The 144,179-nt window shown below is 35.1% G+C and overlaps 3 protein-coding genes, 1 long non-coding RNA gene and 2 pseudogenes across 9 annotated transcripts in view; 3 read left to right on the top strand and 3 right to left on the bottom strand.

Moving 5' to 3' along the window:
• SLC71A1 (solute carrier family 71 member 1) overlaps positions 1–1,131 on the bottom strand; it is a 29,301-nt gene extending 28,170 nt beyond the window's left edge. Inside the window, exon 1 of the mRNA XM_039869562.1 lies at positions 896–1,131. Coding sequence (XP_039725496.1) covers positions 896–979 — 84 coding nt within the window. The 5' untranslated portion in view covers positions 980–1,131. The remainder of the gene's footprint in view (positions 1–895) is intronic.
• LOC120607840 (uncharacterized) overlaps positions 1–17,723 on the top strand; it is a 17,988-nt gene extending 265 nt beyond the window's left edge. The window contains exons 1-3 of the long non-coding RNA XR_005654247.1: positions 1–411; positions 13,483–13,576; positions 17,380–17,723. The exon at positions 1–411 is cut by the window's left edge and continues 265 nt beyond it. This is a non-coding gene — a long non-coding RNA (uncharacterized LOC120607840). The remainder of the gene's footprint in view (positions 412–13,482; positions 13,577–17,379) is intronic.
• Positions 9,105–38,711, bottom strand: SLC35A3 (solute carrier family 35 member A3). Of its 3 annotated transcripts, XM_039869568.1 has the most exons (9): positions 38,402–38,493; positions 38,158–38,284; positions 25,316–25,520; positions 21,061–21,215; positions 20,862–20,984; positions 19,081–19,252; positions 16,706–16,824; positions 15,052–15,185; positions 9,105–12,861 (listed from the first exon to the last, which is right to left on the bottom strand). In XM_039869568.1, exons 3-9 carry the CDS (start codon positions 25,500–25,502, stop codon positions 12,771–12,773), a joined length of 981 nt encoding a protein of 326 aa, XP_039725502.1. In that variant the 5' UTR covers positions 25,503–25,520; positions 38,158–38,284; positions 38,402–38,493; the 3' UTR covers positions 9,105–12,770. The 3 variants fall into 3 exon arrangements, with proteins under 3 accessions (XP_039725502.1, XP_039725501.1, XP_039725503.1); XM_039869567.1 differs by lacking the exons at positions 38,158–38,284; positions 38,402–38,493 and adding an exon at positions 37,964–38,084; XM_039869569.1 differs by lacking the exon at positions 38,158–38,284 and having other exon boundaries at positions 11,931–12,861; positions 38,402–38,711.
• A 22,143-nt stretch (positions 38,712–60,854) lies between these two features.
• Positions 60,855–119,134, bottom strand: AGL (amylo-alpha-1,6-glucosidase and 4-alpha-glucanotransferase). Of its 4 annotated transcripts, none has more exons than XM_039869555.1 (34): positions 118,792–119,133; positions 118,068–118,214; positions 109,042–109,252; positions 108,326–108,492; positions 107,262–107,465; positions 104,288–104,469; positions 104,006–104,117; positions 98,251–98,374; positions 97,804–97,906; positions 97,618–97,715; positions 96,554–96,693; positions 95,310–95,497; positions 93,313–93,436; positions 92,564–92,727; positions 92,170–92,271; positions 91,900–92,055; positions 91,650–91,800; positions 89,501–89,625; positions 89,298–89,410; positions 89,049–89,183; positions 86,326–86,456; positions 82,939–83,075; positions 82,558–82,691; positions 81,524–81,699; positions 78,528–78,630; positions 75,504–75,729; positions 74,177–74,288; positions 71,960–72,095; positions 70,858–70,970; positions 69,823–70,034; positions 68,525–68,622; positions 66,972–67,059; positions 66,728–66,861; positions 60,855–61,306 (listed from the first exon to the last, which is right to left on the bottom strand). In XM_039869555.1, exons 2-34 carry the CDS (start codon positions 118,147–118,149, stop codon positions 61,189–61,191), a joined length of 4,599 nt encoding a protein of 1,532 aa, XP_039725489.1. In that variant the 5' UTR covers positions 118,150–118,214; positions 118,792–119,133; the 3' UTR covers positions 60,855–61,188. The 4 variants fall into 4 exon arrangements, with proteins under 4 accessions (XP_039725489.1, XP_039725491.1, XP_039725490.1 ...); XM_039869557.1 differs by having other exon boundaries at positions 61,036–61,306; positions 97,804–97,903; XM_039869556.1 differs by lacking the exon at positions 118,792–119,133 and adding an exon at positions 118,292–118,419 and having other exon boundaries at positions 61,189–61,306.
• Positions 84,850–85,174, top strand: LOC120607799 (40S ribosomal protein S26-like; annotated as a pseudogene).
• Positions 119,135–139,441: 20,307 nt separating the features above from the next.
• LOC120607985 (uncharacterized) lies at positions 139,442–139,560 on the top strand (annotated as a pseudogene).
• Positions 139,561–144,179: the final 4,619 nt, after the last annotated feature.

Here is a 144,179-nt window from a genome sequence, read left to right as displayed (position 1 = left end):
GCAATGGAGAAATTACAGCATAAAAAAGTATATGCGAGTTATTTTCAATTAAAAATCCTATGTCCCCTGCTGGTTAACTACAGCACACTGCCTAAAGTTTATTGTGATGACAACTATTTCTAAAAAGCAAAATTTTTTCTTGCCCTCAATCTGTCTTCCTTTCAAAGTGTCTTCCTCTGATCCTCAGGCCATGATCGATTCCATTTGGTATTTTTTATTTTAAAATACACAAGGTAATTTTAAAACAACAGGGTGATTACTGTTTTTGAAAAAGTGTAGATTTCAGTCTAGGCCCAGGTGTCCTCCGTCAAGCTGCTGACTCGGAAAAGTGAACAGGACAGCCCACCTTCCAACAGTGTGAACCATTCTGAGAGCAGCTAAGAAGAGCAGGACACTAACCCAGAACCACGGGTAAGAAGAAAGCTAATCGCACTACGTGTCCCAGCGGGGTCGCCGCGCCAGATGCCACCCAGTTAGTAGCATATGGATGGGCAGAGACTGCTCCCAGCCCCTTCGAAAGCGCGGCGACGGTTTCGCGGGGCCTGGTGGCGGAGGCGAGGGGCTCGGTGGGTGGGCGGGAGGACCTGGCGTCAATTGCTCCCAGCAGCGGAGGCGCACGTGGGGCTCAAAGCCTCAGGCCTCCAGGGGCTGCCGGAGGGCGGGCGGCAGGTGCGGGAGAGGCCAGCGGCGCCTCCCGGCGCACGGGCCCCGGAGGCCGCAGGCCGGGCCGGAGAGGACAGATCCCGAAGCCGAGGCCCGGGGCCCGAGACACCATCGCCGCGGATGGGGTGGGGAGGCGGGGGCATTCAGGAGCGGCCAGAGGAGGCAGAACTGGGGCAGAAAGAGGCTGGATGGGGGGCCCGAGAGACGCTCCCCGGTGCGGTACCCAGCTCACCGTGCCTCCATCCTTAATGATGATCTTCTTGGCCAGCATGATACTGCGGTTCGCGGCCCGTTTCTTTTTCTTCCCCTGGGTCATTTTACCATCCTCGAGTCCTGGCGCTGCTGCAGCCACTCCCGGGACGGCCGGCCCCAGCGGCGAGTGCCGTCCCGCCACTACTGCCGGGCCGAGCCGCTCGGGGCGCCCGCCGCCATCTTGAGGGCCCGGCCTGCCTCGGGCGGCGCGTCACATCGTGCGATCCGCCGACGAGCCCGCCCCGCCCACGTGACACCGCCCCGCCCGCTCGGCGGCTCCGCGGTCGCGGCGCCGCGGGGAAGCCGGGAGGGAAGCGGGTGGGCGTCCCCAGGTTGCTGGCCGCCCGGAGACTGTATTTACGTTCACCGGCTCGCTTAATCCTCAAACAGCCCTGGGCGGTAGGGACCGTTAGAGTCCCCTTCACAAGCGAATAAATGTAAGTTTCTGTAAATTATCCGCTCAGGGAAATAGCACTGACAAACGGTTGTTGCATTGGAATTCTAGCCAGGCATCCTCAACTATCAGTGCTCCCTTCAACTGTGTTCTAAACAAAACGGGAACCGAAGGGGACAGTTGAAATCGTTTGCTAGAAATAAGGGATAAGTGAAGGAGTAAGGATAAACTGATATTTCAGAAATAGTCTTGTCCTTCTGGTCCTCCTAAGAGCTTTACTGGAACATGCCTGTTTCCAGCTCCCTCGTCCAGAAACCTTTTCCTTGTTCCCTGCCAATAAAAATTTACATAACCTGTCACACTTTGCAGTCCACTACCTGTTTTGCCATATTGTTTAAAAACCAATTTTAGTGGGGTGGGTGGGGTGGAGGGTGAAATGCTAGAAAGAACAATTGACACAAGTGGAATATGGGCTGCAGATTAAAGTATGACGATGTTAAGTTTTGATGTTCCTAAGTGTACTGTGTTACATAAAAGGATATCCTTTTCCTTAAGAAATATACACTGAAGTCTTAAGGAGTGAAGGGATGCGTGCTGCCTACCCTCAAATGTTTAAGAATAACACGTATATGTATGTGAAGAGGGGGAAACAGAGTGAAAGCAAAATGGCAAGATGTTAAAAATTAGTGAATTAGGGTATGATGGTTTTAAGATATGTTCACACATTCAATGATATTTTTCTCTAGAAGAGGTGGAGTCTAATTCCCCTCTTGAGTTGTGGGCTGGGCTCAGTGACTCTTTTCTAGCCAACAGAATAAAGAAGTGACAGCGCAGACTTCAGAGGGTAGGTCATAAAAGGCACAGCATCTTCCTGCTAGCTTCTATCATTCACTCTGGGCTCAAGTCTGGGGGAAGCCAGCTGCCATATGGATACTCAAGCCAGGAGTCCAGGAATTGAGGCCTCCTACCAACAGTGAGAGTTATCTTGGGTGCACATCCTCCAGTTCTTGTCCGGCCTTTAGCTGACTGCAACCCCTGCCAACATGACTAACTCCAAGAAACCCTGAGTGAGGACCACCCAGTGTAGCCACTCCTGGTTTCCTGACTCTCAGAAACTATAAGCGAAAAAGTACTTGTTTTACACCACTGAGCTTTGGAGTAGTTGTTACATGGCTATAGATAATTAACTAATACACAAGGTAAAGAGAATGTTCTTTGTACTATTCCTGCAACTTTTCTGTTAGTTTGAAAGTATTTCAGAATAAAATGTTAAAAAATTTGGTTTTCTGTTCCTTCTATGTACATAACTGACTAGAAACAGAAAACAAACCAATTTGCATGGAAAGAAAGGCATTTTAGTCTGATACTTCAAGTTACACTTTCCCATCAATAGATAAACTTATCATTTGTTTTAAACTATTATCTTGCTGAAACATTTTAGTTGAATTTTAACTTGAAATTCTTTAGAGAAAGTAATATGAGATGGATTTCATAAGTGAAGATATTGAGGGCTGATAAGATCATTTACTGTGTGGTTATTGTTTTTTTTATAGCCCCTCAAAATCTTACTTCATCCAGCTGCACCAGTTTTACCTTAAGAACTGATTATTGACCATTCATTCAAAAAAAAACATTGAATACTCACGTTTGTCAATTTTACTAGACACTGGTGATACATCAATAATAAGATATTATCTACATGGAGCTTGCATTATACTGGAGAATACAATTATAAAACAAACATAAAAGAAAGATAATTGCAGATTGTGATAAATGCTGTTAGAAATGATGTAATAAGAAATTTAACACAGTGAATGTCCAGAATGTCCCAGGTTTGTGCTAGAATAGTTGCAATAGTAAATGATAGAGATGAGTCTTGTTCTAACAGACTTATTATATATATACTGTGGCTTTGTGATTTGGGGTTGTAAAGATTCACAGACTTTACATTAAGAGGTTGATATGTCAGGTTTCTTTGGTTACAGTCAACAGAAACTAGCGCTAGCTTACATAAGCAAAAGGGAATGATTTGGAAGGATTTTGGGAGTTCCCAAAATTAGTGAGGTGGCCAAAAATCAGGCTTGGAAACACACAAGAATAAGGGTTTGGAAAGATGAGAACACTTCATGAGGCACCTTGGAAGGGAGAAGGATCCCTTAAAAAGGCAAGTGGCTAAAGAAACAAGATTGTATCACAGAATCCAAAAACCCCAAATGAACCATTTATTAAAGAAACTGCAGTTCATTACACTAACAGAAGAGGGCATTCTTTAACTATGAAATTCAGTCACCACATCCCTTAGCCCCTGTTCTTGCTAATCCAAGAAAATTCAACACATTTTATCAAGAACAGAAAAAGCCACTAAAAAACTTACAAGGCTTCAATAGAGAACAAAATGCAGGTTTCAAATATAGACAATAAATAGAGGAAAGATATATCCAACATTCCAATATGAATATCATTAAATAAGCATTTGCAGACATAAAAGGATTCAACAAATAAAAATTTCAAAACAGGAAGATCTGAAATGAGAGTCGATCAAACTCAGGTGATATACGGAAACAAAATAATCTAAAAAATGAAAACTACAGGGTTCCTAAGAGAATAGATATAAACGAAAGTAAGAAACAGGAGAGGAATAAATCAGCTATGAGAACAAAAGAGGGGAAAAAAGGATCAGAATGAAAATGATGTGAAAAAAATGATCTGGGCTTCCAGGCAAAAACCAACAACAACAAAAAACAATTAACATTTTCGGGGTGGGAGGATCAAGTGGTGCCAGACTTGACAATAACACCAGTCAACACAACAATAAGGCAACACTTCAAAAAACTCAAGGGAAAAAAACTCAAGGAAAGTGTGAGCTAAGGATTTTATATCTAGTCAAGCTATAAAGTAGGCTCTAGAAGAAATTTTAAACATGCCAGAATTGGGGGAATACTTTACCTACAATCCTTCCTTGAATACTTTACTAGAAGAGCTTCATCCAGTGAAAAGTTGATTGGGAAGACTTAAGCTAAAGTAGTGGTGGAAAGGATTAAATATATTCAAAATATTTTTAATTTTATAACAAAGGCAGGGACTAGAGTGAGAATATAGTGTGTAAACAATGTACTAATCAATAGAAAAAAGGCAACAAAAATTAGAAGATGTGTGAAAGGAGTAGCGTACGTAGCATTGGTTCATTGGTTATCACAAAGGCAGTTAGATGGGAGTCACAGAACATCATTTAAAGATGGCAAAATAAATAGTAGAAGCCTAGACAAGCAAAAAGGAGGCTCTAAGACATTACATAAAATGTTACCAGTATACATGTTCTAGTTTACACTAGAAAACAAAAAATTTTAAAAGCAAAGAATACACGCTATTACATAGTGAAAGAAACACAGTAAGAATAGCAATATACATAATTTATTTTTCAAAAAGAAACAAACTAGAAACTAAGATAATTAACTATAGGAGGTGGGTAGGAATAGGTTCTCTATGACAGCTAGACTTCTCTGAGTATATTTTTTATATAGTTTTAACTTTGAACCATGTAAAGGCTTCATATATTCAAAAAGTAAAAACTTTAAAGTAAATTCTAAAATTGAACACAAACAAATGAACCAATCCTATGACACTGATAACCAGCTGGAGAAAAAACAGATTTCCACTAACTTTTGAATGCAATACTCTGACTAAACATCCTTACTGGGCTATTATTCTAAGAAGAGAACTGCAATGAAACCTTAAATTTTATTCAGTATGTTTACCATTAGTAATATTGATATTATAATGCTGAAACATATACTACATAAAAAAATGTGAGCAAATACATGAATGTTATTTGGAACCAATATTTTAACTGTAAGAGAAAAGAGAGGCAAATATAAAATTAAAAAACCTTGTAATACTGAATTTTAATTGCAAATATCAATATGCTTTCATGATCTCTTAAAATTATTTCCTAGCTCTGGCCACTGAATTGGGCTAGAAGCAAATGGAGGCCAAATCTCATCCTCCATAAAAGGAACAGGGCTCCTTGGAGAAATAGCTGATATTCCAGATTTGGGATAGGAGGAGTACAAAGTGAGCCTGGGACATCTTGTCCTGGAAGCAAGGAGGAACTCACACTAATGCAGTCACATCTAAAAGACACATGAGGTAGTTTGCAGTGATTTCCACTGGCTACTGGCTCACAGTATGAACATAAAAAGCACTGTGTCTATAATTGACCGTATAATACATTGAGTAATTTGAAAACATAGTGATAGTTGAAAAAAGAGGGGCATTGAGGAGAAGGAGGGAAAAATAGTCTTTTAAAAATAGAATATAAACTAATGTAGAAAATTCGAGAACTAAAAATTTTTTGAATCTCAATGTAGTAAATTATTCAGTTAAGAATCATTAATAGATGCTAAAACCACTGAATAAAAGGAAACAATATTCTCATTGTACCAAAACATTACTCTAGAGATTATTAATTACTAAGGGGGAAAAATGACCTTTACAATGAAAGATCTGGTAGTCACCACCTTGACCAAATGACTGATTATCATCATTAATAATGAGACAATCTAGAATTACGTCTTCCCACGTAATATGTCATGGAGGAGGTGGGCCCACATCATGGAGAAAAACCCATGGGAGTACAAGAAAGGGTCTGCTAGACTAAAAGACAATCTAAAACAAAATATGAACCTTCACTGAATCCTGGTTCAAACCCAAAATAACTGTAAAAAGTCATTTTTTGAGACAATTGGAAATATCCGAATATGAACTCTGATGATACAATTGAATTGTTTTGAGTTTTCTTAAGTACGATAATGGTATTGTGTTTAATTAGAAAAATGTCCTAACTTTTAGATTAAATATGCTGAAGTATTTAAAAGTAAAATGTTCTGATAAAGCTAGTATAGCAAAATGTTAATATCTGTCGAATTTAGGTGGAGAGTCAGTGGGTATGCCATTCTTTCAACTTCTATGTATGTTCAAAATTTTTCAAAATGAAAAGCTGGAGAAAATTTTAAAAAATTTTTGGATGTCTTTAACAGGCCCACTTCGTAAGAACATGTGGATAACCCATGAATTTTTCAAAGCTAAAGTGGCACAATCTGACAGCATGATTGAAGATTTTAAAATAGTAATAATATTATAAAAACAAAATATTCAAAATAAAAACAAATCTATTCTATACAGCAAATGGATACAAATAGTATAAAGTACTGGAAAATTTGGGCATTATGCTTATAACGTCCAAAGTAAGCTTCAGGTTTTAAAATTCTAGAATTCATAGCAATACTTTTGAAATAGTCATAAAATGAAACATGGGCTCACCTCTGTCATGACTTTTTGTAATTAGTCAAACAAGAAATATTACTCTACCTTTGCAATACTATTTAGAAAACCAACTGAAGCAGCTTGAATATATTAGAGAAAGCATTTAGCATCATAATTTTTAACTGCTGTAATTACTATCCAAGCAGAATAAAATAGAATATAAGAAAACTTTATCCTAAAGGAGAAAACTTAAACCCTCAATAATTAGAAATCATGCCTGAATATGCAGTGTCTTTTAAAAGGGTAAACATATAAACAAAGATATTCACTTAAAAATACATCAGTGAATTTTGATTTAGCACATTTAACTAAACCTCTCACTCCACATTTAAATCACATTTTAACAAGAGTACATTTTCAGATGATTATTCCAAAACACTATAACAACTTTCATCATTCTTTTAAACTTTCAGTGAGATCTACTTCAAAAAGGATGGAAGTGTACATCTTGGGTAAACTCTTTATTTCCAAAGGAAAACCGTATTGTTTTAAAGAAGTTATTTTAGCATATTAGAAATCCTAAAGAAATAAATGTAAGTAAATGCATAAATGAAAAACTGATTAGATCCAATAGAAGGCCGATACTTAACCCTAGTAAAGGATGACCAGAAATGTAGACCTAATAAACAGAGAAGCCCTACTGTGAGCCAGAGTAACAACTGGATCAGTCTTAGTCTATTAATTCTTCTTTATAATAGTGATAGTTAATGGTAATTTAAAATTAGCTCAAAATTGTATATTAATATACAGCATAAAGTTTACAATTTTTTAAATTTGTTGATCTTTAAGATATTCCAGCATTAAAAGTTGTCATTAAACATCAGAACTGAAAATTAAATGAATACTATATGTGCTATTTAGCACTGTATCTGATTATAACCATGTTTTTCTACTATTGAGTCATGTTTTATTCAGAATCGCTTGACAAAATTTCTGAAATTAAACATGACAATGTATAAAGGCCTTTTTAAGCAATTGTCATTGCTTGTGTCATCCTCATTAGTTGAGGAGAATATGTATAGAGAGATGAATGGTCACTTTGTAGTAAGGAATTTGGCCTTACCCATGCAAAGAAAGTGCTGGCTTACATCTTTAGGAGGTCCCAGTGATGAGTGTCTTTGTTATTCCTGGTTGGCCCCTCAGACCACATCTGATTATTTATACTAACAAGGTGACTCAGGGTGAGCCCCTAGAGCCTGATGTTAGCCAGATCTCCAGGGAGGGGTAGGGAGTAGAGAGTGAGTTTATCCCCATGTGCAAAGAACCAATCAATCATGCCAAGTAATAAAGCTTCAATAAGAATCTGACAGCAAAGCTTGGGGGAGCTTTCCTGTTGGCAGTCTTCTTTGTGTACTATTATACACTGTGGCCAGGAGTAGATAACACTGTCCATGACTCGATGGGGAGCAGACAACTTGGAAAGGATGACTAGTGTTTGGCTCCTCCCTTAGATTCAGCCCTTGTTTCTTTTCCTTTGGCTGATTCTACTTTGTATCCTTTTTCTGTAATAAATGGATTGTGAGTATAACAGCTTTCAGTGACTTCTATCTTTCTAGTGAATTATCAGACCCGAAAGTGTATTTGGGAAACCCCTGCTTTTGCAGTCACCAAGATACTCTCCACTATAGTAGAATTTCAAATCTTTGTAATTTGAAGGTAATTATTTCCTCTTTGCTATTTTCCCTTCTGGAGTGTTTATGTCATCAGTCCTGCTTGAAGGAATTCCCTTTTTAGGAACAGTGAAAGACTGTTATGATTACTACTGCTGGTCATTATCTGACTCCGCTGAATTGTAGTAACTGCTATAAGATTTAGAATGAGGTGTATTTGCATAGCACTTGGATTCAAGGAACATGATATACAGTATTTTCAACAAAAGAAGAATTCCAATACAAAAAAAATTAAAGAAGCTCTTTTTATGAGAAGATACCAAAGAAAAGTATGCATTTTTAAAATGCTGATATTCTTATTTTAGTGATCTTTTAAAATAACTAAAGTATTCTCTACAAGGTTACTTCCTCTATATTGCTTATCATTTGATCCCTATGCATTGAATTGATACACAGAGAAGAAGCAATTATATTCAAATTATGAAGAAAATATATAGCAACTACTATAAATACTTAACCATGAGGCTAGCAAACAGATAATTAATTTAAAACAAGTTTTAGGCTATTATCATCATACAGGTAGAGAAATTCTAACTAGTTTAAATAAAACCCAGTCTTTTATGCTAGAGCATAGGCTAGAAAAAAAGACTCCATGTGATAAAAGTAACTAGAAAGGTAGGGAAAAGATCAGTGAGTCATTTTTTGATATATACAGAGGAGACTAATTCATTGGTCAAATCAGACACAGGTGAATAGGGAACAAAGGAAATATTCGAAAAAATTTATATAGTTAATTATGAAAAAACCTATTTCCGTAAATCTACTAAATAATAACTGGATACCAAAAAATGACAAAGAAAATGTCAATTTTAAAAAGCCATTTAACAAAAGACCAGTTTATATAGTCCTTTGAATTACACCATAAAAAATTTAAATATACAAATTATATTCCCAAACCCAAAAGAATCTTTCAAACAAATAAAATACAGACATATAGACAAATTCAGAACCCAAATCATTAAAAATATTTTTTAAATCACAGTAAATTATATCTTGTAATAAGAAATAAAAAATGACAGTTATATACAATTGTTAAAGTTTCAAAAGCTCAATGATGGAGCAATGATGCCATAATTTATTTAAATAAGCACTATTCTCTAACGCTTATATACTCATTTTAATATTCTGTTAGATAATAGATATAAAGAGCAAATGTTGAAAAACTAAAACATTGAATTATAGTTATTTTTAAAACATCCTAATTTTGCCCATGTGTCCGAAGTTGTGAATTACAGTAATATCTTATAGAAAAGTCAGGTATTTTGGTAAAGCAAGGCACACAGGACCAGAGTTTGATAACAGTTGTTTTTTCTTTGGTCCTATAATTTAAATATGCTACATATCTTAGAGAGCCTTAAGATGACTGTCAATATAGCATAAATAATTTTTATAAACCTTTTCTTATGTAAAGCATGCATCTATATGTAATTAAATATTATAACAATGAAAGTGTAAATACGAGTAATGCTAAACCCTGTTTTTTTTTAAAAAAAAAATCAGTTGAATGACTATACAATGACATTTTAAAAGTCCAATAATTTGATATGTAGGAGAAATATCAATTCTTAAGAATAGTCAGCATTGCATTATGTCTACTGAGCACAACATCAATTAGTTTCAGATTCTTTCTCCTTGAAATCTAGTTTACATATCAAACTACTTTTCCTTCTATGAAATTGTGACATTCAATATATATTGATGTAAACATTTAAATTTTGCATCTCTAAACTACATTTTCTACCATAAAAGTAGCCTATAACTTCTCTAAAATCATTTATTACAGAACTGATAACATTACTGTGTTGAAACATCTACATGTGGCATTTCAAACTTTTATTTCTAAATACCATATTCTTAACTTTTAATAGAATATCAATTGGCACTTTCCTCCCATGAATTAGCACATTTTTATAATGAATAAAGTAGTTGAGAGATAAGTAAACTTTAAAAAGTATAAGAATTTAAATGCTCAAGGTGTCATCATTATAAAAGGTTAATACAATAAGGCTTTTTTGGAGGTCATCAAAACATATCGCACACAAGAAAATGGCATTATCTGTATTATAACATGACAAGATATAGATTCATCTTTTGAAATATGACTATTTCTTTATGAATTAAAAATTATAAACTACACAACCCAATCTCTAATAACATTTTCAAACCTACTAACTGGAAAAGCAAAATACAATAAAAAATTGCTTTGAAAATATACTTTAGACTATTTTCTCCTTACAACTCTTGATTACAATTTTATAAATTTTCTTGGGAATCTTTAAAATTGTGTTATTTTGGACACCTGAAAATATTTTATTACTGTACTAACATGTCTGATATCCAATCATGCCCTTCTATCATTTTTTGAATTGTTAAAATAGGGACAGATTAAACCTGAATTAACAATTAATTGTGAATGCCTACTGATTAATACATAAGTACCTAACCAGTACTTCTTGTGGACTGAACATAAATCTTTACATTTAATCTCAAATTCTGTGCATTTGCAAGATTTAGATTTCACTTAGCAGTAGGTAATAAGACGTAAGTCTGAGTGTTGCCACAGTCTAAAAACACTATGCTCGAAATGTGGTAAAGTTATTAAGCAAATATGTGAACAGGTATTTTTACTTGGCCATTGAAAATCATTAAGTCAAGTTTCCAGAAAATTTACTTGGTGACATTTTGGAATCACCAGCAAAATGATTTAAAATATTTTGTAATTTTAACACATTTAAACTCTGAATGAAATAGATTAAGCCTGTGTCTTATAAAGACTAGGACTGCATCAGCAGAGTAACACAGCCCATCCTAATTAGCCAAGAGTACCCAAGTTTGTAAAATAGTATTTTTGAGCCAAATTCTGTTCGACAAAATCCATTAGAATGACATAAAAATATTTACTTTTTACAGTTTTTATACCATTAGAACAGAAAACTTTAAAAAATATGTAAAATATGAGTGAAAGAAATCAAATACTTCTTATACTCAATGGGTAATTTTGTCTAGCAGATAATGAAATTAAACCTACATTCTGATTTTTTTGCCCAATCCATCTTATCATTTCTGCTATATTTTCTCTCCCGTGAGCCAAGTTATTAAATAACTTGTATAATTGTAACCTCAACTCTAGTGCTAATCAAAGTGGAAAAGAAACCACTATTTAAAGCCCAGCGGTGGCTTCTCCCCAGCAGCTGTGGTAGGGCCACAGAAAGGGAACTTGGAACTCAGCTAGCTCTCCCAGACATGTGATCAGAGTGTTCCTGGGTTTATGAGAGGCCCATGAAGTTCTGCTGAGCAGCCCTGAATTTATAGATATAGTGCTATTTAAAATAACGTAATATCATGGCAACCTGGAATGTCTCCAAGAAAAGTCATTTTGGTCTCAATTCATTGATATCAGTCATACTAACTTTTTGGTGTTTTTTGTCAACAGTTGTAGATTAAAGGAAGTTTTTACAGATCAATGAGTAAAATACTCATTTAAAAACATTCTAATTGTATACAGTACATGCTTTGATAGTTCAAAATTCTCCAGATGGAGATATTAGATAATAATTTTAAATTATTAAATGAGTATTTAATCTCTTTAAATTACATATTAAAACTTTACTGGAAATTTACACACAGAATTTAATTTAAAGTAATACTAAAGATTTATTTGATTTACAGAAAAGAAATGCAATTAAGAGGATAAGGACAAAACTCCATTAGCGTAGAGGTCACTGGCTATTATCTAGCCAGAGAGCCTCCGGATTGCTTTCAGCAGTTTTGAAAGAGTAAAAGATCTTAACATGTAGATGGAGAAACAGATGTGTATATTTCTCTACATTAAATTTAAATATGAATTTTTATTCTCTGACAAATCAGACTCAGAATGTTACTTTACCAATTCTTTTGTAAGTGAACAAATAACATTTAGCAATCCTTTGCTTAGTAATCTTCTGTATAAATATAAAAATCTCAGCTACATGAAAATGATATTAAGATCAAACTTCTATTTCTTCACAGCTTTATAGGTAATTATAATTTTCAAACTTTGAATATTCCACATAATTTGATATATCTGTACAGAAATAGTAAGATTAAAAAACATTTAATAAGATTAAATAGATCTAATTTGCAGAAATTGATATCTGGCATTTGTTGTTTGTGTGCTCTTGCAAAGAGTGCATAGGACATTTATTTCTGCAGCAATCAAAAAGGTAAAATATTTTTTAAATTCAGATTTCAAGTTTCCTCCAATAATTCTAATCCCTGGAAATACTTTCAAGTTTTGATTTCTAGATGCAATAGGAATTTTGTTACATATACACATATTTTATCCTTAAACATTTATATTTTCAAACCATTTGAACAATATAATCAGATTCAGCATGATACCTTCTTAGAATCTGTAGAAGTCTTCTGTTAGGCTTAATGTTGAGATTCCTAGTGCACCATTGTGAAAACCCATTAAAGACAATATTCGACTATGCTTTAGTGGGATTTCCTGCAGGTTTGGGATCATAACCATATAGGAAAGTCGCTGCTATTACAAGGATGGCTCCAAGGAAAAAGACACTAAATAGATGAAGAAAAAATATAAAAGAAAAAATTGAATTAAAAGCAAAACAAGTTCCTTCTCTTCCTTTACTATACAAACAAGTATAATTTGGAAAAAAAAAATGTTCCTGTAATATGGCTAACAAATATAGTCTACTTAATACATTCCAAGTATTCAGCTAAGTGTTTTACATGCATTATTTCATTTAGTTCTCACAACAACCCCATGAGGAAGTAGTAGTACTGTCTTCATTTTTCAATATGTAAGGAAACAGGTTTACAAAGTAGCTTGCTTTAAGTCCCACAACTCTAAGCAGCAGATGGAATTCAAATCCAAGTATGTCTGACTCCAGAGCCTGCATGTCCATTCACTTCACTATACTGTCTCCCAAAGGTGTTTTAAATGTATTTCGTCTTAATATGTCTTTTGCCTACGATACATTGAATAATAAGATCTCAATTTTTTTTTAATATTTGAAAATATAAAAGGGAAAATTGCATTCTTTTCAAACCAAAGTGAAGTTCAGTTTAAAATCCAAGGTAGTAATAAGCAAAACTCAGCACCAATTTTTATAGGATGCTTTATAAAGGGAAATAAGATTAAATACAGGAGACTTACTTTATTTTACCTATCCATAGATATAATGCCTTTCTATAATTTGGAAATGAACTTAAACTGGTACTGGAACCTACACTGGACATAAGCTGGAATGCCAATCTTAACTTTTAACAGGTATGTTCTTCAAAATGCTCCTACAGGAACATGAATTGGTCTTGGTTTAAAAGTTTCTATTGACAGTTCAAAGTCACACCCCTACCTTAAAAACAACAAACAAAACATTTCCTCAGGAAAGGAAAAAGATCACTAATTCTTATTGAAAAAAAGGGCCCAACCTAAAGTGGTCCCTCCAACCTCATCTCCCACACTCCATCCCTCTCAGTCTATATAATTCAGCCACTCCATTCAGTGAACACAACGTGTCTTTCAGGACAGTGTCCTTATAAATGATATCTATTGCCTGCAATACTCCTTCTCCCAAGAAAATTGCTTATTCGTAAAACTCAGGTCTAACGTCTCTAAGATTCACTCCCCTTGGCAGAGTTACTCTATGACAACACTTACAATACTGTATTAAATAATACATTATTTCCAATTCTGCTCTCCTGCTCAACCATGTGCTCCTCATTTAATGTTGCCTAGTATAAGGAGCACAATAATTATCTGTTATGATAAACATCTAGTGTTGACTTGATGCAAATGGGCAACTTTTCAAAAGCCTCAGATGCAGGTATACATATAAGATTAAAATAACAAAACTTTCTACAATGTATCTTGAAGAAAATTACTACCATAAGAATATTTGGTAATTATTAACACTTTGGATAAGCTTCTGACTGGAAACTGCAGTCATTATGACCTTTTCTTAGCTTTCTGGAACTCTGGAATTGTGTAAAATCATATGCTTAACTGAAAAGTTTTCTGATCCAGCTTCCTATCCACTCCAGATATCCATTCTCTACTATCTCTAACAGGACCTACTAGTATACGTAATAATGCCAGGAAACCTCTGCTTCTCAAGGCAGCTATTTTTCCATGTTTCTGAGAGAAAAAAATTTTGTTAAAAAAATTAGGAAAAAAAACTATCAGAGTTTAATGATTATTTCAAAGATTTGAACCCCCTCTTTCTAACAGAATTGTATCTATACGTCCATGGCTGCATTGATCGTACTGTGATAATGACACTACAGTCCCGGGGCTCCTGCTTCACCCACCATTCCTTTTAAAATTCTTGTCCAAACAACTATTCTTCCTGCCACCGCCTAATAGTTTTTTCATGAGCCACCTTCTTTCTATAAACTGCCTACTTCAAGAATGTCTCCCAGGTTTAGCTCTATAAATTCTGCACTTTAAAATGTCATTATATGACTTATTTTATAACTTAGTAACAGTTTTATATGGCTTTTATATCACCTTTTGTATGACCTTTTACTTTGGGGAAAAACCCATTCAGATCTATTGGGAAAATTCTAGCCAGCCAAATTGATATAAAAAGCTTTCCAGTGGAAGATTCTTTTGTGCATTTAGTTTGAAACATTTTTTAAAAGATAGTTAAATGGATCTTTTACTATATTTCTGATCAGATCTTATGAAGAATTCTTACTTTTCTATATACTTTTGGAAATTTAAAGAAATAAAAAAGATATTACCTTGTGGGCACAAAATCTTGTAGCCAAAAATAGGATATCAGTGTTGATAATATTATGGATAAAGAGGTCGCAAATCCTTTTAAAATATTATCCGCATATTTTATAACAGCAGCTATTACAAGGCCTCCAAGTGCCTGCAGAAGTTTTAAAGGTTATTTTAAAACACAAACATATATAAAACTACTTTTCAAAACAATTACTCAATGAAGCTTTAATCCTATTGTAGTAGGTGATTTTTACTAAATATCTCTTATAACCAATAGTCTTCTAGGTTTTGTTCAATAGCCCTTTTATTTCTAAAGGTAGATAAAGTAACTAAGAGCGTAACCTGCAGTTCGTTATAGTGAACTTTGACCAAATTACAAATAAAACATCTATCCTCATCCAACTTAGTAATTAAACATCACTTGCTCAGATAAACATGAGAAGATTGGTCACACCGATTAGTGAAATACTTTTACTTCTGATTCAAAATGAAGTGTAACTTGAAAGTCATTTTACTAGTCTTTCAATAGTTTCATAACTTCACTTTCTTTCTCTAGTTTCTCTTTATTGTAAAGCCACCTTTCATTGCTGTCAGATTGCTTTTCCTAGAGCACAGTTTTAATAGTTCCCTTTAAGAGTACAGAAAGAACTCTCTACCAAATCTCTCTCAAATTCCAATTGTGGTTACTTAAATAATGAGATTTTACCATATCTCATAGTTTTGTTTTCTGCCAAACCCTACTTAGCAGCTCCCAAATCTGGGTTACCCACTTTAACAACTTCCACTGCACATCTCAAATGACAGAAGCTTTTTTAGAGAAAGTAACAATTGAGATTACTACAAATTGATATTTGAATTCAAATACTTCGCAATGTTCTCATTTGTCTATTTACTCCCTCTTGAATCTGTCAGTAATCTTTTTTACTGAAGTCTTCAGCCACTTCTTAAGAGGGCTTCCCTCTTGTTAGGATGAAAGCCATCGTACATAAACTCTCCTGACTTACCCTATCTCTACTTCAAATTTCCTCTGAATTTTCACTTATCATTGTCTCCTTTTATCTTAAAGACAGAAGTATCCTTCCTGCTTTCAAAACAGAACTATCCTTTGCCAATTTCACCCACCTTCCATAGGAACATTGCTCCCTACAGAAAGCCTCTGTGAGGGCAGTGACTTGTATCTTCATCTTTATATCCTCCAGTCTCAGTAAGTATTTTCTGGAGATGAAATTACTCAGCCCTTGAACAATTTCAAATTATAAACTGAAGTAATATGACAAGAATGTTCAAATATGTAACTACAATATGAGGCTATAAACTGTTACAGATTTAAATATATAGAACTGCTTCTTGAGCCTTAATGGAATGACCACAGACTTCCTATATAACAATTGTAGAAAAATCAAAAGTTGCCCTCAGCTTCAACTCTTTTATTCTTAAACTTGCATTTTAATTATGTTAAATTTAAACACCACGGAGTTCATTCATGTTCCCTTTCAAAGTAAGTTTTCATTGTGGCATTAAGATCAGTTCTATTTTAACTCCCCTGAATAAACTAGATATAGTGAGAGCACTAACAGGAGAGAATTTTCCTCACATCCGTCAGTAACTACTTTGATTATATTAAAATAAAGTTTATTAGCATTGAATATAAAACTTTAAATGCTTTACCTGAAGAACAACAACTATCCAGGTCATTCGGTTATATCCTTGAAAAAATCCATTTTTTGATACCAGTTCTCCATCATAAATGTATACACCCATTAATCCAAATATACTCCCAAAGAAACCTAAAAAAAAAAAAGAATGTTTATGTCATTTAGTTTCTCTGGGGAGATATTTGTCCACTGGCATTCCAAATAATTTTATACTTTTTTTGATAAAATTTGACTACCTTTAAATTTTTATATTTGGACATTCATATGAACTTAACAAAAGCATATTTAGTACTATATTATGACTGTAAGACATAGACATGAGAATATAAAAAAGAACAGAGATTACCAATCTCGGAGCATTAAAAAATATAGAATGCATAAATTACATGACTATATGCCTGTCTTATTCAAATATTTATAAAAGGCATATTTCAGTGTATCTTGTATCTTCCTATTGCTAGATCTAGATTTTCATATATTTACATTCATACCTGCATATATAAAGCTCAGTTATGTGGCACAGCTGTTTTCCTTATTAAAAAGTTCTGAAAATACAAAAAGTAATATCCAAAAAAATCAGAACTAAGAAAAAGTCATAGACAGCATCAGAATCTGTCATTACTGAAGTCTTATTATTAGTGAGAACATATTATCTTATTCATTGCTGAATCCCTTACCTCTCCACAGATCTCATCATATGACTACTGGATTTAAGAGATTCCGGGAACAATCCTCAATTATGAATGATGTTATAGATGTCTACAGGGGCCACATGTTAGGGGCAGTCTCTGGCAAGATATATATATATATATATACTAAGAGTGCAAGGTGAAGCAACTTTTTTGATAAAGCTATAACTAATCAAAGTATTCCACAATGGAAAGAAACTGAAAGAGATGTGAAATGTTCTTTCCGAAATTTTCTTTATGCCAACTCTACCATTTTAATATGTCTAATTTAGAACAATGCTGGCATAATACAAAATTACAAAAGTAAATACTTCCAAAGATATTATTTTTTTATTATAAAAATAAAACTCGATAATTACAAAATAAATGCATATAGTACAGAAGGGTACATACATGTTATTATGTACAAATTTACTGTATTACTTCTATCTATTGCATAATATTCCACTGTATAAGTAAAAATATGAAATATATATATAATACCATGTGCCAAGAATTGTTCTGAATGCTTTATGTATGTTAACGCACAACAACCCTATGAAGTAGATACTTCTTTGTGCATTTTGTAGATGAAAAAAAGAAACCACAGAGAGGTTAAATAAACTTGCCCAAGCTCGCACTGCTGCTAAGTGACAGACTCCAGATTGAATCCATGCAGTGTGGCGCTGGAGATAATGATCTTAACCTCTGCACCATTTAATCACATTGATAATTTATTTAACCAGTCTTCTAAATGTTTTCTGTTTTTTACAATTGTAACCAATGCTGAAATGAATAACCTGGACATCTATATTTGTGTTCTTGTGCAAGCATATCTGTAGGATAAATTCTTATCCAGATATGGAATTTTTACATTAGTCTTTATTTATTTAAAATTTTGTTAAATTCTCCCAAATTGAGCTCCAATGAGGTAATATCAATCTATACCCATAACGACTACAAGTAATAAGAATTCCAGTTTCTCTACTCTCTAACACTGGAGCTTTTCAATTTGCTAACCTTTGAAAATTTGATGTTTGAAAAATGTTATACATTGTTTTATGTTTTTGTAATTTTGAGTTATCTATAACTTATGTATCCATTTCAAAACTTTGAGTCATCTTACCATTAGATTGTGCTATGAGGTCAAACCAAAGAATAAGAAATCCATGAAGTACCAGAGAATCATCAGTTCTGACCAGTCTTTTAGTTTTTTATTGAATTATCTTATAATTCAATAAAATGTTGGGCAACTCACGCAAACCTTTGATATTTCTTTCTTTTCTGATATTTGCATATTTATGTAAACAGCTGACATCAGCATTTAGTAAACATTTTATGTGTATTATCGGATTTAATCCTTACAGCAACATATGAAGTATTATAATTAATTACACTTTATAGGTGAGGAAATATGTAAGTTATTTGGAACATCTTCTGAGAAAAACATAGCAACCAAGGATAAAGTTATTAAGGCTCCAAATGGTGAGGAGAGAAACTGGGTACAAAAACTTTTATGTCACAGACTTAAAATTCTATTTTCTTGAAAAAAAGGTATTCATTTAAAACACAAAATTTTTTAAAGGCCAAATCCTTGTCAGATACTCAGAACATCAGCACATTTTATGAAAGGCTTATTTATTTAAAGATATACAGAAATCGTTAAATATAAAAATATAATCACTTTAAAAAATAACATTAGAAAATATTTTATATTTACCAAGTTGAATATTTCTTATCCACACCGATTGTTTGGTTTCTTTTAAAATTTTCTCAAAGTAAACTCCAGCAAAGCCACTTGAAAAACATGCTGTGAGAACTGCCATGAGGCCTACAAATTGAGAGCCAGCCGAAAGTTCCTTAGAATCAAGCTCTTGGGAATCTGAGGGCCACTGAACAAAAAGAAAAACAAAATTGAAGTTTAACAACTATAATATTATGCGAACTGCATATTTAGAGCCCACTCTAAGACCTAAAGATAAAAATGCAACCAATACCATTCTTGGATATTGCAGAGGAGAGCTTTTGAAAGACAACCCTGGAATTGTTTTATTTTTTCCCCCACAGTGATATTACTTTTACAACTTATAATTTCAAAAAAAACCCCTAAAAATTATAGAGATTGAATAAATGCACAGGTACACAAAACAGCCTCTATAAGCACTTCAGCTGTAGAAATTCAGAGTGTGAAGTATGGAGCAGCAAAAATGGGTCTGGAGCTGTTGGTGCATCATAGAAGGGCCTTATGGGAGGGATCATGCTAACCATTTGGGGCTTTACTCTGCATATCAGTGTTCCTGGCACCAGTTATTTGCCTATTGTCATGTTTTTTGTTAAAAATCTGTGTTCCACCTGAATGATTACTTGATATTTTAATTTTAAATATCTCACTTTTTAAAATGCAATAGCTACTTTAGCTTATTTTAAGTAATATCGATGAAAATATGGGTTTGATATGCCAGTTATATTTTTTCACACCCATTTAAAATAAATATTAAAAATATTTATTCACGATATATATACTATACACTGGGGGAAGTGATGGAGGGCTGTTTGCTGAATGGCAGGAAATTGACATGATTGGATTTGTTTTTAGATAGACCACAATGGTGACTACATGGAGGCTGAATTGGGGGGGATGGGTAAGACTGTGGTAAAAGATCATGTGAGAAACAAGAAGGCATGAACTGGGGAAGGACAGAATAGAGACAGAGAAGACAGAATCAAGAAGTTTTAGACAGCAAAATCGGTAAGGTCTTAGTAACTGATTGAATGTACAGGCAGAAGAAAGAGACTAGGACAACTAATAGGCTGAGTAAAAATGACTGGAAAAAATAGAAACAAGTACAGGTTAGATGAGGAAAAGGTAAAGTTTAGTTTTGAATATGTTGAATTTATAATGTCTATTGAAAAACCAAACAAAGATGTGCAACAGGCTTTTAGATATACAAATCTGGAACTATAGGTGAGGACCAGAGCTGCTGACACAGTCTAAAGAGCCATTGGCATAAAGTGTTAATGCAAACCTCAAGAATGGGTGAAATCTCCAACAATAAGGATAATTTAAGAGAAATTACAAGCCTATCAGCAACCCAATATCTAAAAGGAGTATTGAGGAAGACAACTCCAAGAAGGAAACCGATAAGGAATCATTAAAAAGATGGAAGAAGAACCAGGAAACAATAGTATCAGGAAAGCTGACAGAAGAAGGGAGTGATTAATAATCTCAGATGTTCCAGATATCCAGTAAAAATCAGCTTTGTTTTATAAGCAGTGTCATATTTCCCCAACTTGATCGTTCATTTCTTTATGTCAGATACTTTAATTAATATGTATTTTTTATATCGGTTACAATACCTTGCTCGAAGAAAGCCCTCAAAAAATCTGTCATTTGTGAGAATAAGCATGTTTCAATAAATAATAGAGCCATATTTTCCATGCGCAATAAATAAGGTTTTGAAACTGTGATAAAAATAAGGTATACTTATTTTGAATAGTTACCTGTACAAAAGCAACTCCTGTCATCAAAATTACTAGGGAGAGCCACTGGTACACACCTAATTTTTTACTAAGCATAGACACAGAAAATAGTGCCGTCGTAAGAATTTTCAACTGATATGTGACCTGAAAAAGAAAACGGCTAATATTATTGCTTGTTGGTTCGTTTCTTAAAAGACTACTAGAAATGTATTTTAAGTACCTGATAAGTAGCTGCATCTAGATTTGACAATGCCACATAGAGTAAATTATTCTGAAGAGTGTATATCCCTGATGGAATAGCAAGTTTAAGTGTTTCCATAGGTTTATTAAGAATTTCATCATGTAGTGTTCGATTCAGTGCTCTTAGACTACATTCTAGAAAAAACAGGAAATGGGCAAAATCAGTAATTAAGTAACTTTGAATAAGTTACATACCCTCTCTCAAGGCCTCAGTTTTCTCAGCTGTCAAAAAAGGAAAATCGGCTACATGTTAAGATACTTTAGGTCTAAAATATAGTTTTAATAGTGCTAATTTTTCAAATGTTAAGTATTGGTATATTAAGAAGAGCATTATCCTTGTATTCTTTCATTGTTAAATACAATCAAATTGATTATATATATACGTATTTACATATGTACAATAAGTATTTAAAACCAAAAGCTCAAAGTGTTAATTTGTCAACCAAGTATCCTTATAGCAACATTATAGAAACTGGTATTTTGTGCATTCTATTTTGTTATCGGCCATTCATGCCAATTAATAATTGTGAAGACTTTCATTATAAAAAGAAAATAAATCAGTTAAAGAGTGAATTTGGCTGCAAACAACAGAAAACCCAACCAACGCTGGCCCAACCCCATAGGGATTTGTCTTGAATACGAATCCAAGTACAAAGCTGCTATAACAGCTCAGTGATCACATCAAGGACCTTCTCTCACTCACACACACACACACACACACACACACACACACACACACACACACTTTTTACCTTCATGCTTTTCATCTACCATCTACATGACTGTTGCAATAAGGTCACTAAATAATTGCTTCACCTCTGGTTCTTGTTTTAGGCAGCAAGAAGAGGGGAAAGCAGTGGCCTAGAAGGCATCTTCTTTCCTCTCATGTTGCATAGCTAACCCGTGCTGCAAGGGAGCTGGGAAATTGAGTTTTTCCTTTTATGTCCTCCACATTAGAAACAAGAAAGGGAGGAAGGTGTTGGAAATGGACTTTGAGCTAACCAACCTACAGTATCCATCATAAAAAATGTCCAAAAATCTTAGATATACATTAACCCCTAAAGAAAGGAGCATTCTACCACTTCACCAACAATGATATTTTAACAATGATTTTCTCTTCTATCATAAACCTTGAAAACTTGGATTCTGAAAACTTTTTAAAATGAAAATATTTTTAAAGAGTGCTATCTGATATTAATCCTTTCCTTACTCTAAGGTAATAGTAAAAGATTTTGTAACTAAAATAAACTTACCTAAAGATTTTTTTCTTAGTTTTAGCAGAAGAAAATCTAAAATATTATTAGTTCATTTAAAAATGTTGTAATTAAATTTTTAAATAACCAATGCTATCACATAATTTTCTTACCATCAGTTTAGGGAAGGTCTTGTTTCATGTTCCTGCCAATTCCTGGTATCATTAGATTTATCTTTGCCAAGCTGAGGGTAGTATAATTGAGTCTTGTTGGTTTTAATCTGATTTCTCTAATTGCTATGAGGGTGAGCATCTTTTTATATATTTATTGGCTATTCAGGTTTCCTATTCTGTGAATTGCCTATTTATATCTTTTGTCCCCTTTTCTGTTAAGCTGCTAGTCTTTTTCTTATTGAGTTGGAGGAGTTCTTTGTATAATCTGTATTAATTTTGTGTGGTTACATGTGATAAAAATATCTTTTTTCAATCTGTGGCTTGTTTTCGCACTTGATTCGATATACAAACATTTCTCATTTTAATGTACCCAAATTAATTATTTCTTTCCTTCATGGTTTATTTGTATTTTTGTATCTTTTTTGAAATCATTCATGGTACCAAAGTCATAATAAAGTTTTTACTCTTATATTTTAACATGCATACTTAACAACGTCTAGAGTTAATTGAAATCTCTATCCTCACCTCTGACATCTTGACCAGAAGTTCTCAAGTTTTGTTTTTCTAAATGTCAATTAATCCACCTAGAATTAACTTTTGTGCAGGGTGTTTCTATTTGGTTCGCTGAAAGTTGGTTTTATTGTCTCTCTCAAAGCTAACTACTCGTGTCAAGGATACCTTTAGCTCCACAATACTAAATGAGTGGCTACTTTTTTTATTCATCTAGACTTTAGCAGCAAATACACCATTTTCTCTGCTTTCCTATTACCTTTTCATGTTTTTGTTTTCTTTCCATCTCACTGATAACTCCTTCAGTCTTCTTTTGCTGATTCTTCCTTCTCAATCTGACCTCTAAACGTTGGGAATGTTAGTTTAGAGTAAAGTCAATCCTTGCCTTCAAAGCAATATATAAGCTCACAAATCCTTAGCTCCATATTCACATATTCTATTTTACATCTCGATTTGCTTGCCTTATAGGTATCTCAAATTTAACATGGCCCAAAGAAAAGCCTCAATTTCTCCCAAAATCTGTCTTCCATATATCATTCATTGCAGTACCCATTCATCCAGCAATTTAATCTAAAAACTTAGGAATTATCTTTGACCTGGATTTTCCATTTCCCTGAACTTTATACACCTAATCTACTAGCAAGTCACGTAGCTGTACCTCAAAAAGACACCTCATAATCATCCTCTCTTCTCTAACAACATAGTCTAAGCCACCATCATCTTCTTGCCTGGACTCGTGCAACAGCTTCAAACATGATTTCTTGCACCTCTTCTTGCCAACTCCTTTCCTGTCAATACAGTTATCATATTTTTGTGTGTGTGTGCAAAACAGACCAAATTTTAAACAATTTCTCTTTGCTTCTACAGTGAAATTTGTAGCCTACAAGGCTATCCTGCGTTGTCTTTTCTGAATACCAATTCAATCTCTCTTTGTTCCATTCTCCTTCCAGATTCATATGCTCCAGCCACACTGGCTAATACTTTTTTGATAGTTTCAAAAGTACACCAAATGTACAAACAACCCAATTTAAAAATAGAGAACAGACTTTTCCCTAAAGATATACAAATAGCCAATATGCACATGAAAAGATGCTCAACATCATTAGTCATAGGGAAATGCAAATCAAAACCACAATGAGATACTACTTCACACTTATTAGAATGGCTATAATTTTAAAAAAAATAAGTGTTGGTGAAGATGTGGAGAAACTGGAACATTGCTGGTGGGAATAAAATGGTGCAGTTGCTATGCAAAAAAAGTTTGGTGGTTCTGCGAAAAGTTAAACATAGAACTGCCTTATGACACAGCATTTCCACTCCAAATTATACACTCAGAAGAAATGAAAGTAAGGACTTGAATGGAGATTTGTACGTCTACTGCAGCATCATTCATTGTTCATTGCAGCCAAAAGATCGAAACAACACAAATGTCCATCAACACATGAACGGATAAAATGTTATATATATAGATATATACACACATACACACAATGAAATATTATTTAGCCATAAAAAGGAATAAAGTTCTGATACATGTTACAATGTGTAAAAATCTTGAAAACATTATACTAAATAAAATATGCCAGACAAAAAGAGAAATATTGTATGATCTAACTTACATGAAATATCTAAAATAGGCCAATTCATAGAGACAGAAAGCAGATCAGAGTTTTCCAAGGGCTGAAGGTAAAGTACCATGGGAGTCACTGACGAATTGTTACAGAGTTTCTGTCTGGGGTGATGAAAAATTTTAGAAATACATAGTGCTGATGGTTGTACAACTTTGTTTATACAATGCCACTGAACTATACTCTTAAAAATGGTTAAAGTGGCAAATTCACATTTGTATTCATGTGTATATGCAACTTCTAAAAATTAATAATGTAATATATCAAAAAAACCATTGAATTTTACACTAAAATCAATGAATTATATAGCGTATAAAGTTTTTTTTTAAAAAAAGAATATCAAATTAGTCACTGCTGGACTAACCAATGCAGAAATAAAAGGCCTTGACTTTAGTAAGTAACTATGACTTCTCTAAATTTCTAACAGTCACAGAATTACAGAGTTTGCACTTATTCTCAAATTATTATAAATGCAAGAAACTGTTTTAAATATACAGTTTAACCAGAAGACACAAATAATGATATAGATTAAATAAATGCTTTTATTACTAGACTAAAGCTGTCATAATATAAAATGAAAAATATTGAAATGTTCTTTAATACTAGGGCATTAGATAATACAGTCGTGTTCAAGAATGTATAGTTACCTATATTAAATGTGTCATATCTAACACAAAACAAACAAATTGCAATGACAAAATAAATTACAATAACAAAACCTAGATACCTACTGCTGTCTTTGTAGACTAATAAAATGCAGGCCATTATCTTCAAAAGTTCAGCAACAACCACTGCTGTAGAAGATAGATAACGAGGTCCCTCCTCTTTTAAAGTCCTAGAATAACGCATTGTCAGAACCAAACTGGTAGTCTGAAAGACCAAAATTCCCAAGGAAAGGTATTTTAGGTTGGCAGACATTGTTTTATCTTCATCTGCCTGAAAAACAAAATAAACAGGGCAAATAAACAAAATTAGAAAATACGGAAACTAATATAATATAAGCCAATAAGTGATGTCAGGTCCTAGATGAGACGGAGTAAGTACATCCTAATTACAACTATGAACTTTGAACCAAAGACAAAAGCAACTATGAGAAGACTCTGAAAGATGGGGAAAAAAAATAAGACAAACTGGCTAGAGACCTCAGATTCTGAGTTTACGACCCAGCAATAAATTCTCTGGAGACTTTTTTGCCATCTATGTATCTCACCTTGGGTGCTACAGCAGTTTACAACCTGGAACCAACAACAGGTGTAGATCAGCAACAAAAAATGCCCCAAGAGAAATCCATTGTCTCTAACCAAAGGAATAGGGAGACAGCAGCCCGGCTGATGGAACCCTCACAATTGAGTGCTGTGTAATCTGTGGGATGGAGCCTTGCTGACCCTGCACTGAGAGTAGAGGCGGCAGCCCCCCAGCCCTCCCACCAGGAGCTGCAGCCACAAAGACTACAGAGGCAGAGCCGGGTCTATCATTCCTGCCCTAAGAAAGGTGAATGAATGTCAGCAAAGAGGCAGTAGTACCTTCTTTCCTCCCCAGTAACTGTCTACTAATATAGAATATTTAAGTAAAAACCAAGGTCCTATAACACTCAAAATGTCCATGATACAATCCAAAAATGAATATACTTATCATACCAAAAAACAGTGAAAAAAATCTCAACTAGGATGAGTAAAGACAATCAACCGAAAATAACACAGAATTGACACAGATGTTGGAATTATCAGACAAGAATTTTAAAGAAGCTACCGCAGAAATGCACCAACATCAAGCAGTTATAAACACACTTGAAATACTTTTAGACTTACATATAAGTTGAAAAAATAGTACAAGAGTTCTTAGGTACCCTTCGCCTAGCTTCTCTCAATGATAAAAGCTGCAAAGTTCCTATATTTTCCATAAAGTAATTTAGTATTAACTCTAAGAAACTCATTTTATATATGAAGCTACAAATGAGTTAAAGTAAAAGGATGGAAAAAGACATGTCATGAAAAAAAATAACTATGGGAAAATGGCAGGGGCTATATTAATATCAGGCAAAATAGGTTACATAAGAATTATTTCTAGAACTAAAGAAGGGTATTTCAGAATAAGAGTCAATACCTCACGAAGATACAGCCATTATAAGCATATATATCTTAATAACATAGCTTCGAAATACATAAAGCAGAAACCTGACAGAAAAGAAAAAACAGATAAATCCAGAGCTGTAATATGAGACTTTAACCTAACTTTCTCAGTAATTAAGACAATACACACAAAAAAGTAAGAAAAGTGAAGATCTGAACAACACAACCACCGTTAACTGTTGTAGAATGGAGATGCTCCATTAAGATCCTCCTCCAAGGAAGGGCTTAACACGGAGTGTGTGGTCTCCACCCCAGGTCACATCCTTTGCCTCAAAGTGATCTAAAGATTCAATGCAATCCCAAACAAAATCCCTCAGGCTTTTTTGGTAAAAATTGGCAAGCTGATTTTAAAGTTTCTATGGAAATATAAAGGACCTAGACAACCAAAACAATTTTAAAAAGGAAAAACAAAGTCGAAGGGGTTAACCTACTGAAATTCCATACTTACTATATAAGCTCTAGTAATTAAGACTGGTATTGACGTAAAGACAAAACTATAGATCACTGGAACAGAATACAATCCAGTACTAGATCCATACATATTTGGTCAAATGATTTTGCCAAAGGTATCAAAAAGAAAGGATAGTCTTTTCAATAAATAATTCTAGAACAATGAGACATCTATTTTTTTTTAAAAAAGAATCTCTACCCTTATCTGCCTCATACCAAATATTAACTAGAAATGGATCACAGACCTGTCATAAAAGCTAAAACTATAAATATTCAAGAAGAAAACATAGGAAGAAAATGTAGCTATAAAGAGATAGGCAAAGATTTCTTAGAATATAAAAAGCACAACCCATAAAAGAAAAATACGGCTAAATTAGACATAATCAAAATTGAAAACTGCTCTTCCAAAGGTACTGTAATATTAACAGAAAGCAAACCACATCATAGGAGAAAATATTTTCCATACATCTTGTATGCAGAATATATACAGAATTCTTACAACACATTAAGCAGAAGACAAACAATCCAATATTAAAAGGGCAGATCTTAATAGACATTTCACCAAAAAAATAAATAAATGAGTGGCTAATAGGCACATGAAAAGGTGTTCAACAACAGAGTCATTAGAAAAATACAAATTAAAACCACAATGAGATATATTATACACCTATTAGAATGGCAAAATCTTAAAAATTGATGCTACCAAGTGTTAAAGAGGATTTAGAGGGAAAAAAAACCCCTCAAACATTGCTAATGGGAATGTACAACCACTTTGAAAAATTGTTTGACAGTTTATCAAAATAATAAATAAAAGTCAATCTTTTCATATGACCTAGAAACCTAATCTTAGGCATACCGAAGAGATTTAAAAACATACGTCCACACGATACCTGTATAGAAGCTTTATTTGTAACAGCCAGAAACTGGAAAGAACCCAAATTCCCATTAATGGTGAATAAACATACTGTGGTGCATCCATGCAATTGAATGCTATTCCACAATAAAAAATATTGATACACTAAAACATCGATGAATCTCAAAAAAGTACAGAGCAAAAAAGTTTAGACAAAAAGGTATATACTACATAATCCATTTACAGTAAATCCTAGAAACGGTAAAACTAATCTGTAGTGACAGATGTAAATTAATGGTTGCCTGTGGTTATGGGCTGGGGGTTGACTGCAAAGGGACAGCAAGGAATTTTTGGTAGCAATGAAATATTCTATATCTTGACTGTGTGGTGGTTATATGACTGTGTTCATGTATCATAACTCACTGAATTAACTATATATTTAAAATGAATACCTTTTATTGTATATAAATTACAGCTCAAAACTGATTTTAAAAAATTAAAGATTGAGGACATACTAAGTAGCAGCATTCCTTACCAGGCTTTCCTCATTCTGGCTCTGATTTCTTCTGACTGATACCAATGGCATTCTGTTACTCTGTTCTTCACTCCAACTCTATCCTTCCCATGATTCCATCTTCCACCCTAAATTTTATTAATATGAGCCCTGTTTATAATATATCACTTTACAGCTCTCAAAACCAAGCCACCATTTATGCTTCAGATACATGATCCTTTTTCTTTCCTTACCTCGTAATTATAATAGTACATAATATATTCAAACAGGTTCAACAATCATTATTTAGTGCCTACATTAGGCTAAGTACCATGGTTACAGAGAGAGGCTATCCACCAAGGCACAAAGTCTAGTTACTAAATTTAGCAATTCCTACCTCCAACTGAATATGCCACAAACACAAACAATACAGCCAGAAATATAAAGTCTTTAATGGTCAAAAATATATACAATAATTGAAAAAAATTATCTTAAGTATTTCATTTGAATTTGAGAGAAAATTTTAATATCTCTTTGTCATATATAGAGAGAGGATCAAGCTTAGAGGAAAGAATACATAGACTTCTTTAGCAACCATTTATGTCACTTTTGTAAATCTGCATTAGAGAGAATCCTAACGTAAAGCATTTTAGAGGTGGAAGAGTTTAGAAATAATCTAGTACAATCTCTTCATTTTAAAAAGGAAGAAAACAGTGAACAGAGAAGTTAGATGATTTGTTCAAGGTGATATAATACTAATTGGAAAGATGAGGTTATATAGTTAAATATCAAGTTCCCTAGCTCCCATTACATGCCACCTGCAGAATTCCATGGTAGCCTTTATCTCTGTATGGAAGGACAGCAAGTTGTCAGCAATCTACATTTGGCAGAGGCATGTGATTCTCCTGGAAAATGTCAATGATTTCAAATCTTTTCAAGGAATGGTTTGTTCATTCTGTGCAGCTAAGACCATAATGTACCTGTTATAAAAGCAATGCTCTAATTTATTTTCAAATTAAAATTTAAAGGTCAGATTCTAAGCCAGAATATAGTATTTTACTATTTTGCTTTTCCATTTCCAAGTATATATGGCATTAATATATTCACCTTGCTAATACAGTTCTTAATTATTAATAAAATTCTTAATAGTCTCTTACAATGTATTTTAAGTCTGTGAGATAATAAAAAATATATATTGTGGTCTCTGCCCTCCTGCTCTTGACACCTTTGTAATTTTCTGGGTGACAGGAGACTTATGTTCTAATGTGGCAACTCTGGATGGGCTACTGGATGGCTCCTAAATGGGGGCTGGTCACAGAAAGAACATGCCATAATTAGAAGCTTGGAATTTTCAGCCCCACCCCTAACTCCATTCTCTTGAGAAAGGAGAAGGGCTGAAAGTGGAGTTAATAATCCAGCATGCCTACTTGATGAAGCCTCCATTAAAATCCCAATAGTATGAGGTTCAGAGAGCTTCCAGGTAGGTAAATACATCCACACTTGGAGGGTGATGCACCCCAACTCCACAGGGACAGAAGCTCCTGCACTCAGGACCCTCACAGACCCCTTGCCCTATGTACCTCTTCTGGCTATTCATCCATACCCTTTGTTATATCCTTTAATGAACTGGTAAACCTAAGTAGGTGTTTCCCTGTGTGCTGAGGTGCTCCAGCAAATTAATCGAACCCAAGGAGGCAGTCGTGGGAATCCTCCATTTGCAACCAAGTTGAACAGAAGCTGTATGTAACCTGGAGACCTACTACTTGCGACTGGTATCTGAAGTAGGGTGGGAGCAGTCCTGTGGGACTCAACTCAGCTCTTAACCTGTGAGATCTGATGCTATCTTCAGGTTAAATTGAGTTGAATTGTAGGATACCAGCTGGTGTCGTAAGAAATCGCTTGGTGTGGGGAAAAAAACCCCACACATTTGGTGACCAGAAATGTCAGAAGTGAAGTGTTCTGTATGAGGGATAAAGGAGACATACAGCAGGGAAGAACTGGGTTGTTTTTCTAATACAAAATTAAAAAGTAAAATCTATGTAAAACAAATGATTATTCATACTAGATCCTGTAAAGAATTTAATTTACAATTCTGACTGAGGGCAGAATAAACTCAAAATGAAAAAGATCAAAATACTAGTGTTTCTAAGTTTGATTCTGGAGTACAATACAGGTAAAACTAAGTATTTTCACTTAATACAAACCATAAATGCACAGCAAATCCATATATATGAAATTGACCAAAATAATTATGTTCTCCTTCTACAATTTATAAAATTAACCTTGTTTCTTCATTTTAAAGTCTATATTATTTTCCTATTATTGAAAACCAACTTTAAACAATTTCATGTTTAAGATTTAATTTCAGTCCTTCCTACATTTTTTTCTCTTTATAACTCTCCTTCTTTTACCTTTTTACATATTGCCACTCTTCTGGTTTCCAGAATATTCTTTCACAAAAATTTCCTGTTTAAGAAACTTACATACCAATAATCAATAAGAAACTGTGCTAAGTTCTTTCACGAATGTAGCCGCATTCAATTTACTGCCAAAGTCTTACGAACCAAACAAATTACTGTCCACGTTCCTTTAAGGACTCTGATGACTAAGCTCCCTGAACCCACATGGGTTTAGAGAGGATTGCCAATTTATAGCAGGATCAGAAAAGTCAGAATGTTCCACTTTCACCTTAACAGCTAAGACCTGAAAAATGCACTTGAAGGGAACCAAAATTTTGCCACCTTGAAGCTGCTTTTTGGGATAATGATTTTAAACTGTTTATTAAGAAACAAGCCTCAGAAAGAACCTTTGCCCCTTCTGCACTTTCCTACCCAAGAGATTAAGACAGAGAAAACTGCTTCAGGAAGGAAATCTCAGAATGCTGCTTAGCCTAATTTGAATTAAGTATGGTAAATAAGAGGACATCAGGTGGGAGACTGTTAGCTAGATACCAGAAGAGACCCATTGTTTCTGAGTTGCCCAGCAAGAATTCGCCTGTCGGGTATGTCCCACTCTTCCTGAAGAACTTATAAATTGCCCACTCTCACTTCTGAAATCTAATACACCATGCCCCGTCTATTTTCTCCTTTGTCTAAAATGTCTTATATACCCAATGCTGCCTTGCTGTCTTTGGAATTTTCTTGCCTATGTGAATTTCCCATGCGCATGTATTAAAATTTTGATTTTCTTAATCTGTCAATTTGATTATTAACCCAGCTAGAAGAACTTAGAAGATCAGAGGAAAAGTATTATTTTTTTAGACCCCACACACTCTTCCAGATTGCTAGAGTAAATGACACTATTTCATTCTGATGGCTTTTCTTTGTTTCAGTTTGTTTTTTCAAAAATAGTATTTATTTATTATAAAAAATAGTATATTCTTAGAAAAATATAGAAATTTAAAACTTTAGTAAAATTTGAACCATAACCCCACCACCTAAAGACATCTAGTGATATTTTCTATCGATTCTGCCACTAATTTTTCTTGTTTCAGCTTTTTGGAAATCCCTAAAGCACAGGTCTTTAGTAGCAAGGAGAAAATAAAGTACCTAAACCATTTTGTATTCTCACAGAAAGTATTTCAACAACCTTTTGGGTTTCTTAGTCTTAAAACACCAAATGTTTAGTCAATGTTTTAAAATGGTAATAAAATTTATAGATTTTAAAAAATGACGAAGTACCTAAGAAATTCTGCAAATCAATTTTCCTCCTATTATGGAAATGAAAAGCTAAATTTCTAACTTACAGTTTTTAAAATGAGTTATATTTACATTTTCTAAATGCTAGTCCTGAAATAACTCTCCAAGTACAGTATAATAATCTACTAAAGGTAAATAAATGACATAATAGAATACATATGAAAACATAAAAGTTCTAAAGTGGTATGCAAATATAAGTTCACATTATACAACAGTCAGAAACTACTACTAGTTTAAAAACAAACCTTTCAAGGTTTTTCGAAGTAAATGAACAGAAAAAGACAACACATAAGGAAATGCTGACCTCAGCTGCAAGTTTCTTTCCATCATCTCCCATGATGCCAAAACTTTAAAACTGCCACCTATAACTGATATACAGAAGAGGCATGAGAAATAAATTAACTAAATATTAAACCATGTTCAGAGCCTACGAAGTGCTGCCATACCACGGTAAACCTACAGAACAAAGGAAGGTTACTTCAGAGATTACTAACAATTTACCTATACAATAAAGGAAGACCAGTCGTACCCTACACAAAATAAACCCAACCATTCATTCCCTATGGCCAAACCATGGGGAACCTATAGAACAAAGGCTAAGACTGATAGCACACCTTTAACGCTGCATACCCATACAATTGAAGGAAAATAGGTAAATAAAGTCTTTAAACGTGATTCACAGAAACTGAGAATGACATATAAACTGAATTCCTCAAACACTAAAGGTCTGTCTCTCTCATTCTGTGTCTCTGAGAGGAGACCACACTGTGGAGGTTATTCCTTCTCTAATAAACTTTCCTTTGTCTCTAACTCTGCCATGCACTTGAATTCTTTCCTGTGCGTGGTCAAGAACCCTCACTCGCTTCTCCCAGTGTAGGACTTGAGTCCCAACTGGGGGGATTCTCCCTGTCCTGCATCATAATTATATGCTTAATAATAACAAATGGCTTTACTTCTGACACCGGCATTTATATATCTTCTTTTCTGACTGTCTCAGAAGTAGATATAGTATTCTCAAAAAGTAGCAACCATACGTTGTAGTTGAAATCCATAATAATCCCGTAGAAATACAAAAATCTTATTTTTTTATAAAAGTGAAATAAATTTGAGTCAAAGTTAATGTATACTATCAGTATAATCATTTTTGTTTCTATGATAGAAATAATAATCTTAAACTAAATTAGTTCACTCCCAAGTGTTTAAAGAAAAGTACATTTCTGTTCCATAACACTTAAAAACTAATTCTATTCTTTACCATTTCTGGTTCCTATTACAGTCTAAGTTAAACAACTTTTCAGTGTTCCTCCTTCCTTTTCTTCCTCAAGGTATCAAGTAACTTTAGATAATTACTTTATGTAAGTTAATTTTTAACTCGTTCTTTCTAATCTACAGAATTTCCATTACTACTTTCAGGCAAAAAAAATAGTACTCAAATATTTCTTCAACTACACAAATATGAAACCTATTTACATTTTAATTTTAGATGAAAAATTATTCAGTATTATTGAACTCTTTACACAAAGTCAATGATTTGAAAGACATAATAACCTAAGAAGTATAGCTCTAAGATCCCCTTCAGTGTGTGGTGCCATGTAAAACTGTCTTCCTTCTCACCCTCCCATTTCCCCACCTCTGTGCTTTTCTGCTCCAGTACTTTCTGCTATGATCATTTCCCGCCACTTACAGCCAAAGGCAGAAGTTAAAGGTTTTCTATAAAGAACAGAGAGTAGTGTAAAAGCCAGGTAGGGTCCACAGACATTAATCGTTAGTAAAGGTTCAAGACTAAGGAGACTGGAGGCAGAAATAGTAAAGACACCACACAATTCTCCACAACTTGCCATCAATATTTAATACAAACTTACTATAGTCAGGCACTGTGATGAGCACTGGGTACACAATGAATGAGACAAATATCTGTTTCTCTGTGGAGCTTATCCTCTAGCATGGAAGACATGTATTCAAATCATTCAAAAAATAGTCTGGCTAAAAAAATCTGCACAAGATTTGGAAGGCAGAAGTGAAGCAAGAGCCATTGCTCTCAGAAGTCTGTCAGGGTTCAGAATGGTGAAACAGAAACAGAGGTACTGACAGGTTCCAGTTTATCTCCACTCTTCCCTGCTCTAGGTCAGCTCTTCTTCCCAACTGCTGACCCTACTGAGAAGCAATGGGCCCAGCCTCTCCACTGGACTCCTGACTGTGGACATAAAGAGACAGCTGTGCAGAGGTCAGAGGTTTCTACAAATTTTTCTACAAGCACCACTGTGTGGTCCTACTCTGGCTGCAGGATACGGCTGGCTCGTAGATTCCTTTGAAAGCTCTGACTTGTCTACCCATGTCAGTCTTTCAGAAGGGCTTAGTTACTTTCACTAAACTTCCAACACTCTCTTCTTTGACTTTTACTTCCCCTGCTTCTCCCACAATTGTGAAATGTCTTCTTACTATTTTACATCCCTTATTCTGCTTCTCTATTGAACCTAACTGATATAGTTGGTACCAAATGTGGTCCCAGAGTAAAAGTGCCATAACTTTAGAAATCTAGAATCAGTTTTCTGATCTGACTACATTTAGGTCATTAATGTTTTTCATTGGAGTTCATCAAGCCAAGGGAAATATTACTTAAATTATCACCTGTAATCAAGATTGATCAAGTAATGGCTGCCACAAACATTTTACTGGAAATAGGCATAAAATAGTTTTCATTGTTTCCTTTAAGTCAGTTAGGAAACTTGGATTAACAAAATAATGAACCTGAGGCCCAAATTCACAGTCCAAGGTCCAAGGACAGAAATCAAAAGCTTCTATGACTGTTGCCCTAAAACAACTTACCTTGTTTAGGTGCAAAGCCAACATTTCTTAACCCAAATCCACAGTCTGATACTGTGGTAGACTGAAATAAAAAGCCAATTGAGTTTACAATTTTACAGGGTCTCAGGATCCTATATTCTATATATTTTTACATCTCTATATCCTGGCACATGACCAGACATAAAAATATGCTTGAGGATTATAGCAGGCTGAATAATGGTCTTGAAAAATATCATGTCCTAATCCCTAAAACCTATACATGTTATCTTATTTGGAATAGGGGATTTTGCAGGTGAAATTCACTTAAGGATCTTGAGATGGAAATATTATCCTGGATTAGCTAAATGAGCCCCAAATGCCAACACAAGTGTCCTTATAAGAAATAGAAGGGGAAAATACAGATACACAAGAAGAGAGGGCAATGTGAAGATGGAGCAGAGAGAGAATTGAAGATGCTGGTCTTGAAGACCGGAGTAATGTACCCGCACAAACTAAGTGTGGTGGCCACCAGCACTGGAAGAGGAAAGAAACAGATTCTTCCCTAGAGGCTCCAGAAGAAGCATGGCCCCGCTGACACTCTGATATCAGCGTAGTGATACTGATTTGGATTTCTGGCTTCCAGAACTCTGGGAGAATATTTAGGATACAATAGCTTTTTAGAGGTTAAAATCTAATGTTAAGCTACCAATTCATATTGATCTGCAATGAAGGGAACCAAAATTTTGCTACGCTGAAGCTGCTTTAGGAGATATAGATTTTAAGGTGTTTATTAGGAAAAAAAGATTCAGAAAGCACCTTTGACCCTCACCTCTTTCTTGTCCAAGAGAATCAGACACAGAAACCTGCTTCAGGAAGGAATCTTAGAATGCTGCCTTGGCCTAATGTAAATTAAGAATAGTAAATAAGAGGACATAAGGCTGGTGCCTATTAGCTAGAAACACCCTGAGCCATTGTTTGAGTTGCCACGCAAGAATGTTCCTGCCACGTATGGCGCACTCTTCTTCAACTAGCTGTAAATTGCTCTCTCTAACTTCTGAAATCCAACACTCCTACCATGCTTTTCTCCTTTGTCCAAAAATGTCTTATATCACACTTACGTGAATTCTCTGAGAGCATAAATTAAAATTTTGATTTTCTTCTCTTAGCTGACTCTGTTGATTTTATTATTAGCTCAACTAGAAGAACTTAGAACGTGAGAGGAAAAGTATTTGTCCCCAGAGAAGTATACATGTTAATAAACTTCTGTTTATTTTTCTCATTCATCCATCTTTCATTATAGGAGTCCCAGCAAAGAACTCAAAAGAGTAGAGAGAAAATTATTTTTCCTCCCCTATAGGGGTGATAATAACTAGATTTATTACTAGGATTAAATGAATTACTAAAACATGGAACAGAAAAGCACTTTCAAATATAAGATTATTAATTATTGAAAATCTGAAATAAGGTTACTCTACAACATAAGATTTATCCTTGCCTCTAGGAGTGCTACAAGAGTTTGATTATTTCATTATAGGATTTAATGTAGCAATTATTTATTAAGAGTCTAATATATCTAATACTGTGTTCATGTACTAAAGTGCTAAACAAATTTAAAAGATACAGTTACAAGCTTTAAAAAGCTTACATTCTAGTAATGATAAATTTCTCAAATAACCATAGTACAATGGAAATGTACTATGTATGTAATGTAACAAGTATCATAAGATTTATAAAGCCCTAACCCACAAGAGAAAAAGAATGTTTTGGACTAATGGTAGGCTTCAGAAAGCTTCTTAAGAAGGAGGTGGCATTAAAGAGTAAGAATTCTTACAAAGATGGTAAGGAAGTCAATTATTCCTTGCAAGAAGAAAGGATGTAAGCAAAGACCAAGGCAGGCAGGTGTAGAGCATGGTCAGAAATTATATTTCAAAAGAACTACTCCAGTTTGGCTACAAATTAGGATATGTGAGATAAAATAATTTTTTTAAAAAAGAGGGGGATGTAGAAAAAGGCAAAGGAGGGGTCAAATATACATGACAGATGGAAATTTGACTTTGGGTGGTGAACACACAACACAATATACAGATGCTGTATTACAGATTTGTACACTTTAAACCTATATAATTTTAACTAACGTCACCCCAATAAATTTAATAAAGTTAAAATTTTTTTAAAGAGACATACTGGTCTGATTGGAACCATGGAGAGCTCCAAATTTCGAAGAGTTTTAAATGACACGCGAAGTAATTTTAAATTTATTCTGGAGCCAATAGTCACTGAATATTTCTAAGGAAAGAGTGGCCAAAAAATGCATAAGACCTCTGGCTTTAAAAAGCAGTATGGAGGTTGAGTGACTGGAAGCGGGGGACCGGCTGAGTCTAGTTTGGAAGCCATTGCTATTGTGCTAATAAGAAGAGGGAAGAGCCAGATGTAACACAGAGGTAGTGGGAATGAGAAATGGAAGAACTAACTTTGAGTTGCTGAAGCAGAATCAATATTTAGAAGGAAAGTTAGGACGAGAAATGTAAATTGAGAAGTAATTTCCTTAAAGGAAATAACCTGAGTTTACCAGTGAAAGTGAATAAGAGCACCGAGTGAGAAACTGTACCAAATTTCATCCTTACCAAAGGTGAATACTGATCCCCAAAACAAAAACCTTTCCTCTGGTTCCATTTTCAAATACTGCATGTAATCGAACATAATAAAAGTCAGAGTTCTACTACAAAGTAATGAAATGTAAGTGGTTTAGTAAGCAAGACCATTGCTACATTTAATGTTCTTTAATTCCTTTGAACCAGCATTCGGGAGAGGTGTTCAGTTGCTTTAAACAAATATGTTAATTAAAACCCTCCCTTTCTCAACACACAGAACCCTCCCGCAACACAGACACACCTACCCCTGGTTCTGACAGGGATCCCACCTGGCCTCGGACCGCCCTTTCTCCGTACTGGCCTCAACAAGGCCAGCCTTACCATTTCTTGAAGTCCCTGCGGCTTCTCGAGCGCGGGTGTCAGTCTGGTGGATCCGCGCCACCGAGAGTGAGAGAGAGAGCGCGCGCGCTCAAGGGAGGTTCCCTAAGGAATGACCGCCTGCCTAGGCCACCGCACTTCGCTCGGCACCTCCGAGGTGCCAGGCACACCCTGCCGTATTCATTCGCATGACACACCCCTTTTCTCGGGCCCTTTTTCCTCCTCCACCCAGCACATTCCACACGTCGTCCCTCGGAGTCCCAACGTGTCACTTCATTCGCTCCCACCCCTCCTCAGCGAGGCTTTCAGGTCTCCGGCACCGTCCTGGTCATGCAGACGGACTTGGCATCAGTCTCTCCAATCGGAGCGTCTCGGCCACCCGGGCAGCCTCGCGCGCCCCGGCCGCGTCGCCCGCCGCTCCCCGCAGCACGCCCCGCTCACCTTCCGTGCCGCTCGGCCTGCTGCGCGCTCGGGAGGCGGCGGCTCGGCTGCGCCGGGCGCTCCAGGCTGCCGCGCCCGCCGGGTCCCCGGCGACCCGTGACGCGCAGCGCTGCCCGCCGCCGCCGTCGCTGCCGCCAGCCCCGTACGGCCCAGGCGTTTCCGGGTTCCCGCGGTCCCGTCCCCCAAATGCTCCGACTTCCGCCTCGGCCCGGGCAAACGCCGTTCCCGGCTCTGTTCTGGCAGCCCCGACTCAGCGCTTGCCTTCTCTGTCCCCAAGGCGTGGCACCTGGGCTGCGGGTGGAGCAGCCCCCGGAGCCGGCTTCACCGTCGCGTCACCGCACGGGGCACTGCCTCCTGCTAGATGTGGCCTGAGGGTACGAGGCAAGACCGAGCGACTCCCGCCGCGGGCCTCTGCTGAGCTGGCCTGCTGCGGAGGGTGCCTGGGTGTCCGCGGTGCCCGCCAGGGTGTTCCTTTGCGAAAGGAAAGGCAAAGTCCTTTAGGGCAAAGACCATGAGAGGGAGTGGGGGAGGTGGATCCAGGAAAGAAACAGTCCGCTTCTAAAAATGCCAGCCACTGACACTAAAAACCAACGAGGTTTGCTCTGGCACAGGCTGCCACCCAGTAGCCTGGAAGAAGGCTTATTCATTTGGAAATGATTGCTTCTTCCCTTCCTGGAGGCCCTTGAGGCTGAGCAGAGCCCCAGGCGGCGACACCAATGGGCCTAGAGTCATTATCCAGAAGAGGGCAAGTGGGGGAAGAACATATGGGGTCAGAGGATCTCAGGGTTTTAAAGGACTAATGCCTTCCTGGCTTCACGGATACCTTTCAAACTTTTTAGAAGGCCTTCCAATATCTTTACTGGAAACCCTCCAACTACTGTAACCCATTCTGGTGATTGACAGGCTGCACTTAATATTCTAGGTTTAGTTTGATCATCCACTAGTAGAGCTTCCTCTTAACACAATGCTGCTATTGAAGAGGAATTTCTCACTTAAATGGCCAACATTTCCAATCAGTTCTTTGTTCTGCTTCTGTAAACATGCTTGCTGCATAGGCCAAAGATCTTGGGATAAACTGAGAACTCACTCTCCCCTTAAGATGTATTGCTTTAGTACTTGTTAGAAAATCCCATGCTCTCTAACTACCCGTAGCCCGCAGCAATTCCAGAGGTCTATAAATCAGCCCATGCCAACTGTAAAAACGTGAGTATAAAAGTGAAATTGCCCCTAAGTTCAGGGTCCAGATTTTCAGAGCACTAGCTCTTCTGGGACTTCCAGCATAATAAAACAGTTTCTCCAAATTCCCGGGTGCTGCTAGATTTCTCGCTGGTCTGAGTTTTTTGTTTTTTGTTTTGGGGGGCGGGGCGAGTTTTGCAACTTTTCTGCAACACTATGCATCAAGCCTATGTCTCTTTTTATCGCAAATGATATAAACTATGTCCAAGAGAGCTGTAAAAAGAGAGAACGTCCAGAAAAATACAATTAAATAGCTGTCTTAGAGTAGATTAACTGGCTTTAAAAATTTTTGTAGTAAGATCTTGAGAAAAATTCCTGGATGGTGGAATATATATTAGATCTCAATGTTCAAATATTTTGAAACTAAAATTTGCATGGTACATAATAATAGCTAGGCAATATTCTAAGAATATGCATTTCATTCATTCAAAAAATAGTAGGTTATTGATAAATAAATATGATTGTGAAAGGAAAGATTTAAAGTATTTTAAAAATACACCAGCAGGAAAAAATACACTTTATGACATAAATACATTTATTTATTTATTTTTTTTAGAGAGAGAAAAGAAAGACATTTTAGTCTGTCCAGTAAGCTTTAAAATGAGAAAAATGAAAGGGGGAATTACTTATGAAACGGTAACATGTTTTAGCATCTTGGATGGGCATGAAATAAAAAATGATTCTATGCAAATAAAAGCAACAATGAAAATAGAGGGCCATGTATGAGATCCACAATTGATTTAAAGATATGAGCCCCAAAACTGGTAACCAAAAGAAATTAATACCTTCATTAGCTTTTCCTAGCTTTACAATTTATACTCTAATAATATTGAACTGCTTTGTGTTTCCCTGTATGTACCATCTATAATACCTATTCCTATTCCTTATGCTCGTCGCTAAGTATAGAATACATTTGTACTGCTCCCTCATATTTTTTATAGCTTGCCCCACTCATCTTTTAATTCTCCTCTCAGATATTAATACAAACTTGAAGACTTTTCTTGTCCCCTTCCTCTCAGGGGTCTGAACTTCTTCTCTGTGGTCACATAGCATCTTGAAGGATTCTGTGAACATCTAGATAATTTACTTAATACATTGTACCTGTTTTATATCTACCCTTTCTGCCCAACACTTTCCCTGAGGTCAGTACTATCCTATTAATCTCTGAATCTTCAGCCCCTACCATAGTGCTTAGCACATAGTAGAAATTTAACACATTATTTCCTCAACTGAACTGAACTGGTTGGTGATAATGTAACAGACAAGCCAGACAGTACAAAAGCTTACCTAGAAAGAATGTCAGCAGAGCCTAAATTGTAACTCTAGGCATCTAACACATTCAAAAATGTCAAGTCAGTATCCAAGGCCTGAAGGTCTTTAAATAGTAACAATCTAATAAGAATTGTACTTTTGTGTAGTTTGCCCTTATCATCTCATTTAACCCTCACAACAGTCCCATAAAGTAGACATTAGTCTTTTACAGAAGACCTGTATTTTATAGAAGGAGAAACTGAGGCTTTCAGACATTAGGTAACTTACTAAAGTTCCCGTATCTACTGAAAGGTAAGTTGGGATACAAATCCTAATTTTTCTGCCTTTAAAGTCTGTGCTTTAAAACACGACCCTTAGGAAGAAAAAATAGTACAGAAGAGAAACGAGCACAGTTTAGGAAAAAGGTGGCAGACAGCAAAAGTAGCAATAGGGATAAAAAGTATCAGTAAAGAACAGCTGTAAAGGAAGAGAGAAAAACAGCAGCTTGGGGACACTGGGGCAAAGGACCAGCTTTGGCCTCTCTGTCATAACAGATCTGAAAGGCAAAGTTTTGGCTCCCTACAGACATAAATGAGAGCAGCATATCTAAAGACAGCCAAAGCCAAACAGGACTATGTATCTCGGTGGACCTGATTAGAGTTACCAGATTAAAATACAAGACACCTAGTTAAATTTAAATTTCAAATAAACAATGAATAATTGTTTAGGATATTCAATACTTGGGATATACTAATCCTAAAAATAGTTCACCGTTTATCAGAATTCAGATTTAACTGGGTAGTCTATATTTTTGTTTGCAAAATCCAGCAACCCTTTTGAAAGCATGAGAGCATTATAATATTGCACAATAACTAGTTTCCAGTGGTGCCCCGGAGAAATTAAGACGAAATCAAATTATATTGGGTGCAGTTGACACAGCAAGCATCGCGCATACAAAGTAATAATCCTCAATCAGTATCTTCAGGCAGAGCCAAGCCTGGTAGTTTAGGGACTTCAATGGCTTAAGACTCAATAAGAAAAAAAAGAAGAAAGAAAGAAGGGACGATGGTGATATATATTTTTAAGATTTCTGTTCAAAACAGTTAAAATACAAAAATTTTCAGTGTTTCGAGAATTAAACCTCAGGTTTCCAGGTGTCACTTACACTTTGTTCCTACTCGTCAGTGCCGAGCTGATCGAGAAGGGAAGGTTTTTGTGGTGAGCCGCCCAGTTGGAAGAATGCACGAGAGGCTGACATGAGAATGAAACAGCAGGCACCGACTTTACTGCAGGGAGCGCGCTTCTGCTGCGGGGAGTACAGCTCTATTCAGGGGAGCGTGCTTCTGCTTCTGCTCTTCTTCTGTTCCTCTTCTGCTCCCCAGGGGACCGCATGGACTCCACATATATCAGAGTACAATAGTGGCCTTCAGCCACACATGCATGTTACAATAAGCTGAATTATGTTTACAAAATTTAGGCGCAGGCGCCCGACTACACGAATGAAATATTCTAAATCCTGGGTCCTATTCCTAGCCGCGAGCCTGGATCACAGCCAGACCTGGGACCAGCCAGGCCTGAGATCCACACTACTCAATTAGTTCTTAAAACTATTGAATTGAAATCACAGCTCATGAAGGTGGCCAGTGGAGGGGGACAGTTTGCTTTTTCAAGCTGCCAGATTAGTTGAATCTGGCATGTTGTTGTTAGTTTTTTAGGGCAAAGAAAGATTACTTGTCAATCATTTACTTCTAAGAGTGGTTGAATGAGGTCGCTTCTGTTTCATCAATAGCAATCGTGATCGTTTTGCTTTGAGGTGGATCTGTAGAGTTTAACACTATAGAACATCCATCTGACCAGTTTGAAATGAACTTGCTTTTCATTTACTCCTTTAGCTAGGAGGGGATTCTGTGAGGCTTTTCCTGTTATTCAGACGAAGTAGTCTTTGAGTCAGGGGGTTAAAGGGTGGTTTCATGGAAGTGAGGCCATACGTTCAGAACCACTTGGGGCAAACTACCCTGGATGATTGCTGCCTCACGGAGCTTGTTGATTCTGTTCAAAGCTTCAGTCACATCCTGATGCTCTTAAGTCGCTGATTGGTGGAGTAACTTGGTGGTCTGGACATCAAGGAATTGGTTTTATCTCAGAGTCAGGTTCAATTGTAAATGGAAGTTTGGGGATTCCTCTTTGTAGTTACCTGATAAAATCACCACAGATTCTTTTGTAGGCAACTAGGAGAGAGGTTCATAGTGTGTTCTTGTGCTGTCAAAGCTGGTCAGGAGCCTCTTAAGTCTGGGGATGAGTGAGGAGCTGCAATTCTAGTGACACTGGGCCCTATTCACCAGTCCTAGAGGACATTTGATTATACTGTTCCTATGCAGTTGGATTATTCTGTTTACCATATATTTCCCACTCTCTCCACTTCCTGGCTCTCTAGTGGTTGAGTAGGATCATATGAATAGTAAGAAGATTATGTGTCATTCAGGGACACAGCACTGAATTGCCAATTTGTGACCCTCTGGAATAATCTTTCCTCTGCTTTTGAGTCTGGCAATATTTATGATCATGACTGCTCTATCAGATGTAAAATGAAAGCTCTGGCAACCTGCAATAGACATACAGCATAAACAAGAAATAAATCTTGGTTATTATGTGTTATTAAGATTTTGACAAAACCTAGCATATATTGATTAATACAGAAACTAATGCTCAGAGATGGGGTGTGTTTTAACAACAAAAACTGACTTTTGTGGCATTGGCTTAGGGGTAAGTGAGATGATTTTAGAAGCTGGAATAATGACAATCTTTGTAATACACTGGAATATTTGATAAAACTGTCACCTACAATAACTTGGAACATGAATAATGAACCTAGTGTGTTTGTAACTCCAGGAGAAGAGACTAGAAAACAAATATTAATAGATGTTGCTCTCCCATCAAGCTTGGTAAGTACAAGATACCAGGAATTAAGTAGATAAATAGAGATGTACCAAGATAAGAACCATGTTTATGGCTATTGGCAAACGAAGCTCACTGGAATCAAACAGATAAAAAGATAGTTATGTTTATGAGGTAATCGTTCTGGCAAAGAAACCAAGAGCGAGGACAAGACTTAAAATGCCTCTTTGGCCTCCAGCCTTCTATAGATAGGAAATGAGTTCAGACACTGCTCAGAATATTCCCCAATGCCCACTTCAGATATAGACAACGAAGATAATAAAAAAGAAAGGACTCTCTCCTAGAAGGTCAAGTCAGGGGAAATAGAGCACAATGAATTGGGCAGCTCTTCTTAGAGAGCAGAATTAGTATCTAAGTCAAGAAATATTTTCTACTCCAAAGATGGCAGGACTTCACAATATCTTGCCATGGACCAGTGTCAGCTCTACATTTCCACTGGTCCCAGTCCCCATGCTTGTGTTTTCAGTAACTCTCCACCCACTCTCAACTCCAATCTTTCTGTTCTCTCTGAATTTGTCCATTCTAGATACTTCAAAAACTGTGATCACATATTTGTCCTTTTTACTTGGTTTATTTCACTTAGCCTAATGTTTTCAAGGTTCATCCATGTCGTAGACCGCATCAGAACTTTACTCCTTTTATTTATCCATTTACTCATCAAAAGACATCTGGATTGTCTCTACGTTCCGGTTACTGTGAGCAACGCTGCTGTGAACCTTCATGTACAAGTATCTGTTTGATTCTGTTTTCAATTCTTCTGAGTGTATACCTAGGAGTGGAATTGGTAATACTACGTTTAATTTCTGAGGAACTGCCACATTGTTCACTAAGATGGCTGCACCATTTTACATTTCAACCGGCAATGTATGAGGCTTCCAGTTTCCGAACGTCCCACCATCACTTGTTACTTTCCAATATTTATTATAGCCATTCTACTTAGGTGTGAAGTGGCACCTCCCTGTGGTTTTGATTTACATTTCCTTAATGACTAATGATCTTGAGCATCTTTTTATGTAGTTATTGGATAGTCATATATCTTCTTTGGAGAAAAGTCTATTCAAGTCCTTCACCCATTCTTGAATTGAGTTGTTTGGGTTTTGTTCTTGTTTTTATATATTTTAGATATTAAACCTTTCTTGCCAAATCCAAGGTGTTTTTATATATTTTAGATATTAAACCTTTCTTGCCAAATCCAAGGTCATGATGATTACCCTTGCTTTTAAGTTAGACTGATTTTTATAGCATCATTCATTCCACTGGAGAGAGGTTTAGTAAAGTGCTTGGTATCAACAGCGGGGCATCATTAGTGCTGAGAATCAAAGATATTCAGCTACTAATCAATTACCCAGACTCTCCACCTGTGCAATGAGGACTCCTCAAGCCCTTCGTGCTCCACTAGCTGTTGGAATCCAGGAATCCAACAGTAAGCCCAACTTCTGGTTCTCCGTTCCAGACTCCTGTCCATCAGTGGCACAGAAAGGATTTGATTTTTATTATTTTTGAGTACTGGCTTGATTTCTAATGCCAGCTTCTAATGGTTTTATGGTCTGAACTGTTAATTATCTTTGTAAATGACTTCAATGGTTTATAGGAATCTTGCCTCTGTGGGTGAAAGGTAACACCAAATCTGATTTATTACTCTTTTCTGTTTCTCTATTGCTGCTTGGCTGAAATACAAAATGAGCTGAAATATTTTTGTTGAAGCTATAATCTCTCTACTGGGTCTGTATACATATTTGTGTGTCTATGACTGGATAATATTTTCTTTCCTTTAGATGGTATTACCAAATTAGATTATAACATCTCTTACAAGAGATCTATTTGGATTGATTTAGAGATAAGTGAGCCTATGTAATGCCTAAAATTCCCAGAAATTAAGGAAATTGATCTTCTAATAATTTAAATGTACTAAAATATATACTATTATAGAAACTAACTTAAATGGTTTGAGAATTTGAGTTCATATTACTTAGGTAAATCTTTGGTAAATGAGACTAGTTTAATATTATTGGTTTAATAAAAATAACTATCTTTTGAGTTATTAGAATTAAGTATAATACCAGCATACATTGTTATTCTAATTAGGGATATTTTTCCTAATTTTATATACATTTGCTGATCAAATAAGCTAGCATTACATTTACAGATGTTTAAAATTATGAAAAAATGAAAGTTTGTGTTTAACCAAATTGAATCATTTTTCTAGCAAACTTTGTTTCACCAGTAATCATGTTTTGTAGTATGTCAGCTTGGAAATAGTTACCAAGATCTTTAAGTAACTTAAAATCTTATGTAAATGCTGAATTGAGTTAATTAGTGGATCTTCATTAGCTACCCAGATCATTTCTAAATATAAAATACTGAAACATTAATCGCAAAGCATAATTTTAAGTTTACGTAATTTTTATGTACTTTTTGCCTCTCGTTTTTATATGAAACAGAGAGGCTATATATTTGGCTACGTTAATGAATGTGTTTGTTTTTGCAACTTCAGGATGTATATGGTTATAAACAGTTATGAGATGTATATTCACAAACTCTGCTAGTCTGTTAAAAATGCTAATGTATTACAAACAGTCACAACTATCTAAACTCCTAGTTTTCTCTGTAAAATTCAAATGACTGTGGTTAAAAACTATAGTTAATATATGTGAATGAGACTCAGAGCCATAGTGACAGAGAGGAACAAACTTGTATGCAAGATATGCAGGGTAGGTTTCATTAAGTAAAGAGAATAGTTTTTGTGCTACTGTAAAATGACACTTTGTTCCAGAATGAGAAGGAAAGTATAGGAAGAAGTGAATAAATATAGAAGTTCTAGAAGGTTCTCAGAGAGGGAGTTTTACTTGTGGCGGTCAAAGCTAGGTGAAGTTTGATGGATTTATTTATAAGATTGTCGAAAAGAATTTTAATAACACACTAATTAATGCAAAATCAGAATTCAGTTTCTCTCTATTAAAATGAGAAAATCTTCTTGGATTACTTGCTTGCTTTAGTAGGAGGCTGTGAGAGATTCTTCTCTACTTTCTGAGTAATTTTTCCATAATTCTGTCTCATCAGAATTATTTCCCATGCTTTATGTTGATTAGATCCTGTCTTTGATTACTTAGGAGGACAAAGTCTTCCTATTTTTGAAAGAACTAAGGTTCTTTATCATCATGTTAGCCTCCCGAGTGTACTTTCAAAATCTTTTATTGACAGTTTGGCAAAATATGTAGCCAGAAATTGTTTTCCATTTACTCATGATCTTGTTGAAGCAGCTGTTTAAACCTCCTGAGAACCTTTGATATTTTTGCCTTCCCCACATCAAATCCTAAATGATATATTTTGCACCTCTACTGTTTTTCCAGAAGCCCCTGAAAAATCTGATAAAAGAATTTGTTCTTTTATCTTATAAGAAAAGAAGTTCTAAAAAAATTAAAAAAAAAGAGAGAGGCTCTAGAAATAGTTTTATCTAATATGTCGCTATTAATGAGTTACGTGGGAAGACTTGTTAAATCAGAAGAGATGCTTAACCTTCCCTAGACTGAATTTGTATGGATAAAATGTTATTATTATAAATGTTTCAGAAGCTGTATGCTATGTGAGCAGTTTCTAAAGATTTGTCAGTATCCTCACTATCTTTGGTATTTCTATTTATCAGAATCCAGGTTGCTGCCTTCCCTGATATTAGACACAAAGTATGATGAATATATCATAATTTTGGTTATTTTTTAAAATGTTAAGTTGGTCACATCTTTCTTTAATTCTAATCTACCATCTTCCAGTAGCATATGGTTTTGAATCAGGGATTTATATTACTCACTTATGGAGTTTTTTGAATATACAAATGTTCTTACTGAATCTCTTTACTTGATAGACTTTATATTCTTGGTATATTTAAACTAAATGCTTGGCATATCCATGGAATATTATGTCTCAGGATTATATATTAAATCTGAAGAACGTTTTTCTTCATGTTATATTCATTCATTTTCATAAATGTAATATCGACTGTTCTTTGAAAATAGAATTATTATATTTATAGATATTTTGTCTAAAACTTTTTAAAACTGACTTTATTTTGTTTTGCATGCCCTGGAAACAACCTTCTTTGCTAGTTTCATTGTTCTTACAGTGAACTCTCATCAGATCGTTCACTGTTGAAAATGATCAGTAATGAGTTAACTGAAGCCATTTTAAGTCTTTTGTTATCTAGAGAGTTTTTGTTTTACCCTGAAGCTTCCTTGAAAGGACTTGCTGAATCAGCCACGGGCTAGGGTGCACCCACAAAGATGGACTGTCTCAGGCCTGTGAAAAAGAGCCCAGTGACCTGCTACCCTTGTGCACAGGTTTCCAATGATATTGCTTAACCAACTGAGTCCTTGAGTCCGTACCAGTGGATCGAGTTGGGATTTGCAGAACTCTGGTCCAGGCACAGATGGCTAACCCAGGATCGAGTAGAACAAGAATTACATCGGACCGATAAAACCAATGAAGGATGAGGAATATCGCTGATATTAATATTATGTTTTCTGGATATAAGGAATCCTTTTCGCTTTCTTCTTAAGCTTTCTTATATAATTCATAATAACTTAGTAAGCTGTTTTTGTAAACAGAAGTGGAACATTTATCTTTTTCTCCCAGCCTGACCCCTCCAGAATTTATAAATACTGGGCGTTCTTATTTTTATGGCAATATAGTTATTTGTACAGTTTCAGTAAGTCTGTCCTCCTTGGTAATGGGACTTCACTGAAAACACCAGTTATGCAACCAAGGCCTTGCCGGTGAGGAAAGGGTTAAGAAATAAAACACAGTCACTAGAGTCAAGCTGCAAAATTAACTAAAATCAAGTAGTCTGAGGCATGAGGAACTGATTTTATTCTCACTTTAATAAGCCTGGGAACTTAAATTTTTTAACTTTCTAGTCGTGCATAAACACCTGGGTATATACCAATCCTCCAGAAAGCCTATGATTACCCTCTGAAGGGCTAAGGAAAGAGTGTTTGTGTGTCCAGACCTGACATCCACTGTCCAGACCAATCGACATCTAGATGACCAACTCAGACCAATCCAGAGGCTGAGCATGCAGGGCCAACTCTCCTCAGGAATGTCCTTTTCTCTCTAAGTGATGCAGACAGGGCGAATTTCCCCACGTGGGGGAAGACCAAGCACTGCACCGGAAGAAGAAGAGGGTCCTTTGGTGGGAATCGAAGAAAGAATTCAACACACACATCACAGTTAGTGTCAAAGGGAAAGTTTACTAGAAAAGGGGTAACACTTCACAGACAGCGTGGTCTCCTCTCAGAAGCAGAAAGAGTGAGAGACAGAGTAAAGGAAACTGAGAGAAAGACAGTGAGAGGGACCTTGAGTGTTCAGGTGTTGCGAATTCAGCTTATATGTGATTCTTTAGTTCCCGTGAGTTACAGTTGAGACTTTGTGTACCCATTTCCTTTGATATGGACATACAGTGAGGAGGGGAAGGGGAAGTCTGTGGACTGAAAGGCCTGTTAGCAGTTCCCGGCCTTTATTCCGTAGATTTCCCATGGTTTTAGCCATAAGGAGTGAATGATTTTATTTGTGTAGGGCATCACATAAAGACTCTGCTGTTCCTGTTTCCCCTTCACAGGTATGGGGAATGGGTTGTTAGCAATCCCAGCAGAAATCTTCCTTTGTTCTGCAGGTGTCCTCCGGTCATATTGCAGTCTCTCAATGTAGCTTTATTAACATTTTAATTCTCTTGCTTTCTCCCTACATTATAAGAAGCCTCAGCTTTTCTTTCTTCTTTGTAACACTCTGGGTATTCTCTAGTTGTGTTACCTGTTTACAGACCCTAAGATTCTGAAATAAATATCATTTATTGCTAGTCAAGCCTTCCTACACTTTTTGAATTTGTTTGACACTTTTAGGGAACTATGGTTAATTTTATGGCACTAAAGCTTAAAATGTTGCAGGATTCTCAAATGAAGAGATAGGACACCGAGGCTATAAGCAGGAAGCAGCGGTTATTGATGCCGGCACCGGCTCAGTGGATTCTTTTCCAAAGGCTGAGCCCTGATTGTAACATAACAGGAAGTTTTATACAGTCTTGTCATTCCTACACAGCTACAGATATACGGAAGAACATTACTTGGTTGGCAAGCTATGAGAAAACTGATGTTAGCCGAAGAGTCCTTGAGGTGGGGGGATGGCAGTCAGGAACGAACTCGTTTGAGCAGGAAATGGCCAGGCAGGGTCAGGCTGCCACAACAAAGCATGCTTAGAAAACCTGGACTGGTGTTTGATTTGCTGGGTAATGAAGGTCATTTCCTGGCAGGCCTAGGAACAGTAGCATATTTTAGGGACTTGAAAAAGACAGGAGTTCACCAAAATGTATAGGTACTACAGGTGACTACAAGTTCTTGGCTTGGCTTCTTAGCTCAAGAGTCTTTTATATGATAAATTACCATTTTTGCTGCATCTGTGTAAATAATCAGACCAAATCTAAGGAGACCAACTTCATTTTGTAATCAAGAATAATCTTTCCTTGAGGTTATCTTTGATTAAAAGCAGAGTGACTGTTGAAGGCAACCAAAACTTTGCCACCCTGAAGCTGCTTTTTGGGATGCTGATTTTAAGCTGTTAAAGAAATGAGACTCAGAAAGAACCTTTGAGCCTACTCCCCACCCCGCCCCTTTCCGGCCCAAGATATTCAGACAGAAAAACATGCTTTCGGGAGGGATCCTAGGCTTAATCATCTTAGAATCTCCACCCTGGCTGCAGTCAGGGGGACTCCAGTTCCGTTAGCTGGGCACGCTGGGTGTCCCATTGTTTCTAAGACATGCAAGAATTTTCCCACCATGTACATTCAGCTCTTCCTCTACTACCTATAAATTGCCCATTCTCACTTCTGAAATCTAATACCCCAACCCCGCCTTTTTCTCCTTTGCTGTGTCCAAAAAATGTGTTATATCCCCAATGTGGCCTCGCTGTCTTTGTAATTTTCATGCTTATGTGGATTCCCCATTCACATTCTCCATGCGCATGTATTAAAATTCTGATTCTCTCTTGTTAATCTGTCTCTGTTAATTTGTTTATTAGCCCAGCTAGAAGAACTTAGAAAGTGAAAGGAAAAGTATTAATTTTTTCGTTGGGTCCCCATGCTATAGAGAGAAATTTTGTTTCAGTGGAAAACTATGGGACAGACACCCTACCAACTCTGGTCCCCAGTTAGCAGTAGTTGGAGTTAGACTAGTCCTGCTCATTGCCTTTGAGCTATTTACACACATTGTAAATTGCAGGTAATTGATGGATATGCAAACATTCTTCTCTGGTGGAGATTTAAGTGACTTCTTACCTCCTTGTGGAGAAACCAATTTGGGTACTTATAATTTGAACTAGATCCTGTTACCTTGCACAAATCATTAACACTTACCAAATGTTCAGTTCTTTCAGATTCCTTGAATATCTGGCTATAACCTCTAAACAAAGTTTTCCAAATTTTCTCCCTCCTGTCTGACTCAGCATATTCAAGAACAAAAACCCAACCACCCAGATCCCTTTCGTGTGCTACACTGGCCTTTCCCCCCAAGACCTGAAGAAGCCCTGTGAGCTAAAGCCCAATGACTTCATACAAACTTTCGAAGCACTCAAGGACTCGTCTGCATAGCAGAGAGTGCAGGAGAGGGTTTTTTTTTTTTCCTAGAGAAGCCATTTTCTTGGCCAGTAAAAAAGCTTGGCAAGATACTGGGTCATGCATGCCCTTACATGAGAGGCAATCAAGGCTGCTGACAGCATTACTGAGGGCAGCAACATTTTAGCTTCAGCCCAGTGAGTGGTACCCCGTCAAACTTCTTGGAATCCACTGGACTGGTTATCCTCAGGTTCAGCTCCTAAGGCTATTTACTTCAGTACCAATTGCCATGTTAAAATTTTCCTTTTTTACTTCAGGCATTGCTCTTTTAAGATATCTATCTGATGTCCAGGACTATAAAACAACTGACCTTTTCTATCACCTCATCATAAATGGTTCAACTGATTTTACAGAAACACTACTAAAGAGATCTTAAGAGATTATTTTTCAAACCCTACTTGGCTCTACTTAGGAGGTTTATTCTCACCTTTGCTTTGTTCAGCAAAAAAAGATATTTACTCATCTTAAAAAAAAAACCAAACCCTCCTACTTCTTATTTTTTGCCTCATGATTGATTAGCTGAGATTAGAATGCTTTGCCCCTGAAACTCGTAGTTGCCAACATAAGAAATATCTAAACCTGTAGAGAATTTTAATGAGTTTATTTGAGCCAAACTGATGACATTTGCTGAGAAGCAAAATCTCAGAGGATTGAAAAAATGCTCTGGAGAATGGCAGTTTTACAGCTTATTTCACACATTCGAATCAAAGAAGGAGACTTAAGGAGGGTTACATGAAATCTACTGGTGGTAGATTAAGGGGGTGAGAGAAAGCAAAGCAGGGAGATCTCTGGAATTGAATAAAACATAAAACAGACACATACTTCTTTTACATTGGTGGGTACAAGGTAATAATTAAGTTTTACAGCACATAGAGAAGGTATGTGGGGAACAAGATAACAATGAGGGATTCTATAGTGGAGTGGGTATGCCCTCATGAGTCCCAGAGAAGAGGATTACTCTGTATTTCAAGACTATGTTACCTTAGATGCAAAAAGGCCTACTTAAGATAAAGATTGACCTTTGTCAAGAAAGCTACAGCCCTAGGATGTGACTATCCGCCATGACCCACTTTTAGGAATTTTTACGTTCAGGGCATCCTAGGTATTTAATTTTGGTCTTGGTTTGTAGGGCCTGCCATGCTGGCCTTCCCTGGGCTTTATGTGGGCCCTTTTTCATCCATACAGTGATGCTTAATCATATGTGTCAACTTAGTTGGGCTAAGTGATGCTCAGAGAGCTGGTAAAACATTATTTCTATGTGTATCTGTGAGAGTGTTTCCAAGAAGAGATTAGCATTTGACTTGGTGAACTAAATAAAGCAGTCACCACCTTACAGCAGATAGAAACAGAGTCCAGGAGCCCCAGCCCCTTCACTTCCTGTTCAAATTGGCCAACAAACTGAGTTAACTGAGCAAACTGAGGGTCTGCAATGAGAAATTGTCCCTCGTTTTATCTGCACGTAAAGGAAGTCTCTAGCTAGCGCTGCCTATTTTCTGACTCTTCTAGGGAAGATCTATCTGTGTTTCTTGCAGCCTTTTCTCTCTGTAGGACTCAGACCTACATATCCACAGAGAAAAATGGAAATAGAATTGATCGAAAACCACTGAAACGTTCGCAAAAGGCTGTTCTCTTCTAATGGCAAACGGCGTTCTTACTGAGTCAGTTTCATTAGGCGGGTTCTCGACATTTCGGAAATTTGTTCCTACAAAGCTTACGAAGCCACGGAGGCAGGTGGTCATTGGGTCTCTCCGACCATTATGTCAGGTAAGTCCTGACACTCTAGAACCTCCTTTCAGTGGAGACTAGGGCAGAACTTCTCAAATAATCCTGGTGACAGACCCATCCTTTTTCCTCCCAAATCGTTTTGGGCTGATACCTTGTTGAAAAGGAAAAATGAAATAAAAAATCATTTTTATTTACTAGAAAAATGAAATAAAAAATCAACCCGATCAAGCCATGTCAGACTGCTATAAAATTTTCTAAATGCTTACTCTCAACGTCTGTATTTGTCTGTTTGCAGACCTGTAACGCAGTTCATTTCTCTACACTGACATGGAGTGAAGGGAGGCCAAGGCCTGCATGTCCCGTCTGCTATTTGAACTGTATCCTAGTTACTATTTTTCAGGATTTATTTTTTCTTCCAGCTTCTGGTGAACTGAAGGGATGATCACCATCTTACCTTCATTTTTTTTTTTTTTTTTGAACACTCAGTTCTTGATTGTTGGTACCCAATTTTCTAGCTTTTGAATAATTTTTTAATCATAAGCATCACATTCTAAGTTCCCATCTCCCTTCCTGCTCTCCGGTTAATGTTGGCGTCTCCACTGCAGATTCTGAGGAGTATTTCACAAGCAGTTAAATTGAAGTGTCAGGGTTTTGAACTTTTTGGTAGCATTTCTTGCTAAAGATTAAACGAGTTTTAATATTATCTGTGAATTTTATTTCAGAAAAATATTTCTGTATACTTGATCTGAAAGATCGTCTTTCAGAGCAAATCTCAGAGACTTGAGAGAAAACAGAAATATTCATCTAATGGGGTGACAGATAGAGGGAGTGGGGTGGGCACTGGATTCACTAGATCACCCTTTTTATTTAACTCTGCCACAATTCTCTTTCCAGTTTTCTCTGACTCTTTACTGTGTAGGTCAACTTAGCACCCTTTTCTTCCAGGCTCTGGGTTTTGAAACTTTATGATCTAAGAAGTCTCCAATGTTGGAGAAATAGTTGGGAAATATCTGCATGATAAGCCAAATTTACAACTGCTTTCTTTTAAAAATAATTCTCTATAGGAAATACTTTGAAGGCACTGGGAATCTCCTCTTCCTGACTCAAACTGGCTACAAAGAAATACCTCACCCCATTGTTATCCATAGAGGCCTTATGCCAAGGTGCTTTGCAACCCCCATCTCCCTACTATTCTAAATTGAAATCAAAATCTTTTAACTGGTTGGAAAAAAAAAACAACGCATAGAGAGTATTATTCTAAGAAAGACAAATACCATTTGATTTCATTTATATGTGGAATCTGAAAAACAAAATAAACGAACAAAACAGAAACAGACTCATTGAGAGAACAAACTGATTGTTGCCAGATGGGAGGAGGCTGGAGGGCACGGTGAAAAAGGTGAAAGAATTAAAAAGTACAAATTGGCACTTATAAAATAGTCACAAGGATGTAAAGTACGGCTTAGGAAATATAGTCAATAATATTGTAATAACTACATATGTGCTAAGTGGGTACTAGGCTTATCGGGGGGTATCATTTCGTAAAGTAGGTAAATGTCTAACTACTATGCTGTGCACCTGAAATTAATATAATACTGAATGCCAACTGTAATTGAAAAAAAAATTCATTTCCCAACTTAAAAAAAAGAGAAAAAAAACCCCAAACTCTTCAATTTTTTCATGAATTAAAACTTCAACCTTATCTACTGTTGAAATAATATACTTTATTTTGGGTTTGGGGCCTGGGTTTCTTCCCCGCCCCCCAGTTTTATTCAGATATAATTCACATATGACATTGTGTAATTTAAAGGTGAACAATGTGATGATTTGCTATACCTCTATATTGAGAAATGATTACCACAATAAGGATTTCATTTCTATAAAGATCCACGAATTAACTTACTAATAAAGAGAATAATGACAACTGGAAAAATTACCATGATGTCATTAATGAACACATGAAGAATTTGTGATTTCAGAGCTGACTGTCATAATTGGCACTGTCTCTTACCAAGTGATTTGTTAAAAAGTCATCTCCTTCCTTTTAGAATCAGTTAATTCCTCTCAAAGGGAAATATCAACTATCCCATAAGGCTATTGAGAAGTTTGGAAATTTGGAAAGGCTTTTGGGTAGAGAGTAACAAGGCAGAGCAGAAATAATTATGCTCAATATTGATCGAAAAGGAAAGTAAAATTTCATTTATGAGAAAAAAAAAGTCCATACTTTATAGTATGATTAAAGTTAATATAAAGTTAGATTTATCATGAAATTTAAAGCAAACATGCATGGTCTGACTGGTTGGCAAAGGCCCCACGTTAGTTTAAAAGTGTTAGTTCTTCCAACTGGAGAAAACTGTACAACTGCATCTGCCAGTGAATGTCCAGGTGAGTCAGAGAAGTGACCTAAACACACACTGCCCCCTGGTGGTCTTCGCCCCTGCTTGCTAAGCCTCCAAAATGGCACTTGGCACTAAGCACCAGTGACGGGATGTGTTCCTGATTGTGCACAACATTCCTGGGGCTTCAGTGAGCTTGCAGAGGACTTTTAAAATCAATCCTAAGTTTAAGAATCTATAAAAAAAAAAAAAAAAAGGCCTAATCATACCTAAGTTTTCAAAGATGGTTGTTTTTTTTTTTGTGACATTCCAGAAATAATGATTAGGTGATTTAGAATTTTCTTTAGAATACAAAAAGAATTACCATGTTCCACAGAAGTCACTTTAAATATATGTTATCATTTTGATATGAATTCTCGCTTCTTGAATTCCTTGATTTCTCCGCCATAGGAACCAAATATCTAGTTGCTTTGTCACTGGAATGATTGTTTTCAAAGTTTTGTCCAAGGAATTTTAGATTCTGTATGTATTGAACTCAAAGCTGTTCATTTTTTAAAAATCTGTGAATACTACCATGAGACCTTGCAATGTTTATAGTTCTTATGGTAAGAATAAGGTACTTTCAGGAATAAAACAAAATAGGAGGGGAAAAAATAAAGAAAAGGGAGAAAGAGAGTTAAGGGAAACAAAGAAGAAATGGAAGGTGAGCTAACAAGATAATAGAATTTTATAAAAACTGCTCAGCTATTCCTCAATAGGACTGCTACCCTATTTCTAAATTGTGTATAGAAATCTTTCGACAGGAGTACAAAGAAGACAAGAGTCTATTATACCCTCAATAAAGCTGGAAGGAAAAAAAAGAGGTCATTACCCAAGTTTTGAAACAGTAGATTATACAAAATATTTATGAATTACTTGATTGGATAGAGAATCATGCCTACCATCTGATAAATGCATTTTCAAGTTACACTTCAATAAAATGTAGCACCTATGGACAATTTTTGTCATTTGAAAGATAATGCTAAAGTGGGGAGTGTTCTCTAACATACAGCATGAAACCACCATTCTGCCTGCTTTTGAGTTTGATGCTGTCTCTCACTTGTCTGTCAGATGGTTTGATGGATTAGAAAGGTGTTTGGCCCTCAGTGTTCAGTGTGAAGATCGCTTCATTCCCAAAGACCTCTGAAGCAAATATTGATGAGCAAGGTGATTATCAGGAAAATATTGATAAGCAAACTGTTAGTTGGTTTACTGTCTTACCTTCCTAGAGCAAGAATTCCTGGCATATGCAGCTATTATCTTTGTTTGGTCTCAGTATTGTTTAGAATAGGGACAGGAAATTTGTTTTAGCTTTTCAACTCTGTGTTCACGGTTGTTAATTATTTTTTAAAGGTGCATATGTGTTATATACCTTTTATATGGGCAATGTATTTTAAAACAATTTTTTTTCTTTAGCAAGCAATTATACTTGAACATTCCTTAAGAAGTTTCTAGGCTAAAAACTGATAAGCCGTTCCCTTAAGTCCAATGCACCATTCTCTCCTTTAATTATAGTTTCTTCTTTCTTAGGTTGGGCAAAGGTAAAGTAGTTAGCCTCTGTGCTGGGGGCTGTGTCCTTACTAATGTGGGACCCCATGATGAAAAGGTTACAAGAGAGATGAGTTTTCCTCAGCCTTTCGGGCAACACATCTCTCTCACTAGCTGTCAGCAACCAGCAGCATACTTCCCATTTTACCACAGAATGCTGCGTAAATATCTTTTCTGTATTCTACAGTATGTAGTAGGTTGGGCAGCAGTGGTTTAGGGTGCCATGTTTTATGGAATATGGCATCTTTTAAACACTAAAGTCACACATGGCCCAGTGGAACAATCACATTATGAGAAAACACACAGAAATGAAGACCCTCTAAGGGAAGCAACATAATTGCTTATTTCTGAGTAATCAGAGCTGAATTCTAGTAAGTGAACCTTAGTTACATTTAATAGAAAGTCTCTCTAGGTCTTAGAGAGACTTTTTTGAATTACTTCAAAAAATGCTTATGCTTTTTAAAGACACTCAAACAAGGAAAGACTAAGTCTATTAAACAACTGCACTCTAGGAATTTATTCCAAAGTCTTTCATTTATTTGTCTGCTGAAATACATTTTTTCCTTTTGTCTGATGAGAAAGATCAAAGTAGAATTAAAACTAATCAAACCCCAAACAAATCTGCACAAAATTCCATCTTGCCTTATGTCAATAACAGCTATTTTGCTTCTTTAAAATTTAATGAGTATAAAATTATATATTTTAAAAATATAAATATAAAACTATGAATTATACAATTCTTATTTTAACCAAGCCATAAAATTTGCAACTAATTTGGATGATCTAAACTTTGAGGTCTTGTTTTCCCAAGATCAGGCTTTGGAAAGTCAAGAGGAAAAATAATTTGGAGAAACCACTGAATAAAATAAGCAAAGAGATTATTGTTCACCTCTGCTCAAAAAACCTAGGAGACGAACTAAAACTAAAAAACTACACCTGGAATATCATTGAATATTCTTTGTCATTAGATGCTGGCATTGGTTCCTGATGACCACAGAACCAGGTGTAAGGCCTGGACTGCATACCTCTGGGCCTCTATCTCATTGATACCACTGTTATTTGGGCTCTGTTATATGCAGTCAACTTAATCCTGATATACTACGGGTTACCTTCATGAGTCCTTATTATCCTGCAGGGTAGGCATTACCATCATCCTTGTTTGGCAAGTTTGACAAATTCATTCATAAAATCTTTGCTATTAGAGGTTTGGAGTTTTAGGTTAATACTTTTTATCTTGAATATAAAGATATATATATCTGTGGTGAAAATGAACCAACAGTGATTAAGGCAAAGACCAAATGGATCAACTTTGGCCATTCTCTATATATGTATACATTACTCAGTAGTATAATTCAAAGTGAAAAATTCTTTTTGGTCACTCCAGGAAAAACCCATCTACATTGCATCATTCTGGCCTGTAGTATTTGCCTTTAGTAAGCTGATGAAAGGTAAATAAAAACATCGTGGTAGTATAAAAGGTTTCAAGAAATACCAGGGGAGTGTAGAGTTGCTAACAGATTTACTTATATATCAAAAATTTATTTTGCTGTTAATTTCAACATGGCTATTACATTACTAAACAGCCTATAATTCTTCCTTCTCTCTCTGCCCTCATACATCTTACCAAAAAAGATAAGCATCCCCCACCCCCACCAAAATCAAATCTTAGTCAGCAACAACCAATTAGTTCAATGGTAAATAATGGAATAAGAACAAAATACAAACCTTTAGAAAAGATTTTTATTTTCTTGGCACACATACACAAAAATGACATTTGCCTACTAGATAGAGCAGTTGAAGACATGTCAGAAATGAGCTAAAATTCACATAGGTTATAAGGTCCATAGATATGACAGGTCTCATGCTTCTTCAGTTATCTTTAAAACTTAATAAATTATCGTAGCATACTGGTTAAACTGGTAATCTTACATCTCATATTAAAGAGTAGGGTTGATTTGCATTAGTGAAGAAACAAGGCACAGAGCCATTCTCGAAATGTAATCCAACGTCACTCATTCTACTTAAATGTTTTTTAGTCAAATGACATTTATCCCTCTATAGTCTAAAACTGCTATTTTAATTATCTTTAATGAAATAATGTGTAGCATACCTTCTTAAATTTTAAAATAGATCATATCGATTATTACAATGTTCTTTCATTAATAAGCCTAAAAATTTACTGAGGTGAGTATCTGCCCAATATGTCTGTTTTTAAAATTGTCAACTCATTTACTTATTATTAACTTTTTTATCACATTTAACTTCTTGCTTTCATTACTTCTTGCTTTCATTAAATATGTTGGTCGTTACTTTTCTTATCACCTTTAATATAGAAATTAGAGCAACAGAACTACATAAACCCTTGATAATAACTAAAGTTTCTCTCTCTCAAGGAAGGTATTTTAACTGCATAGGTTAGAGAAGGTTATACAATGAGAACTGAAAGAAGAGAAACTTGGAAACCAATGCGTTTGTAGATAGAAGTCAGATTATTATTACAACTGTCCTTAAATTTGTAGGGCTTAATCTGCTTTAGGTAGGAAAATCAGAAAACTAAGCTAATTAAAACTATTTCTAAAGTAGGGTCAGCTTTGAAAAAGGGTGTGCAGGTAATCTTACGGTAAATTGCATGAACTTCAGAATATTGGTATTTGACCTCTGAAGCATTTACATATTTTTATTATTTAAAAGTTATAGTTGTTTTTCTTCATTTTTACTTCTTAGTCATAGTTAAGGTGGTTGGGTATGTGATTTCTAACTGAGAAAAGTGTTACTGTACCATTATTGTAATTATAAACATACCATTGAATAATATTGCATCATAATAAAAGGATTTTTGCAACTAATGTCTTTCAACTGAAAGTATAACAATCTATTTTAAGTGTTTTCTTGAGACAAACACATTAAAAAAAAAATCTACCTACAAAACAAATACTATTCAAAATGTCAAATCACATAAATGTTAAAAAACCTTTTCCCTTTTATGACTTTTCAGATTTAAGTTATCTTAAAATAACATGAAAAACTTTTCAACTAATTTTATTGAATTCAAGATAACTACTTAATTCTTATCTGTTTTTATGATACTAAGATTATCCTTAATGCTCAATGAGTTAATGGCTGGTTTTGGTTAATAGGAAACCAGTACCTACTATAATCTATCAACACACCTTTACACACAAACTAAAAATAGTTATTAAGTTTTAGAAAATTAATATACCATTTTTTCTTTAAAGTTCTCATAAATAAGCCCAACAATTTGCAATCTGATAATGTAAACCATTTCATAGTAGGAAACTCAAACTCAAGATTAATTTTGTAAAACTGTTTTTAGGAAACAAATTCTCAATGCTTTGTGTTTTTTTATATATCTCATGTGTCATTAACACAAGCAAATTATGTTAAATACACTGTTGGCATTCATTATATTAAAAAAATATTAATATATAAGTGAAAAAAATAAAAGCACATATGAACATCTATGCTCCATTTATGAACATATATTGTAGGTGGCCACTTCCATAATTCAACGTTCATTTAATAGTTATTAAATGCAGTGTGGAAGGTACTAGAAATAACATAGTAAAAGGTGAGAACATTAACTACAGTGTATTCATTCAGTATATATTGTCACTAAAGAAAATGTATACCATGTCTAAAGATACTTTTCCATTTCTTTCATTATTACTTTCTCATATTTCATTTTCACTTATGTACAAACTGAAGATTACATGATCTTTCTTTTTCAAACTCTGGATTTCAAAATCTTTATTTCTCGGCATTTAAAAACGTTACTAAATTTGAAAGAAAAACATTCCATTAGTTATGGGGATTTTCTCTCTGACACAAATCAAAAGCACCTCTGTATATTAAAAAAAGAAAGAAAAATCAATGCTTTTACAGTCTTAACCTATTTGGGCATCAATATTATATAAATGAGATTTTTAAAATGACTCAAGCTTGTGCACATAAAACATTTACATTATATTATGTCCCTGCATTTCATAACATAAGTGACTGCAACTTAATAAGTATCCATGAATCAACTATAAGTCATAGAGTGTTTCAAGAACACTACTAATTGACCAGGCTTGTGTTTCACAGCTGAAAGGGCAGTATTGGCCATTCTCATTGGTCAGTTCTGGAAGTCCTTTCCAAGGAGATCTTAAAGAAAGAAAAGCCATTTTATGAGACATGATGTAACTAACACATATCTTGTTGGATTAACAAAATAGGCAAGTGATCTGGTGATTTTGTCTTTTCATGTAGAAAACAATCATACATAGTCATTTGCTACAAAATGTAACAAGATATCTTAAAGATGAATGCATGTATAAAGAATTTAGATTAAAATTTTTCTTTGATATTTAATCTTTGGGATTTAAGACTTTCAAATAGAAAAAAATCCCTTTATGTATTAAAAACATAGAAGAAACTACCATTCCTAGCAATATATAAAATAAAGACCAATATCCCCTCTGACTTAATTTTATTCCTTTCAGAGTATGTTTATGAGACTCAGATTGTAATTCTGTACATGTATTAAGTTTGATCTTGACAAAATTGTAAAATTAACATGAAACAATGAAGAAATATAATTATTAGGAAAAAGATGCCGATTAAAAACAACCTAAATTTCTATATTAATTTCCATTTTACTGAATAATAGTATTTATTGTGCATTTATTATATTCCAATAATAAGTGCTTTATATACATTCTTCTTTAATGCTCGCAGCAACCTATAAGGTAGGTATCGAAACCATTCCTATATAGAAGTTTATAGAGGTTAATAACTTGTTCCAGATCTCACTATTGGAAAACAACATTATTAGCATATCAAATTTATTCTTAATTTGATGTAATCCCTTAAATGTAAAACAAATTAAAAAATACAGTATTCTATAATGTTTCATTTTTTAAGTTGGGTTATGGGAACATATTTGTCTCATTATTATGCTTTGTAACTCGTGGCTATGTTTACATATACTTTTCTGTAGATATCAAATATTTCATAATAAAAATAGAAAAAATAATTCTATTAAGTAAATATGAAGATATTCTAAATAACTAATAATATCATCTTGTACCATATTTTAAAAAACTGTCACAGAGAGATGGAAAATATAAAAAACTTGTTTGTTTCTAAGTATTCAAGCTACTTCAGAGTAAATGCCAGATTACTAAAGCTGGGTACCTACATGGGTATCTGTAACGGTTGAACTGTGAATTCATATATTGAAGTCCTAATTCAAAGTTGCTCAGAATATAAACTTATTTGGATACAGGGTTGTTGCAGATGTAATTTGTTAAGGTGGCTTAGGGTGGGTCCCTAATCCAATATGACTGATGTCCTTATAAAATAGGGGAAATTTGGACACAGACATGTACCCAGGAAGAATGCCATGTGAACACTGGAGTTCTGCTGCCACAGGCCAAGGAACTACCAGAAGTGAGGACAGAGGGCTGGAAGGGATCCTGCCCTAGCTCCTTGCCCCTTTAGAGTGAGCATGGCCCTGCCAACACCTTGATTTCAGATTTCTAACCTATAAAACCATGAGACAATAAATTTCTATTGTTTAAGCCACTCAGTTTGTGGTGCTTTATTACAGCAGCCTTAGCAAACTAATACAGTACCGAAATTAAGAAACAAAACAAACTTATAGAACCATTAATATGCTGCTCATAATTAGATACAGACACAATAGATATAGATCATATACCAGTATGGGTATAAAGAAGTCCCCTTCCCCTTGTTTTTTGAAAAATTCATTCCTCAAGTCATTAGGTTGTGACAAAGAAGGTCAGTGACCACAACTGGGGAGGGGAAGAGGGAAGGGCAGCAGGAGTAGCACAGAGTGGGATGTGAAAGCCTGAGGGTTATGAGAAAGGAGTTCACACCAAGGGTGGTGGTGGCCCAGTGCCTAAGTGGTGCCAGGAGGGATCCATGCAGAAGAGTAGCCTAGTGGGGTTGCCCCAAGCAGGCCCAAGCAGGGTGAAGAGGGCATCCATGTCTTGGGGCACCGGAGTGAGCAGAGACCATGTGGTGGTGGTAGCACAGTTTGGGGGAATAGGTTACTCACTGTTGGAAAAAGGAATTCCAAATAGAAAAAGGGAGAAAAGTAGAATTAAGTACCAAGTGGAACTGGTGTGAAAGGTTTTCAAAATGTAGAGATGTGTGCATGTATGTCTACGTATATTTCCTGTGTACCTCTCAGCTCCATTGGGAGGCACATTGACAATGATTCCCCAGGAGCAATGAATATCACAAGTGCCCAGATCTGGGTTTCTAAATAACATTCTTCACTAAAAAGAACCAGGGTTCTTTAGAGAATGGCCCAGTTCTAGGGCTGGGGCAGAGAAAGTAGAAGATGAGCCTAGAACATCTTACTAGGCTGGAAAGCAAGAAAGGATTTCTGCTTCTGGGAAACATGAGCTATAATGGACAGAATGTCCCTCCTACCTGAAACAATCAAAGAACTGGACAAAGTATATGAAGCAATACTTTTCCAGACATTGGACATTAAGCAACAAAGAACAGTGATCTTGAGAAATGAGGAAAAAAATGAAGTAAGTACTATAAGTCTGTACTGTACTGTCTTGAGAGAGGTTCTGGAATTTGGCATAGGGAGGGGAATCCAGGTGGAGCCCAGTAGTCTCCTTGAGTTGAAGAGATGGAACTGAGAGTTCAGGAGGACCAAGGAGGCTAGAATTTCCTGGTCAGAGCACTAGAGAGGAGAGAACTGACAAAGAGAGAACTCTGGAATATGCAGAGTCCCACTCAAATATTCCCAGCATGCAATTGGCGAATGCACAAGAGGAAACTAACCAAAGATGAACAAAGGATTCCTTCACCGAAAGGATCAGGCGACATAGTATGTGACATTCATGCAGGGTCAGGAACAGTGTTACTCCTACCAGCCTGATTTGAAAACTTCATACTTTTAGGAGTATGGAATAGAGAATACAGATGGGTCTTGACTCACTAGTGTGGACTAATTAGCCCTAGACTAAATACTGTTCTGGCCAGGCCCAACAAAACTTAAAATCAACACTTGAAAGGATCAAACTGTTTCTAAATAATTTAACTGCATTTAAAAATAAAGCTCAAGAATATTTATTAAAATACAAAAAAAATCCAACATCCAACAAAGTTAAATGCACATCTGGCATCCAATAAAACACTAGCAGGCAAAGAGCAGAATACTAAGGGAAGAATCACAAGTGAAACTGACCCAGACATCAATTAGCAGATAAAGGCATTAAAAGTTACTATAACTGTAGTCCATCATATGTTCAAAATATTAAGCAGAGACATGGAAGATAAAAAAAAAAGAGCCAAATCATACTTTAAGAGATAACAACTATAATGTATGAAATGAAAAATACACTGAATGGAGTTAATAGCAAATCAGAAGAAAGGATGATAGATTTCTTGTCAAAATGCAATAACTTTAAAGTACTAAAAAAAGAACTTGTCAACTGTGAATCTATACACAACAAAAATATCAAAAATGTAGGAAAAATAAAGAATCTTTTGATATACAAAAGCTGAAAGAATTCGTCATGAGCAGGCCTACATTGTAAGACAGGATAGAGAAAGTCCTCAGGCAGAAGATGAAACCAGATGGAAATATGGATACTCATAGAGATGAAGAGCAATAGAAATGGCAACTATGTGAGTAAGTGTATGAGATTTTTTTTCTGTATTACTTAAATATCTTTAAAAGATAACCAATTGCTTAAACAAAACTAATAAAAACTTAGTGTGGAGATTATAACATATATAAAAGTAAAATTGATGACAAAAATTGCACAAAAGCCTGGAGGGGAGAAATGGAACTATATTATTTTAAAGTTCTCATACTATACTTGAAGGTAAACTATGATAAAGATATGTATACTACAATCTTAAAGCAACAATTAAAAAAATGAATGAGAATAATTAACAAAGACGATATAATGAAATAAAAATATTCAATCTAAAAGAAGTAGAAAAAGAAGAAAAAGCTAACGAAGGACAAGATAAACAGAAAGCAAGTAGATTTATACTTAACCATATAAATAATCACATTAAGTACAAATGGTCTAAACATCCCAATTAAGTCAGAGGTTATCAGGCTGCATAAAAAAGCAAGACCCAACAACTAATTGTTTATAAAAAAAAAACGAGATCCAAATTATATGCTTCTATAAAAAATCTCTTTTAAATATAAAGACACAAAAAGGTTAAATATAAAGGTTGAAAAAATATGTACCATAGTAATGATTAATGAAAAGAAATTTGTAGTGTTTATATTAATACCAAAGAAGATTTGGGAGAAAAGACGTATTGCCAGTGATAAAGAAGGTCATTCTTAATGAAAAAAGGGTCAATTCATCAAGAGAACATAACAATCCTAAACATTTATGCATCTAATAATAAAGTTTCAAAATACATGAAATGAAAACTTAAACAACTGAAAGGAAAAATAGACAAGTCTGTAATTATAACGGAAGATGTCAACACCCCTCTCTAGGTAATTCAAGAACAAGTAGACAGAAAATCTATAAGTACTTTTTACCATACTATCGACCAACTTGACCTAGCTGACATGTACAGAACACTCCACTTTTATGAGGTAAACAAGGGAAACTCAATGCTATGCATAGCACAAAGTTTTTCATGAAGAGGAAAAGCAACAATGTCAAACACTATAGCCAGGTCAAAGAAGAGAACTGAAAGGAAGTCATGGGATCTGGGAACCAGAAAGGATCTTGTTGAGCAGCTGCAGCAGAGTGGTGAGGGCAAAACAAGCCAGACTGCAAGTGGGGATGACTAAGTGGGGGGTCAAAAATACTCATTTTTTTTGCTTTGTTGTTAAAAAAAACCAGAATGAAACAAGGGTTGAGGTAGGAAGAGAATGAAGGGACTTTACTTTAGGATGGGCTAACACATATCTTTGTAGTTTAAGAAGGAAGGATCAAGTGCAATACCAAGAGAGGATAATTATTACAGCAAAGTCACAGGACAGGCTGCAGGGATGGGGTCATAGGTAGAAGACTAATCCGTGCAGTGCAAGATATTCCGACTTTTCAAGGACAAAAGGGAAGAAAGAAAAAATAAATGCAAATAATGAGAAATACTCAAAATAATGAGAAATACTATATGCTAATATACAAAGAATGTGACAAATGGGTTTGAAATAACAGTAAATAAAACAACTAATTATTAATTATAATGAAAGCACTTCTGAAAAATATTTATTAATATATCTTTAAATCAGTTAACGCAAAATGCCCAGCCTAAATATTTTTAGTTTTTGTATTTACTCTGTGCTAACCATATCCAAAAAAAAGCTAAATTTTAAAATCAAAGACTATTTCACATGTATAAATCATGCAATATCAAGTCTTAGAATTAAAATAAATAACCTAAAATAATTAAAGGAAGGTGAAATTACATTATAACACTTGTTGTGTTAAAGAGTAAAACTTTCAAATTTCATTGGGGTAACTAGAATATACAGAAATGTCCTTTACCTAATATCTAATAAACTGACTAAACGCTAGTTATGTAAATTATATACCTCCGATAACTACTTACCTCTCGAGATGAACATAGTGCCGGGAAAGAACATTTTTAACCAAAAAAATAGTCTTTGCATTCGTCTCTGGACCCATCAATTTGGAAAAATATAATTTTGCACGAAGAAAATACCCAATGAGCCAAAGCCACTCCTAAACAAGATGATTTAAAGTAAAGGGAAGAAAAAAGAGCTATGACTATTTAAAATTACTTGAAAAATAACTTTAACTGAAAATTCAGAAAAGAGAAATGAAATTCTTACAGGTCCTTGATGATAATTGAAACCTTTCGCAAGATTGTAGTTGTCATTGTCTAAGGCATTGTCATAAACTCCACAGTAAACCATATCACTGCAAAATGATGGAAATTTAGTTTTTAAAAAGATGAGACATTATATAGGAAGCATCAGAAAAAATCGTTCAATAGCAAAGGTAAGGGAAATAAATTATTTTATCTTTTAATCTATAGAATAAGCTCATCATCTATTTAACCTTAAATTAGTATACATTGAGTTCAGAGAATTTTATAATGTGTTAGGGAATGACTAACAAATACTTAATGGCTAACACAAAAAAACATAAAGTATATAGGTATCTTGCCTTCAAGGAGTTATCCTAACACTAAATACTGGTTAAAGTAAATTATTTCAGTTGGCCTCTAACATATTTATGATGATTAAAATATACACAGAGTAATTTGAATTAGTAATCATTAAAGATAGGGTTTATTAATTATTACACATTGAAAAGGTTTTTTAAAGTTTCTCCATGAAGTTATTTTAAAATTAATTAAAATCAGTACATTATGAGACTACAAATAGCAACTGAATACACATAGAGAATTTATATGCACTTATAAACTAAACAAAGTACAAACATTGTGACAGATAATACAAGACAGTTATCTACGTCCAGTTTAATTAAATCATCACTTTAATTTTTTTTCTTTTAGTGAGGACGGAACTTGTCACGTGAGTAAGCTTTAACTGTAGGTTTTAGTTTTGACCAGTGGTTTTTAATGCCTCTGAAAATGTGGTGAACACCTCTGAATGCAGATAAGTACACAGATATAAAATTTTACATCTCAAGACTGAAATTGCACAGAAAAAATCTACAAAGGTGAGGGTACTATAGAAATAGAGCTCTCCCATAAATGATATAGAAAACAAATTGATGATGGGTATCAAACTTCAAAACAGTAGAAGGAAAACATAATAGCCATTAGAAATTCAAGAAAAAGCAAAAGTTGAAAAAGAAAAATGGCATGAACACAGAATCATAAAATAAAAACAAAATTATTTATTGGTTTTAATAAAAATAATGGTGTAATTACATAGAAAGGATGGAAAGGGCTGGTGATTAGGTGAGGATGGAGTTAAATTCTCATCTGTCATCACAGGAAGTAAACAAATAGTGTCTAATATTTTTGAAAAATCAAGAAACAGTTGCATACCCCTATTACTTAAAAATATCAAAGGAACTACTAGGAGTAACACATTAGAAAATAAAGATTGTCTCTGAGGAGACAATATGTCTATACTTTTAATATCCATAATAATCACTTTTATAATAAGAAAAAAAGGCATTAGAAAATATTCATGAAATATTAGTTTTATAAACTTAAACATTCTTTCGCTGATCACTGAATGAATGACAAGCCAAAGGCATTTTGAATACTGATATTTAATGAAGACACAGAGGTATTTTTAGAAACTCAGTATGAATGCAATTTTAGAGATTTTATTGACAAGTAAAACAATTATGGTTGATGCAATACAATATCAACAGCATTCTTAGCACTTATATTGTAACTTACTCTGGATCCAAAGTTTTCATGCCAAGGGGACCAAGCAATTTTTTTTCTGCCACCTGTAAAGCTTTCCATGCTTTTTCTGTAGTAAAGAGCTCAGGGGCCTATGTCAAAAACAAATACACAAATGTCAAAGCAATGTCAAAAACAAATACACAAAATTTTTAAGATTACAAAAGGATTAGTTTTCACTCACAGTGGAACATAAACTATTCATAAACATAGAAAAGAAGGAAAACGATTTAAAACTACAGTGTGGGTCAGAAATCTGGTGCAGGTGCCAAACCTGATCTAATCCTGAGGCTGACTTGGAAGCACTGTCATTGGCCTTAGAAGTTAGAAGAATTGTTAGAGGTGATTATTTCCTTGTGTCATTTCAAGAAACTGTACTAGCTCCAAAAAGAATTTGCCAGAGCAAAATGAAGGCAGAACACACTTAAACCCATCTAATTTATTCCTCAGAAGATTTACAAAAGCTTCCTTTAAGTATAACTGGTAACAAATACAGAAGGATCTGGCCTCCAATAGCATGAGTGTGTGATATGGAGGAGGAGAGAAAATACTAGTGACTAAGAATCTGCATTAATTGTAATGATTAAATGAAATCAAACACACACTAAACTGGAGCTACCTTTATGTATCTTTGTGTTGTTTCTTCTACCATAATTAAGAGTACTCTGTTCAGAACACTTTTTGACAAAGTGTAGACAGCTAGGCAAGCACAGAACACATACCTTCTCTATTTCACTGCCCTTGTAGTTTATTTTTAGTCTAAGGAGAGATAAAATAACAAGAGTCTAGAATTCTTGGCAGGACAGAACTAATTACAAAACATAGAAAACACTGTGAATTGAAGCTACCTCCATTGGTTCACTAGTCCAGATGTTTCCAACTATTGTGCTGAGACACTGGTCATGGCACTGGTGTGCCAAAGTACAGATGTCCTCAGCTTTCAAGGCAGCTGGGGGCTAACCGAAGCAGTTGGATCTGGCACAAGCAACCTAATCCACTTAGTTCAGTGTGCTGTACAAGTATTGTCATTTTCTACGTGTGCTGTGATGTGAAAAATGTTTGAAGCACTTCATTAGTCATCATCCATTATTTTCTATTTTTTGATACCAAATGTTATAGGTTAAGAGTGATAGGCATAATGCTTTATTAATTAGAAAACATATATAAAACTAGCTAGTAAACAATACATTTTTTAAGCAATTAAACGAATTTGAAAACAAATGGGAATAAAGAACTAAATAAACCATCTTACAACACTTTTCAAATTTGAAAATAACAAATGAATCACTTACTACAACCATTGCTATGGTAAAATTAGGCCTGAGCTGATAGTCACACCAAGGGCTTGAAGCTCCATAACTGTCTTTGTATATGCCACGTTTGTGAACCAGATTTGGATTCTTTTCATTAAAGTCTGAAGGGTCTTCGGACACATAAAATAGCTTTTCAAAGTTGTCTTGTATTTTTCTGTTCCACTCATCATATGAGACTGTCACAACCTTTCCTAAAACATGATAAAAGACTTGGCAGTTTTAAGCATTCAAAGAAATTCATACATTTAGTTACAACCAAGGAATAATATTTAGGTAATAAATTATCCACTTTTTGAAAGTGTAAGAATCTTTTGAAGGGCACTTGCCTAAAGTCAAAAATTATTTTTCATTGTATTACCAAAAAAGGATTAGACTCTAACAAATGATCCTTGATTTGTCTTTGGATCACTCTTATATGTTTGAGAAAGTTACCTTTATTAAGCATTTGAAATGAGGATAGTCTGAATTGAGATGTGTAAAATATACACTGGATTCCAAAGACTTGGTACCTCCTCAGAAGAATATAAAATAGTGATTACAAGTTAAAATAATATTTAACATAGATTGAGTTAATAAAATTTATTATCATAATTAATTTCACCTATTTCTTTTTACTTTTTTAAATGTGGGTACTAGAAAATTTTAAATTATGTATGTGGCTTAAATTATATTTCTATTGGAGAACACAGTTCTAGAAAAAGAGTCATGAAGATTTCATAATTGTTCACAAAAACACAACTTGCTCATAGTCACACTGAGGAAAAAGCAAAGCACGATAAGGCAATAACAATGATGATTTTCACATTTCACTTCAAAGTTGCTATAAAAATATGGTTTGTAACCAGGTTTGTTACAATTTACATACTAGTAAACTAGTGGTATTCCTTTCCTCTTAATCTTATGGGGAAGATTAAGATTTCTAATATTAGTTCATTGAGTCAAATGATGATTACATAGGTTAAGAATACAGACAGTACATTTGAAGTTTCCTTGGAAATAAAATGAACAGCTTACCATCTCTTTTTACTGTGACTTCATGATAAGGAAAAATATTTTTTTTAGATAATTCCAGCAACCAGCGAATGGCAGATTTACTTAGGCCCACAATTTCCACAGCAGATCCATCTCTAAAATTAAAAATAATTTAATGAGTTGGAGTCATTTAAGTACTATTTAAAGAGCATAACTTTTATGACTTATATAACTAATGTATTATAAAACAACTATTTATTAAAAAAACCTCCCACTTTATAGGAATATGTATAAGAAACTCTCTTCTTACTATTTTGCCATGCTTACCTTCTTAACATATTTTTAAAAAATTCTAAGAAGTAGAATGGGGATGATGGAATAAAATGAGATGGTGACTGGAAAAAGATAGCTGTAAAGAATCAGGGAATATTGAAATAAAGTCCCAGAAAAAAGAGCAAACATGGGATATATGAAAGAATTCACATCCCTGAAGCCAGGGAAGGTGAACATAATTAATTTGAGAGCTCATTTTTAAGGAAAATGAAAGGGAAGTGCACCAAAATAAACAGGTTTTTAAAAGTTTATAAAGCATGTAGCTACTATTAAGTAATTTTTTGATAACTGATTGAAGATAAAATTTAGAATAAGAAAACAGCTTCTCAGGCTTCATACTGTATTAAACATTTGAAATCATAAAAAGAAATAATGGGATAAAAGATAAAAGAATTAGGGAAAAAGGTGCAGAAAGTGAAAAGATTTTTATAAAGGATGGAATAATTGGTTGTCTTCTATATTTATCAAAGATGAGCATAATGAAATGTTTACAATAAAAGCACTTCAGATTAAGACAATTTCTTAAACAGAGATAATGAATCATAAAACTTTCCTTTGAGGTACTTGTAGAGAATCAACTCTTGAGAACTTCCAGAAACAACAGATAGCTTTACTTGATGACTTTTACCAAGAGGATTGTGTATGTGCATATAAGGGAGAGGGAGGGATTAATGGAAGAGGAAGTGGGAGGGAGAAAGGAAGATTTTCATTGATTAATATGAAGACTTCATGGTAAATAGAATAAAGGTTTCCGCAAGGGTGTGGTTTTAAAAAGGGTATAATTATATAAGCACCATAAAATAAACCTTACCTTGGAGTGGCTGGGATTCCTCTGTTTCTAGCTCTGTCACTTTCTCCCATTTTATCCATCCATGTGCCGCAATTGAAGCGATTTCCTCCATAAACAAATCCTGTTTCTTCATCAACCCCTACAGTTATATTAAAACCTAATAAAGCAAAATAAAACACTTGTAAAATTTAAAAGTAATGTAATAAATGAGGATAACTACTCTGGAGAGTAATTTGGTAATACCTTAAAAGTTGAAGATATGCATATTCTACCACATAGTAATTTAATTTCTTTAAAAAAATTTTTTTTAAAATTATTTATTATTTATTTATCATCCATCCATCCATTCATTTATATGGTGACATTGGTTAACGAAATCCAGTAAGTTTCAGGCATACAATTCAACAGTTAGGCATATATTATACATTGCACTGTGTGTTCACCACCCATAGTTAGATTTCTTTGTCATCACGTATTTGACTCCTTTTACCCCATCTAGCTCCCCCCTACTCTCTGGAGTAATTTCATTTCTAGATATATACTCTAGAGCAGGGGTCCCCAATCCCCGGGCTATGGACTGGTACTGGTCCGTGGCCTGTTGGGAACCAGGCTGCACAGCAGAAGGTGGGGGGCAGGGGAGTGAGCAAAGCTTCATCTGTTTGTGTAGCCACTCCCCAACACTAGCATCACTGCCTCAGCTCCACCTCAGATCATCAGGCATTAGATTCTCATAGGAGCACCAGTCCCTGGTGCCAAAAAGATTGGGGACCGCTGCTCTAGAGAAATCCTTATCTATGTGCACATGGAGACACATACGGGGATATTACTGTAACATCGTTTGTATTAGAAAAAAGTAAATAACTGCTGAGTATAGAAATGGATAAACACTGTGGTTTATTCATACAATGGAAAACTCTATACCATTTAAAATTAATAAACTGGATTTACATGAATCAAGATGGATAAATTCCCCAAACAAAATGAAAAAGTATACAAGTTGCAAAAAGATATGCATAAGTTTTCCATATATTTCCATAAAATATAGATAATACTAGTATATATAACAGTGTACGTCTATGTGGCTATGTCTTACATGATTATATAAGACATTTAACTTAAAAACATATAAAATATTTATATAGTTTATATACATAATGTTATGATATATAACAACATACTGAATATATACTACATAATATATATCATATGTAATTTACACATAATCAAATATACATAAGCGCATAAAATACAAAAACATACATGGAAATAGAAACCGTGATTATAAGATATTTGTTAATTCCGGAGAAGGAGGGAAGAGAAAGAGATAGAGATGAAGCTTTACATATGTCTGTAATGATTTATTTCTTTTCAAAACAAAAGAAAAGATCTGAAGAAAATAAGGCCAAATGTTAATATCTGTCTAATTTCAATTCCAGGTTCAAAGGTATAATGCATGTTATTTTCTGTATATTGAAGTGTTTCAAAACTAAAATTAAAAACTAAAATAATTCAGAGATATCACAAAAAATATTCTTTAAAATATAAAATCTAATTCTATTTAGTTCTCTTAGTGAAGGATATAAAAAGTTATTCAGTGATCTTTGCCAGCTCAGCTGGGTATAAAATTTGTACACTGCCACTACATATAATAAATTAACTAAATGAGGTTTAACTACTGTTTAAAAAAGAATTCATAATATACAAGAAGGTATTTAAATTTCTGAGTATATATCGTTTGCCAATGAGCTAGGGAGTTATCTAAAATGTCTAATCACTTAAGCTTATTATTTTATGTTAAAATAATAGTGTTAAAAAAAGTAAAAAAAAAAGAAAGTTCATAATTCTATTACTCTAATAAAATTATTACAAGTCAGTCATCCGATCAATAAAAATGAGAATATAACTCATCCTCAATGTTCCTGGGAGAGTTAAATGGGAATAACATAGGCAAAGCAGCACAATGCCCAGTGCACAGTAAGTACTTAATTATCAGTGATTCTTATTATGATTATAAATGCAACTTCCAAATTATCTTTCAAATTGGCTAACAAAAGTATAAAATTTTATCTTTCTTCTAGAAACTAAAACTAAACTAGTGAGATCAGAATCATCTTAATCTTTTTTCCATAGTTATATTCTGAAGTTTTACATGCAAATAAAATATTTGTCAAATAAATGAACAACTACAAGGTTTAATTTTACCTCATCGGTAAATCTTTACTATGTAAAGTGAGGTACCTTCATCCTTCATGTTTCGATCTATCTGTGGACCAGCATTCCTTTCTCGGAACTGTATGCCCTGCATGTGCCTCTGCATAGCTTCTTGTATTACTTCAAACAATGGCTGATCCTGTTTGAGACATAATGGACATTACCTCTGTTAGAAATTACATTTTTCTTACCTTCCTCTGAATACCACAACTGAAGTTTTGTGAAAATACATTTTCCTTTGGAGGGAAAAATGGGGTCAGGGGTAGGACTGGGGAAAGCAGCAGCTCTTATACATCAAATAATACAGTTGACCCTTGGCATATGAATATTTAACATATTGTAGTTCTAACTATTAATGTCTGTGACATGAAATAATTTGTAATTTTGCTGACACAAGAAAATGAATCTTGTGAGCTTGTATAGTTTCTATTAGAGTGAATTGTTCAGCTAGTAGTAAGTGAATCTAGCTTATTATACAGAAATCTAAATTTTAAATTGGCATTCTTATTCATTCACATACATAGGAAGGGGGACAAATTATATACTAATGTGGTATTTTAGGTAAAACTGTTTTTTGACAAATGTTCTTTGAATACTTCATGATATAAATAAACATCATGGAGACACCAATCTGTGCTTGCCCTGAGGTAGTTTAGAAGTCCTCCACAGTCATAACCAAACAAACAATAACATATAGGCAGATCAGAGGTGGCAAAGGTATAGTATCACTGTACATTACTGACTGGGAAAATATTACTCAAAAATGTTTATTCATGCTGCACTGAGAAACTCTGAACTCCCTGGATTGGTAGTCAGGGCTCTCCACAACCTGGTTCACCCTTTTCACAATCTTTTACTACCTTGCAGGTGCCTTACACAAAAAGCCAAACTAGACTGAGCAGTACGATTTAAATTCTAAACTATGCTTCAATCCACCCTGAGCTTTATTATTCTTTTCATCTTTAATGTCTTTCGACAACTTCTCTCATCTCTGCTGAAATCTTACTCACCTTTTAGTTCAGGTCCAGTTTATGTGAAATTTTAGTTACTTTCTAAAGTCCTCCCTGAGACCTACCTACTAGATCATCTCCCTCCCTCTTAGGAAAGACTGCGCAGCGCTTCCTACACACCTCTTTTTGCAATGACCATATGACGTATGCATCATCTCTTCTACCATGTTGCAAGCTCTTTAAGTAAGCCCCAAGTTTTATCTCTGCAATCTCTCACAGTACCAGCAGATGCTAATAGCAATGTCTGAAGAATTAAGATTCAGATTCCTAATTACATGTATTTTTTTTTAGAAGCTAAAAGCTATTTTTCAGGAAAATAAATTATTTTAAGAAATGATTTTTACCACTGTGCCGGCCGACAAAGGAACAGAATCATCTGTAGGATACATTCTGGAGACAGGGCACTTGAGAATGTCTAGGCCATTTGGAACCACTTTACAGTAGTCTTGAATACATTGCAGCCACCACCACACAGCATCCCGGCAGTTGTATCTGGCATAAGTTCCTTCACCCAGGAGATTAGGAATGAGACCGTGTCTCAAGGTACCAGCAAATGCTAAAATAATATTCCTAAAACAACAGAATTAGGTAGATTATTTCACATGAAAACAATCACCTGAAAATCAGAAGACAAAAAAGTCACTTTTGGTGACTATTATTTTGGATGCATTTTTCTTTCCTGTCCTTATTGCTTTGTATTTTCATGTAGAAAGTGGTCAAAATATAGAACAAGCACTGAATTAAAGGTCAGAAACTTTGATCTTAGCCCTGGTTTTTTTCTAACATCTGTGTGACTTACCCTCTCTGGGATGGTTTTTCCATCTGTGGAGTAAGGGATGTGACTGGGTGATTTCTAAGCTCCCCTGTCACATCCAGCTCTAGATTCTACTTTTGAAATCCTTGGTATTTCAAAATCTAAGTAATTAAGAACATGCATTCTATTATTTTAAATAGCAAATATCAAGAGCAAAGCAAACATGTAAAAAAATAAATGAGTAGAAGCTGACCTTGAAAAACAGGATTAATTTTCAAAAATTGGTAAAAGGATATTTTATCTTTGAAAGTGTTAACCTACTATCATATACCAAATGACAACTTTGTAAGATGGCATAGCATCTTACAAAGAATATGAAAACTCTAAAAAGAGTAGGAAAGTAAGAAATAAGGACTGAGGTTTAAATCCTCGTGTTACCATCTGTATGCCTTGGAAAACCATTTAAAATGTGTAGGCCTCAGTGCTTTTTGGCTAAACCACTTAGAAATTTAATTACTTCTACGTTTCAGTTTAATACCTATCTCTTAAATAATAGTGCAGCAGGAAAGTTTTTATTTTCTGCAGTATAAAGTGTTAGCGTGTACAGTGACACTTCCAGTTAATAAAGGGCCACAGTGCTAGCGGTCTTCACCATCCAGAACAATGTCCTACACTTGCAAGTTGAAGCCAAAGACCCCTGTCCACAAATACCTCTGCAGAGGGAGAAAGTAGAACTAGCTGTAGTAGAAATAGTCATATGTCCACTAAAATGGTTTCCTACATGTCCCAAACTACCTTACAGCTGGTTGTGGCTAGATGACTGCATACTAAGGCAAAAGAATATAAATAAAACTGAGGTATGTTAAGTACAAGGAACGGGATGAACTTCCCCAGGATCTCTCCCTCTCTGCCAGAGAACTGGAGATGACTCAGGCCCTGGAAGACAGTAGATCCTCAAGATGAAGGAGTCTGTATGCTTAAACCACTATGTGAAAAGCTGCCTCCTGAATAACCATATTGGAGTAGAAGCAAGAAATAAATTTTAAGAAAAGCCATTATAATTTAAGAGTTTATAATTTATAGCAGTTAGCATGAATCTAGCAAATATATTATCCTCTAGGAATCATCTAGATCAGGGGTGGGCAAACTTTGTAAAGGGCTCGATAGTAAATATTTTAGGCTTTGTTGGCTATATATGGTTTCAGTCATGTTTTTTCTTTTTTAAATGACTTTTTAAAAAGGTAAAAACCATTCTTTGCTCATAGGCCATATGAAACAGGTTTGCCGACTCTTGATCTAGATAGTCGTGTGTAAAATTAAGCAGCAGAAATTTTTGACAGTACATGGAAGTGATAATTGGGAGCCCGAATAACAATGAAAACAATGACTTTAAAAAACTAATATTTATGGAATGCTTCACATGTGGCAGACACTGTTCTAGACACTTCTACAGAGAGCAAAGAGGATAAATAATTTATCAGGTAGTAGTTTGGAACCAGAATTAGAACCTGGCAGTCTGGCCCAAACCCAAGTTCTTAACCACTATATTATGCTGAATCCTGAGATCCCATTCTTACTTAGTCACAGTCATTTAGAAGCATTTGGGGAAGAAGCAAACAGCCTCTCAATTTCTATGGCCCCATAATGGTATCGTAAGTCAATAAGAAAAGGTCTTAGTATATTAGGTTAGTAGGGAAGAATATAATACATATCAGATGTCTACTTAGAAATTTTCAAATTTTAGAAGGACCAAAAATAAAACTATTGTTATTCAAAGAAGCAAACCAGTTACTTTTCTGATGACACCAAAATGAGGTATCCTATAAATGTCTTTTTTTCCCCAAGTTTTAACTTCTAGAGCATTGCTGTTCAAACTTAGCCTTGAGCTATTGGTAATCACAAGAGCCCCTGTGAAATTAAGGGATTTCAACCTGCCAACTCTGCCCTCTCCACCCCAGCTTCAGATTCAGGAAAACCAATACAGGGACCACAAATATGCACTTCTAATAGACTTTTGGATGATGGAGACAGTGCTGATTTGTGGAACACACTCTGAGTGGTACTGCTGTTGAGCTTTCTTTTCTACCTCCAATAAATCTATTTATATTATTATGGCATAAGAAAACACCATTTTCTAGAAAACATAAAACTAGAAGTTACAAGGCCTGACAAGACAGAAGAAAACCTGATAGTATAGTTCTTTCTACAGGACTCAAAGAGCCCGCAGTATCTTCATTATAGAAGGACTTTCAAATTCTACCTAAAAGTTCATCTGAGTTCTTATACTTAATTTAGGCATAGAAATTTTATTCTTTAGTGAGCGACGTTAATAACATGGTTATACAATTTTTTAGTTTTACTGAAAGAAATTAACAAATGCTGAAAATAACCTGACCTGTAACATGAGGAACCTGAAGTTAGTAACTTCGAAGATTTTCACTCATTTGCAATTCTATGATCCTATTAAATGAACATGTAAAAAATAAAAGAAAAAAACATTTACAGAAAACATCTCTCTCAAATATTGAGAGTGGATGGATAAGAGGAAAGTTTGAAGAGCATGTAAAAAACATTCAAACAGAAGGCTGCACTGAACCTTTTAGAGATCTCCTACCTGGCTTCTAAATAGCGCCCGGTAATCAGCAGTATACCTCTAAGTGCAATAAAAGTATCCCTTCCCCAGCAGCGGAAAATACCAGAAGAAAAATGAGGCAAGCCTAACAGGAAACACAAAAAAATAATGTTAATTTAAAAAGTACACACATGCTTATGAACTCCTTTACTATAGACCAGTCACTAAACCTGGAGACCCAGGATGAGCTATAGGTAGTCTGCGAACTCTAAAATTATCTGTAAAATGTGTGTCTACGTTTATGTCAACATCTGTTTGATGAGGTTCCATAGTTTTAACAGATTCTTAAAGAAATCTGTGGACTCAAAAGAGATTCAGAACCAGGGCTAGAGAGTAATGTCTATCTAAACTGATTTGAATGTAAACACAGATAAATTTCTTTGAATGAATTAAAGTCAGAGATCAAATATTTAACACATAAACAAACATTTAATGTAATATTAATGATATATTTGCAAAGATGCTACCTGCAACTTAAAGACAACAAATTAAATAAGAAATGATTACTTTAATGATACATATTAACTGTTTTAGTCATCTATCACTTTAGGGTCAAAGAGTATTACTCAATATCCTATTAATTCAAAACAACTTAAAAGTATTACACTTTGTTAGCCAAGAACAGTTTTTACATATGAAAACAGGGATTTCAGGTATCAAATAACTTGAACATTCTAGGTAATTGCAGCCTTTATTCATGAGATAAAATAGCGTTATCAATGGATAAAATCTAAAATTTTATTTTTAGATTGAGTTTGGTTTCCTATTAAACATAAAAAAATACAAATGTTATTTGTATTTGTACTAAAAACAATAATCAGTAGGAAAGCAAAGCAAAGGAAATTAGCATTTCACTCAAAAAAAGAACTATGCCGAAGCATAAATTTAATAAATATTTCAGGAAGGGAAAACTGAGAACATAAATAAAATGCACACAGCATTCATTCATAACTTCTAAGCTCTGACATTATCTTGTTTGTCTGTTTTCTGGTTTGTTGAAGGAACAACTCTTCCCCAATAGAAAATAAGAGCCACGATACAGAAACATCCTCTGCTTTGTTTACTAAAATATATCTATCATTGAAAATAATATATTATAAAAAATTATTGAATAAATGAAATAAAAGACTAAGATAAAAGAAAATTTGGGCAATTACTAAGTGTACTTCACTATTTAAGTTTCTGCTTATTGGGTTTTCACCTTCGTGGAGATTAGACATTTTCTTCTGTTAAGAAAGATCAGAACTACAGGTAACACTAGACATTTCTTTCTATATTGTCTCCAAAATAATAATACAAAATTTCCCTAAACACTTTGTGTATTATTTACACATGGTTGACATATATGGCTTATCTATGGTTGCTGATGATAATTTTGAGGATGATGAAAATGGCAGCTAACACATATAGTGCTCTGTGCTATACAGACTTCCTGGAACTTTAAGCCATTTAATACCTTAGATGAAATATGAGTATGGACATGTTCAAGGGTGATTTTATGTTGGAATGTCCTAAAATACAGTTTATCTTTGTTAAAAAGTCGAAATTATAAAATCTCTAGCACTGATATGTGTAAATGTTTATACTAACTTTTTGACTGACCTCTAACAGTATATAACTTATAGATAACATACCTTGAGTGATTTCTATCTTGTCAATTATTATAAAAGCTTATACTTTTTTTTTGTACATCAAAAGACACAAAGGTTTCTGGCCTCATCAAAAGAAACAAAGGTTTCTGGCCTCGGTATTCATTTTAAAATGAACCCCCAAAACCTATCTTCAAATCTAAGTACAGTCCTATAATTTGTTAGTATGGAGTACACAAAACACTCCCTCGGGATTCTAAAAGCAAATATTATAACTTTTATTTATATTTATCAACTTATCTTTTAGTTTCTATTTTTGTTTTATATTGTACCTAATATGTAAGTATATCTGGTATCATATCAATATATCTATTTTGGGAGTGCTTAACAACAGCAGTGTATATAATTAAAATGTTGAGATTACTATTTTATGTAATAGGCTTCTACACAGTAGGCTTTAAAACCAAATTCTGCATGTTAATTTTTCCCCTACAATAGCTCAGTTCAGTTTCATGAGTATCTGCATGTACTCCTAGAGGAAAAATAAGTTCCAGGAGGAGATCAAATAGTTGAGTGAAAATCTAAAACACAATAATATAACTGAAACATTCAGAGGGTTCATATGATATTCTAAACGAAAAGATAATTTTTTTGAGTCATTAGGTCCCTGTAAGTCTTTCTTCTTTGGCTGAGCAGATGCAAATTTAAGGGGCAACAGAGGAAATCACACAGACAATACTATTACTTTCATCCTGTGATGTGGTATTTTTCATTTAGTTTGGAGATTATAAACTTCAATGTCCTCAAATATTAAGACTTCCTAGAAAAAGCTCAAAATATATTAAAAAGAAAACAAAAACCTGTCCTTTAGCCTATTTCACTTAGACTAATTATTTGGTTCAGGTTTCAACACTATTTGTAGAAAAGAATGCCAATAAATATAGTTGAAAAAATTTGATTACAGTTAGTTACATAATAAAAAATTATTCAACATATGTTTGTAACTTGTAGACCTCTACATGATCTCTTGTAATCAAAAGGTTGCGTTAATTCTTAAAATTGGGAAAGAAGTATAATATAATGGAAAAAAGAAAGTAAAACGAATCTGATAAAAAAATACAAAATGTCAAGTTGAAAAAAATAGAAACACATAGTAGTATTAACTAGCCACAAGAAAAAACACATATAAATAAGTGCCTGCTGCACAGTAATAATTAAATAGTAAGCATAGTTATTATTTTTACAAGTGAATATCTATAAAATTTTATTAGGCAATAACAAAATCTTGGATTATATCATGAGTTTTTAAAAAAATAATCATTTCTCCATAACTTTTCCTCTTTGAATAATATTGACTTACATATTTTTACCTTGTAAGTAATTTCTTACCTGCAGCTAGAGTCGCACAACATTGCTCCTTTTCTTTTGTGATCTCATTTAGCCTGTATGGTACATCCATAAGCGAAGGTGAAAGAAGTGGAAGAGAAGCGTATTTTCCTACTCCACACAGCTGGACAGAACCCAATGAAAGGTGTTTCACAAAGGTAGAACCATTCTGAACAAAGCTGTAATAAATTGAAGTTCAAAATATTATTGGTAGAGAGAAATACAAAAAAATTTATTTATTCAAAAAATTTTTATTGTAGTAAGAACACTTAAGATCTACCTTATTAACAGATTTTTAAGTGTACAATACTGTTATTTATAGACACAATGTTGTACAGATTTCTAGAACTTACTCATCTTACATAACTAAAATTTTATACCTTTTGATTCAAAAAATTTGAGCAGTATTATTTTACTTGATTTCTTTCCTTCAAATAATCTCTGTACACAAATGAGTAACAATGGTAATATCAGTTGAAAAACATTTTTAATTTGGTTAGATTTCAAAGCGGCTCTCATTTCACCAATTTTCTAGGTGGCTTTAAGTCCAAGGTCTGTTACGAAACAAATAGCAGGGTTGAGGTTTCGTACTTTCAGAAATTCTGCCCAAATCAATGTGGTGGCTCCTCAACTGATACATTCTGATCTGTGGTTTCATTTTAAGGAAATTCATCAAGACAGGCAAATCACATTCATAATAATAGCAGAGTATTTTTCTCTTAACTAATGAAAAATTGGAAAAGGAACTGTGTATGTATATTTTAAAAATTATATCCATTAACTCAACTCAATGAATAGAAACAAATAATATAAAACAATTAAATGTTCCCATCAACATATATTTTTAGCTTTATAGAACAGATTTTAATATCTAAGTTTTTGTATGTTCTAGATTGAAAGATACTAATAAACTTATTATCTACTTATAAATGTTTCTGGCTGTACGAGTCTATGACAGTTCCTCATGTTTTGGTCTTTTGAGAGTGCACAACTGACTCTGTATTTGGTTCCTATACCAGCTTTGTGGATGGACATACCTTGACATTTGTTTCCATGCCGTATCCAGAAGAGTGGTGTATGCGCCGATTAATACAGCATCGAAATAACATGGGATAAGATAGCGTGGGATCTGCTTCAGGTAGAAGAACATAGCCTGCAACCATCTGCCAACCTGTTATAAAGATAATTTAAAATTTTAATTTGGTGTGATTACAGGTTAGGTATATTTTAAGAGGTAAATCCAAACATGCAACTTGACTAATCAGTAATCTATCAACCGGATATCCATTTATTAGAACTAAAAGATGATGAAAAAGAAAAATGTTTCAGGTTAGAAAACAATGTAAATATTACATATAACACGGTAATACAGTTCTTACTGTGCTCTTGTTTTTTTTTGGACATATAGCTTTACTTACTTCAGCAATAGTTCCCGATCGTGAAATAAGCCGATTACTGACATAGTCAATCATCCAATCTCCAGATCTCAAATTATCACAAAAAGGATGCCCCAAGTCATTCTTTGGTCTCATTTCTGCTAATACAGACATTAATCCTGAAAAGTCATAGAAATAGCATGCTATATTATTGGCAGAGGCAATTCGTTCCCATAGCCTGGGCTGCTGCTCGTGTCCAGTGATTTGGGGTGAACATACAGAGGTGGACACAAGGGCTGCATAGTCAACAGTGGCACTTCACATAGTTGGAGAAAAGTGTGGTCACACTGGCTTGAACCAAGATACAAAGGCATACTGAAGGGGACCACTGTCACAAGAGCTATGCAGAGCTTTCGAAGGTTCCTGAGACTCGTTCTGTTCTTTTGGATTTTAATGTTATAATATTCAAAGACAACTAGCATGGTTTTTCTGCTCTAAGGCACCTGGGGGAAGAAAACTGATAAGTCTGTGTCTTTCCATGTTGAAAAGCAGTAGGTTCATTAATATTCAGGTAAGATTTAAGAAAATCATACAACTGGTTTCGAGAGAGCAAGAGCATCTATGGTAATAATAAGAATAAAGCCTGACTTGGAAAAAGTTTTGAAATATAATAAGAGGTACCTGGAACTAAACAAAGTATCAAAGTGAGGCATGTAAGCATATCTTTAAGTAATATTAAAATAGAAGCATTAAAATTTCTATGTATGCAAAGCAGATTCTATGATTTCAATGACAGAACAATAGTACTTCTTTCATCACCCAATAAAGTATAATTTCCACCTTAAAAAATTACACTGGCTTTACTGACTTCATTTTGACTGCACTTATTTATTTAGAATTTAATTAATTTGACCATGTATGTAGCATATTTTGAAAAAATTAAAAATAAATGCAAAAATTTAAAATATAGTTCTTTTTCTCAATTTTTAATGAAAAAATTAAAAATAAATGCAAAAATTTAAAATATAGTTCTTTTTCTCAAGGGGTTTATAACTTTCTTTGAGAAACAAAGCTTAAAACAAAAAAACTAGAAAACAAGATAGTATAAAATAATGTTCTACATATGCCCTAGCATTTTCAGGGAAGGCAAATAATGCTCCCATTAATTCCACTTGTTGAATAACGGAATGACATGATGGAGCAGTGTTTTAGAGAAGAGACCTAACTATGATCAATGGGATGGAATGATTTGTGGAAGAAGAAACAAGAGTTTAGAAAACTCACTAGCTGGTTTTGTAGACTGTATTTTGTCTTAGAATAGAGTGATAAATGTGGACATAAAAAGGATACAGTATACCATAGAGGGTACAAAAAAATCTGCAAGTCATAATTACTGATTAAATATTGAAGATAAAAGTGGTATATCTAAAAATGCACTCCTGGATTCCAACATGCCTGAATATGTATTATTATAAGAAGCAGGGAAGTATAGAAGGGGAATTTTGTTTAGGGGAGAGAAAGGCCAATGAAGTGGGTAAGTTTGATTTAATCTGAAGTTGCTGTAAGAGCCTGCTGGAAATATCCAGTGGACTGCTAGAAATATGTTAAACTGTCAAAGAGAAAGGGGGTTAGTACAAATCAGTTAAGAGCAATTATATTTAGAAAGAATGAGAAAAATCATTTTATAAGAAAGTAAAGAGAACTAGTAAAAATCTAGACTTGACTTTAAGAAAAACAAAGGCCAGAAAAGAAGTTCACGAAAATGTAGTCTTTTCAGTGAAGATGTTCAACAGCTCAGAGTGAAAACAGAGTAGAAAATGTAACATACACATTTCTTTATTACTCATAGCACAAAACTTTTTGTGATGAAAATGAAAATGTTTTAGGAAAAAAATGTCATAAGTAAAAAGTATCAAAAATTTTATTGAGCTCTCTCAGCTCTTCACTTCCAAGATGGCCAAAAAAAGAAGGAATAAGGGTCATGTCAAAAAGGGCCAGGGCCACATGCAGCCTATTCGCTGCACCAACTGCACCCAATGCATGCCTAAGGACAAGGCCATTAAGAAGTTGGTCAGCTGTGAGGGACATTTCCGAAGCGAGTATCTTCGATACGTATGTACTTCTCAAGCTATATGTACAACTACATTACTGTGTGAGCTGTGCCACTCACAGCAAGGTAGTCAGGAATCGCTCTAGTGAGGCCTGGTCGGACCGAACATCCCCAGCCCGATTTAGACCTGCAGGTGCTGCCCCACAACCTCCACCAAAGCCCACGTAATGAGCTAACTCCAAAGAACTATTCTCTGGAAAAGAATAAAGCAGAAATTATACTTAAAAAAAAAATTTTATTGAGAGCTTCTTATATGCTTGGTTTTGTAGAAGGTATAAAGTTAAAAAACAAGGTAAAGAACATGGTGGAGTGAGAGGCGTCCCCAGATCTTTCCCTTTGAAACAACAATAAGCTGAACATCTAAAACTGAACAAAAAATACCTAACCTGCACACCAGCTCATCTGAGTGTCGGATCTGTGCCTAAGAGCTACCAGTTACACCTGTGGTAAGTACTACTATCTCCCATTTATGGAAGAGAAAACTTAGACATGGAGAGTTTACTCCATGGATCTACAGCTAGTCAGTGTGACCCAGGGAGTCTGGTTTTAAAGGCTATTTTTTTTACCCATAATAATAAAGGTTCATAAAAAACACTGTGCTAATTACTAACATAAAGCAATGTATTCCAAGGGCCAAGTAATAGGTATAGCCGATAAGTGCACTGAGTGTCCAGACGTCAAAGAAATTACTGTGAAAAGCAATGATTAAGGAAGGCTTTGTGGAAGATATATGACTTGAATTGGCCCTCAAAGATGGATTAAATGGACAAAGACATAAGGAATTAAAAAAGAGGCACAATACATGGGAGAACTAAATGAACCCACAATATATGTGATAAACCAATTTCTTAGATAAAAATCCAAGAAAATATTACCAACCAGATGGATTAAGCTGATAAATATTTAGTTTTTATATCCCATCTTACAACCACTCTAACTTCATAATATTTTACTGTAAGTTCTTTTTGTAGGGTAAAACAAATATGTAATGAAAAAAAATATTTCGAATTAGATGAAAAAGGAAGATGAATGTATTATATTTACAACCTAGTCCCATTTGGGGCCCAAATGAGTTATCTCATTTAATCCTCAAAAAAGCCTATGTATTGGGCAATATTATTCACATTTTATAGACGCAGAAATTGGAGCACAGAGAAATTATTTGCCAGAGGTCAATAAATGAGTAGGCAGCAGAGCCATAATTTGAACCTAAGAAGTCCAACTCTGAACACATACTCTTATTTCTTTAAAGAAGACACCATATGACCCTAAAAACAAAAACAAAAGCAAAAAGCTTAACTATCCTTACACCTGCTTACCTTGAAGACCTGCATATTTAAGAGATGACCAGTTTGGTATATTATAACATCCCCCACCATCTTCTTGTTCTTCTGATTCACACCGGTAAAGTATCTGATTTAGCTCAGCCAAAGTTAATTTAGAGGCAATACTAAGATGTAAAAAAAAAAAAAAGAGAACCAGTTAAATATAGTGAAATTTCACTTGCTGTTAATAAAAATTAAAAAAAATTTGTTTTAGGAACTCATTATAATATACATTATAAACAATACACAGTTTAAATAGTAATTAAAGGATAAAACATGCTAAAAAACCAATTATTAGAAGTAACATTTCTTCCAAACCAAGAAAATAATCAAGTGCCAAATTAGAAGTATACTAGAAAATCTTTTGGAATGTCAACTCTATTTGAAAAATAAAAATTAAAAAAGAAAAAAGAAAATCGTTTGGTTGCTATGCTCTTTATCTCATAAATTTATTTTTTTTAATCTTTCTAGTTTGGGCTTAAGTTTCCTCAAACCTCCATTGTATTCTCCTATGTGGGACATCAAGAAAATTTTTTTCTAATTATCTTAAATTCAAAATACTTATCAAAGGACCACTAAAGGGATAATCAAAAGTCACAGTTAACCATCTCAGAAATCATGTAGTACTCTGTATATTTTCTCTCTTTTCCCATTCTCTCCTCTCCTAAGATTGCATTGCCTTTCACGTTGGTTATTCAGAAAAATCAGTATTTTCTTAAAGACCCTTCTAGATAATGGTCAGAAGGAGGGGTCTAACTATTATGACCTAAATTTCCCTTTGTTCAATTAGCAGTAAGATTGTATACTGACCACACCTGAATACAACTGAAACCCTATTTTCTTGCGCTTTTAGTTGCTCAAGTAATTTCATTTTACATAACTGAATACATTCCTTTTGAATTTTATGTGAACACATATCCTCTTGACTATACTTCCTTATTTCTCTTTTATTCCGTCTCAACTTAGAAAATCATTGGTGGCTGTGGTTTGTTCCCCCTGTTTCTGCCAGTCTCTGTCCCCACAGCAGGGACGTACTCTTTCTTCCTCTGTCATTTCTAAGTCGAGTCTGAGTCAAATCAATCAGCAATCTCAGTACCAACTCCATTCAGGGCAATATTTTTCAACATGTAGCTAGTGAACTCTTTGCATAAGAATTACCTGCAGAGCTTATTAAAACATAGATTTCTTGTCCTTGTCCTAAGACAATTTGAATAGGTCTGAGGAGTATGCATTTTATAAGCATACTATAGAAACACAACTGTTTCATCATTGATTTTTTTTAGAATGCAACTACTTTGCTAAGAATAGTTTGAATTAAGAGTTAATATCCTTAATGATAAAAGTTCTTATAAAACAACAGACAATAGAGCACAACAGAAAAATGGGCGAGTATGTAAAATGACATATCATTGAATAAATACAAATGGCCAATGAACAAAGAATTTAACTTGACTAATATTTAAAATAAATTAAAATGAGATGTCATTTTACAGTATTTTATATTAACCAATTTGATTAGTAACAGCTATCACTTATCAATAACTCACTAAGTGTCAAACACTGTTTTGAGTGTTTTACATTAAGTAATCCTCATAACTCTTTAAGAGGGGCACTCCAATGATCTCTATTAGGTAACCTGCCTGAGCTCTAACTTGTTACAGCTAGTAAGTATCTGAAATTTGATTCAAACCCAGATAGTCTGGTTCTGTACTCTATGTTCTTAAACACTACATTATAATAATATATACTCAGTATTGGTAAGGATGTGGGGTAATGGACTCTCTCACTTAAAATTGAAAGTATTAATTCATATAATCTTTCTGGAGGGGAGTTGGCAGTATTAAAAGCCTCAAATATGTGACTATAATCTAATCCAGAAATTTCATTCTGAAAATTTATTCTAATGAAAGCGACATATATTGAGCACTTATTATGTGCCATACATTATGTTAAATGCTTTATCTATGTTATCTTATTTAATCCTTTATTTGCATTATTCTATTTAATCCTTAAGAAATTTAAGAGGTAGGTACTATTATAAACCCCATTTTCCAGATGGAGAGACTGAGACTAAGTAAATCTAAATATCTTGACCAGGATCATACTAACAGTGGTGAAGCTAGATTTCAAAATCCATACTCTTCCTATATGTGATACCACCTAGTAATGAAATAATTAATAAGGGAATAATTAAGGATTTATGCAAAGGTGAATGTACAAACACATACATAATGGGAAATAACTGGAAGCAATCTAGATGTCCAAAAATGGAGACTGATTAAATAAATCATGGTATATATATATATATAGCCATATAATAGAATACATTGGCATTTAAAGAAAATAATGTAGTAAGGAGTTATGATGCATGCAGCTTAGTCTCAAATAGTTCAGAAAAACTGTATGTGTGTGTGTAGATATAGGAGTACATATCTGTGTATATGAATGTATAAATCTATGTCTATGTCGGTCTCAATATCTATATCTGTATCTATATCTAGAAAGTGCTTGAGTGCAAGAGAACATTCATGCAATACACACACAAATGATAAAACACTAGGGCAAAATGGTAGCAATCAGTAATGCTGATACTACTGGTCCTTGGGCCACCCTGTAAGTAGCAAGGATACAATGACTCTTACAACTGCTTAAATCAGGTTGGTGGTAAATCACCAGATTTTAAAGTGACAAATCTCTAAAACATGAGGCATACTTACGAAGCGAAAGGAATTTTTAATATAGGATCTGAGCTGTCGGCAGAAAGGCTCCCAGATTTAAAGTGAGGACTGAACTGAGTTAAATGATTTCGAAGAATTCCAACAGCGACTTGTGCATGTGGATCAAGACTAACTCTGAAAACGATAATTAAAAAATTGGCAATTTTTAGGAGTAATTTATTCAAAATTAACAGGATAGGTTAATTATTTTAAATATAAGCAAAGTTGACAGTTTGAACTCTAACATACCTGAATACAATAACACTTCCTGGAGACAAGTTTTCAAATTCTATTTCTTGAATGTATTCATTGGGTCCTTTTGTGGCAATTCCAGCTTGTTTAACAATTTTACTTTCATTAAGCTTGAAAAAAGTTATATAAAACCACTCAATAAATAATTCTAAAGTCCTTAAAATGTTAAACACAGTAGTAAGATGAGAGTACCAAACTACCTGAATATGTTCTCTAATTTCTGCTGTGATATCTGGCATTCCATTGATTGAATTTTCATCCCTCTTATAAGGTTTTGTATTTCTTTCAATAGTTCTAGCTTCAAGAACTACTTCTTCAATTTTGCCTAGGAATATGTAAAATTTTAATAAAATTTCATATTAAATAATCTGAAATTAGAAATTGCTAAAGGTGTTTTAAATCATTTAAAGTTGAATATGAAATATGTTAACTTTTTAAAAATGCAAAACAATCTGAAAGTAGATGATTCTACCCAAGATGCATTTTTCATACCATGCTTGTTTTTAAAATCACAAATTAACAAAGCTTTATTTGAAAAGAGATCTTATCAAGAATTACTTGATAAAAAGTACTAATACTAAATTAGAAAAAAATCTGGTCCTATTACCTAGCTTAAGGAAACAGTACAAATACAACTGAAGCCCTGTATACCCTTTCTTCCCTTTCAGAGGTTACCACTGCCTTCAGTGTATGTTCATTGATCCTGTGCATTTTTATGACGTGTGTTTCCCTAAACAACATATGTAATTTTCATATTTCCAAGTTTTATTAAAGTGGATTCAAATTATATATATATATTTCTGCAACTTGCTTTCTATTGGACAACACTGTACTTTTTTTCTAAGATTCATTTGCATTGCTACATTAACTCTAGCTCATTTATTACACATGCCAAATTTATTCTACTGTATGAATATACTAAAATGCATTCATTCTTTTAATGTTGTCATCAATTTTTTTCTCTATTATAGTGTTACAGTGACTATTCTTGCGTGTCTTCTAATGAAAATGTACAAGAGTTTCTCAGAAACATACGTAGGAGTAGAATTGCTGGGTCAAGGATATATAAAACTTTATTATTTAAATAATTTAAGCTTTAGGCCATTAATCTAAGACAGTAAGTAAAAGTACCTTTTGATATAGAAATTCTACTTCTGGTAATATACACTAAGAAAATTGTTTAAAGAAAAAATTTATTCCTAGTGTATATTTAAAACTTAAATAAGAACACTGCTAAACATACTAGAGAGTATTAAAAATTGATACTAAAATAATAAAATATGAAACATTTGACATAATAAAAATCACAATTTTGTGAACTGATAAAATAGAAATAAATGGTTTTAGAATGATCAATGACCAAAACAAATCCTGAGAGATAATATTATACACACTGATTGCAGCCATGTAAAACTATATATATGCATTAGCAAAATCAGACAAGATCACTGAATATAAATTTGTGAATGTTTAAAAAAACTAATGAACAGTTAATCCTAAAACTATTCAAGTTGATAATTTTTAAAAATTGGAGTTACGCATATTTATCAATTAGCAACCAATACAATATGATGATCTTTATGAGAATCTTCACTCAATCAACAGATTTTGACTGTTGCTGTATGCACAGAAGCATGTTATGCTATAATATATTATATATCAGTAAAGAATGAAATATACACGTTTAGAAAAAAAAATCCAGCGATAGTAAGGATATACCTCAGGGATGTATTTTATAATTAAGTACAAAAGGAAGAATAATAGAGACTATAATTATATGTTCAGAGGAGAGAGAGATTACTGAGTACTTAGAGAAGCCTTCACAAAGAAGGTGAAATTCTAGTCCTTGAAAGATGTAAAGAATTTAAACACAGGTGGAAATAAGACTAAGGTAGTAGTGAAAACATCTATTTGGCTGAAATAGTGGAGTGATACAGGGCTAGAGAGGCCGATGAGAATGGATTATGACAAGCCTTAAATATTAAACTATTTTCATTTTGGTTTATATATGTATGTATGCATGTATATACACATATAAATATACATATATACATGAATATACATATATATTTCCCTGGGTATAAAAAAATACACGTTCATTTTATACAAATTAGAAAATAAAGGAATGTATTAAGATGAAAATGAAACTATTTGCAACTCAAAAATATGTTAATATTTGAGAACTGTTCCACGTAGTAAAAATATAAGTTACCAAAAATTTCTAATTCTTTTTCTCAACTACATCCACACTTGCACTGTGTTATAATACATATGACATATGACGATTTAATATAACAGTATGATTTAATATAACAATATAATCACAATAAAGTTTTTAGATTGCATTACCAGGGATGCACATTTGAGGGACTTCCTTGCTGTAAAATGAAGTCTTGGGATTCTTGAAAGCAGTTCTAGACACAGCCACAACAGACTGATGGATACTAGGTGAGTGTCTTGTTACTGCCACTATGTCTTCATCAACCTGATCCACATACACCTGAGAAACAGAAAGAGCAAACACACTAGAACTCAAACTGGAAAGACTTACTCTGAAATTGAACCTTAAGAAAGAAACTTAGAAAATTTAGTTTCTTGCCTGAATAAAACCCTTGGCCCCAAGCTCTTGATGAAGTTTATTGATAGCACGCCTAGCTGCAATAATTCCACTCTGCAAATTAACATCGCCCGTATCTGATGGGGATGCTCCAGGATTCCACTTAGTGTAAAACCGTTCTTCAGAAACCACTGAAATCTGAACAAAGTTAAAACTCAGCAATGTCTACATTTTCATTAAAATGAAAACTTCTGGTAAAAATGATCAAAGTTGTTGGCTATGTGGATTTTAAAAAATAACACATAAACAAACCTGATGAGGCACTAATTCATCATAGCCTTTAGTACTACCACTAGCACAACACGCCATAGAAACAATCATGGAACTTGGGAGAGCATCATATGCTGATCTATGCTAGAAAACAACAACAACAACAAAAAAAAACAAAAGTTTATTTTCTTTCCAATGCAAAGTGCCATCCTATAGCATAATGAAGTAGGATGATTACATAAATACGTTCTATAAGATACATTAACTGGCTTTAAGACGAATAACAAAACTTTCTAAAAACTATGCACCATAATCATTTATAAATCTAAGACACTATTTTAAAGTATGTGGACATTATTGCCACTAATTATCAGAGAACTAAATATTAAAATATTTAGCAAAATAAGTAAATACAAGAAGCAGAATAGACACTTACCACAATAGGACACTCATTATCATGGGTAATATCCATAAACAGGGCATGTGCAATAGCTGGCATCAAAGGCCTCAAACAGGGCTGAACAAATGACCCAACAGGTTCTCCTCCATATCGGTAAACTAATCTGCCCTCTTCATGACTATTATGTGCACTCATTGCCTCTGCAAAGCATTATTGAATATTTTAATCTTTATTATTAATGTCCAAGAAGAGGTTAGATTTCTTATTATGACTGACTTTCAAGAAAAGACCATATAAATATTATTTAAAATAAAGCTGCTTTAAACATTTAAACAAATGTCCATTAGTAGTGACAAAAAGGTTTTCTCTATAACTTAACAGGGAAAATGACACATGTAGGTAAAAGGGAACATATGTTATTTATTAGGATGTTGGTTATATGAAATCTATGGGGAAAAAAATCTAAAGATTATATCATATATCCAGATAGGAGATGAAAATAGATTTCTATATTTTCAACAACAATTAAAAATTGTTTTGTTTATGAGTCATGAATTCATCCCACAGGCTTTCAATTTAAAGTAAGATATTTTACCCCAAACTGAAATATTTTACTGATAAAAACAGACTGAGTTATATTAGAAAATTTTGTGTAGAATACTTAAAAGAATATTAACTATGTTGAAAATTATAAACATTGTCTATAAAGCTATTAAATGCCTTTAATCCACTTAAGTAAAAAGAAAGTTTTAGGTGGGAAATACACGTACACTCGGCAAGCCTACCTCTTATTAAGGAACTAATTCCCAGTCTAGTAACAAAGACATTGTCCAAGTCTTCACTTCCTGTGAACAGTTCTGCCACTATATATAAATTGGGTTGCAATTTCCTAGCAGCATCCAACATGTACTGCAAAAAGCACAGTCACAAATGTAACAGGAAGAGAAAAGCAAGATGGGAGGGAAGCAGAGAAGGCAACACTAGTCATGGATTTGACATAGGAAAATATCACAGAGCAAGACAAAATGGAAATCCAAGAAGAATTTCCAAATAAATCGAGTATATATAAAAACACACGAAACAGAATAATACACATAAGAAATAAGAATTTATAAAAAGGATAAAACAGTTAAAAGGAAAGATTAGATTTTGCAAAGATAATAGGGACAAAATGAGGAAGAAAAGGAAGAAGAAAAAGGTTAATGTCAGATTAAACAATGGAAATTATAACTTTGCAATTCTGCTACACTTTCCCCTTGTTTTATGTCTATTTATTTTTAATACCTCTAATCAGATTATTAATTTACAGGCAGTTGACCAGACTATTATTGACAAATTGCCTGCTGGTGAATCATTTATTACAAAGATTAGGTCCGACTGACTAGACTTCAGCCAGTTTTACCTACAGATGATGATAATTGCTTATTCTTAATCAGAAATGAAATTGGTTCTAAAATTTTTAACACAATGTTTGCACAAAAGCTTAATAAAGTACCTGAAATTCTATCAGCTAACAAGTAGGATTCTAGAGGATTCTGTAACTTAAAATTAAGCAAATTAAGTTTTAATACTCTGTTCTGCCATAATGTTGTAACAGTTTTAGAAGTATGTATTTTTTTGCTAAAGGTATATGCACACAAAAAAAACTCTGACACTTTTTTTTTCTTTTTTCTTTTCTCTTCACTACACTCTCAAAAATAAGAAACCTCTAACAATATCTGTCATTTTTTGGAACTAAACAATGTTCTACCACATTAACTGATGTTCACTAAATACCTCCAAAGTAAATCAATCTTTCAATGCAGGACACAAAACATACATATTATGTTACCACTTGAAAATTATAGAAACAGATATTTTTCTGATAAGCACACATTTCCAAAGAACACTAAGTTGTCACTAGAAAGATACTGAAGATCTTATACAACAGGATGAAAATTATGTGTTTACAAAGCTATATCATGTAGAAGATGATGCTGTAAATGTTGGTACTGCTAAGTTACTGTAAAAAGCCTAAAGAGGACTAGACCTTTATGTTTACACTTATAATTTTATAAATAATTAATAAAAAGCTGAACCAACGAGACTAAAACTAGCTACAATACATTATGTTAGTGTTTAAATAATCAATATAAATTAATAAGTTATTCAACTTTACAGTGACTACTAATAAATATATTGAAGGCAACCTAAAAATAACAGGAATAAGAGAAATTAATATTTATATTTTTATAAATATTACATAGCATAACTATATTATAATCATTCCATTAAAATAAATACTAAATTAATCAATAAAATAATTATTATAAAAGTTACATTATATTAAATTATTATATTAAAATTAACATAATAATTAACATAAATACATTGAAACATATGATTACATTATAATTATCACATATTTTAATAATACATAAATATTAAGTTGTCTTACTGTTATTTTAAGGTTCCAATAATATGACTTCTTTAAAAATATTAATATTAAAATATAAACAACATTTTAATAATATATATGGCAGTATGGTCATATATATTAAAAGAAACAATATGATCTACTTCCTTAAATTAGAAAAATATTAACTCAAACATTTCATAACCCAGTATTTTATTATAGCCATACCAAAAGAATCAGAATTATGCAAATTACGTAAAAGTTTTAAATACGACCACTAAATCAGTGTTGGTGTCCAAGTAGCAAAAGAAAACATACCCTACTTAAGGAAAGCTATGACAGAATAGTGAATTTCTTTCCCAATGTAGATGAATTGTTTTTCTGTACCTCAGCTACATGAAGAGGTGTGGAGTGGCAGTTATCAAGACGTACTCCCTGGAAATAAGTTGCAGTTATTTCAGTGTATTTTTTCATGTGCGCCCAGAGATAAGGACAGTCCTCTGGTTTATTCCCATAGCGTAATTTAACACTGTCTCCCCAGCAAATAAGTTCTCTCCTCAGATAAACATCTGAACCTGTTAAGAAAGGAGTGTGCTTTCAATGGTTCAAGAAATAAAATGAAAAAAAAATTACTTCAAGGAAACACTGCTATTTTAAAATAACATTGACTATTTCCACCACAAACCACATATTGGTTAAAATTATATCTAAAATCATTTGGGATAAAATTTTAAAAATTAATATTTATTTATATCTTATCTATTTTGTTAAAATTCTAGCTTATAGTCTCTTCTAAAAATATGTGCTTAATGTTAACAATTCAAGTTGCTTCTTAAAGGAAAACAGTAATAGTAATAGTAATATCATTGGCCCTTTAAAACTACGATTCTACCAAAAACATTTAAAGATCCATCCCCACCTTGCTTCCCATTTTTGGCAATAGGTTACATTAAATTCATGACATAAAGCAGATTATTATTATTTTTTTTCATTTAGAATGGCTAAAAAGGAGAGAACAGAAATACTTAAACCCAAAGTTAGAGTCATTTTCTAAAAATGAGATTTTTGAATTAAATGTAATATTATTAAAACAGACTTCTAGTTTTGAAATGCTGAAAAATAAATAATGGGTTCCCTACGAATTCTTCCTGGAAACAAAATAGTGTAGAAAAATAATATTAGGAATAAGTGAGAAGGAACCTAAAAACAACTGGCTTCTAGTTTAACTCTAATTAAATATCTTAATGCTCTTCTGGCTAATGAATGAAAATCTCTCTTTTGGCAATATAATTTTAACAGCAATGGTTTCAAATGTCTTTAAAAACCCAACAGAATAAATTTTTGCACAAATAAAATCTAAAGCAGAGCCACACTATAAGAAAAATATATGAAAGCTGTTCTTTTTGAGGAAATACGGGGTAGGAAGGAAAGGAGGGAGAAGAAAATGAATACCATCCTTTCTGTCAATCCCTTCTCTCTCAAACTGTATACACCTCTGATACCTCTGTTATGAAATAGTTTAAAAAGCACTAGCCAACTGGGTGAAAAAAATCAATAAAACTGTTTATATTTTGAGCTTTCCATGAACTTTTCTTTCCCTATCCATAGAGAAGCTAATCAAAATGACATACCTGGTTCAGCAAAGTTTCGAAGGGGATCATCTCCCATTACCCATCCATTATGTGCCATCAGAAAACAAGCTTTATTTGGGAGATGAATCATAGATTCTTCTGTGGAGAGGGTCATTTCCTCAAATGGGAAAGTAAAATACCTATGAAGATTAAATTAAATATTAAATCCATACAGAGAAGCTCTTTGGAAAGAATCTGAATCAGCACCATTAAAATTAAAAATTCCTCCCTAATCAACAGAATAAAAAAGATTAGTTTGACACCAACAGTTTGACCTATGAAGATTTTTTCTTTATTTTAAAAAAATTTATTTATTTAAATTAGTTTCAAGTATACAGTACCTTGGTTAGACAACTATATAGTTCAGAAAACAATCCCCCCAATTGCTCCCTCCCTCCCCTGGCCCTCCACCTAGCCATCATATTAATGCTAACTGCATTTCCTTTGCCGTGATCCCTATCCCCATGACCAACTATCAACTACTAATGTGTACTTTTTTAACCCTTTGCTCCATTCTCCTAGACGCCCAACCTTCCTCCCCTCTGCCTGTCACCAAATTATCCACTATATTTGTGAAGATTTTCATAGGTCAAAAATCTTCAGTAGACTTTCTGAGTAAATCTAGTAGGATTTGAGGAATGGAGAATTAGCATTATAGCATATCTGGTCAACATTTTAAATAACTAAAACTCTCATAAAATTTCTAAAAAAAATCATTGAGGTATTGATGTTACTTTTACTACACTTTAGCTGTCTAATCCATGCTGCACATTACTTAAAAGGAGCTAAATACTTGCTCAATTTGATTAATACTGAAATTATTAGTAAGTATACAGTCCTCCAGAAACACTAACGTAAATAATTATAAATTGGTTCTCTAACTAAAGATTTGCCTAACAAAATTAAATTAATTAATATTAATCCTAGTTACCAAATTAAAACTATTTCAATTAAAGAAATGTACCGGAAATCACACATTAATGGAAACATTTAGGTTAATTTGAAAAGTTAAATACAATTTTCAATTTTTAACCTTTAATGAGAAGAAAATAAACATGGAATACCTGGTAACTAAAGGATGTCTTCTAGTGACAGGTCCTAGTTTAGGTCCGTGGCCAGCCAGTCGTTCATAAAACACATTTCCCAAAAGGCAATTAACTGCCTAGAAAACAATGTTACATCAATAATAACAAAAATAACAAATGGTAGCAAGACTCAAAGAAAAACAGCATTTGAAAAGTTGGTAAAACCTGTTCCTGATGACAGTTTATGAGTTGATGTTTCTCTGAATTTAATTCCTCAATTCTCTTTTGGAACCAATTACAGCATTCATCAATTGCGGCTGGCCCACTGCTGGAGCAGACAGAGCAATACGAACTTATAATATAATGGTTTTACAAATTCCACATTTAAAAATTTTCTAACAACGGTTATAAATTCTTTAAATATATTCATCAGGATCTTAATTATAGCTGAAGACATTTTTCAATGGTAAAAATTTTCACGTATGCATATAAGATCATGGATCAGTACACAGAAAAAAGGGGAAAATGTCAAGCTCTTGACAGTAGAATTATGGTGAATTACTTTATTTCATATTCTAGTCAAACTTTTAATAAATAGTATGAAAATAATACTATTCATAAAGGTTTATAATTAATATTATTTTTTATTTCACAGAAAAAAACATAACATACTCATTTGGTATGAAAGTCGCTAGTGCAATGTTCATATCTACAGTACAGCCAAGCCTCCTGTATTCAGGATCCTGAATTATCTTAAGGTGTTCTTTTGGATCAGGCTTGGTTATTTTCCTATTTCCTGAAATAAAGAAAAGATGGTATCTTAAATGCAAATATCCACAAGGAGATTATAATTGTTACTGATTCCAAATTTTTAGTTTACAATTTTTTCATTAAAAAAACAAACGTTTATTTCACAAGCATCCTTCCTACCTCTCACCAACTCACACGCACACACACACACACACACACACAGGGAGGAAGGGAGGAAGGAGGGAGAGAGGGGGAGAGAGAAAAAGAGAAAGGGAGGGAGGGAGAGAGGAAGAAGAGAACACAGGGATTCCCGTTCGGTTCAACTTCAGTACTTCCACTGGGCTTGATTTTATATTAACTAATATCTGGCTTATTATAAAAAGATTTCAAAATGGCTTATAAAAGCACAAACAAGATAAAATACAGATTCTTAAAATCTAGTTTCTGAGGTTCATCTGGAAGAGTAAATATACGAAAATTGCTAAAAATGATTTACATAATCAGTGTAAATTATAAAAGTGTCCAGTATTGGTAGAATAAAGACAGACAGATCACTGAAATAGCACAGATAACAGACCCATGTATATTTAGTATATGACTATACATTATGAAGTATTATGGTACTCCACATCAGTATAAAAAATGGATTATCAAATCAACATCATTTTTTAATAGAAATAAGTACTTTCTTTATATTACATACAAAAAGAAATCCTAGGTAAATTAAATATTTAAATATAAAATATAAAAATATTAGAAAACATAGAGGAGACTGGCCAAGGTGCATAGAAGCTAGATGCTGTGTACGCCTCCTCTAGCAACCAACCACAATTAAAAAGAAACTAAGAGCAACTATAACTGGGAGTCGCCTGATGTCTCGCTGAACAGAAGTCCTACAACTAGGGACATAAGAAGAGGCTGGTAGGAGGGGCAGAGATGTGAAACAGCCAGTCCCTCAATGGCCTGTGGCAGTCAAGAATCGGGAGGGTTATCTTGGTTGCAGAGCCCTCTCTCCCACATCGGGCTCCCCAGTCCAGGGTTCCAGTGCTGGGAAGAGAAGTTCCCACAACCTCTGCTGTGAAAAACCAGCGGAGCTTGTGGCTGAGTGAGATGGAGGGCCGTGGTGCTGCAGGTGTTCCTTTTAAAGGGCAGGTGCCTGGAATAACTTGCTGAAGGGCTCACTCGCTCTGAGCTCCAGCACTAGGATAGCTGCTCGAGGAACACCAGGGACATACGGGGAGACACTGAATTGTCGGGCTCCAGGGCGAGGGCTGGAGGGGCAGCTTTCTCCTGGACAGAAGTGCTGGTTGTATCCACTGTTCTTTAGTTGAGTCCTGCCCTCTCCCAGCCTGCGGATGCAGGAAGCTGCCATACCTGAGTCTCAAACAACCTGGATAACACAGGTCGCTTTGCCCAAGAGATCCCGTAAGACTCTGCCTCTCCCAACTTGTGGGCCGTTCCCAAGCTGCCTCCAGGGGTTTATTTGATACAAATGGCCTGGCTTGGCTCATGATGTAGACTTTCTTAAAATCTCTCAAAAGCTTATAAAACCCAAAGAAGCAGCATTTGGCCTCAGCGTGCCCCATACCTCTTGCTAAGCAGTACCAACCTTGGCTCTAGTGGCAGCTGTTCTTAGCTTCTGACTTGGCCTCTCAAGGCACCTATAAGCCCGGCATGGGTGGCGGCCATCTGCAGATTGTTTGGTGACTCTGTAGCTAAACTTGGCCTGCAGCTGGGTACCTCCTAGGAGGCCCTTAAGCTGGTACCCAGTGGCCTGCTTCTACTGGCAATGGAGCTAGAGCACCACCAAGGGCTGCATCTGAGGAGGACACACCAGAAGGGCAGATTGGGCAGGCATCAGAGTCCTGCCAAAGTAAATCCAGCTCCACAGGGTCAACTCCTTACCAGCCAATCCTCACAACCAACCAACCCAAGGGTCACTCCTTCCCATCAAAGTGCAAACAGCAACCAAGTTTCAACTACATCAGGAGGGCACATACAACTCATACGAGAGACACACCCTGAGCACTTCGCTCAAGTGACCAGGGAAGACTGTGCCACTAGGACCCACAGGACACCTACTACATAATGCCACTCTACTAAGAGCAGGAGACATAGCAGCCCCACCTAATATATAAAAACAAACACAGGGAGGCAGCCAAAATGGGAACATGAAGAAAAATGTCCCACATGAAAGAACAGAACAAAGCTCCAGAAAAAGAACTAAACAAAGTGGAGACAAGCAATCTAAAAGATGCAGAGTTCAAAACACTGGTTATAAGGATGCTCAATGAACTTAGGGGGAAGAGTAGATGAACTCAGTAAGAACTTTAACAGAGAGGTAGAAAACATAAAAATGGAGATGGAAAACACAAAAGGGAACCAGTCAGAAAAAAAAAATACAATATATAAGATGAAGAGTACAACAGATTGGATGAAGCAGAGGATTCAATCAATAATTTAGAGGATGGGGTAGCATAGGACACCCAATTAGAACAGCAACAAGAAAAAATAATCCAAAAAATGAGGACAGCTTAAGGGGACTATGGGACAACATCGAGTGCAACAACATTTGCATCACAGGGGTGCAAGAAAGAGAAGACAGAGAAAAGAATTGAAAACCTATGCCAAGAAATAATGACCAAAACTTCTATAACCTGGTGAAGGAAACAGACATACAAGCCCAAGAAGCGCAAAGTCCCAAACAAGATGAATCCAAACAAGCCCGCACTGAGACACATCATTATTAAAATGCCGAAGGATAAACACAAAGAGAGAATCTTAAAAGCAGCAAGAGAAAAGCAATTAGTTACCTACAAGGGAGCACCTATAAGACCGTCAGCTGATTTTTCAACAGAAACTTTGCAGGCCAGAGAGCTTGGCACAAAATTTTGAAACTGATGAAAAACCAGGACCTACAACCAAGATTATTCTACCCATCAAAGTTATCATTTAGAGTCAAAGGACAGATAAAGAGCTTCAAAAAAGCTAAAGGAGTTCATCACCACCAAGCCAGTATTGCAGGAAATGTTGGAGGGACTTCTTTAAGAGGGAGAAAAAAAATATATATCAAAAACATAAAGAATGGCAATAACTACATATCTATCAACAAATAATTTAAATGAAAAAAATTAAATGTGCTAATCAAAAGATAGGGTGGCTAAATGGATAAGAAAATAAGACCCTTACATATTCTGCCTACATGAAACTCACTTCAGATTAAAAGACACACAGAGACTAAAAGCAAAAGAGTGGAAAAAGATATTTCATGATGGACCTAGAGGGTATTGTGCTGAGTGAAGTAAGACAGAGGAAGACAAATGCCATATGATTTCACATACATGTGGAATCTAAAGAACAAAATAAATGACAACAACAACAAAAACCAGAAACAAAGTCATATAGAGAACATTTTGAGGGTTACCAGGTGGGAGGAAGTTTGGGGGATAAGTGAAACAGGCAGAAGGAATTAAGAAGTACAAACAGGTAGTTACAAAATAGTTACGGAGGTATAAGGGATAGATAGCATAGGGAAGACAGTCAATAATATTATAATAACTATGTACGGTGTCAGTTGGGTACTAGATTTATTGGGATGATCACTTTGTGAGATATACAGATGTCTAATCACTATGTTATACACATGAAACTAATATAATATTATATGCCGACTATAATTGAAAATAAAAATTACTTTAAAAAAGTGTTGATGAAAGGTCTTTTCTAAGCATGATGTAAAATCAAAAGCCATAAAAAACTGAAAAATTTGACGACATTGAAAAAAAAAATACCACCATGAACAAGAGTTAAAAGATCCATAGCATACTAGGAAGATATATTTGAGGCCAGTATAATAAGGAATCACCAATAATAATAAGTCAATTATCAAAAAAACACAACCCAATAGAAAAATAGAGAAATAACATTAATAGGCCATTAATAAAAGAACTATCAACAGCTAACATGTGAATAGATATTTCACTAATATGTGACGAAATGTAAATTAAAATGAGGAATATTTTGCCTAATTGACAAAGATTAGAAAGATTAATGGTATCTAATATTGGTGAGGATATAGTTAGTGATAATGTAAACTGATAGATTTATGTTAAAAAGCAATTTGACAATATGTAAATCTGTCATTAAATCTGTATACCTTTTGACCTAGTAATCCTATATACAACAATTTATTCTGCAGACTGACTCACATAAGCAAGTAAAAATAACATGTACAAGAATATACTTTCTGTAGTACTGCTTATAAGAATATAACTTCCACTAGGGCAGGGGCTTGATATATTCACCACTGAATACCCATGTCTAGAAGAGTATTTAGCACATAGTGGGTAGTTCAACAAACATGTATTGACTGAATGAACAAACCATGAAAAAACTGGAAATAATCCATCAAAAAGGCTAAAAAAATTCAAGTACTTTAAAACTGTATTGCTATCTAGAGATTAAAAGAAACAGCTGTAATAAAATCATATTTACAACTAAAGAACAAGTTGTTAAACAACCTATATGCTGTAATCTTATTTGTGTATTAGATATAAACATAAAACTTATATATATAATTTATATATACAGAATTATGTAAAAATGTATACGAAATTTGAACTTCTTTCAAAAAGAGTCTGAAGAGAAACAAGAAACTATTAATTTGTAGTTTCCTCTAAGAATGGGTTTTGGGAGAGAGGAAGTCACACGGTCTATTTATTTATTATGTTTCTGCATAGGCCTTTTTTTCTTTACTGTGAGCATACATTATTGCACATAAAGAATATAGCTTATAAATATTAGAGGGAAGGGAAGATAGAAGCCCTTTAGTAAAATGAAACATAAAGGAAAGTTATCAAACATTCATGTAAGCTGAAGTGTGAATCTGACCCTGAACTTCCCTGGACCCTGGACCTCAAGTCATATGCATTGACTTTAAAGGCTGTATTTCTGGGTCCTACTCTGGATGAGGAAGATAAGTATTTTAAGAGCCAGCAAAGATCCTTGCTATTAGATTGTTATACACTAACTGCAGATACATTCTTCACAATCTTTCCCTTTTAATTTGCCTGCTAAAAACCCTAATTCCTCTTTTAGCATGGTTTTTCCTATCTTGCTTTGTGAGGAACACAACGATCAACTTCTTAAGGTTAGTTATGTCCTTAACTGGTGATCTGTTTATCTTTTGTTACTGCCTAATCTCTGGGTCAGTCTCACCAGTTTTAGGTGGTCTTAATGGTGGCAGCATCAACTGGAGGCTCCTCGACCTCAGTTAAGATTCTTACATTAGCCAACAGAAGACTATTACATCTCTCAGTTTCAAAGCCTGTTTTTGAGTTTTCTGCAGTTGAAACAATTTGCTCTACTTACCTCCCACACATACATTTAACAAATATATATTGAGCTCTACTGTATTCTGAGCATTGTGCTAAGGAACCAATAGGAAGAAAGAGTCCCCAAGGGAAATAACTACATTATGTATTATTATGGCGGACCCTGCAGATGTTTCTGCTGACTATCAGATTCCAGAATCAGAGTTTTATAGTATCAAAAACAACACAAATATCAAGTAATAAAAAATTTAATAATGTGTTAACCAAGAGAAAAGAAGTTATCTCTTTAAGAGTAATATTAAATTTCTTAAAATGGATAAGAATATTCTAGTGTATATTTTTACCTTGTGTAAGAAGTCCTCTAAATTGTTCAACTGCTTTGGAAACGTCTACTTGGAAAAATTCCCAGAGTTGAATCTTTGGAAAAATATCCTCCCAAACTATTTTTCGAATGCACTGAAAAATTTCAATAGTTAATATAACATATATGTATATTTAAAATCTTTTTACTGAATACTATTTAGCATATTAAAAGAAAGATTCTAAATAATTTTTAACCATATATTTAATTCATAATTTAGCAATTTTGTTATTGTTTAGTGTGGTACTCCTCTGTACATACTGACATTCATCTGATGGTCATTTTCAATCAAAGCAGGCACTCCTTTTTCTTTGTATTTCCCTTCTGCAACATCACAGGATAAATGCCAAAGTGCTCTGTCTAAGACCCAGGCAGGTTTCAAGTGTGGAGAATTCACAAGGTTATATGCACTTTCTGGATGTTTCTGGATCCATTTACTATTAGCAGCTTAAAAAAAACATAAAGGATGATCTTGTAATAAATTGAAGTTAGTATCTATCTTTAGTTTAAAGGTGAAATAAAATGTCAACATCTACCACTCATTTTCTTATATATTACCCATCAATATTTTATGATACTGTCTTGTGAAAGAGTTTTAATTGTGGTATTCTGTCATCCATTTTAACATACATTTTTCTTTTCTGTCGTAGGAATTTTTAATTGATGGCAGATAGGATATAACGCTGATTTATTAATACCACCGTAATAACATGTTTACTATTGTGGCGAGAGTTAAGAAGGGTGTGTCCTCAGTCTGCTTCGATGGTCCCTGAGTCAAGTATATTTTGGAATGCTCCTTCTAAGCCTGAAAAACATCTCCTTCCATAAGGCAGACTGGGCTGTGCCCCGACTTCAAGTCCTCTGGCCTTTTGTTAAAGCAAAAAGTTGCCTGTATCTTCAACTCTGGTTTAGGCTGTTCAGTGTCAAGCTGTTAGATTCTAGGGCAGGAGAATAGTCCCCTCTCAATTTACTTTCCCCTGCTTTCAGTCTCCTGAGCGAAAGGGCCCTTCTGTGGTTCCATCTAAGCTCTAGGTTCTATCTCTTATCTTAAGAACTCAAAATGTCATTTACACCTTTTTTCCTCCATAATCATTTCTTCTTGCTTTTTTTTTTTTTTTTGGTGAGTGTGGGCGTGGGGGAGGGTAGGGCTGAGGTTTCTTCCTTTGGATCTTTAAATACACTTGAATTTCCTCAAAGCTAAGAATACAAACAAATATCAAGAACAAAATCTTGAAAATCCAACCTGTATCTGCTGCTTCTACTTTCTTCCCATACCCTCATTCCTTTTCCACTGCAACCTGCTATGTCAAGCACTCTGCTGCAGTTACTCCAAGCCTCCTAATCAAGAAAGTAACCATGTTACTTTTTCATCTTCATCCATTTCAACCTCTACAACATTTGCCATTACTGATTAGTCGTTCCTTGATTTACAAAAGGTTTTGTTATCTTAGCTATTTTTTTTTACTCTCCCTTCCCTTTTGCCCCTTGTCTTCTCCCTCTCATCTCCCCTAAACCTGTGAGGGAGGTTTGCTACATCTTACTACTTCTCTTCCTTTGAACATGGCCTTCTTCATACCCACATCTCACATACTGGCCCAGGCTCCAGCAGAGGTCCAGGCACGTCTGCCCAAGCACCATGAGTACCACTTCTCCTGAACAGTAACTATGCAATGAAAACCTGTTTCTCAGAAAAGATGATATGCAACACTTTATAAGTAAGGCTGAAGCAAAATTCACTTCTTTTATGTTGCACAGAATCTCTCAAATACTTCAGAAACAGTTTCTGACAGAGATTGCTACTGACTCCAAATTTTATTCTCCCTTTGTTCCTTTAGTAACAGAACTCTCAAAGTTCAGCTGTAAACACAGCTGACAAACAAAAGACTACATTTTAAGCCTCCTTTATAGTTAGATGTGATGAGACAAAATCTGACCTGATGCAATGTAAATAGAAGTGATACATATACCAGATCATGTCCTTAAAAGCCATGACTTCTCTTTCCTCATTTCCACTGGATAGAAGGTGATATTGGGAACTGAAATGGCCTATTTGATTAAGAGTTGGAAGTAAAGTGCTGGAGACAACAGAGCAACGTGCGAGAAAGAACCAAGTTCCCTATCACCACTGAGCTACCATACCAGCCTTGGAATGCCTACCTAATCTTTTATAAGAAATAAATATAACTTCAATCTTAAATTACTATATTTTTCTGTCTCTTTGTTATAGATGTCTAAGCCATATGCTAACTCATACAATGCCATTATGTGGTTTGATGTGAATAATATCATAGATGTCAAAGTAATTTCAATAATGTCACCTTTTCAAGTGAAGAATACTGAGTTCTTGGATATTAAGAAGTTTTCATTGTGGACTTTGATGCTTAGGTGCATGCAGAAACATCAAATTTTAGAATGTAATCATTTTTGTTTTGCCAAACTTTGATTATTATCTATATTGATGAACCAAATCTTTGAGCTTTTAAATATCTTCGCAGTTCCTGTGGTTACTTGGAAAATGACTTTATGGTACACCAGAGATTTTTTGTTAAATGTTTGTACCACTCAGAATTCCTGTTGTCTACATTTGTAAATCAGTGTTTCCAGACTTTTCTACATTATAGTACATGTAGAAGATGATATTTGCAAGGTACACTGGGTTAAACTGAAAGCTGATCATAGCCAGAGGTTCCTGCAGGCCCGGCTGCTCTGACAGGTGAGGGAATCACCAACTGGGAAGTTCTGACTTATTTTATAGAATTCTATATTGATAAGGCATCTTGGGATCCCAAACGGGTTAACTTTAATAAGCTCTTTTAACACATAAAAGATATAATTTTCACATTTAACTTCTATGAGTTTTTCAATAATTCTCTTTAAATAAGTTATTGTTTTTTCAAACATATGCTACAGTACCGAGCTGCTGTTACATAGGATTCATTAGTTGGTGTGAAAAGTATTAATACTGTAAGTTGAAATATGTGATCACTATGTCCCTTCTATGATCACTTTCCTGTTTTTATAATCGGTACATGAAATACTTATATAGTGATTATATCTTCAACTAACAATGTTTTCTTTGAAAGAAAAAAAAAAGGTATTATATAAAGTGATTTTAAAATGAAAGGACACCTAAGCATCATTTGTGTTTTCAAAACCTATGCTATATAAAACTGCAAGGAATGAGATAATTAGCATACAATATTTTCATTAAAATTAATAGCAATTAGCAAAGCTCATACCGGTATGATTGTAGACAACATCGGTGATACAAAGAACATTCCATTCCTTTTTCAATTTTTCCACTAGCTGTCCAACATCATCCCAGGTACACTTTTTATTAGGTCTGGAAAAGTCAGGATTTAATTCTAACTGATCAGCAAGAGAGTAGCATGACCTAGACTGGCCAAGAGTCTGCAATGGGGTAAAGTGAATCATGTTGTAACCTGCAATACAAGAAAATAAACACCACTGTAAAAAACAAAAACCCACCTAACACTAAGCAAAGTATAACGTCCTTAAGTAATTCTAAACGGCAAGGCAACTATGCTACTAGAAAAGGAGTCAAAGACTTGGGTTCAAATCCGAACTGTACCACAACTGACTTCAAGTAAGTCTATTTAAATCTCTCAGGATATCAGTGTCCTCATGTACAAGACAGAGATCATGACATAACATATTTGAAGAAATCACACAGTGCCTAGTTACTATCAGGGGTTAAAGTTTACAAAGAAAATATATCTTAGGCAAGAATATCAGTATGTCTTTCTCCTACTTTTAATGTTCCTCGGTACTTGTATTCTGTTTTAGTTATGTCAGTGAACTTCTCATTTCTTTCTTCACACTATATTCAGCTTGAATGTAGAATATTAATTTACCCTTTACTGAAGAGTAAAATACAATTTAAGTTTCATTTTGCGCTTGGTATGTATGGCAGCCTTCCATACATGGCTTCCACATGGAAGACAGTTAATCAGTGTTGAATTAAAATTATATATAATGATAATACATTTTCCAACATATTTTAATAGTTTACTACTAATTTTCACGTTGAAGTGAAGTCTTAGAAACAATGATAATCTCATTTTACCATAGTTCCTTAATCTAAGTTGAACTATATAATTTGTTATTTTTATAGGTTAAAAAAGCTCAAGTATCAGAAATTTCAAATGGTTCTATCTATTTATATTAAATATGCTAAGACATAGAAAAACAAAATTAAAAGGAGAATCAAAGCCTTTGAAATCTGTATCACAGACACTAATTACATTTATTTTTTAAAAGAAGAAAAGAAAGCTGACATTACCTGATTCTTTTGCAACCCTAAGTCTGCTTTCCCATTCATCCAAGGGTCCCAAACACTTAGCTAAAAATGTCTGGAGAGTAACACAGTCTAAGGGTAACACATGATTATCAGTACCAACACGTAATACAGGATCCACAACTATGTAACCCCCACCACTCTTCTCATTTCTAAGGAAAACAAAACAAAACAAAAGTTCTCAATTAATAATAGGAAAATCCTCATCTAATAGTATGAATCTCTAACTGTAAGTAAGTTGTTCCATTTAAAAAATATTTCTAAGCACATAAAACCATGTAAAGAGGTGTAATAAAACTTAGTGGAAAAACCATATTTTATTCTTTGCCAATCTTTACATTATAACATAACACAATATATATAATATCTAAATTGTTGCTTTAAGGAAAAAATAAGTATGCTAAAATCTCAAAGGCACTCAAGTAAATAGTATATTCTAATCAGGTTGCATAAAAGACTAGAGTATTTAAGCTGTTACTTAAAAAAAAAATTATAATACTTTGTATCTGCAAACAGCCTTACATTCACTGCCTGGAAACTGAAGAACCATATTCTATTCGCATCTCAAGAAAGTCCTATAAAAATTGTACTGCCATGGTTCATACAGTAACTTTTTACAAGTTAAGTAAGTTCAAACTATAGAATTAACTGGTTTTTTTTTTTTTTTTTTTTTTTTTTTACATACAGAACACCTTACTTACCCTCGAAGGAAGTAATACTGAAATGATCCCGCTTGTTGGAGATTAAGTTTACAGTATTTATCAGAATCATCTTCTCTTTCTGATGGATTTTCCCATTCCAGGGAACGGAATTTTTCTCGATTAAATGTTTCTCCAGGATATGGGTAATTTGTATGCACAGTAACTGTTTTTCCTTGTAAAGTTGGGCCTAATCGGAACTGTAGTTCAAACCCTGGATAAAAAGCACATTTTAATAAACTCACTGTAGGACTTAAATTAACACATTAAAAAATAGATGTTTTGGATAAAGAAAATGTGGCACATAGGGAATAACAATGGAATACTAACTCAGTATTGGAATAATGCTCAGCCATAAAAAGATGAAATAATGCCATTTGCAACAATGCATGACTCTTGAGAGTCTCATGCTAAGTGAAATAAGTCAGACGGAAAAGGACAAGAATGCATGATTTCACTTGGGATATAAAACAAAAAGCAACAAACAAACAAATAAACTCATAGATACAGAAAGCAGAATGATGGTTATCAGAGGGGAAGAGTATTGTAGAGAAGAGAATCATGCAAAGAAAGAGCTCCAGAAAGTTTACCTAGGGTCACCTTTAGTCTGCCTCAGCATTAAGCTGTACTTGAGGAGGGTTCAACTCCATGAGCTGGGCCAAGAACAACTACTATGAGCTATAAATTGAACAAATCGCAGAGCTCACTCAGGCCTAGGAGACACCACAATTTTTAAGCAGCCAAAGTAGAGACCTTGTTGAACAACTGTTGTGTTCAAAAGAGTAACGCCTTAAGTAGTAAAGTAGCTCTAGAGTAAAAACTGCTATAAACCTATCTTATCAAAGCTTAAAAATCAGCCTCAAAAAGATTAAGCTGATCCACAGATAATGTAAGTGGTTTCTAAAATAAAACTCATTACTTCTTTAAAGCAAGATGACAAAATCCAGAGATATAACAGAACATTCACAATGCCCAGCATTTAATAAAAAACTGCTAAAGAGAAAGAAGAAGTGATGAAATTGACCAAACAGAGATCTGGGGTAGGGCAGTCTACAGAGAAGAAACAGAAGTTGTAAAGGACCTGAGACCTGCTTTTGGAAAAAAAATGGAATAACAGGGATTGGATTTACTCTCCTCCCTGAAATTTAAAAGAAACCAACAAAACGGACAAAATACATAAATGATGGTTTTCAAGACCCTGGACATTAGGCAACAAAGGACAGTGATCCCTGAAAGATGGAAAATAAACACAGTGAGGCCTACTACTACTGCCCCTGCCTACCACCTTGAAAAGTTTTCCAGGTTGAGGTATAGGGAAGAGGAACCCAGGCACAACTCAACCACTTCCTATGCTGAAGAGATGAAGCTAAGAGTCTGTGGAGACCAACGCAGCTAGAATTTGCAGATAAGAGTGGTGAGTGAGGCAGAGGAAGCTGCAGAGAGACAGAGAGCTCCAGAGATCTGTGGAGAGTCTCCACTTGAGTATTCAGCAGAATATACTGATCAGTTCATGTCTGAAAAAAATAACAGACCAGGAATAGTGCTTGTTCTCACCAGGTAGGCTGGAAAAGCTCTTAATTCATGAGGCACTGGGTAGAAAGTTCAGAATGATCTTGCCTCAGTAGTTGGGAATAATAAACCCTAGACAGGGCATAGTTCTACACTGGCTTAAATCATAAAAGTAAAGCTCAAAAGGATTAAAGTGTTTCCAAGAAACAATTTTATTCCAGAACAAAGACCAAGAACATTTATAAAAATCCAAAAATACCCAGCACTCAACGAGGTAAAATTCACAATGTCTGGCATCCGAACACAAATTAGGATACGTATATAGAATCAGGAAAACATAACCCATAACCAGGAGAATAATCAATCAATGAAAACTGACACAGGAATGACACAGATGTTGAACTAGCAGATAAGAAAGCATATCTGTTATTACAACTGTATTCCATGTGTTCAAAAAAAGTCAGAACATGAGAAATATAAAAAACACACAAAAAAACCAAAAAAGATCCAACTCAAACTTTTAGAGATGAAAACTACATGTCTGAGAGGAAAAATACATAGGATGGAATTACTGGACTGGTAAATGGCAGAAAAAAAGATTAACGATTTTCAAGACGTAGGACTAAAAACTATGCAAAATAAAACAAAAAGAGAAAAACAAGTCTAAAAAAACTGAGAGTATCAGTGACCTGTGGGACAATTCAAGTGGCCTAATAGATAGGTAATTAGAGTCCTCAAAGGAGAAGAGAGATAAGGGGTACATAAATTATTTGAAGACATAATGGGTAAAAAAAAAAAATCCCCCAATTTGATGAAAAAAATAAATTTACAGATCCAGACCTTTAACAAATCCCTCAAACAAGAAATATGAAGAAAATTACAGCAAGGACCATCCAAGTCAAATTGCTCAAAAGCAGTGACAAAGAGAATATCTTACGAGTAGGCAGAGGGAAAAAAAAGACCATAGGTACAGAGGAACAAAGATAAGGATTATGACAGATTTCCCATGAGAAACAATGCAAGCAAGAAGACAGTGGAGCAACAGTTTTTTTTTTTTTTTTTTGAGCAACATCTTTAAAAGCACTGAATGATTAAAACTATTAGCCTAGAATTCTATACCTGGTGAAAATATCTTTCAAAAACAAAGGTGATGAGAGACAAGATTTCCACTGTCAGAGGAAGATATTACAAATCAGCAAGCAGGGAGGCTACAGAAAACCTTGCTGTGGGGGTATGAATCACAGACATTAGTATTAACTGCTACTTACTAATACATAAAAAATATCAGCTTGGGTCTCCTCTTGAAAAGGAGAACATGTAGATATGTTTCAATCATGTCTAAAATTGCTGTTTAGAAGTAATTTCTCACAACGCTATTTGACAACTGGTAAATGCTACACCACAATATTAAACATTGGGTAAGATTTTCTTTATGAACAAAAGATTTCGGTAAAAGCCATCAAGAGAATGCTGCACTCTCCCAAAATACTCTAATCCAATTAAATACACCTATAACTGTCTAGAGAAATATGAATGCTCTTTTTGCATAGCACAATATGGAAGTTCTAGGCACTCATGTAAAAAATTATAATCTAATGATAAATACTGCTAACCACATTACTAGATTGGACTAAAGTATGGCTATAAATTTATTCATAGTAAATGGTTTTAGCAAGCAAGAAACAAAAAATCCAAATGGATTTATTAAGTAACTCTGCAAAAATCTTGAGAGTCACTTTTACTTCTCACACTATACAGTGACACTAATAATTTATTTTCCAAATAGTAAGATACACACATTTTTCTATAAAGCAATTTGGCATATACATATTAAGAGTGCTAATAAGGTTTATCTTTTTGACCCAATACCTTCACACAGACATATTTTCTAAGGAATTAATCAGTGATGTAAACATAGATTATATATAAGGATGCTTATCACACCTTCACTTGTTATAATAAAGTAAATAATGATTGACAATGAGTAAATAAATTATGGTATTCTGTGAGCTGGACTATTATAAAGCCATTATAAATCATATTATCAAAAGATATTTAATAACATGGTTACTTTCATATTCTGTTTTGTTACGTTTTATGCATCTACATAGATCTTTTGAAATCCTTTCTGGAAAAGAGTATGTCTGAAACGTCGCAGTAAGCAGGGAGGTGGCATTTACACACCATAACACTATAAGTAGTTTTCAAAATTATTTAGATAGTATAAATTCAATTTTGTTTTGAAGCAAAAAGCATAGAAAAAAACCTTTTTATACATTTCTACAATTTTATAATTGGGGAAACACTATTTTTAAATTAGAGCTAGAATTATGAAGAGCTAGATTGAGAAATAATTTTCTGAAGAATTAAAACTGGAAGTTTTACTACTTAGTGACCATGAGAATCATAAATATCTACATCTCTGTAAGAATGATTAAATTCATTACAGAAGAAATGGTGTCATTTTGAACAAGTACAAATATCAGAGATTAGCTGTCTGGTCTATTTAAACAATCTGTCCTTGTTCCGTTTATACAAATATTGTTTTTATAATTACACAAGGATTCAGAGAATCTATAGTACAAAGGTTAAAACATCCAAAATCTCTAAAACAGCATTTGAATTAGTGGTTCATCTTCAGAAAAAAATGACAAGCATTCTCCAAATAGGAATATTTATTTATATAATATACATGTATGATATTTAATAGATTATGTAAATTATAAAACACAAAAATAAGGGTAAGATAGAAATAAAATAAATATTTTAAATAACTAATTTTATGTATTAATGCATGGAAATATCTTTCAGCTTTCACAAAAATTACTGATATTGATATATGTCAGTGAAAGCAATGAGATTAAATAAATTTCATTAATTTCAAACAACTTGTGATAAAATAATTTAGATTCCAAGTTCTGTTTCTTTTGATCTGTGGTTTAATGGCCTCAGATTTAAAAAAATACCACACGGAGATACTCAAGTCCTAATGGAAGAAGTTCCTGGTGGCTATGTTTACTAATCCATGACATTAATTTTTCAATCCCATTCACCAATTATGTAAATACTTTTGTTGAAATGTGCTAGTAAATCTCTGACATACATCAATTGTTTTTATATGCTAATTATGAGATGTTTGATATTTATATAGTAAACAGATGAAAACCAACTGAAACCCTTTATCTGGAAGATTTTAAAAAGATTAAAAATTTTTGTCATCAACTTTTAAAAGTGGGCAGATATTCATTTATATAGGTAAAATCATATGATGGAAGTGTTACTAAAAATAAATATTCAAAATGCTCTTGCTACAGCAAGCGTCAGCAAACTATATCCAGCCTACTACCTGTTTCTGGAAAGTATTACTGGAACACAGCCACATCCAGTCACTTATGTACATGTTGTCTAGGCTGCTTTCATGGTACAGTAGCTGCAACAGAAAGTACATGGCCTGCAAAGCTGAAAATATTTGCTATGTAAACCTTTATGAGAAAAAAATGTGCTAAACTCTTCTCTCTAGCATCAATTTCCATCAAAAAGCAGTTAACTTTCTCACTCGTGTTTACTTGTGAGTTAAATTGTATTTAGTTTTTCTGAAAATATTTTCTAAGTATCATACTATTGAAAACTACGTGTCATTTCTGAAAAGGACAAATCTCAAACAGCAATTTCAAACACTTTCTAACTCATCTTTTAGTTTGACAACCTTGAGGTAAAAGAAGCATTTATTTATGGTTACTCTACCATAAATTATACAATACATAGCCTTTATAATACAAAGTTTTGTATAGTTACTATTTAAGATAATATAAGTTGTATCTTTATTCAACCTTGCTTAGGTAAAAGTGTAATTCATAGCAACATATTGCAAGCAAACTAGTGATGGTGTGACCTTTAATCTCATCTTTTAATCCTTACAACGTCCACTCTTTCCTCAGAATATGTCTTTTTGTTTATAACTCATCTGACATACAAAACCGTCAGTATCAATGTCAATTTATGTATTGGCAAAATTTAATTATTTTTTAAAAACAAATATAGATAGGGAGAGGAAGGGAGGGAAGGAGAGGAGAAGAAAAGATAAATCCTAATTTCTTTCTATACCCCAATAGATCAGTGCATACTCTCAAGGGTACATAGCCACTCTGTAGACCTCTAATTCAAATCCCTGAAACTAAAATTCTTATATATAGCAAGTGAAACATGAGAATACCTAGAGGATGTCAGATTCCATGATTAATTACACAGTGTGCTAAAATTAGTTCAGGTTACAGCAGTACATGGTGTGGCTATCCTATTCCTCATACTAACATTTGGGATACTTTACTCGGATTAGCCGCATCCCTCCTGTAGGCAACTAGCAAGATGACTGATTAAACTATTTTTGTAAACTGTCTTTCTTTCTTGTTCCCGCCACTCAATTTACATAGACTCGAGCTCCTAATCAAGGAATCTTTATAAATATTTTCTTAAAAAAAAGTAAAAACTGAAATTTGACCAACTAATTTAAAGATGGAAGAATTCCAGGTGTGGGGAATACTGATTTTATTCATTATTCTGCCACTAAATAAGATAGGAAATACAGGGAAAGGCTATGATTTGGCTAGAAAAGATAATTATTTGGTCTTGTACTTGTTGAATTACAAGAATCTACAGAGATATTAGCCTTAAAAATGAGAAGGAATCCTTTCTTAGAGAAAAGTGAAAAGGAAAGCAAAATGAAGAAGGGCTTGGTGACCAATTAAATATGAAAGAACCAAAAATTGCCAAGAGTTTTTTTTCACACCTAACTGATGTGAATTTTAAAATGTCTCATACTCTGTCTCTTCTTTTTCAACTCTGATGCAGTTAAACCCTTCTCTTTAACCGGGCATGTTTTTAAAATACCCTTTTCAGCGATTTCTTGTTTCTAGTGTCCCTTCTTTTCATCTTTCACATTACAATTACCTTCTAAAATAATATTAACACATTACTGTACAAAAAAAAAGATATATTTCCAGTTATATCATTTGGATGAATTTACTGGTTTATAACTGGAGTTACAAACAGCATCATTCTTATTTTATAAGCCCTTCATAATTCCCTCTTCAAATAGCTTCACTGAATTTATAATTTTTTTCTAGCTTTAGCTGTCATTTTAGTAATCAATCAGCAAAGATTTATTAACTGTTGTACAGTGCACTAAGTTTGTAATACTATCTCTATCCTTAGATCTTAAACTCTAGTTGGACACTATAAGACTAACAAGCTTTTAGACACCGCTAAATCGTTCGGCACTTAATTGTTCTATGCCCACTGTGTAATTGGAAATTAAAGGAAGCAGATAACAAAGAAATTAAGGAAAGACTTCATGGGGGAGGTGGAATATTAGGTGCAAGTTTAGAGGCAGGCAACACACAGTAAAAGGATCTGATAGTAAAAGGATCTGACACAGATAGAGGAATATGGAATATGACAGACAGGAGTGAAGGTGTAAGGACGAGCATGAGAAAAGCCCCTGGGGAGGGAACTGACAGGGAACTAACTGTAAAGATGAAGGACACTAATAAGGACACTAATAACCATGAGATAAAATGTTGTTACAAAATAATCATGGGGATGTAAAGTACATGGGAAATACAGTCAATAATATTGTAATGATTATACATGGTGCCAGGTAGGTACCAGATCTATTTGGGGGATCATTTTTTAAGTTATTTAAATGTCTAACCACTGTGCTTATACCTGAAACTGATATAATATTGAATGTCAACTGTAATTGACAATTTTAAAAAATTAAAATAAAGAAAAAGATATAATCTTGGCTAGGGAAGGTAGATTCCATTACAGAGTGGAAGACAGGCAGAGCTGTTTAAACTGGACTTTACAGACACCAGTTAATAAAAAGGGATGAGATGGCATAGAAGATTATTCTAGCATCCATATTCAGGCATATGGAAGGAACAAGGACACAAGCAGAGATTTTTGGAAAGAAATTTTAGGGCTTAACGTGAGATTGCAGTTAAGAGGAGAAATCATTAAAGAAGAGTACAAAGCTTTTAGCCTTGGAAGCCATGAAAATGGAGACATTGCTAGAGTAAACAGGGAAGCTATGAAATAAAGGTTTGAGAATGGGGAATAGATGGTTGTGGACATGCTAGATTCAATCATATCCAAAAGGCTATTCTACAGCATAATACTGGGATGAAGCCAAGAATTCAGGGCAAGGATAGATAGGTATAGTGATCTATCAATGCCTTCTATCTATTTAGGGATTAACAGCCATATATTAATTTTGAGCCTCAAAGCCCAGTCAGGTAGAAGAGCGGAAATACCTACATTTCACAAATAAAGAAACTAATGTTTAGAATTAATGCGACTTGCCCAAAGTCAAACAATTTGTTAGCAGTAGAGCCAGGAAAATTCTAATTCCCTATTCTTAACAATAGAAGTGCCAGCTTCCAAGAAGCCAGCAGAGCTAAAGGCCCTTCTTCCCAACAAAAATCATCAGTATGGAGGCAACAGCTGAAGCCCTAAGAATGTATAATTCTTTGAGGGCAGAACATAAAAATAAAAAAGGATTCCTAGCAGACACTCACAATTTATTGAAATGTGGAAGGAAGAGAGCACAGCAAGAGACACCACCAAGTTGAGAGGAATAGTCAAGAGCATAGGACAAAAATCAAAACCAGAAAAATGCGGAGTTAGGAAAGCCAAAAATGGAGTAAGTACTCAGTGATCTTAAATGCTAAAGCTGGAAGCAGATGAAGATTTGCCACGGAGGTAACACATTTGATGGCTGAAATTTTTTCAAAGATTTAATTAGAGATATCGGGGTTGGGGCAGGGGTAAGAGTTTCCTTCAAAATGTTTACTACTACCAACCTCCACTTAGTATACTAATGAAAGGGATGGCATTTTATATTTCATACATAAAACTTCTCCTTCATGAATCATATTAACATGAATGTGAAATATTTTTTGATGTTGGAAAATTAAAAAGTCTAAGAGAAAACTGCATCTATTTGTCTTATAAAAATAGAATTTGATCTTTGAACCACAGCTCAAATATATTTCAACATATCTGATCAGTTAATTCACTTTTTATTTGGCAAAAAAAATTTTTGGTTTATCATCTCCACATTTGAGAGGTTTTTGATAAACATAAATAGTTTACTTTTTGTTGTGCTCTAATTTACTAATTCAAAATTCCAGTAAAGGAAAAGAGTAAGGGCTATAAATAAGTATAACTCTAGATATGCCTAAAATTACATATGAAGTAATTTACCAAGTTTTCATTATAAATGCTAATAGAAATAATATGGTCAATCTTTCGATCATATATGCAACTTGTCTTAAGTGGAATTTAACATGCAAAGAAAAGTGGACTATTTTATCTCCATTCTAACCTGATATAAAATACTTTCAAATAAAATCAATTTTCATTAGTGATATTTTTAGAACACAATAGTCTGCACAAACCAAGTATGACAATGAATTAAAAAATTTTAAAGACAGCTAATCAAACAACTGGCTACTGACCTTGTTCAAGTCTAAAGAGGGTCTTTTCAAGCTTTTCCATTTCGTTCAGAAGTAAAATTCTAATCTGTTTACCGTGACCCATTTTGGCTTCTAGAAGATTTGAAGTCTTTCAGAATTAAAAGAACTGCGAAATCCAATGAGTAACTCCTATGACACAAACAAAAAAATAAGATAAAGAAAATAACTATTATCTTAAATTCTCTAAGGCTGACAATCGCACTTACATTTTGTAAATGTGCTTTAACCCTAGCAAACAAAAACAATGAAACTTATAAATAAGGCCAGAGAAGGCAAATTGATAGTTGGTTCTACACTTCAAGTACAATATTACCGGAGCAAAAATATTGTATTACAGATTTTCTTAAAACAAAAAACAAAAATGCTAAAGCAGTCTCAGAGAAAAGCAATATGTTTTGGAAAGCATGAAGTTGGGTGGAGGCGGGGCGGGGTGGGGGTGGAGGGGGTAAAATTCCCAATCCCAAGCCAACTGGCTTTGAAGACTCCAAATGGCACTTCTGCTTACAAGAGACTAGTCTGTTCCAAGATAACAGGTGGGAGATGTCCCATTCCCAAATTCGGGGCGGAAGCCACCAATGGGAGTAGGGAACAGAGGGAAGCAGTTGTTACCCCTGGAATAGCTGTCGTAGACATAGGATGTATAGATAGCGCTATAGATAGAAAGAAGGCATTTCCCCCAGAGACCAGAGGCATTCATCACACTTACACTGAACAAGTTATACGTGCGGCTCCTGGGATGCTGCAAGACCCGCGACCCTGGCGTTAGAGTAGGGGAGGAACAGGAAGGAAAGCTAAAAAGGGACAGGCAGGCTGCAGAGGCGCAGCAAAAAGCCCCAAACAAGGAGGGCCGGGCGCCGTGAAGGGCAAAGGGAGGGGCGGCGGAAGCGGGACCGAGCCCAGGCCTCTGTGGGAGTGGCAGAAGGCTTCTCCGTGACTCCGCCTCGAGCTGGTCCCCGCGGAGACCCTCGACCCCACCGGGCCTCGAGCGTACGGGCCCCAAGGGGCAGCGGATGGCTTTTCTCGCCCACTTCCGGAGGCTCCGCGCCCGCTCGCCGTGTCCGCTGGTCTCGCGAGAGCGTAGGCGCTGCGGGCCTGGGTCTGGGTGGCCGCTGCGGGGCCTGGTCTGGGCGGCAGTTGAGGCCCAGACAGCGGGCCGCTTTCTTTCACCTCTGGGGAGGAGCGACGGCCGCCGCCTGTGCCTCTCCTTTAACAGCCTGCGAGTGGTTGAACATTAAAATGCCAAGTGGAAGGCTGAATGGTGGGAGGCAAGCGACCTGGCCTCCTGTGGCATTTCTACTACTATGTGTCTTGTGCCTTTGTTTAGATTTTTTTTTTTAATTTAAAATTTTTAAATTTGTATATGGCCTAAGTTTACTTGGCCTACTTTCTCTAAGCTTTGATTTTCCCGTGTCTGAAATAAGGGACCTGGCTACAATCTCTGACATTCCATCCTTCCCGTGCCCTTCATTTCTAGTCCTAACACACACAGAAAGGGCACATCTTCCTGAATGCAGCCGCGGAAGGACTAGGTAGGTGAAGTGTGGTCAGATAACCAAAAATCCAAAGTGCAAATACTACTTGTGTTTACAATGTCTGGTTGTACCTCATGAAGATCGTCTGAGGTTAAGGGTCTATACTGCCTGCCTATAGCCGCACATATTTTAGGCCAGAAGTTCAGGACATGGGCCAGATGCCTAAGGAAATTTTATGCCTGAAAGAGAAAACCCATCTTCTAGAGCTTTTTGAGGGCACTTAAGAATCCTGAGAAAAAGGATAATAGGTTTGGAATGTGGAGAAGACTCTCTTGCTTTGTATATTGTGGAATTACTGTAAGTCCAAGAGCAGTGATAGGTTAAGAAGTAAAGATAGTTTTTGATTTCAGTAGATTTCTGAGAATGGCTAGTTGCAAATGCTCCAAAACCGAATTTGGGAACCCATAGCTCATTCATTCATTTAACTAATATTTATCGTGCACCTACATTTTGCCAAGCACATAGGTGCTGGGAACACAGCAGTGAAACAAAGTGTCTGCTCTCATGTAACACCTACATTTTATTGGTGATAGACAAATAAATAAATTATATGGGATAATAAAAGGCTGTGAGGAATAAAGCAGAGAAAGAAGTGTGGAAGAAGGAAGTTTGCAATTCTAAATACAACAGCCAGTAAAGTACTTGCTGGTAAGTTGACATTTGATCCCAAGCAAAGAAGAAAGAGGATATCCAGGGTAGAGGGTTACTACATACAGAGCTACAGGAAATGCAAAGGCCATAAGGTTGGCACATACTTGGTGAATTCAAGGAGGCAGCTATAGATGAGTGAAGAAGAGAGTGGTAGGAAATTAGGACAGATCTTGTAAGCCTTTGCAGGCCATTACAAGATATTGGGCTTTTACTCTGGGAAAAGGATCTATTGGAGGATTTTGAAGTGGCATAATCTGATTGCCCTTTTAAAAGGATCACTCTGCAGGTTTGTAGAGAATAGCTAAATAAATTGTGGGGTGTGGTGGAAAAGGAAACAAAGATACCAGTTTGGAAGCTCTTTCAATACCCAAGCAAGAGACAGTGACATGAACAGGTGTGTGCATGTGTGTGAGAGAAAGAAAAGTAGGTATAGCAACGAAGGTGGTGAGAAGTTGAATTATGGATCTATTTTGAAGGTAGATCCTCCACAATTTTCTGATAGAGAGATAGGAGTCAAGGATTATTCCAAGGTTTTTAGTCTGAGCAACCTGAACTTTACTGTCCAATAGAAATATAATGTGCCACAGAGGTGATTAAAAAATTTCAAGTAGCAACATCAAAAAGGGAAAAAAACAGGTGAGATTAATTTAATAATACATTATACTTAGTATATCTGAAACATTATTTTAAAATGCAATCAATATAAAAAAGTTATTAATGAGATATTTTAGATTCCTTTTTCGTACTAAGTCATTGAAATGTGGCATGTATTTTACACTTTCAGCATGTCTCAGCTCCCATAGCTACATTTCAGGTGCATAATAGCTTCATGTGGCTAGTGGCTACTATATGAATAGTGCAGAAGCAGCTGCCGTTTAACAAGAAAGGAAGAAAAGGGAGGGAGCAGGATTTGAGGGAGAAATTTAGGAGATTGTCAACAACCAAGTGAAGATGTCTGTCCATTTGCTTGAAATGACTGTCAAACATCCAAGAGGAGATACTCAATTATTATTTATAGCCCCGGTCTCTAATGTAGTGCTTTTCAAATTGTGAGTCATAACCCAATGAGGGTTGTAAAATCAATTTATTAGTTGCAACCAACAAGTTTTAAAATAAAGTAGGAAAGGTCTGAATGCATTCTATTTCTATTATGTTTTGCTATACTGGGTCATGTCTTTCTACTAGGGATCATAGTTAAAAGCAAGTTTGAGAGCTACTACTTTAGAATGTAACATTTATGATTTGTAATTCAAGATTATGAAGTGATGCCTTGGTTTGAATCCCAGCCCTGCTAACTAGTTGTGAAGCTTGGAAGATGCTTGACCTCATTGTGTTTTAGTTTTTCCAACCGTAAAATAGGGATAAATATAGTGCCTATTATTAATTATATGAAGACTTTGAATTGTGCTTGATATATACTAAGTGCAAATATTAGAGCAGAGTGGGCAGTGTAAGTGCAAATATTAGAGCAGAGTGGGCCCTGACCATGTTTTGAAACACAGTTCACATTTATGCTGTCTTCAGGCTCTCCTTTCCATACTCTTTCCCATTTTCAGTCTCTTTAAATTGTCCTCCTGTTGATCACTGTTCTCCAGGGCTCCAAAATTAGCCTTTCCTGCCATCCTTCCTCCAGCAAAACTCTCACTGCAGTGTTCAATATTTCAGCTAGAAATGCAGAATAAAACGGACTGATGAAACAAATACCTTTAGTAGTGAATTATTCTTACACAAATGCTTAACTTTTAAAAAAAAGATTTGTTAATTCAAATGACCTCTATTTTGGAGATTTCATATGAAAAAAAGTGGAGAACGTTAAGTAATGGAAACATTACGATTTAATGTGCCTCTATGATTAATTTTACAAGCACATAGTATCCTTTAAAAAAAAAAAGAAAGTCACACTCGTGCTATTTGCGAAGTTCTTGGAAGGTCAGTGAATTTGCAGTCTAGGGCAGCATTCATTTTAGTGAACATTCGTCATGTGTCTGGCTTGTGTACATAGAGAACTGTATGTACACAATAATCTCAATGCTCGAGTTTTCAGGAGAAAAAATCTCCTTGAGGAACATCTGATGGATAATTTCAGCTATTCAGCAGTGACTCTAGTTTTCTAAAACATTGATATTAATGCACTTAGTGAAAGAAGGGCTGTGGTTGGAAGGAGGTTTCTTCAGGTTTATGTACGTATGTATATGTTTCCCGAAAGGAAGGAGTTATTTGGGGTATTATTCATAGTTAGGTCCCAATCCTGTGATCTTCTGGGTTTGAGGTGGATAGAGCTGCCTTATTTGGTTTTTATACTCTTAAGTATTTTCTGCGTATTTTATTTTGCAGTGCTTATGTGAAGAAATAGAGGGAAAAATAGGAAAGGAAATAAAGTCAGAGAAGTAGGAGGATCTGAATATAATGATAGAGAAATATAAAAAACCAGAGAGAGATTTTTCAAAAAGGAGATAGTACGACATAAAGAAAATTAGTTTGGGGGGAGAAACAAACCTCAGACTAGTTTTAATCTCTCTGAATGACAGTCGATTCATCCATAAAATGGAAAGAACACCTCACTTTAAGGATTGATGTGAAGATTGGATGAGATATTGAAAGCATTTAAAGTGTTTTTTTTTTTATATAGCATTTAGCATATACTAGGCTTTTAATAAACGATAGCCTAAAAAAGAAAAGATGATAGCTAGTCGTCTTTGCTGGATCATGGATGGCAGCCAGACAAATCAAGATGAAGAGAAAGGTCCTGGGACATGGCAGAGATAAAAGACATAATCAAAAGGTCTCTAAGTCCATGAAGAGAGAGTAGAAAGGTGAATTCGGAGAGCAAAGTCAGAGCCCAAGGTTTTAGCCTGTCATAGAAAACAGGGAGGGCAGAACCTAAGAAAAAAATAAGAGTTAGTTGGTGTACAATGAATATTTATTAATGAACTTATTGGAGATGTACATATATAGAGATAAATATAGTTGTAGTTTTATTCAAACAGACAGAAAACTCTTAGTGCTTTTAGAGCTTGAATAGGAAAAGTAATTTAAAAATTCTTAAGCACTGATATAACAAATTAGTTAAAAGCAGTATATGACATGCCTGGAGACCATGATAGGAGGAAACTTGAGAGGTCTTAGTGGTGATCTTTTATTTCTCCTTAGTATAGGTTTTTAAAAGTTCCTCGGCCCCAAATTTAAAGCTAAATCATTTACCCTTGCAAATAAATTTAACTTCCTGTTAAAATCTTGGCTCCAGCGTTTCATATAGAAGGGTTTAGAGTTGGAAGTAGATTTGGGGCGAAAGGACCAGGAAAGAAGTGTTGCAGGAAGCGACACCCAACAGAGGAAATTGGACACTCAGACAACTTTGTTACAGGAAGGGGAATTTATTGCCGTTGGAAAGCGTGGGGCATTCAACAGACCCAAATCATGATCTCCCCTTAGTTAGATTTATTACAGCCTATATACCTCTACAGTGTCCATGCAAGGGGCATGTAATTCCTTTGTCTGTTTCACATGTGCCTTATGACTCAGGGTGGGAGGGGGGGTTTTTAGTGGGGAGCTGGAAGCGGAGAGGAATTTCCAGACCACTGGTCTTACAGGTCATTTGTCTTGCGACCTTGGCATTATCAGCACTGTTATAGGATTCTCGAACAGAGACGGGACATTGAGGCTATAAGTAGGATGCAACACTTAATGCCAGGACCTGCTCAGCGGATTCCTATCCAAAGGCTGAGCCCTGATTGTAACATAACAAGCAGTTTTATACAGTCTTGTCATTCCTACACAGCTACAGAGATAAGGAAAGACATTAGTTGGTTGGCAAGCCGTGAATCAACAGATGTGAGCTAGGGAGTCCTTGAGGTGGGGGCAGTAGCTATGGGAAAACACGTTAGCTGGAGAGGCTTGGAAGGGGGAGAGAGGACAGTCAGGATGGGCTTTAACTGGCTGAGTCAGTCATTTCTGCAAGCCTTTTCCTTTGTATTTTTCAGATGCTTCCTCTCCTCTCTTAGAAGAGTTTGAAGCTGATTTTCTATAACTGTCAAAGCTACTATAAGCTGCTTATGACAGACCACAGAACAAAATAACCGTGGCTTGAACAAGAGATAAGTTTATTTCTCTTTCACGTAAAACGTCTACAGGTTAGCAGAGGGGGAAAAATGGCATAGATGTAGAGGCTCTGTTCATTCCTCTGGCAACCAAACAAGGAGCAGCAGCAAGGAAAAATCTGGGATGAACAAACCATACAACTAGGGAGAAATCCAAGAAATCACCCTGCAATGGCAGAAAGTAGGACAGGGCGAGGACATGGGGCTGCCTGGTCCCGAGCTGCTGAGTGAGACAGAGGCTGTGGCAGCGGCAGCGGCAGCGGCAGATGCCTCTTAAAGGGGCTGCGTCTGCGAGCAGATTTTCGCAGTAATGGACCTGCTTGCTCTGAGCACCAGTGCCAGGTCTGCTGCTCAGGGGGCACCAGGGACTTACAGGGAGACATTGTCAAAGTGAAGGTGGTAGCGAGACTTGCTCTGTACAGAAATGCCGGCAGTATCCATTGTTCCCTGTTTAGCCCTCCCTACTCCCAGTTTGCGGACACAGTGCCACCATAGCCGAGACGTCATGAAACTGGATAAAAGAGGTCGCTCTGCCTGGAGGATTCCCTAAAACCTCACCTCCCCCAACTCGCAGCCCCATCCAAACCACATCCAGGTATATCCTCAGCGAGTCACGGGCTCCTTGCTGAGCAGCGCCTAGACTCACATTGGAGGCAGCTGGCCTCAGTTTCTGGTGTGGCCTTTTGAGGCAACTATAAGCACAGCATCTGTGGATTGCTTGGTGAATCTTAACAGATGGCTTCAGAGGAGTAGAGGCTTGGGTTAAATTTGGTATGCAACTGAACCCCTCTCAGGACTATGCCACTGGACACCTACTTCACGGGATTCTAGGAGCTTTGCTTAGTACATAGAAACAACGTGGAAAAACAGCCAAAATGGGAAGACAAAGAAGCAGAAGCCATATGAGAGAACAGAACATAGATCCAGATATAATGGAATCAAGTAATCTAACAGGTGTAGAGTTCAAAACATTGGTTATAAAGATGCTCAGTGAACTTTTGGGAAATGTAGAGAACTCTAACAAAGAGATAAAAAACATAAAAGTGGAAATGGAAATTATAAAAGGGAACCAGTCTGAAATGGAGAACACATTATCTGAGATGGGAAGTATATTAAATGGAATAAACAAAGGAATAAAGTGAATAAAGAATAGGATCACATGCCCTATCTAGAGGATGGAAAAGCCAAGGACACACAATCAGAATGCCAAGACTATAAATATGATTTAAGGAGGATATGGGACACTATTAAGAGTCCAAATATCTGTCTGATCGGTGTAACTGAAGAAAATCAAGATGTTGAATAGCTGTTTGAAGAAATAATGATAGAAAATTTCCCTAACCTGGTGAAGGAAATGGACATAAAACCCCAGGAAGTTCAGAGAATTCCAAAAATCAGGGATCCAAAGAGGCCCACACCAAGACACATCATAATTAAAATGCCAAAGGTTAAATACAAAGAAAATGTTTTAAAAGCAGCAAGAGAAAAACAGATAGTTACTTATAAGGGAACACCCATAAGACTGGCAACTGATTTCTCAAAAGAAACTATGCAGGACAGAAGAGCTTGGCAAAAAATATTTGATGGGATGAAGACACAGGATCTACAACCAAGGACACTTTATCCAGCAAAGCTATCATTTAGAGTGGAAGGACAGATAAAGAGCTTCCCAGACAAAAATAAGCTAAAGGAATTTATCACCACCAAGCCAGTATTACAGGAAATGTTGGAGGGACTTCTTTAAGAAGAAAAAACATGTATCAAAAACAGGAATAAAGAATGGTAACAACTACATTTCTATCAATAATACCTTAAATGAAAAAAGAATCAAATGCTTCAACCAAAAAATAGAGTGGCTGAAAGGACAAGAAAACAAGACCCCTACATATGAAAAAGAAGGGGATGGGAAAAGATATTGCCTTGATGGACCTAGAAGGTATTTAAGTCAGACGGAGAAAGATCAACACTGTATGATTTCACTTATATGTGGAATCCAAGGAATAAAAAGAACAAACTAATCAAAAACGGACTCAAATATAGTGGACAATTTGGTGATGGATAGAGAGGAGGAAGGTTTGGGGGGCTGGGAGAATGGGGTGAAGGGCTAAAGAAGTATAAATTAGTAGCTGATGGATGGTCATGGGAATGGGGAGCCGGCATAGGGAATGCAATTAGCATTAATACGTTGGCTAGGTCAAGGATCAGGGGAGGGAGGGAGCAATTGGGTTGGGATAGTTTTATGAACTATATAGATGTCTAACCAATGTACTGTATACTTGAAACTAATTAAAATAAATTTTAAAAAAAAGTCTACAGGTTAGCAATTCAAAGCTGGTGTAGCAGCTCTCTAAAGTCATTAGAAAGTCAGATTCTCTAGCTCACAGCTTTTGTCCTCCTATTATCTGAACCTCACTGTAGCATAAGAAGGCTGCCAGAGCTTCAGTTCAGGCAATAGAATGGAAGAAGAAGAAGGGTGAAATTCTTCCCTTTAAAAATTTCTGGAAATACCACACAACATTTCCGCTTGTATCTTATTAGCCAGAACTTAGTCATAAGGTACATGCAAATATAACCTTTGTCTAGGCAGCAACGAAACTAAATAAAACTCAGGTTTTGTTATTCAGGAAATAGCAAATTTTAGCAGGTAACTAGTAGTCTTCTGCCATAGTTTTCATGGTACTTTACTTTTTATTTTAATTGTTGTCAAAGCAGTACAATTTGCAGCAGGAAGATGGAAGGCTCTAAGAGGAATGTCTCTAAAAAAAAAAAAAAAAATGGAACTGATCACTCATTGTGCTTGACCACATTGAGAGATGTTTCGCAAACACCTCACAGATTTCTGTCAGAAAGCCTGGGGGTGAATCAATGATTGGGACACAGAAGACTAAGCAAATGAACTTGCCAAAAAAAAAAAAAAAAAAAAAAAAAAGTCCAGTTGGAGAGGACAGCCTTAGATCTCTTAGCCAATGAGCTTGCTAAAACTAACTCCAGTCACAGGAGGACTGAGGAAATCATGTTCACTGCATGTTTACTCCTGAAAGGAAGAAAGACAGGGTAAACCAAGCTTACCAGTTATTCTTTCCAAATGTAGCAATCAGATAAGTCACTCTGCCTCCCCAAGAATGGAGCGAGTTAAAGAGCAAAGCGAAGCCAGGAGTTTGTTTAGGGAAACTCTTTCCCCAAAGAAAATGGAATTAGGAAACAGCATTCTTCTTCAGGCATTGTGCAACTCATTTAACCTCTCTTGTGCTCTAATCTAAGCTATAATTTATCTTCCAACAATTTGTAAAAATAAAATGTATGAAATGTTTTAAAAATTAATACACGCCCAATAAATAGTTAATATCAGCTAACATTTAATGGGCATTTAGGAGATGCGAGGCACTGTTCTAAGCCCATTACATGTACTAACTCAATTTCCAAAACACTGCTATTACCCCCAATATGAAGATAAGGAATCTGAGTCTTCAAGGTTAAGTAACTTGTATAAGGTCACATAGCAAGCAACTGGAGGAATGTGGTTTCAATTCCATTCTCAGTGATTTTGTTCAGTAAACTAAATCTGAGGGCACTGGTGTTATCCCTGTGGCCTGGTAATTAATAAAGGTTTGTAAATGGAAATTAGATGTTGCAGACTTTATATATGGATGTGTTAACAGTGAGTTTTTTCCCCCCTGGGGATATTCTGGCGCTAATCTAAAAGTCATCTCAGGACAGCTCCTTCAGGAAATCTTTCTCTGTGTTACCCGCTCCCATGCGTCTGGGTTAGATGCTCTTCCTTTATGATCCTTTGTTGTGTGATATGTGGTGTCATGTTGTATGATAACTGCTTTTCTGCTTTTCTCTCTTTCTCATGAGAGACCCTGAGGCAGTGTTTTCTGTCTCGTGGATGGCAGAGTTGTAAAATTATTTACACTTTTTAGATATACTAAGAAAACCATATTTTATTCACCTTAAAAATTTAAATAAACTTTTAATTTTAGAATAATTTTAGAGTTAAGAAAATAGTTGCAGAGAGTGAACAGAAAGTTTCCATATATTTACTCCCAGTTTCCCCAATTGTTGACATCTTACAATAGTATCATATATTTGTTACAATTAGTGAACCAATATTGACGCATTATTATTAACTACAGTCCATTGTTTATTCAGATTTCCTTAGTTTTTACCTAATGCCCCCCGCAATAAATCTAGTACCTCTCTGACATCATACATAGTTATTACAATATTATTGACATATTCCCTATGCTATAGTTTATAACCCCATGACTATTTTGTAACTACCAATTTGTACCACTTAATTCCTTCCCCCATTCACTCATTCCTTCAACCTCCATCTCATCTGGCAACCACCAAAATGTTCTTTGTATCTCTAAGTTTGTTACTGTTTTGTTTGTTCATTTATTTTTGTTTTTGGGATTCCACATGTAAGTGAGATTATATGGTATTTATCTTTCCGTGACTTACTTCACTCAGCATAATACCCTGTAGATCCATCCATGTTGTTGCATATGGCAAGATTGTATTCCTTTTTAGGGCAGAGTAATATTCCATTGTATATCTGTACCACTTCTTCTTTATCCATTCATCTATTGATGGACACTTAGGATGCTTCCATATCTTGGCTATTATAAATAATGCTGCAATGAACATATGAATGCACATATCTTTTCAAATTAGTGTTTTGGGTTTTTCGGATAAACACCCAGAAGTGGAATTATTGGGCCCTTTTTGTCTCTTGTTATAACCTTTGTTTTAAAGTCTCATTTTGTCTGGCATAAGTATTACTGCCCCAGGCTTTTTTTTGTTTGTTTCCATTTTCATGAAATATCTTTTCCCATTCCTTTATTTTCAGCCTGCATGTATCTTTTGATCTGAAGTGAGTCTCTTGTACGCAGCAGCATATGTAAGGGTCTTGTTTTTTTTTTATCCATTCAGCCATCCTATGTCTGCTGACTGGAGCATTTAATCCATTTACATTGAAAGTAATTGTTAATAGATATGTAGTTATTGCCATTTTGTCATTCAAATTTTTGATCTTTTTTTTTCCTTCTTAAAGAAGTTCCTTTAACATGTCTCGTAATACTGGCTTTGGGTGATGAACTCCTTTAGCTTTTTCTTATTTGAGAAGCACCTTATCTGTCCTTCGATTCTAAACGATAATTTCGATGAGTAGTGTAATCTTGGTTGTGGTCCTTGCTTTTCAACACTTTGAATAGTTTGTGCAAATCCTTTCTGGCCTGCAAAGTTTCTGTTGAGAAATTAGCTGACAGTCTTATAGGAGCTCCCTTGTAGGTGACTGACTGCTTTTCTCCTTCCGCTTTTAAGATTCTCTTTATCTTTAACCTTTGGCATTTTAATTATGGTGTGTCTTGGTATGAGCCTGTTTGAGATTTCTGGGCTTATGTGTCTATTTCCTTTGCCAGGTTAGGAAAATTTTCCATCATTATTTCTTCAAATAGGTTTTCAATTCCTTTCTCTCTTCTTCTTCTGGTACTCCTATAATGTGAATGTTGGTATGCTTGATGTTGTCCCAGAGGCCCTTTAAACTGTCCTCATTTTTTTGGATTCTTTTCTCTTGTTGCTGTTCTGATTGGGTATTTTCTGCTACCTTATTTTCTAAATAGCTGATTCGATACTCTGCTTCATCTAATCTACTCTTGATATGCTCTCATGTATTCTTCATTTCACTTATTATTCATTTCTGACTGTTTTTTCAAAAATATTTTCTTTGTTTCCTCTTTGTCAAAGTTATCATTGAGATCACTTTTATTTTTTTTGTTTCCTCTTTGTCAAAGTTATCATTGAGATCACTGAACATTCTTATAACCAGTTTTTAACTCTGCATCTTGTCTTCATTTTGTTTAGTTCTTTTTCTGGAGCTTTGTTCTGTTCTTTTATTTGGAACAAATTCTTTGTTTCCCCATTTTGGCTTCCTCCCTGTGCTTGTCTCTATGTATTAGATAGAGCTGCTATGTCTCCTGGTCTTGGTGGAGTGGCCTTATGTAGTAGGTATCCTCTAGGGACCAGTGGCATAGTCTCCCTGGTCACCTGAACCAGGTTCTCCAGATGTGTCCCTTGTGCGGGTTGTTTTTGCCTTCTTGTTGTAATTGAGCCTTGATCGCTGTTGGCATGTCAATGGGAGAGATTGACATTCAGGCTGATTGGTTGTGAGGACTGACCATGATTACAGTGGAGGAACTGCTTTGCAGGGGCTCACCCTACAGAGAAGGATTCACTTTAATGGGGCTTCATGCCTCCTGAGTCTGCTGTTTGGGTGTGTCATTTGTGAAAGTGGTTGGGTGGTGCTCTGGTGTGGTCTGAAGCTGGCCACTGGTATGTTGATTCTGGAGCCTCTTGGGAGAGGCTCTATTGCAGGCCAAGGTCAACCACTGCCTGTGCCCTGCCCGAGGCTACTTGGTATGAGCTACAAAGTGATATGCAGATGGTTGCCATCTGTGTTGGACTTGGCAGTGCCTGGGAGAGGTTAAGCTGCAAACTGAGGCTGGCTGCCAGTTGTGCCATGATTGGGGCTGCTTACCAAGAGGTTTGGGGCATGCTGAGGCCAGAGTTTAGTTGTAATTTTGAGGTGGTCATGGGATGAGGCAAACATAGCATTTACCTACTCTGCCATCTTGACTGGAAGCTCTCTTTCAGCAATGTTTTGTAGTTTTCATTGTACAAGTCTTTTATCTCCTCAGTTAATTCCTAAGTAATCTTTTTTATTATAAATGGAATTGTTTTGTAATTTCCTTCTAAGATTGTCTATTGTTAGTGTATAGAAATGCAACTCGTTTTTGTACAATGACTTTGTACCCTGCTACTTTGCTGAATTTGTTTATTCTTACATGTGTTTTTGTGGAATCTCTAGGGTTTTCTACTATAAGACCATATCATCTATGCTTCTTCCTTTTCATTTTGGATGCCTATTTTTTCCTTTCATTTTTCTTTTTTTTTTTTTTACCCTTCCCCCACTTTTCCCTAACTGTTCTGGCTATTGCTATGTTGAACAAAAGTGGTGAGAGTGGCATCCTTGCCTTGTTCTTGAACTTAGAGGAAAAGCTTTCAGACTTCCACCATTTAATATTTGTTGTGGGTTTTTTCATAAATGGCTTTTATTTGTCAAGGTAGTTTCCTTCTATTTCTAGTTTGTTGAGTGTCTTTTCATGAAAGAGTGTTGAATGTTGTCAAATGTGTATTTCCTTTTCCCTTTTGAAATTTCACAGGAAAGCTAAGGAGTTTGAATGTGCTTTATCTCAGACCAGTGTGATAAGCCCATAAGACTATGACTAGTATGGTGCTAATAATGCTACATTTATTGTCTTTTCAAAAGCAGTACTCTTCTTATTGTTAATTATAGTTAGGTTTTTCAATTTTCTCAGTTATGAATAGGATTGGATATGAAAACTGATTTCATGTATCTTTTGCACAGCTCAAAATGGTGGGAAAAAACCATCTTAAAGCAAAGCTTTTAAAATGGAAGAATGCATAAGTTATACTGACAATAGCAGTTATAGATCTGTCTCTGCTATCAGAGAGTGAGCTTCTTGAGGGGAGAAAATATCTTTTCCCCTTAATGCCCACTACCTAGAACTAGAAATTGTTATCTGTTGTATAGCAAACTCTTTATAAAATATCTTGGGAGGGAATCAAAGAACAAGGGTACATACCTTGCCCTTTCTCCACTCTCCTTTCCCCAAGAGAGACTGCATCAATCTCAGTAACTTTCATACAATTAATTTACTGTGAAGTACAAATATGAAAGTATTCTGAAAATAATGCCAAAGTGAGCAGTTATGCCATTTGACTCAGTACTGTTGAACTGAAATATTTAGAATTTGGTACTAAGAGAGGACTGTATTCTTTATCACCATATCACTATTGGCTGTTTTCTTGTTTTAAAGCTATGCAGACTCATGCATTATTCAATTCTCAAAAGTTAAGTTGGTAGACTGTCTGAGGGTAGATGGTTAAACACTAATACAAAGCGGAACTGAAAATAAAGGTACTCTGACTAACCCCTCAGAGTACGTCTTTATTTTACACAGAGCATCCCATAGTGCATTGTATGAAAATAAAATTAGATGAACTATAATTTATGAGTGATACTTGCTATATAGACTCTCAGTTTGATGACCAACACTACCAAATCTACCAGAACACTTGACTGAAGTATTTTACTGCCGATCAAGTAAACTCAGAGGAAAGGTCAAGAGTATAACTACAAAGGCCAATCTATTTTAATTGCCTACGGTTTAAAAAAAGCCCTCTTCTCAATTTACAGTGACTGGGAATTATTTTTCTGCTTACACAGTGATAAAGAGGTTACATATTATGAATACAGCATAGCGGATAATCAGCAAAACTTTAAGGTTAAAGCAAATTAATCAGCACTTTGGAGTTTATGCCATGAACATAGGTTACATGTTCTGTCAAGGCAATGATTGCTTCTTTGTTTACACAGAAAAATACTGATAAGTTTTCATTTTCCATTTTTTGAAAAAATATTTTACTGGAAAGAATTTATGTAGAGATTCAAACATTGTAGAGTTACATTTTTAAAATATCTGAGGCTTAAATTTGATAATAATGATATTTTAAAGTAAAAATATATGAAAAATATACTAAATTTAGAACAGATTTAATATTTAGCCTTTGAACCGATTTTGTGAGCATGCTATAATTCATTTAATATGTTCTCTAGGACTCATCTTGGCATCTTTCTTCTTCTCAAGGCTTATTGATTCCTTCGTATTTTAAAATAAAATTTTAAAATTTATGATACGTTGACGTGCTTTCTGAGAGAAAACCTGCATTAGGAATAGAAACCACAGTAAGGTGCTATCCATATTTTAGAAATCAGGAATTTCCGCTAGACACAGAGTGATGACACTGCATTACAGGAAGACTTGCAGAGGGGTGGCTCTTGGAGAACCGAATTCATAAAATAGCTGCTTTCTGAGCAGTAAATCAAGGAAGCACTGGCATGCCCTCACTGACATGCCCTCACTCATCGATGCAAAGAGGCAGCAGATGGTGATGGGGAAAAAAGCCTTTAGGGATGTTGAGACTCTCAGCAGGTCTCTCTCCCCAACAGAACTTACAGGAATCCTGGGAGACCTATGTGGGCCCAAGAATATAGGAGTTCCAATCCTTAGTTTCTTGTTGGCATTGTACTTTCTGCTACATAATGCTTCTGTTAAGAGTGGGTCATCCAATGTGAATCAGGCAGTGATTCGAGTAAGTTTAAGAATTATAGTGATGCTCTCTACTAATTGGAGACTCAGCCCCAGGGACTCCCACCATCACTCGAAACTATAACACTCAGTGTCTAGCCTCCCAGGTATCTTGTATCTCAGGTCTCTCGTATTCCATATTATTTTAAATGGACACAAGATACTATGAGCTTGACTAAAATGGAATTTCTCAACAAAGAAATATTTGGTGAAATAATGTGATATATTTAGTGAAATAATGTGATATATTTAGTGAAATAATGTGATATTTTTATGTATGAATATTGGGGAACTAATTCATATTTTGTATATGTATTTTCCAAATTTTTCTATATTGGAAAATGAATATAGACTATATGAATTATTCATATAGTTAAATAGTCATATAGTCAAATTTACCAAAAGTTGCATCAGCTCTTTGTTGATAAAGTTCATTGACACTTTAATTACTTAGTTGGGAACCTAATATTTGTTGGGAACCTACTCAGTGCAAGGCATCCTAATTATAATATCTTGTAATGATCTAATTGGCTTATAAAAGCAAATTTTTTTAAAGTCAAAATTATAGAAGTACAGGATTAATTTTTCTATGAAGAATAAGTGAATTATGGGATGTTATGATATCTGCAAGTTTGGTGGTCACATTTTGTTAGCCAGTACCTAGAGGAGTACTTAAACCTATGCAGGTTAGTTGCATTTTATTTGACAGCTTAAGCACAGATCGAGTTGTTCCCTTAATCCTTGGTGTTCAAGAGGCAGAACGTGATCTTAACTGTCACTTCATTACTCTAGGCTTAGAGAAGTTGCTCGTAAAAGTAGCTTATTCATCTGCTAAATTAAACTTGCAATATCAGTGATGATACTTGATACATAGTACTTTAGGTTTTCAATGTTCTGAAATATTTGATTTCATTTCATCTTGACAACAATTTTGTGAAGAAAAGATAGTTACCGACTCTATGTTATACATAAGAAGAATGAGGCCCTGAAATATAAAGTGATATGGGAATACAGTCTGGCTAGTCAGTGGTAGAGGTGGACTAATTTCTAGGTTTTTCTGATTTCTAGGTGTGGCCACAAGGTATGGATTACATAAAGACACAGGGAATAGATTATGCCATTCGACTAATTTTTTGTAGAATAAACAGCACAGTTTTAGAGATGGCATGGATCGCACCCAGGTCGGCATATAAGTAAGGATTAAATCTGATTGGGTGAAACATGGTAACAGTAGCCTTAATTGCAATACTATTAGTCCAATGACAGCATCTTTGCTCTTGGGGTTGGAGTTGGACCACAGGTAGTAGATACAGAAAGCATCTATAGTGAAAAGGTGAGGAAGGGTCTACAAGGACAGCACAATATTAGGGCCCCAGAAGCCATTTGGTCTAGGATTCTTTGCCAGTCTCCAGTCTTAGTTGCAGAAATGGAACACAAATCAGGACTGGGATAGCTGCTCAGTCTAAAAGAGTGGGAAACACAGGGAGAATTGGGCACAGTGTTTTTGGGGAGGAGACTGTTGCTATGTAATGGACTGGGAAATGTCACCCCAGAAATGAAATGTATGGAAAACAGGCTAAGCCTAGATCCTTTTTAATATAGTCTAGGCATGATTCTCATTCGCGGGACTCAATCTGCTGATCAACTGTCTTTAGTCCTCTCTTGCTGGACAGAACACAGTGGGCAGGTGCAAGCAACAGTGCTCCTTTGGCACTTTAGCACGTGGTTCAGCTTATAAGGTGTGTGCTTTACCTGAGACTTAAGTGAGATGATCTACTCACATAAGTCCACAAAGTTAGAACTGTGAAGTTTCTACTCATTACCTGTGTAAAATAGGTGCTACTGCATTTTATAATAACCCCTGTGTGTATTTTCATGCACTGTTGCCAGGTGAACATTTATGGCTTTATCAGTTCTTCTAGGGCTCTCCTAAAAATAGCACAGGTATTCTCATGATAGGGTTATGTTAATAAATTCGATTAGCATGAAGAAAACATTAATTCAGGGACTCATGTAAAGGTAACAAACTGTTTATTCATGCCACCAATTTCCTGAACTTGTTTCTTTGGCTGAATGAATACGTGGAGAGTTTCTATTTGGGTTTCCTGGATGCTGTGTTAAGGCAGGAGTCCATTAGTACTTTGCTATTCAAAGTGTGAGCTGAGGACCAGCAGTGCAGGCATCACTTGGGAGCTTACTAGAAATGCAGACTCTCAGGACTAACGCCAGACCTACTAAATCAGAATGCATTTTAACAAGATCTCCAGGTGATTTATAGGCACATTCAAGTTTGAGAAGCACTAGTCATGCCTTTGTTCCTCGAGTTCATGCCTTCTTAAACCTCTATTTCCCACTTTTCTGAAACCTGCAGGCCACCTACTTAGCCAATTCAGTTGGGTGCATTTTAAACTCTAAAACCTATAACTTCGTGTGACTAAGCTGTCTCTCTCTAATTCTGTTACAGAAGGGCATCTTTTTTTCTTAGTATCCCCTATTTTTGTTTAACCTCTTTCTCCGTTATGATTTTTGTTTTTGGAAGCAAAACATCACCTCTAGCTTTCAGGGAACATATTTTCTTTCTGATTAACTTAAAGACTGTTCCCACATATCCCCCTCGACAACATTGAGGTACTTAGGTTATGTTTGTTGTTGAATTCTATCATAAAGGTGAGTTGCCATTAATTTCAATATTGCATATTTTAGGTAGCTTTTAAAAATAACACCACCAAAAGGACAACTTGGTAGCTTTCCCAGCTATGTTCAACTTTTGTTTTGTTTGAATTTTCACAACATTATAGAAACTTTAGTCCTCATCCCTCCCAGTAGTAACTATATTTTCTGTGTTTTAGCCACAAGTATTCTCTTATTTTATTCTATAACTCTAAAACCAATTAAGGGAAAAGTCTTTGTTGGACATTTTCTCCTCTCTGCTCTGGTTTCCATTCTTTTCCATCTTCGTCATAAAAGGAAAACCACCTCATGGAACATATCGCCATTTTGAAATTTAAGTATTTATGTATGTACTCTTTTTGCTTATATATCAGAAGTCACATTCAGAAATATTCTCTGTATGTTACACTTAAACCTTTTTGTTGGTAAGTGCTAGCAACATTATGGTTTGTTTCATAAGACTCCTCTTCAGTTTGAAACCAAATCCTCCATTTCTTTCTTTGCTCTTAAAACCACACAGGATGATGAAGAAATAATGTGAGAGAAGTCTGTTGAGATATACTTACAACAAGCTATTCTACATATTATTAATTGAATGACATATAGAATTTCATGGCATAAGAAGCGAGATTGTCTAAAAGTGACCCCAAAAGCTCATTCTTGTTACCTGGATCAGGAATCAGGAATTACCCTTCAACTTTGGGAGAAGCCACACTTGAGCTCAGCTTTCTATACCTTATGGCATTATTTTACCCACTTGCAGGAACTACAATTTTCTATGGTCTCTGGTGTCCTCGGATTTCACAGTCACTTCCCCTAAACGAATAAATAGCATGCATTCTAGATTGTCTAACATTCAAGTTGTCTGCTTATCTCTTCTAGTAAGGTTGCTATCATGCTTGCTCTGTAAGAAAGGAGAGCATCAGTAGGGTGGGTCTCTTCCCTGGTGTATTGGACAGAGTGTCCATCAAATAGCCCAGGCTGCTGCATACTTCTTCATGGGAAAAAATGGGAGAGTCAAAAGACCTGTGACTTTTCTTATTGCTGACTCCTTGAGTTTTCTTGATAAAGCCTATTTTTTAACCTTTACATTATGATATTGTAAAATACATCTTGAGCTTCAGCGAACCTCAGATGGTTACCACAAAGGGACCCATCTTGCATGACATATTTATGGATGATAATCAAAGCTTTGCTCTGCATACCCTGCTTAGGGACAGTTCATATCTCAGTTTGCATATTTGTAACATAGATCAAAGTCACTGGCCATATTCATATTTGGCCTTGGATAAAATGTCCTTCTATATATGCTCTCTAACTCATCCATGTTTCTTCTCATCCATCTGTCTCCTTTAGTTACATCTCTCCTTGCCCAGCTAAGATTTCATTATTATTACTCAATACTACTGTTGCTAGTACCCTAAACTCCTTTACTCTTCTGTCTTCATTGTGGCTTCTATTAAAGACTACAACCAGCTGTGACAACCAAAAATGTCTTTGGGCATTGCTGAATGACTCTTATGGGGCAAAACTGCCTCCAGTTGAGAATCATCGCTCTATCCCCATGACTCCTGTTAAGGTTACCAATGACTTTCACAATGCTAAACCTCATTTCTTATCTTACTTAATATCTCAGTGACATCTGACATCGTTAACCTCTTCCTTCTTGAAACATTTTTCTCTTGCTTCCAACAACTTAATATTCTCATCATTTTTCTTTTATCTCTCAGATTGTTCCCCAACTCCCCTCCTTCCCTTCCCTCCCTCCCTTCTTTTCTCTTTCTTTCTTTTTAATTAAATTTAATGGGATGACATTGATTAATAAAATTATATAGGTTTCACGTGTATAATTATTTGTCACCTGTATATTGCATTGCGTGTCCACCACCCAAAGTTAAATTTCCTTCTGTCACCATATATTTGACCCCCTTTACTCTTATCTATCTCCCCCCTCCCCACTTGTCTTTCGTAACCACCAAACTGTTGTCTGTGTCCATGAGTCTTTGTTTGTCTTGTTCATTTATTACTTTCAGTTTTATATCCCACATACAAGTGAAATTGTATGGTTCTTAGTATGATAATCTCAAGATCCATCCATGTTCTTGTAAATAGAAGTATTTCATCTTATGGTTGAATCTTTCTCTTTCTCTCTCTCTCTCTCTCTTTCCCCACCCCTCCTCTTTCGCTCCTTTGCAGGTACATTTTTTACCAATTGACAATTAAATGTTGATCTTCTCTTCATACTCTTCTCCCTTTCTGGGGAATCTCATCTACATCCAGGGCTTTAATTTCCATTTTTATACTTCTGTTTCCAGCTGTGGTGAACTGGCTTCAGTATGGTGAACAGGCCAACCCTCCCACCAACAGCAACAAAAAAAAAAAAGCTAGAGACAATAGTTTATCTATAGCTTGTGAGTCTTTATCTCCACATGATAGCCTTCTCTTTTAGAGGGGAAATAAATCTGCTTTTGGCTCTACATTTTGAAGTGGAAAATTAGTTTTTAATCGGAATAATACAGATAAAGATGAAAATAATATTCCTTAAACTGGACTAGAAGGGCTTATGTGATCTGCCTCCACTCCTACCTCTCACACCTGTCTATTCTCCCCAACCTCATCCTACATCATCGTCCCCCTTATATTCCTATGTGAGGCAACTAGCGCTGGAAGAGTCCTTTTTCTCTGCTGTGCTTCACCACAGGGCTCGTTCACTCATTTCCTTTGCCTAGAATGCTCCTCTCATCTGCCTCTGCCCATTTAACTCATCCTTCAGATCTCAACTCAAGCAGACTTCCTCAGGGAGCCTTCCCTGCCCTTCTCAACTAACTCTAGTCCCTCATTATGGAAGCTTTTAAAGGCCTTTGCACATCTTTATACTGCATAGCACAGCAGCAGTTCACATTTACTTGTGTGATTAGTGAGGCAGCAGAGTACAGTTGAGGGCTTAAGAGCAGGGATTTTGGAGCCAAGACTGCTTGGCTTGGAATCCTGACTCTTAAATTTTTGGTGCCTCAGTTTCCTCTTCTTGAAAATGGGGATAGTAATGGAACTTACCTTTGAGGGTTGCTGTGAGTCTTAAATGATTTAGTGTAAATACAATGCTCAGAATGGTGCCTAGAGCATAGTAAGCACTATGTAAATGTTGGCTGTAATTTTTAAAAATTCGATTATCCTACAGCCATGCCACCCTGAACAAGCCCGATCCTGTCTGACCTCGGAAGCTAAGCAGGGTCAGGCCTGGTTAGTACTTGGATGGGAGACCACCTAGGAAGACCAGGTGCTGTAGGTGTAAAAAATAAAAAATATGGGATTGTAAACTGACAAGGTCCTTGCAATCTATGAGGTCAACCAAGGGTTGCCTTGCCTAAAAAAAAAAAAATAATAATAATTATCATTCGTCTCTCCCCAAATGTTTGCTCACTATTTTTTTTCTTAGTGCCAACACAGTTCATGACACATAGTAGGCATGTAATAATTTTCAGTGTCAGAGTAATGTATAAATTAAAGGGCTTGGGGAAAAATGCTTTATAAATGCAAAGCATATTAAAAAGAACTACAGACCATTTATGCAGATGAACAAGTAGAAACTCTATATCTTGTTATTAAAATGATTCTAGTTATTCACTATTTTCACCTGTACAACCTACACTAGGAGGAAATAGATAATTTCCTAATTTTAGAAAAATTCAAACAATTTTTTATTCTGGTTGAGTTAATTATAATAGAATTGGTAAAGTCAGATTCTTTGAGTTGAAATACTATAAATTTGAAGAATATATTTATATTTAAATTCCTGTATGAAATAAGTAGATACAATTTTTTATAACAGCTAAAACAAACATCTTAGTTTTGGAGATTAAGGATTACATAACAATGAATCATTTTAGTTTTAAAATATCACATAGTATCTTGTAAACAAGCTCTCAAAGACTTAAGTTTTTGATAATGAGATACCAAATAAATATAAAGCTGACAAGCAAACTTGGCTCTGCAAACATGCATGTGAGACTATTTATTTACCACTAGTCTCTGGGTTCTTTGAATTACTATAAATTATTAGACAGTAATTTGAGAAATAACCCTGACACATGAGCAATGATAATTCAATGCAAAAAATCTAAAGCCTTGAAGAGATATTGATAAAGTAGTATATTACCAATTCGTATTAGTCAGCTCACACCCATGGACAGGGTGGCATAAACAACATAATATATTTCTCACAGTTCTGGAGTCTGGGAGGTCTAAGATCAAGGCGCCAACTGATTTTATTCCCGATAAGAGCTCCCTTCCCGGTTTGCAGACAGCTGCCTTCTCACTGTGTCATCACAAGGTGGAGAGAGAGAGCTCTGGGGTCTTTCCCTCTTCTTGTAAGGGTACCAGCCCTATCAAATTAGGGCTTCACCTTTGTGACCTTATTTAACCTTTAACACCCCCTCATAGGCTCAGTCTCTAAATACAGTCACATTGAGGGTTAGGGCTTCAACAATTTTAAGGGTACACAAACATCTAGTATATAACACCATTCAAAAGGAGGGAATATTTTTATTTAGATGAATATGCCAAAAAGTTCCAGGGTAAGTGGCTTTTAAGATTGCCTTTAAAGGGTTTGGACTTGCAGAGTGAGAAGGGAAATTATACCGTGATCTGAATATGATATGTGGAAAACAGCAGGAATATAAGATCCGTCTGGGCCTAGTGAGGATTACAGTTTAATTGGTCTCCTGGCATGTGAGAAGGAAATGAGTGAAAAAATAGGTGAATTTTAAGTCATTGAAAAATTTGAATGAGGTCTGAAGTTTGTACTTTATTCCATTGGCAATGGGAGATTTAAAAAAAAGAGTGATATGATCAGGACTGTTTTCTCAGATTAATTGGACAAGGACTTCAAGGAGCTCATATTTGTGGCTTAGTACTGTCTGGTAAGGAGGCTATATTACTAGTCAGGAAAGAGGTAACAAGAGCCTGATCCATACCAGTGGTACCAGGTATTCACCAGTGAGTCAAATGCTGACCCTTCCTCAAAAAGCTAATACTCTAATGGAGAAACATACAAATAACCTAGTAATTACAATGTAATGGAATAAGTGCTAGCATGAGATTCAGTTCACTAGTAATGTATAACAATTCTAAAAGTGCATATGCCTAAGAAAATACACTCAATATTTACAAAGCAAAAATGGATAGAACTAAAAAAGGGAGAAACTGACAAATCCACAATCACAGTGGAATATTTCAACACATATTTAATGAAAGATTTAGCAGAAAATTAATGAAAGATGAAGCAGAAAAAAAATCAGTAAAGATTTAGATAATTCGAATCATGCAAGTAACTGTGTTGATGGCCCAGATCAGAGAACACTATAGGCTCAGAGATACATCCAACACCTAGAGAATGTACAATAATGTTGTTTCTCCTTGCCCCTTACACAGTTTTTTTCACAGTCATCATTTTTCCCACTTTCAGAAGAAAGGAATACCTCTTATACATCCCAAATCTTCCATGATGCATCATCCTGGGGTATGAAAATTTCAGAAGGACCAAATATATATATATATTGGTGTTGGAGAAGGCTCTTATAATCATAAACCTTTCCTTAGGCCATTGTCTTTTCCTGCCTTATATGAAAGTCTGGTAAGTGTGAGGTATGACATTAGAAAAGGGGTGAACATCCCTTGTTGGGATGTTCCAAATTCAGTAGTATGGCAGGGTTGGAGTGAAGACAGTTGTTGTTTGACTGCCCTGCCTCTTTCATTTTCTCACTCTGTCAAATCATGAGGAGCTCCCGAGGGAGTCACGTCAGATCAGCACACTCAGGAGGGTGAGAAAGCGGGTCAAGAAGGACCTGGTGGGGTGGAACCCAGTGCTGTAGCCCAGTGCTATCACCAGTCAGTGGGCTAGAGCCTCTGAGGGCTTACCTGGCAAAAACTCCTCCTGAGAAATTGGGAGGAAACGATAGATGTGGTTTAATGAACAATTACCAGTGATGATGAAATGGAAAGAAGCTTTTCTAAATGATCAACAATAAAAAGAAAACATATCAAGTATATTGAAGAGAAATCTTGACTATCTTCCTATTTTCCACATAGAAAATGATATAAAAATGTATTTTCATGTGAAGAGGTGATTAGAAGTATCCAGCCAAAAAGTGTATAAAAAATTGACATATTAATATTGTTACAGTTTTTCTAGGTTACATGATGTTTGTGGAATACATCATCCTTTAAAAATTTATAATTTGTTGTAATTTTGTTCTCATATTACATATTTACTTTTATATCTAATTTTTTATTCATAATGTTATATTTTAATTTTTAATTTATTTTTTTGTTGTATTCTTTTTTAAAAAGAGGTCCACTTCTTGAATTATATAGGCTTGAGGCTGAGAAAAACCTGAATCTATCCTTAGACCTGATATCTTTTCTCTTTCTCTTTGTCTCTCTGTTTTTATCATCACTGGTTTTCATGATCTTAAAAGCAGGACCTACACTAATATATAGGGGATGGAGAACAAAATATTCCAAAAATATCACCTATGATAGAATGCCCTAAATTTTAGAAAGCCAGCTTTATTAAATTCAGATGAATCCTTCCCTCTCTGGTGTTAATAATGTTATTTTAATTATCAGATGCAAAAAATATATATATTTAATGTATTTTAAGTTTTGCTAACAGAACCTTTATTGTCATCTACTTATGCATAAGAATAAGGTTTTTAGTACTATAAATATAAGTGGAAAATAGGAATATCTAAATCCTGATTCATTTTAGCAATAAAGTAATATTAACCCATGAATAAACTTTAAAACAAATTTAGAAATATTACGTTGTCAACTTAAAAAATCTGTGAGAGATACATAGTTTTTCAAATTTCTTTTAATGATACACAAGCAAAAACATTTGGAGACAACCGATATAGACAAATAAATATGGAAGGCTATATAAATCAATTGCGTAACTCCTGTAAGAGTGTCACCATCTATTTTTAACTGTCCCGTTGGCAGATGCAGCAGACAGCTGTGTCAAGTGGATGGAGGCTGCCTGAGGGTATAGAAGAACACTGTGTTGACCCACTTATTTTCAGTTGTGAAAATTTCTTTTCAAACCTTATTATTTAAAACCCATAATTGATGTTTAAAAAACATTTTATAGTTTGGGGTAGAAATATCTCCCTTTAGTGCTATAGTACAGAGAGCACGGGAAGCTACAGCCTTGTATTGGCATTTCTGGTTAATTTCCCTCCTCTTGCTTGTCCAGTAATCCTTGTGTACTTTCCATTGGTCAGTATGAAGTCCTAAGGTAGAAGGATGCCGAGTGTGTTTGAGCAGCCGGTGTGGCTGGGGCAGGAGAGGTTAGAGAGGGAACAAGGGGCCTGATTGCATAGAATTTTGCAGACAATTGGAAGGACTTGGCTTTTACTCTGAGTGAAATTGGGCACCACGGGTGACTTCTGAAAAGAAGAGTGACCTGATTCGATTTGCATTTTAACGGTGTCATAGAGGCTACTTTGTTGACTGTAGTCTGTAGGAGGACAAAGGTGTAAGTAGGGAGACTGGTTAGGGGCCTATTGCAAGTACCTAAGTGGGATAATGATGCATTTGACTGAGATGGTGACAGTGGAGATGAGAAGAAGGGGTCAGATTCTGGTTATATTTCAAAGGCAGGATCAATAGGACTTCCTAATGGCTTGGATGTGAGAAAGAGGAGTCAGCATGACTTCAAATTTTTAGACTGAGAAATGGGAAGAATAGAGTTGCCATTAGATGAGGTGAGGAAAACTGTAGATGGAGCAGGAATGGGACACTGATCCCAATTTGGGAGTCCTGATATTATAAATGGTGTGAAAATCCATGAGATTGGGTAAGCGCCCCACTCTGATGCATGTAGAAAAGAGAAGAGGTTCAAAATGT

This window comes from Pteropus medius, unplaced genomic scaffold, assembly GCF_902729225.1.
Source record: "Pteropus medius unplaced genomic scaffold, Ma_sr-lr_union100, whole genome shotgun sequence".
In the NCBI taxonomy this organism is placed as follows: Eukaryota; Metazoa; Chordata; class Mammalia; order Chiroptera; family Pteropodidae; genus Pteropus; species Pteropus medius.
This window is presented reverse-complemented; position numbering and strand designations above follow the sequence as displayed.

What these genes read in the sequence shown, in the direction of transcription:
- AGL (XM_039869555.1), bottom strand. Translation starts at nt 118,149, where the DNA reads ATGGGTCACGGTAAACAGATTAGAATTTTACTTCTGAACGAAATGGAA. An exon ending in TGTTGTCTACAATCATACCG is followed by an intron (nt 104,470 to 107,261) that starts GTATGAGCTTTG and finishes GTTTTTTTTAAG; the next exon opens with CTGCTAATAGTAAATGGATC. An exon ending in CACTATGTTCATCTCGAGAG is followed by an intron (nt 61,307 to 66,727) that starts GTAAGTAGTTAT and finishes TCTTTCTTTAAG; the next exon opens with ATCTCCTTGGAAAGGACTTC.
- SLC35A3 (XM_039869567.1), bottom strand. An exon ending in GATAAGAAATATTCAACTTG is followed by an intron (nt 16,825 to 19,080) that starts GTAAATATAAAA and finishes TTTTTTTTTTAG; the next exon opens with GTTTCTTTGGGAGTATATTT. An exon ending in CAAGATTTTGTGCCCACAAG is followed by an intron (nt 12,862 to 15,051) that starts GTAATATCTTTT and finishes TCATCTATTTAG; the next exon opens with TGTCTTTTTCCTTGGAGCCA.